The sequence below is a fragment of the Rhododendron vialii genome, chromosome 3a (assembly GCF_030253575.1).
Source record: "Rhododendron vialii isolate Sample 1 chromosome 3a, ASM3025357v1".
Lineage (NCBI taxonomy): Eukaryota > Viridiplantae > Streptophyta > Magnoliopsida > Ericales > Ericaceae > Rhododendron > Rhododendron vialii.
Window position 1 is genome coordinate 13,036,390 of NC_080559.1, and position 103,494 is coordinate 13,139,883.

At 37.4% G+C, this 103,494-nt stretch overlaps 6 protein-coding genes across 9 annotated transcripts; 5 read left to right on the forward strand and 1 right to left on the reverse strand.

The window, feature by feature from the left end:
• The first annotated feature begins 31,640 nt into the window (after positions 1-31,640).
• Positions 31,641-47,349, forward strand: LOC131319367 (nifU-like protein 4, mitochondrial). 4 transcript variants are annotated; one of them, XM_058349591.1, is made up of 6 exons: positions 31,651-31,940; positions 32,875-33,031; positions 34,526-34,701; positions 37,296-37,399; positions 37,507-37,618; positions 38,754-39,103. In XM_058349591.1, exons 2-6 carry the CDS (start codon positions 32,884-32,886, stop codon positions 38,811-38,813), a joined length of 600 nt encoding a protein of 199 aa, XP_058205574.1. In that variant the 5' UTR covers positions 31,651-31,940; positions 32,875-32,883; the 3' UTR covers positions 38,814-39,103. The 4 variants fall into 4 exon arrangements, with proteins under 4 accessions (XP_058205571.1, XP_058205573.1, XP_058205574.1 ...); XM_058349587.1 differs by having other exon boundaries at positions 31,653-31,940; positions 32,870-33,031; XM_058349588.1 differs by lacking the exons at positions 32,875-33,031; positions 34,526-34,701; positions 37,296-37,399; positions 37,507-37,618; positions 38,754-39,103 and adding exons at positions 43,917-44,177; positions 45,675-45,850; positions 46,957-47,349 and having other exon boundaries at positions 31,641-31,940.
• A 7,317-nt stretch (positions 47,350-54,666) lies between these two features.
• Positions 54,667-55,757, forward strand: LOC131319368 (zinc finger A20 and AN1 domain-containing stress-associated protein 4-like). Its single transcript, XM_058349592.1, has one exon. It carries the CDS (start codon positions 54,995-54,997, stop codon positions 55,481-55,483), a length of 489 nt encoding a protein of 162 aa, XP_058205575.1. The 5' UTR covers positions 54,667-54,994; the 3' UTR covers positions 55,484-55,757.
• A 1,979-nt stretch (positions 55,758-57,736) lies between these two features.
• On the reverse strand, positions 57,737-58,346 carry LOC131319369 (uncharacterized). Its single transcript, XM_058349593.1, has 3 exons — positions 58,232-58,346; positions 57,978-58,143; positions 57,737-57,866 (listed from the first exon to the last, which is right to left on the reverse strand). The coding sequence occupies exons 1-3, from the start codon at positions 58,337-58,339 to the stop codon at positions 57,826-57,828; spliced, it is 315 nt and encodes a 104-aa protein (XP_058205576.1). The 5' UTR covers positions 58,340-58,346; the 3' UTR covers positions 57,737-57,825.
• A 10,057-nt stretch (positions 58,347-68,403) lies between these two features.
• Positions 68,404-74,994, forward strand: LOC131319364 (organelle RRM domain-containing protein 1, chloroplastic). Its single transcript, XM_058349584.1, has 9 exons — positions 68,404-68,884; positions 69,031-69,128; positions 70,241-70,481; positions 70,569-70,666; positions 70,755-70,820; positions 73,613-73,702; positions 74,308-74,376; positions 74,461-74,567; positions 74,689-74,994. The coding sequence occupies exons 1-9, from the start codon at positions 68,520-68,522 to the stop codon at positions 74,773-74,775; spliced, it is 1,221 nt and encodes a 406-aa protein (XP_058205567.1). The 5' UTR covers positions 68,404-68,519; the 3' UTR covers positions 74,776-74,994.
• Positions 74,995-77,052: 2,058 nt separating this feature from the next.
• Positions 77,053-81,280, forward strand: LOC131319366 (GDSL esterase/lipase At5g03610-like). The gene is made up of 4 exons (XM_058349586.1): positions 77,053-77,448; positions 77,773-78,044; positions 79,303-79,612; positions 81,045-81,280. The coding sequence occupies exons 1-4, from the start codon at positions 77,196-77,198 to the stop codon at positions 81,248-81,250; spliced, it is 1,041 nt and encodes a 346-aa protein (XP_058205569.1). The 5' UTR covers positions 77,053-77,195; the 3' UTR covers positions 81,251-81,280.
• A 4,729-nt stretch (positions 81,281-86,009) lies between these two features.
• LOC131319365 (GDSL esterase/lipase At5g03610-like) lies at positions 86,010-90,454 on the forward strand. Its single transcript, XM_058349585.1, has 5 exons — positions 86,010-86,148; positions 87,201-87,401; positions 88,209-88,480; positions 88,912-89,218; positions 89,987-90,454. Exons 1-5 carry the CDS (start codon positions 86,082-86,084, stop codon positions 90,208-90,210), a joined length of 1,071 nt encoding a protein of 356 aa, XP_058205568.1. The 5' UTR covers positions 86,010-86,081; the 3' UTR covers positions 90,211-90,454.
• The last annotated feature ends 13,040 nt before the right edge of the window (positions 90,455-103,494 follow it).

Genomic DNA, 103,494 nt, shown 5'->3' on the forward strand with positions numbered 1-103,494 from the left:
TTTTGGTGTATTTTCCAACCAATCTCTTAATAAAATGTTACTTTTGCCGATTAAAAAAAATTCATCATTTTAGACAAATATTGAAAAAGTTACTAGTATTTATCAAATATGCTCAATATTACAATGAAATTACAATGAAATGTTACTTTTGCCGATAAAAAAAAATATTTTCATCATTTTAGACAAATATTGAAAATGTTACAAGTATCTACTATCAAATAAGCTCAAGGGAAAATTTCATATTAGCACATGGCCATTCACGCAAATCACACATAGACATCTAACCTTAACAAAACATCACATAAACACCTGACGTTTTAAAAAATTCATCAATTAAACCGCTACCGTTAACCTTCGTCCAAAAACTAACGGAAAACATGTTTCTTTCTCCAATTTTGCTACTCACGCTACCTTTTTTTCACATATTTTGCACAATTTTTTTGTGGGGTCCATTTTGGGTCCCACACAAATTATCCGATCTGTTCACTAATTTTAAAATATTTTTTCAAGCGATCTTTCAAAAACTCAGCTCCATAAAATAAATGTAAGTATATGATCCAATCGTACAGCTTTTCATTCATAATTATGGATTAAAATTTTGAATAAAAAAATGTAAGATTGGATCAAACACTTACATTTACCCTGTTGAGTTGATTTTTTCATAGGGTCACGCAAAAAATATTTTAAAACTAATGAAATGATCGGATCATTTTTAGGGACCCAAAAGTGGGCCCCACAAAAAATCTATGTAATATTAATTTGTATGGGTACACTGGGTAGTGTTAATTGCTCCAGCAAAAAAATAAATTAAAAAAAATAACTTAGCACTATGCGGGAAAGAAAAAAGGAAAATAATAACGCATAAGAAAAGATTTGTATTACAATTTTTTTTTTGTTTGTAGGAACCTGGCCAAAAGTGAACTGATCCGCTCATTAATCTTTTTTTTTTTTTTGCATGACTCTAAAAAAAATCAGTTCAATGGGGTAAATGTAAGTGTTAGATCAAATCTTACAACTTTTCATGCAGAATTTTAATCCGAAATTCTGAATAAAAAGTTGTACGATTGGATCATACCCTTATATTTATCTGATGGAGCTGATTTTTTTACAAGGGTTCTCAAAAAAATATTTTTGACATAATCAATGGCTCGGATAATATGTGTGGGACCCAAAAAATTGTCCCACAAAAAAAAGTGCAGAATCTGTGAAAAAAGTTAATGCGAGTAGCAAAATTAGAGAGAAAAACATGTTTTCCGTTTGTTTTTTGACGGAGATTGACGGTAGGGGTTTAATTGATGAGTTTTTTTTAATATGTGAGGTATTTATGTTATATTTCGTTAAGGTTAGGTGTCTATGTGTGATTTGTGTGAAAGGTCAGGTGAAATGTTTCCTAAGCTCAATATTACATTAAAGAAAGGGCGCTGCTATTCGCAACCCTTATTTTCTCCCATAACCCGTTAAAAATTTTCAATTATACTCGACAGTTAGTTATCGAAATTGAGATCTATTTTCAGTATCCAATTACCGAAATATAATATTTTTTTCAACAGCTATTTACCGAAAATGTATGTTCGGCAGTTGTTTACCGAAAGTTGAACATATTTTCGACATGTAGTTACTGAAATATAATCTTGTTTTCAACAGTTATTTACCGAAATATTATGTATGATTTTCAACAATCATTTACCGAAATGTAGTAGGTTATGAGAGAAAATAAAGGGCTGCGAATAGCGGCGCCCTAAAGAAAAGGGTATTGATTTTCTCACTTATAAGAAATAGAGAATACTTATAAAAATGAGGGTGTGAAAATAATTTCCTTAAAAATTATTATACATTTGAAAAATAAATGATTTACCCCTATATTTGGAAAGTTACCAATTTACCCCTACAGTTAATCAAATTTCGAATTTATCACTAAACATGTAAGCTCTCCGTTTTTTTTAAATGTCCCGCTTCGTAACTCCAACTTATTAAAAAAATATCATCATTACACATTTCACATCAATTTTTACCTCCACTTTCCTTATTTACCCTCTATAGAGACATCATCATTACATTTTTACTCACTAACTTTTTAAAATGGAATCTACTTTTAGGGGCAAAATGAAAAATGTACCAATTTTTAGCCACTAACTTTACAAAAAGGATACTTTTAAGGGACAACCCAAAATGGAATACTGAACTTTAGAAAGGGGACGGAGGGAGTACCAAATTGTTACAAAACTACTCCTAGACTGTACCTAATTAAACATTGAACCCTCAACACATTTTTTTATTATCATTAAACTATTATGTGTATGTATCAAAGGAGAAGGAGTGAATCTGTACCGCCAACCGGAAGGGCAATATCCACCTGAAGACGCTCCAACTCTAGACTCACATTTGCCAAACTCTATTTTGCTAATCAACATTAATGGCAAGACTTATTTAAGTTTTGATTTCAATATTTAAGACTTCCATTGTTAAACTCCTTTAAAGACCCATTTTAGTCTTACTCTGTTTTAATAAATAAATTACTTTAGAAATTTATTCAAATAAAATTTTCAAAAATCGGGACATTACATATTTTGTCCTTGTGTTTGTCACATACAATTCCAACTATAATTTTTGCATAACGTTATTGTTAGTATTATTTTACTATTTAAGTCCATTTATTCTCCTTTTTGTTTTTTTGAGAAAGAGTTTGGGCTACAATATGCACATCAACTAGGAGATGATTTCACGTTTTTTTTCTTCGGCTTAACTATCCAATTATGTTAAGTTACATGGTGCTATTTTGAATAACATTTTTTAAACATCTGAAGACAATCTCTCCAACTAGGAATTATAAGTGGGTGAATTTGCTTATCTCTTTTTCCTTTTATTTTTATTTTTTGTGAATTTGCTTATCTCTTGTTCCTTATTTTTTTTGGTTGAATTAAAACATAAAATGACATCATTGTATCTGAATTTCAGTTAGCTTCAAAAGCAAAGCGTTAATGCCACGAGGCCTTCCTTTGATGCCCCAACACTATATATTGTGTTTTTAATTTTACCCCCACCTTCTCCCTAAACTCTTTACAAACCTAGTTTTGCATACAATTCATTTTCACCTTCTTTCAAGTTCTCCATTGATTTTATATACATACATACATATATATATATATATATATATATATATATATATATATATATATATATATAGAGAGAGAGAGAGAGAGAGAGAGAGAGAGAGAGAGTAGTTTGAGTAGCCAGCTACAACAATCAGGTAGATATATCTCCATGTGCGTCTACGATAAAATTTTCAATGCAACGGTATTTGTAACACATGGGGTGGGACCCACGTCATGTGAGAGGGCGTTTCAGATAACTATTGCATTAGAACTTTTTTTTGTGCGTCTACATGGAATGGGCACCGTCAAAGGAGTGATTTCTTCAGTACGTGGAGCACCGCCACATGTGTTTTAGGGTCTCTACCTGAACATGTGGGGTTCATACTTTCATATCAATTACGAATTCACATGCATGTGTAGTGGTAAAGATTCACGTAATAATTTTCCCCAGATTTCCAAGTATAAAACGAAAGTGTATGCATCCCAAGAGAATGTCACAAACGTTGGAATAATTTGGAGCAAGCCGTATAAAACGGTAACAACTTTGATAGCACCCCTATTGTGTGTTGGAACCCACTTTTCATGTGAGTGAGTCTTTGGGACTGGGAATTCTGCAGTGCAACTCGTACTACTAGATTGGCCACCCTATAACCCCTTGCAGTGCGGTTGAATTGCAAGATTTCCCATTCCGTGTTTTGAGTGTGGTGCTAGAAAAGTTGTTATCTTATTCAAGTCACCATAAGTAAAGACACAGTTAAAAGAGAAAAATGCAGTGTAAACATTTAACCAAAATTTTAATAGGATTGAGAGAAAATAACAACAACAAAAAATATTGTGCCAAGAAAACACATGAAAAGTTAGGCCAAAATCACAACCTATTAATGTTTCATTTTTGAAAATTGTGTAATTTTTCATTGGAAATTAAAGCTCAATAATTTTTCAACTTTATGGACTCTAATTTCAAGATGTCAATTAATTCTTCAAACAAGTGCGGAAAAAATCATAGATTGTGTACGACTGTTATAGTGAGTCGATTTAGCTGGAGAACACTATGGTGTAACTAAGGTTCGAATCTCGGGCTCAGGAAGTGCTGCTCGCCCTGATTAGCACAAGAATACCCACCATTAGTGCCTAATCGGATAGAGGTGACCGAAAAGGCATTTTGATGGTTAAGTAAGTGACTAGAGGTGAATGAGATGCGAGGAAGGATTTAGAGTAGAATAAACGGCGTAGCTCGTTGGGGTTTATCACTTTAAACTGGAGTACTTTTTATAGAGCTCCAACACTTGCCCTCCAAGCATGCAAGTACTCGGCACATGCGGTAACCACTTCTACCGACGTTAGTCATGACGTATAGAGCCAGATGGTTAAGTGCACGGGGTGGGCTGCCTTCCGCATATCACGGGGGTCATATTGGTCGGTCTCAAGCTCTCAGCCCAATCGTTTAGGGAACATGTCTGCCTAAACAAGAGGATCTGGAGTCCGGACCACTAAACCGGTCCGACCCAACAGTTTGGACAAGCTCAATAGACTCACATCCCAGGCGTATAGGCACGCTGGACCTCTGTGGGTAATGTCGTTCAGTCCACAGGATTGTCCCCTTGTTCGGCCACTATATATGTGTAATTTTTTTAATAAAAAAAATTGACCATTTTTTAAAAAGGATCAACTGCATAGGATGGATGTGGTGGCCGAGTTCGGATAAGGACCAAAGGGTTCAGCCACGTCACCTAGGCAACGAGTCAACCCCAAAGGTCCACGAGTTGACCAATGACATGTGTGCTTCTGACGTGGAATATCGTTAGGAGCTTGCAGCCGTGCGCAGTGCAGGGCATGAGAAGGATCGGAGAGCTCGTTTGTCAGGGGTGGACTGGTCCTTCACCTAAAGTGTTCGACGGGTGCCCATCGGACCAATACTTGGGTTCTCTACCGAACTGTTGTTGCCGAGACGACTCACTGAACTGGGCTCGTCCCGTCCGATACTAAGAACCAAAGGTCCAAGAGTTTAACCATGTTCGGTAGGCTCAACGATCTCCTGTTGTGTGCTCTCACCAGACCAAGGTTACTTGACGTAATGGGGCATCCTAGCCATGCTGCCGGACATACGCGTCCGGATATATAACCTGATGTCAAGCTATCGCAGTCCCCTGACTTGGAGAGGAAGGCCGGAAGAGTTGGACAGGTGGGAGGGTCAGGTGTCGTGACAACTAAAGGCCAACAGGTAGATGGAAGATTGCATGACACTGCCCAACTTGGCAAATGAGCGGAGGGCAGAGCTCATGATAGGCTTTTGGATAAGAACAGGCCTATCTGAGCATATCACCTTAGCCCCAACCACCGAGCGCGTGGTGTTCACGCGTGGGTTGAGCTCTAAGTTACCTCTGCCTATAAAAGGAGTGCCCCCCTTCAGAAGAAAGTATGCCTCTCTTTCCCCGAAAACTCACATACCTATCCAGAGCTCTCCCTTTTCTCTCCTTTATACTAACTTGATCGTCAGAGTGCCCTTCTCGAACTCCCAACGATGCGGGTTTGGCGCTAACGTGTTTACTACGCGTACAGGTTATCTTGTAGAGTATTGGTTTGTGTAGTTTATGATTGATAAGCTATTTTCTCAATGGGTTTTTGATCATGTGACCCCTTGCCAACATGGAGAGAGGGAGATGTGTGTGTGAGCCGCCACGGAGAGAGGGAGATGGGCGTGTGAGAGATGAGAGGATGAGATGAAATCTAATTTTTCTGCCCTATTTTTTCCATCAACTTATATAAGGGTATATTTGTCTTTCGTCCCTTTTCCATCCCCAAACTTAACAGAAGTGGAGATAAGGGGTGATGTTGCTTAGTTTTGATAGTTTAGGGGGTCATGTTGGTCGATTTTTTAGTTGAGGGGGTCATGTTGCAGAAACGTGATAGTTGAGGGGGTGTTTCGGTTTATGATCACTTATAAATTATAAGATTATTAAAACATCTCCAAGAAAAGTAGTATCTTTTTGGGAGACTTAGCCAAAAAGCCCTAGGGTACCTTATGAAAGTGCCTAAACCATTAAAATCCTATAATAGGAAAGTATACCATAAAACCATATGAAAGTGCCTAAACATATTTTGGCCTTATGGCTAAAAAACTCAAAAAGTTGAAGGAACTCCACTAAAAATTAGGAGTACTTTGCTGACATCCTTCCTTTAAATGAAAACTATTTTACTGTCCTTATGGCTAATTTTTCCTTTCTTTTTATTATCAAACCTAGTTTTGTTGGCATGCTTGGTAAATTGCTACTTGCGACAAGTGCACTTCTAGCAACTATTCAAAAGCTATATTTTCACTTATAGAGAGATCAACTTTGATAGAAAATTATAGGAACCCATTTCATCAGTAAGTTTATGGGTAAAGCAGATTGGTACAAATTTTGTGCACAGATTTTCCATGGGGCCCACTACGGGTCCCACACAAATGATCCGAGTCGTTCACTAAATGTAAAACACTTTTTAAGGGCTCTCGCAAAAATTCAGCTGAATCCAATACTTATATATGTTCGATCCAATCATCTAACTTTTTCATATCCTGAAATCTAAATGAAAAATTAGATGATTGGATTGAACACCTATAAATATCGGATTGAGCTGAATTTTTGCGGGAGCCCTTGAAAAAATATTTTACATTTAATGATCAGCTCGAATCATTTGTATGAGACCCATAGTGGACCCCACGAAAAATATGTACCAACCTGCTATACCCATAGACTTACTGCCATTTCATAGTCTTAATTGTGTTTTTTTTTTAATCTTTATCTTTAGGCATGTAATGTGGCGGTTCATTTTTAATTTTTTAAAATTTTAAGTGATTTTAATGTGCTGCATTTTATGGGATTTTGACCTGTTGGAGTTAATTTATTTCGAATTCACATTGATGTCGATTAAGATAGGAACCCATTTTTGAAGTCCTGAGATACGGTTCGGAACCCATGTATACGTTTAGTTGATTGGGACCAAAGTTGGGAGCCGTAGATCGTGTGTTGGGAGCCACATGTACATGGGACTAGTATAAATCTTTATAGTTTATAATTCAATTAATTACTAATTCTGGAGATTATTCTGCGGTTACTTGTAGCATATTAATTAATTGGTGGAGCTAGAGGAGTAAAATGGATCGGGTCGGCACGGGCACGGCACGGGCACGGCACAAGCACGACACGTTTGAAGGCGGCACGGCACGGACACGGGCACGGATTAATCCTGACATGGCACGAGAACGGCACGGTCTTAATGGGCACGCGGCACGGCACAGGCACGGAAGTGAGTGGAAACGACACGGGCAAAGCACGGAAGTTGGCCTGGCACGGCACGGCACGACACGGTCTTAGATGGGCAAGGGCACGGGCATGACACGAAAGTGAGATGGGGCACGAGTCACGACACAACACGACACGACACGGGCACACGGCGCGGTACAGGCACGAAAGTGAGGGGGAATGACACGGGCATGACACGGAAGTTGGCTTGGCACGGGACGGCACGACACGATCTTAGACGGGCACGACACGAGTCACGACATGACACGACACGGTTCTAGCCAGGCACGGCACGACATGGGCACGACACGAGGCATGGAAAAACCAAAAAAAAATATGTTATTAAATAAACAAGGGATTTCAGATTATAGTTTACTTGTATTTTTTGATAATCCAATAATTTATTAATCTTTTCATTTTATTTAAGTAAAATAAGCTTTTAAAATATTTTATATGATTAAGAAATTTTAAATCAAAATTCAAACATGATAATATACCAATTACGACACATATATTGATATATATTGCGTATTATCTAATAAAGATTTAATATATATATATATATATATATATATATATATATATAGAGAGAGAGAGAGAGAGAGAGAGAGAGAGAGAGAGAGAAAATAAATAAGGAAAAAAACTAATTTTTAAAAAAATTTGGTTTTAAAAAAATAATCTCTATGGGGTTCAAACCCAAGTCCTTGGTGACTTGACACATATCTCAAACCAACAAGGCCAACAATCTATTTGTGTTTATAATTAGAACAAGTAATATATATTATATAATTTTATTTTATAAAAACGGGCCTCTTGTACGCTAGCTATACGATTGCAACACAAGTATGATGATCCATACCGTTCATTTTGTTGTTCTTGGTGTTTTAATCACTCTCGCACATTTTCGGGTCTATCGGGTTTTTGAAACCCTTTTATCGGGACGTAGATTTATTAATAGGAAATTTTTTGTTATGTGCAATTGAGTATATAACGATAACCAATTTACTTCATTTTTTGCACGAATGATATAAACAGTCCCACATAAAAGGTTGACGGTTCCGATTTTTAAAAAATAGCTTGGGCAGCCCTAAAGTGGTGCATTATAGAGCTTTAATGGCTTTGGAAGCACCGAATGTGTTCTGATCACGTGGTTTCTGACATCCGATTATCACATATTTTTGGGGAGAATGATAAATTTGATAAGATCTTAAATCGTAATGGCTTAGATCAAATATTCGAAAAAATGAGTCTGCAGCTACCTTTCAAATCTATACATCTAACTTATCTGGTTCTAAACCAATATATTCCGCTGTTGTCCAATGTACGCTAGCCACACGATTGCGACACAAGTATGATGATCTATACCGTTCATTTCATTGTTCTTGGTGTTTTAATCACTTTCGCAAATTTTCAGGTCTATCGGGTTTTGGAAGCCTTTTCATCAGGACGTAGATTTATTAATAGAATTTTTTTTGTTATGTGTGATCAAGTATATAACGATAACCAATTTACTTCATTTTTTGTACGAAAGATATAATCACCCCCACATAAAAAGGTAGATGGTTCCGATTTTAAAAAAATATCTCGGGCGGCCCTCAAGTGGTGCATTATAGGACTTTACGAGAATTTTACTTTATTGAATGCATATGGATTATGGTGCGACTGTTGCACATTATCACGTACTAGTATAAATAGAAAGAGATGAGAGGCGAAAGCCCTAGCAGGTGTAGTGACTCGTAATTTTGGGCCGTATCTTTTTAAAAGAAGTATTGTAATTATTAGTAAATGCGTGACACATGGAAATACGAATAGTGTCATGGTTATATGATTAGGGGGTTGATGTGAAGGAATCATTAGTGTAGGGGTAAAAGTACAATAAGTGAATATGGATATATATGTTGGAATTTGGAACGCGGGAAATCATTTTTCTTTCCCTTTTCTTTCTTTTTTTTTTCTTCTTCTTTCTCGTCTCTATCTGCTCCTGCTCCGAAAACCCCCCCTCCACTTCTCTCCTCGATTTCATCTACTTAGGGCGTGAGTCCGAACAAAGCCCAAGACTTAAAGTTGTTATACGGAGCGCGGGCTTCCTATCCATCCGAGAAAAATCATGATCGGACCTCGTGGGGCTACGGTTGACATGGTCAAAGGGTCGGGTTTTGCTCAAAACCCTTGAGGTAGGGATTCCTTACTCTTGTTTAGAGGTGTAAAATGGGTCGGATCGGCACGGGCACGGCACGTTTGAAGGCGGCACGGCACGACACGGGCACGAATTAATCCTGACATAGCACGAGAACGGCACGGTCTTAGTGGGCACGCGGCACGGCACGGACACGGAAGTGAGTGGAAACGACACGGGCACAGCACGGAAGTTGGCCTGGCACGGCACGGCACGGCACGGTCTTAGATGGGCACGGCACGGGTACGACACGGAAGTGAGATGGGGCACGAGTCACGACACGGTTCTAGCCAGACATGGCATGACACGACACGGGCACACGGCACGGTACATGCACGGAAGTGAGGGGGAACGACACGGGCACGACACGGAAGTTGGCTTGGCACGGGACGGCACGACACGGTCTTAAACAGTCACGGCACGAGTCACGACTCGACACGATTCTAGCCAGGCACGGCAAGACACGAGGCTTGGAAAAACCAAAAAAATATATGTTATTAAATAAACAAGGGATTTCAGATTATAGTTTACTTGTATTTTTTGATAATCCAATAATTTATTAATCTTTTCATTTTATTTAAGTAAAATAAGCTTTTAAAATATTTTATATGATTAAAAAATTTTAAATCAAAATTCAAACATGATAATATACCAAATACGACACATATATTGATATATATTGCGTATTATCTAATAAAGATTTAATACATATATATATATATATATATATATATAGAGAGAGAGAGAGAGAGAGAGAGAGAGAGAGAGAGAGAGAGAAAAAATAAATAAGGAAAAAAATAATTTTTAAAAAAATTTGGTTTTAAAAAAATAATCTCTATGGGGTTCAAACCCAAGTCCTTGGTGACTTGACACATATCTCAAACCAACAAGGCCAACGATCTATTTGTGTTTATAATTAGAACAAGTAATATATATTATATAATTTTATTTTATAAAAACGGGCCTCTTGTACGCTAGCTATACGATTGCAACACAAGTATGATGATCCATACCGTTCATTTTGTTGTTCTTGGTGTTTTAATCACTCTCGCACATTTTCGGGTCTATCGGGTTTTTGAAACCCTTTTATCGGGACGTAGATTTATTAATAGGAAATTTTTTGTTATGTGCGATTGAGTATATAACGATAACCAATTTACTTCATTTTTTGCACGAATGATATAAACAGTCCCACATAAAAGGTTGACGGTTCCGATTTTTAAAAAATAGCTTGGGTAGCCCTAAAGTTGTGCATTATAGAGCTTTAATGGCTTTGGAAGCACCGAATGTGTTCTGATCACGTGGTTTCTGACATCCGATTATCACATATTTTTGGGAAGAATGATAAATTTGATAAGATCTTAAATCGTAATGGCTTAGATCGAATATTCGAAAAAATGAGTCTGCAGCTACCTTTCAAATCTATACATCTAACTTATCTGCTTCTAAACCAATATATTCCGCTGTTGTCCAATGTACGCTAGCCACACGATTGCGACACAAGTATGATGATCTATACCGTTCATTTCATTGTTCTTGGTGTTTTAATCACTTTCGCAAATTTTCAGGTCTATCGAGTTTTGGAAGCCCTTTCATCAGGACGTAGATTTATTAATAGAATTTTTTTTGTTATGTGTGATCAAGTATATAACGATAACCAATTTACTTCATTTTTTGTACGAAAGATATAATCACTCCCACATAAAAAGGTAGATGGTTCCGATTTTAAAAAAATAACTCGGGCGGCCCTCAAGTGGGGCATTATAGGACTTTACGAGAATTTTTCTTTATTGAATGCATATGGATTATGGTGCGACTGTTGCACATTATCACGCACTAGTATAAATAGAAAGAGATGAGAGGCGAAAGCCCTAGCAGGTGTAGTGACCCGTAATTTTGGGCCGTATTATTTTTAAAAGAAGTATTGTAATTATTAGTAAAGGCGTGACACATGGAAATACGAATAGTGTCGTGGTTATATGATTAGGGGGTTGATGTGAAGGAATCATTAGTGTAGGGATAAAAGTACAATAAGTGAATATGGATATATATGTTGGAACTTGGAACGCGGGAAATCATTTTTCTTTCCCTTTTCTTTCTTTTTTTTTTTCTTCTTCTTTCTCGTCTCTCTCTGCTCCTCCTCCGAAAACCCCCCCTCCACTTCTCTCCTCGATTTCATCTACTTAGGGCGTGAGTCCGAACAAAGCCCAAGACTTAAAGTTGTTATACGGAGCGCGGGCTTCCTATCCATCCGAGAAAGATCATGATCGGACCTCGTAGGGCTACGGTTGACATGGTCAAAGGGTCGGGTTTTGCTCAAAACCCTTGAGGTAGGGATTCCTTACTCTTGTTTAGAGGTGTAAAATGGGTCAGATCGGCACGGGCAAGGCACGTTTGAAGGCGGCACGACACGGGCACGGATTAATCCTGACATAGCACGAGAACGGCACGGTCTTAGTGGGCACGCAGCACGGCACGAACACGGAAGTGAGTGGAAACGACACGGGCATAGCACGGAAGTTGGCCTGGCACGGCACAGCATGACACGGTCTTAGATGGGCACGGCACGGGTACGACACAGAAGTGAGATGGGGCACGAGTCACAACACGGCACGACACGGTTCTAGCCAGACACAGCACGACACGACACAGGCACAGGGCACGGTACATGCACGGAAGTGAGGGGGAACGACACGGGCACGACACGGAAGTTGGCTTGGCACGGGACGGCACGACACGGTCTTAGACAGTCACGACACGACACGGTTCTAGCCAGGCACGGCACGACACGAGGCTTGGAAAAACCAAAAAAAAAATATGTTATTAAATAAACAAGGGATTTCTGATTATAGTTTACTTGTATTTTTTGATAATCCAATAATTTATTAATCTTTTCATTTTATTTAAGTAAAATAAGCTTTTAAAATATTTTATATGATTAAGAAATTTTAAATCAAAATTCAAACATGATAATATACAAATTATGACACATATATTGATATATGTTGGGTATTATCTAATAAATATTTAATATATATATATATATATATATATATATTTATAGAGAGAGAGAGAGAGAGAGAGAGAGAGAGAAAATAAATAAGGAAACAAACTAATTTTTAAAAGAAATTGGTTTTAAAAAAATAATCTCTATAGGGTTCAAACCCAAGTCTTTGGGGACTCGACACATATCTCAAACCAACAAGGCCACCAATCTATTTGTGTTTATAATTAGAACAAGTAATATATATTATATAATTTTATTTTATAAAAACGGTCCTATTGTACGCTAGATATATGATTGCAATACAAGTATGATGATCCATACCGTTCATTTTGTTGTTCTTGGTGTTTTAATCACTATCGCACATTTTCGGGTCTATCGGGTTTTTGAAACCCTTTTATCGGGGCGTAGATTTATTAATAGGAAATTTTTTGTTATGTGCGATCGAGTATATAACGATAACCAATTTACTTCATTTTTTGCACGAATGATATAAACAGTCCCACATAAAAGGTTGACGGTTTCGAATTTACAAAAACAGCTTGGGCAGCCCTAAAGTGGTGCATTATAGGATTTTAATGGCTTTGGAAGAACCGAATGTGTTCCAATCACGTGGTTTCCGACATCCGATTATCACCTATTTTGGGGAGAATGATAAATTTGATAAGATCTTAAATCGTAACGGTTCAGATCGAATATTCGAAAAAACGAGTCTGCAGCTACCTTTCAAATCTATACATCTAACTTATCTGGTTCTAAACAAATATATTCCGCTGTTGTCCAATGTACGCTAGCAACACGATTGCGACACAAGTATGATGATCTATACCGTTCATTTCATTGTTCTTGGTGTTTTAATCACTTTCGCAAATTTTCGGGTCTATCGGGTTTTGGAAGCCCTTTCATCGGGACGTAGATTTATTAAAAGAACTTTTTTTGTTATGTGCGATCAAGAATATAACGATAACCAATTTACTTCATTTTTTGTACGAATGATATAATCACTCCCACATAAAAAGGTAAACGGTTCCGATTTTCAAAAAATAACTCGGGCCGCCATCAAGTGGTGCATTATAGGATTTTATGAGAATTTTTCTTTATTGAATGCATATGGATTATGGTGCGACTATTGCACATAATCATGCACTAGTATAAATAGAAAGAGATGTGAGGCGAAAGCCCTAGCAGCTGTAGTGGCCCGTAATTTTGGACCGTATATTTTTTATAAGAAGTATTGTAATTAATAGTAAAGGCGTGACACGTGGAAATACGAATGGTGTCGTGGTTATATGATTAGGGGGTTGATGTGAAGGAATCATTAGTGTAGGGGTGAAAGTACAATAAGTGAATATGGATATGCATGTTGGAACTTGGAACGCGGGAAATCATTTTTCTTTCCCTTTTCTTTCTTTTTTTTTCTTCTTCTTTCTCGTCTCTCTCTGCTCCTCCTCCGAAAACACCCCCCTCCACTTCTCTACTCGATTTCATCTTTTTAGGGCGTGATTCCGAATAAAACCCAAGACTTCAAGTTGTTATTCGGAGCGCCGGCTTCCAATCCATCCGAGAAAAATCATGATCGGACCTTGTGGGGCTACGATTGACTTGGTCACAAAGGGTCGGGTTTTGCTCAAAACCCTTGAGGTAGGGATTTCTTACTCTTGTTTAGAGGTGTAAAATGGGTCGGGTCGGCACGGGCACGACACGTTTAAAGGCGGCACGGCACGACACGGGCACGGATTAATCCTGACATGGCACGAGAACGGCACGGTCTTAGTGGGCATGCAGCACGGCACGGGCACGAAAGTGAGTGGAAACGACACGGGCACAGCACGAAAGTTGGCCTGGCACGGCACGACACGGTCTTAGATGGTCACAACACGGTTCTAGCCAGACATGGCACGACACGACACGGGCACACGGCACGGTACAGGCACGGAAGTGAGGGGGAACGACACAGGCACGACACAGAAGTTGGCTTGGCACGGGACGGCACGACACGGTCTTAGACGGGCACGGCACGAGTCACGACACGACACGACACGACACGGTTCTAGCCAGGCACGACACGACACGAGGCATGGAAAAGCCAAAAAAATATTTTATTAAATAAACAAAGGATTTCAGATTACAGTTTACTTGTATTTTTTGATAATCCAATAATTTATTAATCTTTTCCTTTTATTTAAGTAAAGTAAGCTTTTAAAATATTTTATATGATTAAGAAATTTTAAATCAAAATTCAATCATGATAATATACCAATTACGACACATATATTGCTATATATTGCGTATTATCTAATAAAAATTTATATATATATATATATATATATATATATATATATATAGAGAGAGAGAGAGAGAGAGAGAGAGAGAGAGAATAAATAAGGAAAAAAACTAATTTTTAAAAAAAATTTGTTTTAAAAAAATAATCTCTATAGGGTTCAAACCCAAGTCCTTGGTTACTTGACACATATCTCAAACCAACAAGGCCAACAATCTATTTGTGTTTATAATTAAAACAAGTAATATATGTTATATAATTTTTTTTTTATAAAAACGGGCCTCTTGAACACTAGCTATACGATTGCAACACAAGTATGATGATCCATACCGTTCATTTTGTTGTTCTTGGTGTTTTAATCACTCTCGCACATTTTCGGGTCAATCGGGTTTTTGAAACCCTTTTATCGGGACGTAGATTTATTAATAGGAAATTTTTTGTTATATGCGATCGAGTATATAACGATAACCAATTTACTTTATTTTTTGCACGAATGATATAAACAGTCCCATATAAAAGGTTGACGGTTTCGATTTTCAAAAAACAGCTTTGGTAGCCCTAAAGTAGTGCATTATAGGACTTTAATGGATTTGGAAGCACCGAATGTGTTCTGATCACGTTGTTTCCGACATCCAATTATCACCTATTTTGGGGAGAATGATAAATTTGATAAGATCTTAAATCGTAACGGTTCAGATCGAATATTCGAAAAAATGAGTCTGCAGCTACCTTTCAAATCTATCCATCTAACTTATTTGGTTCTAAACCAATATATTCCGCTGTTGTCCAATGTACGCTAGCCACACGATTGCGACACAAGTATGATGATCCATACCGTTCATTTCATTGTTCTTGGTGTTTTAATCACTTTCGCAAATTTTCGGGTCTATCGGGTTTTGGAAGCCCTTTCATCGGGATGTAGATTTATTATTTTTTTTGTTATGCGCGATCGAGTATATAACGATAACCAATTTACATCATTTTTTGTAAGAATGATATAATCACTCCCACATAAAAGGTAGACGGTTCCGATTTTCAAAAAATAACTCGGGCGGCCCTCAAGTGATGCATTATAGGACTTTACGAGAATTTTTCTTTATTGAATGCATATGGATTATGGTGCGACTATTGCACATGATCACGCACTAGTATAAATAGAAAGAGATGAGAGGCGAAAGTCCTAGCAGCTGTAGTGACCCGTAATTTTGGACCTTATTTTTTTAAAAAGAAGTATTGTAATTATTAGTAAGGTGTAACACGTGAAAATACGAATAATGTCGTGGTTATATGATTAGGGGGTTAATGTGAAGGAATCATTAGTGTAGGAGTGAAAGTACAATAAGTGAATATAGATATATATGTTGGAACTTGGAACGCGGAAAATCATTTTTCTTTCCCTTTTATTTCTTTTTTTTTCTTCTTCTTTCTCGTCTCTATCTGCTCCTCTTCCGAAAACACCCCCCTCCACTTCTCTCCTCGATTTCATCTACTTAGGGCGTGATTTCGAACAAAGCACAAGACTTAAAATTGTTATACGGAGCGCGGACTTCATATCCATCCGAGAAAAATCATGATCGGACCTCATGGGGCTACGGTTGACTTGGTCAAAGGGTCGGGTTTTGCTCAAAACCCTTTTGGTAGGGATTTCTTACACTTGTTTAGAGGTGTAAAATGGGTCGGGTCGGCACGGGCATGGCACGTTTTAAGGCGGCACGACACGACACGACACGGGCACGGATTAATCCTGACATGGCACGAAAACGACACGGTCTTAGTGGGCACGCGGCACTGACACGGGCACGGGCACGGAAATGAGTGGAAACGACACGGGCACAGCACGGAAGTTGGCCTGGCACGGCACGGCACGACACGGTCTTAGATAGGCACGGCACGGGCACGACACAGAAGAGAGATGGGGCACGAGTGACGACAAGGCACGACATGGTTCTAGCCAGACATGGCACGACATGACACGACACGGGCACACGGCACGGTACAGGCACGGAAGTGAGGAGGAACGACACAGGCACGACACGGAAGTTGGCTTGGCACAGGACGGCACGATACGGTCTTAGACGGGCACGGCACGAGTCACGACACGACTTAACATGACACGGTTCTAGCCAGGGACGGCACGACACGGGAACGACACGAGGCTTGGAAAAACCAAAAAAAATATGTTATTAAATAAACAAGGGATTTCAGATTATAGTTTACATGTATATTTTGATAATCCAATAATTTATTAATCTCTATGGCGTTCAAACCCAAGTCCTTGGTGACTCAACACATATCTCAAACCAACAAGGCCAACAATCTATTTATGTTTATAATTAAAACAAGTAATATATATTATATAATTTTATTTTATAAAACGGGCCTTTTGTACGCTGGCTATACGATTGCAACACAAGTATGATGATCCATACCGTTCATTTTGTTGTTCTTTGTGTTTTAATCACTCTCGCAAATTTTCGAGTCTATCGGATTTTTGAAACTCTTTTATCGGAACGTAGATTTATTAATAGGAAATTTTTTGTTATGTGCGATTGAGTATATAACGATAACCAATTTATTTTATTTTATGCACGAATGATATAAACAGTTCCACATAAAAGGTTGACGGTTCCGATTTTTAAAAAACAGCTTGGGCAGCCCTAAAGTGGTGCATTATAGAACTTTAATGGCTTTGGAATCACCGAATGTGTTCTGATCACGTGGTTTCTGACGTCCGATTATCACCTATTTTTGGGGAGAATGATAAATTTGATAAGATCTTAAATCGTAACGGCTTAGATCGAATATTCGAAGAAATGAGTCTGCAGCTACCTTTTAAATCTATACATTAAACTTATCTGGTTTTAAACCAATATATTCCGTTGTTGTCCAATGTACGCTAGCCACACGATTGCGACACAAGTATGATGATCCATACCGTTCATTTCATTGTTCTTGGTGTTTTAATCACTTTCACAAATTTTCGGGTATATCGGGTTTTAGAAGTCCTTTCATCGGGACGTAGATTTATTAATAGAATTTTTTTTGTTATGCGCGATCAAGTACATAACGACAACCAATTTACTTCATTTTTTGTACGAATGATATAATCACTCACACATAAAAGGTAGACGGTTCCGATTTTCAAAAAACAACTCGAGCGGCCCTCAAGTGGTGCATTATAGGACTTTACGAGAATTTTTCTTTATTGAATGTATAAGGATTATGGTGCGACTGTTGCACATGATGACGCACTAGTATAAATAGAAAGAGATGAGAGGCGAAAGTCCTAGCAGCTGTAGTGACCCGTAATTTTGGACCGTATTTTTTTTAAAAGAAGTATTGCAATTATTAGTAAAGGCGTGACACGTGGAAATACGAATAATGTCGTGGTTATACGATTAGGGGGTTGACGTGAAGGAATCATTAGTGTAGGAGTGAAAGTACAATAAGTGAATATGGATATATATGTTGAAACTTGGAACGCGGAAAATCATTTTTCTTTCCCTTTTCTTTCTTTTTTTTCTTCTTCTTTCTCGTCTCTCTCTGTTCCTCCTCCGAAAACACCCCCCTCCACTTCTCTCCTCGATTTCATCTACTTAGGGCGTGATTCCGAACAAAGCCCAAGACCTAAAGTTGTTATACGGTGCGCGGGCTTCTTATCCATCCGAGAAAACTCATGATCGGACCTCTTGGGCTACGGTTGACTTGGTCAAAGGGTCGGGTTTTGCTCAAAACCCTTGAGGTAGAGATTTCTTACTGTTGTTTAGAGATGTAAAATGGTTCGGGTTGGCACGGGCATGACACGTTTGAAGGCGGCACGGCACGACACGGGCACGGATTAATCCTGACATGGCACGAGAACGGCACGGCCTTAGTGGGCACGCGGCCCGGGCACGAAAGTGAGTGGAAACGACACGGGCACAGCACGGAAGTTGGCCTGGCACGGCACGGCACGACACGGTCTTAGATAGGCACGGCACGGGCACGACACAGAAGTGAGATGGGGCACGAGTGATGACACAGCACGACACGGTTCTAGCCAGAAATGGCACGACAGGACACGGGCACACGGCACGGTACAGGCACGGAAGTGAGGGGGAACAACACGGGCACGACACGGAAGTTGGCTTGGCACAGGACGGCACGACACGGTCTTAGACGGGCACGGCACGAGTCACGACACGACATGACACGACACGGTTCTAGCCAGGCACGGCACGACACGGGAACGACACGAGGCTTGGAAAAACCAAAAAAAATATGTTATTAAATAAACAAGGGATTTCAGATTATAGTTTACTTGTATATTTTGATAATCCAATAATTTATTAATCTTTTCTTTTTATTTAAGTAAAATAAGCTTTTAAAATATTTTATATGATTAAGAAATTTTAAATCAAAATTCAAACATGATAATATATCAATTACGACACATATATTGATATATATTGCGTATTATCTAATAAAAATTTAATACATATATATATATATATAGATATATATATATATATATATATATATAGAGAGAGAGAGAGAGAGAGAGAGAGAATAAATAAGGAAAAAAACTAATTTTTAAAAAAATTTGGTTTTAAAAAAATAATCTCTGTGGCGTTCAAACCCAAGTCCTTGGTGACTCAACACATATCTCAAACCAACAAGGCCAACAATCTATTTATGTTTATAATTAAAACAAGTAATATATATTATATAATTTTATTTTATAAAACGGGCCTTTTGTGCGCTGGCTATACGATTGCAACACAAGTATGATGATCCATACCGTTCATTTTGTTGTTCTTTGTGTTTTAATCAATCTCGCACATTTTCGGGTCTATCGGATTTTTGAAACCCTTTTATCGGGACGTAGATTTATTAATAGGAAATTTTTTGTTTTGTGCGAATGAGTATATAACGATAACCAATTTATTTAATTATTTGCACGAATGATATAAATAGTCCCACATAAAAAGGTTGACGGTTTCGATTTTCAAAAAACAGCTTGGGCAGCCCTAAAGTGGTGCATTATAGGACTTTAATGGCTTTGGAAGCACCGAATGTGTTTTGATCACGAGATTTTCGACATCCGATTATCACCTATTTTGGGGAGAATTATTAGTTTGATAAGATCTGAAATCGTAATGGTTTAGATCGAATATTCGAAAAAATGGGGCTGCAGCTACCTTTCAAATCTATATATCTAACTTATCTGGTTCTAAACCAATATATTCCGCTGTTGTCCAATGTACGCTAGCCACACGATTGCGACACAAGTATGATGATCCATACCGTTCATTTCATTGTTCTTGGTGTTTTAATCACTTTCACAAATTTTCGGGTATATCGGGTTTTGGAAGCCTTTTCATCGGGACGTAGATTTATTAATATAATTTTTTTTTATGCCCGATCAAGTATATAACGATAACTAATTTACTTCATTTTTTGTACGAATGATATAATCACTCTTACATAAAAGGTAGACGGTTCCGATTTTCAAAAAAGAACTCGGGTGGGGCTCAAGTGGTGCATTATAGGACTTTACGATAATTTTTCTTTATTGAATGCATATGGATTATGGTACGACTGTTGCACATGATCACGCACTAGTATAAATAGAAAGAGATGAGAGGCGAAAGTCCTAGCAGCTGTAGTGACCCGTAATTTTGGACCTTATTTTTTGAAAAAGAAGTATTGTAATTATTAGTAAAGGCGTGACACGTGGAAATACGAATAATGTCGTGGTTATATGATTAAGGGGTTGATGTAAAGGAATCATTAGTGTAGGGGTAAAAATACAATAAGTGAATATGGATATATATGTTGGAACTTGGAACGCGGAAAATCATTTTTCTTTCCCTTTTCTTTCTTTTTTTTTCTTTTTCTTTCTCGTCTCTCTCTGCACCTCCTCCGAAAACACCCCCCTCCACTTTTCTCCTCGATTTCATCTACTTAGGGCGTGATTCCGAACAAAGCCCAAGACTTAAAGTTGTTATACGGAGAGCGGGCATCCTATCCATCCAAGAAAAATCATGATCGGACCTCGTGGGGCTACGGTTGACTTGGTCAAAGGGTTGGGTTTTGCTCAAAACCCTTGAGGTAGAGATTTCTTACTCTTGTTTAGAGGTGTAAAATGGGTCGGGTCGGCACGGGCACGGCACGTTTCAAAGCGGCACGGCACGACACGGGCACGGATTAATCCTGACATGGCACGAAAACGGCACGGTCTTAGTGGGCACGCGGCACGGAAGTGAGTGGAAACGATACGGGCACAGCACGAAAGTTGGCCTGGCACGGCACGGCACGGCACGACACGGTCTTAGAAAGGCACGGCACGGGCACGACACAGAAGTGAGATGGGGCACGAGTGACGACACGGCATGACATGGTTCTAGCCAGACATGGCACGACATGACACGACACGGGCACACGGCACGGTACAGGCACGGAAGTGAGGGGGAACGACACAGGCACGACACCGAAGTTGGCTTGGCACAGGACGGCACGACACGGTTTTAGACGGGCACGACACGAGTCACGACACGACACGGTTCAAGCCAGGCACGGCACGACACGGGAACGACACGAGGCATGGTAAAACCAAAAAAAATATGCTATTAAATAAACAAGGGATTTCAGATTATAGTTTACTTGTATTTTTTGATAATCCAATAATTTATTAATCTTTTCCTTTTATTTAAGTAAAATAAGCTTTTAAAATATTTTAAATGATTAAGAAATTTTAAATCAAAATTCAAACATGATAATATACCAATTACGACACATATATTGATATATATTGCGTATTATCTAATAAAGATTTAAATATATAAATAAATATATATATATATATATATATAGAGAGAGAGAGAGAGAGAGAGAGAGAGAGAGAGAGAGAGAGAGAGAGAGAAAGAGAGAGAGAGAGAGAGAGAGAGAGAGAGAAAATAAATAAGGAAAAAAACTAATTTTTAAAAAAATTTGGTTTTAAAAAAATAATCTCTATGGGGTTCAAAACCAAAGTCTTTGGTGACTTCACACATATCTCAAACCAACAAGGCCAACAATCTATTTGTGTTTATAATTTGAACAAGTATATAACGATAACAAATTTATTTCATTTTTTGTACGAATGATATAATCACTCCCACATAAAAGAAAGACGGTTCCGATTTTAAAAAAACAACTCGAGCGGCCCTCAAGTGGTGCATTATAGGATTTTAAGAGAATTTTTCTTTATTGAATGCATATGGATTATGGTGCGACTGTTGCACATGATCACGCACTAGTATAAATAGAAAGAGATGAGAGGCGAAAGCCCTAGCAGCTCTAGTGACCCGTAATTTTCGACCGTATTTTTTTTAAAAGAAGTATTGTAATTATTAGTAAAGGCGTGACACGTGGAAATACGAATGTGTGGTGGTTATATAATTAGGGGGTTGATGTGAAGGAATCATTAGTGTAGGAGTTAAAGTACAATAAGTGAATATGGATATATATGTTGGAACTTGGAACGCGGGAAATCATTTTTCTTTCCCTTTTCTTTCTTCTTCTTCTTTCTCGTCTCTCTCTGCTCCTCCTCCGAAAACACCCCCCTCCAATTCTCTCCTCGATTTCATCTACTTAGGGCGTGATTCCGAACAAAGCCCAAGACTTATAGTTGTTATACGGAGCGCGGACTTCCTATCCATCCGAGAAAAATCATGATCGGACCTCGTGGGGCTACGGTTGACTTGGTCAAAGGGTCGGGTTTTGCTCAAAACCCTTGAGGTATGGATTTCTTACTCTTGTTTAGAGGTCTAAAATGGGTTGGGTCGGCACGGGCACGGCACGTTGGAAGGCGGCACGGCACGACACGGGCACGGATTAATCCTGACATGGCACGAGAATGGCACGGTCTTAGTGGGCACGCGGCACGGCACGGGCACGGAAGTGAGTGGAAACGACACGGGCACAGCACGAAAGTTGGCCTGGCACGGCACGGCACGACACAGTCTTAGATGGGCACGGCACGGGCACGACACAGAAGTGAGATGGGGCACGAGTCACGACACGGTTCTAGCCAGACATGGCATGACACGACCTGGGCACAGGGCACGGTACAGGCACGGAAGTGAGGGGGAACGACACGGACACGACACGGAAGTTGGCTTGGCACGGGACGGCACGACACAGTCTTAGACGGGCACGACACGAGTCACGACACGACATGACACGACATGGTTCTAACCAGGCACGGCACGACACGGACACGACACGAGGCATGGAAAAACCAAAAAAAATATGTTATTAAATAAACAAGGGATTTCAGATTATAGTTTACTTGTATTTTTTGATAATCCAATAATTTATTAATCTTTTCCTTTTATTTAAGTAAGATAAGCTTTTAAAATATTGTATATGATTAAGAAATTTTAAATCAAAATTCAAAAATAATAATATACCAATTACGACACATATATTGATATATATTGCGTATTATCTAATAAAGATTTAAAATATATATATATATATATATATATATATATAGAGAGAGAGAGAGAGAGAGAGAGAGAGAGAGAGAGAGAGAGAGAGAGAGAGAGAGAGAGAGAAAATAAATAAGGAAAAAAACTATTTTAAAAAAAATTTGGTTTTAAAAAAATAATCTCTATGAGGTTCAAACCCAAGTCTTTGGGGACTTGACACATAGCTCAAACTAATAAGGCCAATAATCTATTTATGTTTATAATTTGAACAAGTAATATATATTATATAATTTTATTTTATAAAAACGGGCCTCTTGTACGCTAGCTATACGATTGCAACACAAGTATGATGATCCATACCATTCATTTTTTTGTTCTTGGTGTTTTAATTACTCTCGCACATTTTCGGGTCTAGCGGGTTTTTGAAACCCTTTTATCGGGATGTAGATTTATTAATAGGAAATTTTTTGTTATGTGCGATCGAGTATATAACGATAACCAATTTACTTAATTTTTTGCACGAAGGATATAAACAGCCCCACATAAAAGGTTGACGGTTCCGATTTTCAAAAAACAGCTTGGGCAGCCCTAAAGTGGTGCATTATAGGACTTTAATGGCTTTGGAAGCACCAAATGTGTTCTGATCACGTGGTTTCCGACATCCGATTATCATCTATTTTGGGGAGAATGATAAATTTGATAAGATCTTAAATCGTAACGGTTTAGATCGAATATTCGAAAAAATGAGTCTGCAACTACCTTTCAAATCTATACATCTAACTTGTCTAGTTCTAAACCAATATATTTCGCTGTTGTCCAATGTACACTAGCCACACGATTGCGATACAAGTATGATGATCCATACCATTCATTTCATTGTTCTTGGTGTTTTAATCACTTTCGCAAATTTTCAGGTCTGTCGGGTTTTGGAAGCCCATTCATCGAGACGCAGATTTATTAATAGAATTTTTTTTGTTATGTGCGATCAAGTATATAACGATAACCAATTTACTTCATTTTTTGTACGAATGATATAATCACTCCCACATAAAAGGTAGACGGTTTCGATTTTCAAAAAACAAATCGGGCGGCCCTCAAGTGGTGCATTATAGGACTTTACGAGAATTTTTCTTTATTGAATGCATATGGATTATGGTGCGACTGTTGCACATGATCACGCACTAGTATAAATAGAAAGAGATGAGAGGCGAAAGCCCTAGCAGCTGTAGTGACTTGTAATTTTGGACCGTATTTTTTTTAAAAGAAGTATTGTAATTATTAGTAAAGGCGTGACACGTGAAAATACGAATAGTGTCGTGGTTATATGATTAGGGGGTTGATGTGAAGGAACCATTAGTGTAGGGGTGAAAGTACAATAAGTGAATATGGATATATATGTTGGAACTTGGAAGGCGGAAAATCATTTTTCTTTCCCTTTTCTTTTCTTTTTTTTTTTCTTCTTCTTTCTCGTCTCTCTCTGCTCCTCCTCCGAAAACACCCCCCTCCACTTCTCTCCTCGATTTCATCTACTTAGGGCGTGATTCCGAACAAAGCCCAAGGCTTAAAGTTGTTATACGGAGCGCGGACTTCCTATCCATCCGAGAAAAATCATGATCGGACCTCGTGGGGCTACGGTTGACTTGGTCAAAGGGTCGGGTTTTGCTCAAAACCCTTGAGGTAGGTATTTTCTTACTCTTGTTTAGAGATGTAAAATGGGTCGGGTCGGCACGGGCACGACACGTTTGAAGGCGGCACGGCACGACACGGGCACGGATTAATCCTGACATGGCACAAGAACGACACGTTCTTAGTGGGCACGCGGCACGGAAGTGAGTGGAAACGACACGGACACAGCACGAAAGTTGGCCTGGCACGGCACGGCACGACACGGTCTTAGATGGGCACGGCACGGGCACGACACGGAAGTTAGATGGGGCACGAGTCACGACACGGCACGACACGGTTCTAGCCAAACATGGCACGACATGACACGGGCACACGGCACGATACAGGCACGGAAGTGAGGGGGAACAACACGGGCACGACATGGAAGTTGGCTTGGCACGGTACGGCACGACACGATTTTAGACGGGCACGGCACGAGTTACGACACGACACGGTTCTAGCCAGGCACGGCACGACACGGGCACGACACGAGGCATGGAAAAACCAAAAAAAATATGTTATTAAATAAACAAGAGATTTCAGATTATAGTTTACTTGTATTTTTTGATAATCCAATAATTTATTAATCTCTTCCTGTTATTTAAGTAAAATAAGCTTTTAAAATATTTTTTACGATTAAGAAATTTTAAATCAAAATTCAAACATGATAATATATACCAATTACGACACATATATTGATATATATTGCGTATTATCTAATAAAGATTTAAAATTTATATATATATATATATATATATATATATATATAGAGAGAGAGAGAGAGAGAGAGAGAGAGAGAGAGAGAGAGAGAGAGAGAGAAAATAAATAAGGAAAAAAACTAATTTTAAAAAAAATAATCTCTATAGGGTTCAAACCACACATATCTCAAACTAACAAGGCCAACAATCTATTTGTGTTTATAATTAGAACAAGTAATATATATTATATAATTTTATTTTATAAAAACGGGCCTCTTGTAGGCTAGCTATACGATTGCAACACAAGTATGATGATCCATACCATTCATTTTGTTGTTCTTGGTGTTTTAATCACTCTCGCACATTTTCGGGTCTATCGGGTTTTTGAAACCCTTTTATCGGGACGTAGATTTATTAATAGGAAATTTTTTGTTATGTGCGATCGAGTATATAACGATAACCAATTTACTTCATTTTTTGCACGAATGATATAAACAGTTTCACATAAAAGGTTGACGATTCCGATTTTCAAAAAACAGTTCGGGCAGCAGCCCTAAAGTGGTGCATTATAGGACTTTAATGGCTTTGGAAGCACCGAATGTGTTCTGATCACGTGGTTTTCGACATCCGATTATCACCTTTTTTGGGGAGAATGATAAATTTGATAAGATCTTAAATTGTAACGGTTTAGATCGAATATTCGAAAAAATGAGTCTGCAGCTACCTTTCAAATCTATACATCTAACTTGTCTAGTTCTAAACCAATATATTCCGCTGTTGTCCAATGTACGCTAGCCACACGATTGCGACACAAGTATGATGATCCATACCGTTCATTTCATTGTTCTTGGTGTTTTAATCACTTTCGCAAATTTTCAGGTCTGTCGGATTTTGGAAGCCCTTTCATCGGGACGTAGATTTATTAATAGAATTTTTTTTGTTATGTGCGATCAAGTATATAACGATAACCAATTTACTTCATTTTTTGTAAGAATGATATAATCACTCCCACATAAAAGGTAGACAGTTCCGATTTTCAAAAAACAACTCAGGCGGCCCTCAAGTGGTGCATTATAGGACTTTACGAGAATTTTTCTTTATTGAATGCATATGGATTATGGTGCGACTGTTGCACATGATCACGCACTAGTATAAATAGAAAGAGATGAGAGGCGAAAGCCCTAGCAGCTGTAGTGACCCGTAATTTTGGACCGTATTTTTATTAAAAGAAGTATTGTAATTATTAGTAAAGGCGTGACACGTGAAAATACGAATAGTGTCGTGGTTATATGATTAGGGGGTTTATGTGAAGGAATCATTAGTGTAGAGGTGAAAGTACAATAAGTGAATATGGATATATATGTTGAAACTTGGAACGCGGGAAATCATTTTTCTTTCCCTTTTCTTTTTTTTTTTTCTTCTTCTTTCTCGTCTCTCTCTGCTCCTCCTCCGAAAACACCCCCTCCACTTCTCTCCTCGATTTCATCTACTTAGGGCGTGATTCCGAACAAAGCCCAAGACTTAAAGTTGTTATACGGAGCGCGGGCTTTCTATCCTTCCGAGAAAAATCATGATCGGACCTCGTGGGGCTACGGTTGACTTGGTCAAAGGGTCGGGTTTTGCTCAAAACCCTTGAGGTAGGGATTTCTTACTCTTGTTTAGAGGTGTAAAATGGGTCGGGTCGGCACGGGCATGACACGTTTGAAGGCGGTACGGCACGGCACGACACGGGCACGAATTAATCCTGACATCGCACGAGAACGGCACGGTCTTTGTGGGCACGCGGCACGGCACGGGTACGGAAGTGAGTGGAAACGACACGGGTACAGCACGGAAGTTGGCCTGGCACGGCACGGCACGACACGGTCTTAGATGGGCACGGCACGGGCACGACACGGAAGTGAGATGGGGCACGTGTCACGACACGGCCATCATTGTTTGCCCATATTCCAACACACACTCTACTCGAACAATCTGGACACGTACGGACAATCAAATTCCTCTTGAGGACACTTCAGAACAGGCTACTACACTCCATGGATACTCTCTTTGGGCACTTGTGAGAGCGTGTTTTATATGGTAGCTGATGATTGAGTGTGTGTGTATACACACACATAAAGAGGCGTGTGACCGATGAAATAGCTTTTCGTTTGTGTAAATTAACTTTATGAATTATGTGCCGAAAACGCCAGTATTTCATTGTAATAAGAGGGTTTATGTATTGAACCAAGAACAAATATTGTTGACTCTTATTTTTGATATACTCGTTTCAAGTCGTTACTCTACTGAATCAGGCCTTATGACAAGAAGCGGAATTCTTCGCCTACCCATGGCACCCCTTTCCTGTACAAGGGCCCATAATGTTTGGGCATTAGACCTGCTGGATCAAGGTTTTCATTTGAAAATACGTCAATGGAATCCTTGCAGTGAAAAATGCCCGAGAAAGAAGATTTCACTCTATCTGTTTAATCCCACAGGCAATCTGGAAGCGCACAAAAATCAAAAAGTTTTCTCAGAATCTCAATTCATGGTCAGTACAGCTCTAGCTGTGGCATCCGATAGTGCGCTCTAGTTTAAGAGAGCCTCCCTTCGGGCTTCACGGGAAGCTCTAAGAATCCAAGATAAAGTCCAAGGATAGGGAAATTGCCCTAAATATTCTTCCTTCATTATCAAGCACATCCCGTAACCGTTGTTAACCAAAAGCGGATGGTTTATTTGCGTGTGGATGGGGCAGGGACGGAGGGCAAACCCTTGAGTGGGTTGAGTTTTTGTGCAAATTCGCCTGATGGTTCCACTATGCACCTTCACTCAGCCTCTTGCCACAGCTCGAGTTTCCTTCAAACTGAGCTTTTAGCGATTCTCCTAGCGGTTAAATGGTCTTTTTACATCACAATTATAATGTTGCATATGTCTTTTCCTGATTGCTTAATAAGTGTTGTAACGCAGATAGAAGGGCAGAATCATAATGAGTGCCACTTTGCTAACACAAAATTTAAAGAGACCTGCTATTAACCCCCCCCCCCCCCCCCCTTTCTTTTCTTTCTTTCCTTCCTTCCAGTTTGCTTCTCTTTTTTTTTTCTTCTCTTTATTTCTTTTTTTTTTTCCAGTTTGAATTATTTTTTTCTTTTTAATTTTCAATTATTTTCTTTATTTGTTTCTTTTCCCATTTACCTCCCTTCTTTTCTTTTTTTTGGTTAACTGAAATTCTATTTTCAATAAAAATTGACTTTATACTTAATAAATTTATATTATTTTAATTAGTTAATTAATTTGTCTTAACAATGAATTCTGGTTGGTGGTAAATTCCGGTGTATAATCGCGACTATTTATGGGAAATGCTCTCCCCACTACGAACATCATTCTCAAATGACCAACTATCAGAAATTGAAAAGTTGTAGTCATCCATTGTTCCGCTCCAAATTTTTCACTGCGGCGTTTCAATTGATCATGTTTATCCGACTGTTTTATTTTTATTTTTTTGTCTTTTATAGATTAAAAAATATAGTTACGAAAATAAGTGTTTCAATTTTCAATCCGTTTGAACCAGTGCAGAGATGTTATTTTTTTGATCATTTAATCCTAAATGGTCATAATAAATTTTTGGCTCCAAGGCCTTTCAATGGACACCCTAAGAGAATCTTGAAACTAAATAATGAGTCTTAGGGTGTTTGTTGAAAGGCCTTAAACCAAAAAATTTATTATGACCATTTAAAATAAAAACGATCTTTGCTCTGATTTAACTGAATTGAAAATTAAAGCACTTAATTCTTGAATTATATTTTTAAATATACAAAGGGTGTATTTATATAAATTAAATAAATAAGATATAAGTAATTAAATAAAATAATAAATTAAAAAGTAGGGGGACCCGGGGGCTCTGCTGCCCCTATTGGCATAGTAGCCTCTACAGAAAAAAAAATATAAACCAGCCATTTGCAATCCTATGGAGTAGAAACGTAATTTGAAGTAACATACTACTGAATCAGTTAAGAGGATCTATGCTAAATAATGGTTAACAAATTTATTAAATTGTGCTATGTTAAAAAAAAGTAATCCTAAATATAACATTTGTATTCTGGATTAGTATGTCGTTTGCAAAATACATTTCGTAATTAGTTCCCAACACTAATTGTAATCTTAATGAATTTTTTTGCTTTACGGCCTTTCAACGAGCACCCTAAGACTCATTATTTAGTTTCAGGACTCTCTTAGGGTGTTCATTGAAAGGCCTTGGAGCCAAAATTTTATTACGACCATTTAGGATGAAATGATCAGAAAAATAACATCTTTGCACTGGTTCAAACGGATTGAAAATTGAAACACTTATTTTCGTAACTATATTTTTTAATCTATAAAGGACAACAAAAGAAAAATAAAACAGTCGGATAAACATGATCAATTGAAACATTTTTTTTCTCTTAATTACTTTACAAAGCCTAGAATTAGATTTGAACCTATTATTAAAGAGAAAAAACAATTCAAACCGGAAAGAAAGAAAAGGAAATAAAATGAAAAAAAAATCAAACTGGAAAGAAAAGGAAAAAAAAGAAAAGAAGAAGCAAACGGTAAAGAAAGAGAGAGAGAGAGAGAGAGAGAGAGAGAGGGAGAGGGAGAGGGGGTAGTCCGGGAAAAGGGAGGTGGGGCCCGGGGGGGATTAACAATTTACAATTTTAATGCCATCTTCTTGTAGGATTTTCAAAGTTCAGCGCAGGTACATTATTAGAGCAAGTTTACCGGCAATTTTTACATTTTACCTACTCACATCTCTTCCACCACCACACCAATACTATTTATTTTACCTATTATTTATTAAAATATCATTCTTTTTATTTTTCTCTTTTCCTTTCTTGTTCTTCTTCCTCCCGCTTTTGGGTTTCAAGCCCTAGAATATGCAAAGGAAGCCCTACAATAATACCACACCAGATCTGCAGTTTTGGAATCAATTGGCCAACAAAAGTTCCCCCTACTTGAGGAACCACAAATTTATACACAGGCTTATATACGATACTTTATACAATTCTATATATATATATACACACACACACACGAATATACATGGACGAACCTAGTTTTCATCTTCTCAGACATTTTTTCGCCATTCATGTTGACTGATCTTGCCGGAATTGGGCGATATCTTGGTTGGTGAGATTGAAGTCGATCGTTCCAAATCCAAGCCTTTCTTCGTTCCTTCCAGATCCATTTCTTCCTTCGTTGAAGAGAGAGAGAGAGTGAGAGAAAAAAAAGAATAAACTATGAGAACCGGGTGAACAGTTCTTAGGTAGAAGAAGCGAAGAACTATTCACAAAGGTACTCTACCGGGTTGTTTACCTATGCTGTTGCACCTGAAGATTTCTCCCTTTAGTTTCGCCTCTTTTGCTCTGCTGGTATACTTGCTCTTAGGCCGATTGTCGTACCATAAAGGTGCTGGCATCATTTTTTTTGTCAGCAATTTTTATTTATTAATCTTCGAATTTGAAAATTACAAAAATTAAAAAGACAAGGGCACACGAAAATTAAAATTACTTAATCTCGAGGTGCCGACAACATTGGTTCCAGTGAATCAACCATTTTGGAATAAAGCTAGGGTTGCACTCTCATTTCCCTTGTATCTCTTACTCCTAATTTTTTGTTGTAAAGCCTGGAGCGCCCTATGGATTTAGTTACAAATTGATTAATCTTTATAATCGCTCTATAAACAGATTTTACTGGTGCAATATCAAATATCATGAAAAACTTAATTAGAACCCTCCCTAAAAAGAATTGATTTAGGAGAGATTGTAGAAAAAGCGGTCCTATAGTTGTATTTCCTTGAATTAATTTTACACTAGTATTGAACCCGTGCCATGCACAAAAGGAACCAAAGAAAATTATTAAAATGTTTAAAAAAAAATAAACATGATTTTTACTGCTTTGTATTCTGTTTATAAATTTCTTTAAACAAATAGAAAAAATGAAAAACAAACAAATGACACATGCTACTGTAGATTTATATGTATTTTCCTGCTCTTTCAAAAACAAAAAATCCTTTTCAGGAGAGAGAGAGAGAGAGAGAGAGAGAGAGAGAGACGATGAAGAGTTTGAGAAGATTGTTGCGTCGGGGACTTGTATGCAGAAGAACGGAACTTTGCACCGGAAGCGGTGCTCCCTACGCTTCTCGCCGCCTCTTGCTACTCGATTCTTCTGCCGCTTCAACCTCGCAAAATCGCTCAGCTTCATCCGCTTTCCCACCCTTCAAATCTACCTCTATTCCTCCATTCCACTCCTCAAAATGGGACCTTTTAAGAGGTTCGTTTATCCTCTAAATATCTACGATTATGTATTGGGATTAATGTTTCTTAATGCCCTCTGTTTGGTTATTGGGAAAAATAATGACGAAAAAGAAAGGAAAGGAAAGGAAATCGAACTAGTTGTTTTTTTGTTTTTAGGACATGAAGAAAACTCCAACCTCTTTGCGTTGTCTAGATAATTCCGTTTGTGAAAGTCGTGCTGCGCGAAGCTTGTGCAAATCGTGTTATGCAAAAGATGGATAGAGGAAAATCTTCACTTTAGATTGATATCTAATGAAATCTGAGATGTGAAAGTTAAAAAGAGGGGGAACAATATTGGGGTGGTAGTTTTTTATCGTCCTCTTGGCCGTTTCTTTAAGCAGTTAACAAGGTAATTTAGGAAATTAAAACATGAGTTAGCCTCGAAACTGAGAAGAAACAGATTATAAGAATTGAGCTCTACCCCCATAATACAGGGATTTATTTGATCAAAAATGCACTCTATTCAGAATTTTCTCCTAAAACAGATTACAATCTACAGGCTTGAGTCTAGTAGGGATTAAGGGGACCCCTAGATGCTTGACAGGAAGGAAGCTTTCAGGAATGGGAAGGATAGAGTTCAGCCACACCTTCGGATCATTATCCACACAAGCAAGAAATTTAGAACTTTTCTGCAGATTTGGTTGAAGTCCAGAGAACAAATAAAAGTCAGCTAACACTTCCTTAATAAGATGAAAAGATCCAGGATCTGCTCCACACAACAGGAAGAGGTCATCAACAAAAACTAATTGAGTAAGGTCTAGCTTGCTGCATTTAGGATGATGAACAAACCCTAAAAGATGTATGAAAGTTGTGCTGCATGTGGTTTGTTTCCTTGAATTCAAAAAGAATATATGTTGTCATTGTAATTCAAATCTTATGGTGGTGTTGTTAACTTATTTTGGTTAGGGCAGAGGAGGACCATGTTTATCCAAACACAATCTACTCCCAATCCTTCATCCCTCATGTTTTATCCGGGAAAGCAAGTTATGGAAGTTGGGAGCGCTGACTTTCCGAATGCTCGCTCAGCAATGAATTCACCCCTTGCAAAGGCCCTCTACGGGATTGATGGTTAGCTTGCTTAACTTTTCTTCATGCACTGTTGTGATCTTTCAGAATACTCACTCATTGAACCATGTGGCAGGTAGCTTCTGTTACTCTTTTGTTCTCAACAAGCAATTTATTCTACCCTTTCCTTCAATTACAATTAGAAAGGGTTATTGGTTAATCATTTCAAGTGCTAAGATTGACCTTAGGAGAATAACCTTCATTTTTTGTTTTAAGAAACTAAGAGTTGGTTACGCCTCTCATTGTTTATAGTTATTCTTTCAGAGGATGGTGTCCTTAATTTCTTTGAATGCCATTTACAGTGATTATGCTGGGGTTTTAGATAGGGAAAACAACACTAAAGGTGTAGGTTAGCCGAGCAGATACTTTTTTGGGAAGTCTCAACATATGTGGATAACCGGCTAGACTCAAAGTTCCAATAGAAAGGATAATTTACCAGTAATTCTTATGATGTTGAAGTAATAAATAAGATTTGTATGACATTTAAAATAGCAGGGACCAGACTATATAGCCTAAAGATTTTGGTTGAAACATGTTTTTGTGGTTTGTTAGCTGGTTAAAAAAGCCCTCTTGAACCTCACATAATTTTTAATTGCATGCTAACCTAGTTTTCAGCTTTTGTTGTTGGTTCATAGTGGCTGCATGCATGAACAATTACTTTTGTAGGGACAAAGATATGTGACTCGAGCTGAGAAAAATTAAGCTGATATGACCACCAGTGACGCAACAAAGTTAACTGGTTTTGAATGCAGTTCATTATCAGTCCAATGGCTAAGCTACTGTCTTATGCTTTGGAAGCCCGAATGGGTTATGGGCCTCGTTTTAGTTGAGAGACTTTTTGGCCCAATTAAAAGTGTCCGGTGTGGCATCTAACTTTCTTTATGATTTTAGTCGATATTTCAATGTATTTCCATTCTTATGCATTAGAGAGGTTTGATGCTTTTGAGTCCATGGATTAACTCCAATCAGCTCTAGTGTTTGTTCAACTCCCAATTTGTCCGTTAGCTGCAAGGAGTGCAGAAATCATGGTTTTGTGTATAATCTATTCTACTTTTCCATTTCCCTTTTCTTTGTGTTCAAGGTAATAAGGCTGTAATGACTCAGAGGCAGATGATTTTTTAAGCACCATAATCTACCTCCAAAAACTGGAGGAAGTTAGTACTTTAGTTACCCTTGATCATCAGATTTACCAAGAGACCTCAGATGATATTATGCCTTAAATTTTTTCTTTTTCCTGCCTGCTTTTGGATTTGGGTTCTAGGATGAGCCTAAATAGTGAATTACTTATACCATAAACATGTCTTTGGCACTTGGTGGTTTCTTGAACTCTTCGCAAGCATGCACTCTAGTCTTGTTTCTATTGTATGAATGGTTTGGGTTAATAGTTGGCCATTTTCAACTTGCTAGTGTCTAGGTGGTGCTACTTACGTGTTGTTAAAAATACATTTATTTGGTGATTGACGACAATGACGAGCTAGACTAATTCTTTTGCTACAGGAATTACTCGGGTTTTCTTTGGGTCAGATTTTATAACAGTTACGAAATCAGATGATTTTTCATGGGATATTCTGAAGCCTGAAATTTTCGCTGCAATTATGGACTTCTACACTTCTGGGAAGCCACTCTTTCTTGACTCAAATGCTGCAGCTTCCATGGACACAGCTATCCACGAAGTAAGTTGATTCTTGTTCTTCTGAATTTCATGATGTTTATGGATTCCCAGTCTTGCTGCAAGAGTGCTCTCATGAGTACTTCTTGAGAGAACACCTTGAGGCATGTCTCTGTGGCTGAATTGCTCCAGGTTCATGTCTCAAGTGTTGGGGGTTAAAAATGGCATGCCTTAGTTGCACCTTTAAGGCTGAAATGTGCCGTTTATACTCTGCTGAACACATGGGTTCTTGCTACAAAACTGTTTGTGACTCGAACTTGTAACAATTGGGCTACGACTACATTTTTCATGTTATGTTAAGCAAAGTTCATGTCACACCAAAGAAGAAGGAAAAGTATCCCATATGATAACAGCATTCTAAGAAGTTTTTTAACTTCTAAACAAGCCATTGGTGGCCAATTTATTTATACTAACAGAGACCATTCTAATGTTGAATCAATCTTGGTGACAGTACACATGATTACCCCCAAAAATGGCAGCACTCCCAGTATTTGTTACAATTATCTATCTATTTAGGAGTCATTTTTAGCAGAAATACCTATTTTTTGGCAGGTAAAAAGTAGTATAAGTTTGTGTTATCATTTATGAACTTGAATTCTTCATATATGACTGGATGAACTGGCTATCACTTTAAGACTGATCTTCAGAAAGACCAAGGAACAACTCGCTTTGAGACAAGTTGAAGTTTTATTTGAATGACTAGTTAGGGAAGCGTTGTTTTTTGAAGTCAAAGATAAAATGCATCCATTGGGAACACTTGGAGTTTGTTTGGTTTGGGTTTCGAGGGAGGTTTTTTTGGGTAATAAGTGGAGAGAGATAGAGATATGAGAGTAATAATTAGAGAGAATTTATTGGGGATGTGCACAGAGAGAGGGGCTTAGCTCCCAAAGTTAACAGTCTTGGAAGTTGGAACTAATGTCATTAAATCCCCACAGAAAAAGTAACGCAGTACTCCTTGCAGTGAGCCATCGAATAGGTACGGCACCCAGTCAAACAAATACATCCAGATTAGGTCTTGAAACATTATGCTTTGCATGTTGCAAATGGATCTCTTTCTCTCACTCTTTATCCTATGTCCACAGAAAACTTTATCACAACTATTGATGTGACAAAGTAGTTGTTTGCCTTTCATGTCTGTGTTTAACATGTCAAATATTTCAAGATACTCTGGCATTGGTAGCCCGTGCCATGTTGGTGGACGCTACTTAAGACAAATATCAGAAACTTTCCGCCTGAAGACAAATACAGGAAACATTGTAGAATCCACCTTCTCTTTCCCACTCTAATTCTACACATTGTTGACTTTCTTCATTCCTAAAGGAAAAGTTTCACTTCTATTTGGAACTATAACTTCTTTTGATAAAGTTGGTATTCTGGAGTCTCTTTACATGCAGGTGGTGGAACATTACGACTTAAAAATAGCACGCATGTGAAAAATTCAATTTGGACACTTGATAGAAAAGGACTTCATCAGAACGGTCTAGAATTAGTTGGGAAAATGTCCAATTATGAGCTTACTACTGCACTGTACAGCCGTTTGATAACTGGACTATGCCGTAGGATTGGACTACCAATCCCAAGGGCTTCCCAACCCCTTGTTTGATAACCGGATTATTACTCCGTTGGGATGAGCAGTGAGCTCCATAGGGGGTATTAGCAATACCCCGTGGGACTTGGTATTCGTAGTCCAATCCCAACCCCTTCTCATTACCAATCCCTTCTTATTACCAATTTCTTCTATCAATCCAATCCCATCCTCTAATCTCATCTCAAACAAACATGATATTAATAATCTCATCATCTAATTCCATCCCAAACAAACATACTCATTATCAATCCCTTCTCATTACCAATCCCAATCCTAATCTCATCTCCTTACGAATCCTATCCATCTATCACTATTATCAAACGGGTTATAATGAAGATGAATTTCTATCATGTTGTACATGCTAAAATATGCAACAATCAAAGTTGGTGGCTTCTTTTCCCGAAATGAAGTTACGGGAGGTTTTTGAAAGTCTGTTGTATTGCACTAATGAGTGAAGGTGTGCTTCTCTTGGTTTTAGTATACCAAGTTACAATTGACTACATTTTCTTGAAAACAACCTTTGGTGACTCGTTTCAGAAGAACATAGCCAATTGGACTTTGGTATCAAAACCAAAGGTAATTAATTATTTGAGAAAGGGTTTTTATTCGCTTTTGTGTTAATGGTACTATTTCTAGGAGTGTAATCAAAACAGACTTTTCACTAGGTTGTTGTGTTACAAATTGGAAGTGTTTCTACGCGTCATGACATTGTGAGTTATAGTTGTGAAGCCGTATTGCGTCTCTATAAGCATAATAAAAGAGCTACAACCGGTGTGTTGAGCACTGTTCATGCATATTGCATCTTATAGATTTATTAACATGTGTACAGACTACAGAGCTCATCGATTTGGCTTGCTTTTACATTTAGACATTGAAAAATTGGTTGAAAGAAAAGCTACAGCTCTGGTTACAACCAAGGGGTGCTATCACTAATATATGATATGATTATGTGCAGCTGTTAATGGTAGTTAGTCCAAAAGTTACAATCGTTCTCATGCTCATTATTGCAGGATGATTCAGAAACTGTTGCAATGATTAAAGAACTGTTAGAGACTCGTATCCGACCTGCTGTACAAGATGATGGGGGAGACATTGAGTATCGAGGATTTGATCCGTCTGTTTCTTGTTTCGTTTGAAGTAGCTTTTGCATGAATTTAACAGAAGCTTTTTATTTGTAAGACACCATAATTTGTTTCTTATTCATATGTTTGCCTTGCTTAGAGATACTGGAATAGTCAAACTCAGGATGCAAGGAGCGTGTAGTGGGTGCCCCAGCTCATCTGTTACCCTAAAATCTGGCATCGAGAATATGTTGATGCATTATGTACCTGAGGTAAATAATGTTTACTCCATTCTATTTCTCATTGTACCCAACACTTAGAACCATGTATTTAACTCTTCTTCTTTTTTTTTCCTTCCCCAGTAAATAATACCATGGATTGAGCTTTGTAAACGTAGATATGATAATGAGGGTAAACAGTGATCAACCAGTCTCTATTGAAGTTTAGAATGCTTACAAAACTCTAGTATAGGAGGATACGTAACTCTTAACGTTTGAGTAATGCAGTCAGCAGAAAATTATTTATTGATTACCTGTGTCCATAGCCAGAATTCAGTATTTTATTCTTTTTAGGAAGTCCTATTTGATCTTGAAGTAGTTTAATTAGGACTGTTAGAGACTTAGGTGAAACAGTGTGAGGTTATTAGGTCAGGTTGGGATATTTTTAGTGGATATCTATGGAGTTTTTTGAAGTCTTTATAGGGCTTGGTGAAATTGGACTCTAAAGGTGAATAACGTGAATGTTCAGAAGACTCTCTCTCTCTCTCCCCACTTTGCTGACCCCTTTCTTTACTTTGGTATCTGTTGTTTTTTCTTTCCATCTTCAATGCATTTCTTTCTCGTTTGGGATAAGTTCTCTCTTTCCTTCTATTGTCATTGTTCTCTTTTGAGTCTCACTTTCATTCATCTCTACAAATCAATATTTTTGTAGCCCATCACATGTTTGAAGAAATCCGCTAAAAAAAAATGTTTGTCACTGAGGTGAATCCTATGCGGAGAGCTGAAAAAACTTCTTATCGCTCTTAGCCACTGCGTGGATTGTTAGTTGAGTATAGGCTTCCTGATGCTTGTGTGCATGCAATCATATTTAAAGGTTGTGCTTTGATGCACTGAAGATTGGCATGTCTTGATTTTTTGTTCAGACTCTCCTTAGTTTTCAGATTTTCCAGAATCTCATCTTGGAAACTGGGAGATACTTTTGATGGAAAGCTTAGGGACTTATTAGTCGGCAATGATTTGGAGATGTAATGAGAAGGAAAAGTGTAAAACTTTTTAGCTTGTCGTAATTCATATTGTTCACCACCAAGCTTACATCAACATTGGTTGGACAAATGGAGTAGCAATTTTAGCTTACATTTGTCTCTCACATCGTCGAGTTTAATTATCATTACCTGAAATTTCTATGCAGGTTAAAAGCGTTGAGCAGGAACTTGATGATGAAGATGAAGCGGCAACGTTACCTGGTTAGATTGAGAAATTTAGTTGTTGGTTTTCGTGTTCATGTATGTTGAGCCACTCCTGAATATAGTGACCCAGGTGACTGTGAAGCCTGAATAACCCTTGTTTACAGGGAGTGAGTGTATCAACGTACTGTTCCCCTCCCCCCCAAAAAAAAAAAAAGCCTTGTGTATTTATTGAGCAAATTTATTTTAGGAACACCAAAAAAGGAGAGAGCAAAGTTTAGGGAAACGTGAAGCATCAACTGGTTGTAAGTATGTTTCATGGAATATTAAATTGATAGTAGCGATTTTGGGGATTTTTTTCTTGTAATTTTTGTATGAGGTGGTATACTCTCTCTATTTGGTCGTTACTACTTGTTCTTGAGTAATTTGTGACTGCAGAGAAAAGTTTGTTAGCCGACTGGAATTCATAAAAATGTACGATTTTGTTCATTTGGATGTATTTTTCAACGATTTTGTTTATTTGGATGTATTTTTCGACGATTTTGTTCATTTGGATGTATTTTTCAACTCTTTGTTGGAGCCCTCTTTTCCTTTCCCTTAATAATATATATTACTTTTGCCGATTAAATAAAATGTTACATGGCCCATAGTAAAATAGCGGATCTGGATTCTCTGTGAGAATCTCCATGTGAGAATCTTGTGAGGGTTTTTAATGTGGAGTTGCTAACACATCAATGAACAGATGTAACGGTTCACAACAGTTTTTCTTTCTTTCGTTTTTCTTATCCTCAACAACTTTTCTTTTGTCGCCAATAATGATGCCGTTTTTGAAACGTTTTTGAAACATTTTCTAACGGAAAGTAAGCGGGGTAAATCCCATTCATTACAAAAAGCTCTCTCTCTCTCTCTCGGGTAAGCTTTCAACCCTGTGTCTGTCCTATTGCCATCAATTACCTCTGATTTCTTCCTATATTTCAAGTGAATTTGTGAGAGTTGCTGTATAGCCCCACTTCAATTTCTATGGGAAAAGTATTTTGTTGCTTGCTGGGAGTTTTTAATTCAAATGAGAAATTGAGAAAATCATTGGAACAATGATTTGTTTCAACTTTCAAGGTATATAAGGTTGGGATTTTCTTGAGATAATTGACCTTCATAGTTGAAATTTCATGGATACTTTGCTCAAGACTCATAACAAGTAGTAGGAAAAAACCAGTAGTTTAGAAACCCTAACATTTAGATCCAAAATAAGGAGATCTCAACGCGGGATATCCAAAAAAAATACGGTAAATTGGGCTAGAGTCCGTTTTGAAGGTGTTTTTGGGTGTTTAGTCCAGCCCAATGTGTAATAGTGGTGAAGGTCTATTACTGTAATATTTATTAGGTCTACAATCCGTTTCTAGACCAAAATGCCCTGACTGGTGTGTATATATAATGTGTTATTTTTTAATTTTGTTCCCTGCTGCTTTCAACCCAACGCGTCATTACTGGATAGGGCACCATTTCTGGATCTCGAGCAGCACAATTACGAGCTCGAGCTCGTTTCTGGTGCGCCTCTCTCTCTCTCTCTCTCTCTCTCTGTTTATCTCTCTTCCCGCAATCACAGCTCAGTTCTCTCTCTCTCTTCCTGCGATCACAGCTCAGTTCTAGATCACGATCACTTTCACAATTTCGATTCTGTATTGCGATCACGATCTCGTTTCCCTTTGTGACGATCTCTCCAGATCAGGATCACGATCTTTTGTCTTCAGAGTGTTTTCTGTTCGCGATCTCTGTGCTGATGTTTCTCTGTCGCTGTGTTCTTTTCTATCTCAGTATTTGTTTTAATTTTTGCTGTGTTCTTCTATTTTGTGTTTATAGAGTTTATTTGCTGAGATAGCGTTATCTATTGCTCTATTCTGGTAGATACTGAGATTGTTTTTTGTTAAGATAACATTATCTATTGATTTATTCTGGTAGATACAGAAATTATCGTTGCTGAGATATATGTATCACAGTGAACTGTATTTTCTGAGATACTGTTATCTCTTTCTATTTTTGTTTATTTGCTGAGATAGTATTATATCTATTTCTTTGTTCTGGTAGATACTGAGACTGTTTTTGTTGAGATAACATTATCTATTGCTTTGTTCTCATAGATAGACTACTTTTTTGAGATACGTGTATCTGATTTGTTTATTCTGATACAATGTTATCTGTTTGCAGACTGAATTGGTTTTTGAAGTTGAAATGGATTCTTCTATTGTGCAAATATGGATCCTATAGTCTTGTTGTTAAGGAGACAGAAGGTTATCAATTTGAGGATCTTATTGGAAGTATTTCTAACAAGTGGAATGGTTTGGTATCAATGAGGTTATTGTATTCTGTTTGTGATCATCGGTGAAAGCAGTCGTAGCAATGGAAATGGTGGAGTAACTAGTAGTTCACATTCTGAAATTGTTGAGGATCCTCTTGAAAAGTTTTGTCCTCATCATGAGACAAAAGACTTTTTGCTGATTGGGCATATTTGATTAGTCATGTTGGTCAAGAATTTAGAGGTGGTGTTAAGGATTTTAGGTTATCTTTGTGTAAGTATGCAATTGAAGTTGGATTTAGGTTCAAGTATTTGAAGAATGACCAATCAAGAATGACAGTGAGTGTGCTTTTAAGGCAGATGAATGTAAATGGTTTGTTCATGCAATTCTAGATAAATCAAATCATTTTTTTCGCATTAACGAGCTTGAAAAAGAATACAAATGTGGTGCTACAATTTGTATAATGGCACACCAAGTAGTTACCTGTACTGCAAATGTTTTGGTTTAACATCCTTTTCTTTCACCTCTTTTACGTCTTCTTCCTCCTCATCTTCTTCTTCTTCTTCTTCTTCTTCTTCTTCTTCTTCCTCTTCCAGTTGTTATTCCTCTTGAGATAGCGTTATCTTTTTTAATTTTTGTGAAATTTACTGGCTGAAATGTATTGGTTGAGATACTGTTAAAACAGATGAGATAATAGTATCTCAACCAATTCAATTCACAAATAAACTTAGGAATAAAGCAAGAGATAGTAATATCACAATGTAAACACATGCGAAAACTCCATTTCACAATATTTAACATGTTTTTTGTCATTTTTCTTGTTAAAACAGATGAGATAATAGTATCTCAGCCAATTCAATTCACGAATAAACTAAGAGATAACTCTATCTGCCAGAAATATAGTGTATCAGCAAAAATGAAGTAAGAGATAACAGTATCTCAGATAAATAGTGTTGGTATCTCATAAACTTAATAGAGAAATAATGTTATCTCATCAAAAACATTTTCTGATTGTATTTTACAACAAGGGATAAAGAAAGAGATAGTAATATCACAATATAAACACATGCAAATACTTCATTACACAATATTTAACATGTTATCTGTTATTTTTTCTTGTTAAAACAGATGAGATAATAATATCTCAGCCAATTCAATTCACAAATAAAGTAAGAGATAACTCTTTTTGCCAAAAATATAGTGTATCGACAAAAATAAAGCAAGAGATAACAGTATCTTAGCTAAATAGTGTTGGTATCTCACAAACTGAATAAAAAGATAATGTTATCTCATCGAAAATATTTTATGGTTGTATTTTACAACAAAGGATAAGGACTGGAACCACTATGAAAAGTTAAATAGTGTTGGTATCTCACAAACTAGATATTTTTGGAACGCGTGTCTATATAAGGATTGGAACCACTATGAAAAGTTTAGGTGGAGTAATTGCACGTTGAAATCTGTAGTGTATCCTTATCAACAAGGCTTCCAAAAAAATAAAGTAAAAGAAATCTAATTTTGGCAATTTCAAATTGGATTCCATGGCAAACACATGAATTTGGGAAATAAAAAAATGAATCTAGGTTTCGGTCGAATTGAAAGGGAGCAAACCATTTTCGCCTTGGATGTGGGAAGAAGTGGCCGTGCATGGAGAAGATAACGGTTTGGAGTTTTTTCCCGTTACCTCTGTTAGGTTTTTATCCCCAAAACAGTGTCCTTCGGATAAAAAAATTGGAAGAACCATTGTAGACCGCTGCTTCTGTCATTGATGTGTTGGCAGCTCCGCATTAAAACGCTCGCAAGATCCGGATCTGCATCCGATTAGATAGTAGACGTTGGTGTAGTCCTCCTCATCTCTTAAGATTAAAAGACTTCAAGTATCGAGGACGCTCTCTTTGTATAATTCTTAGATACATGCAAGAATACAAAAAGATTAAAAAAAGTTCTAGGAAAATCTTTTTAGTTCTCTCTATCATGGGCAATCCAAACTTTTGCACCGTAGATTTGAGGGTGATACTCGATCCTTGTGGATTTGAGGGTGATTGTGGATTTACCTTTTTCTTTTTTATTACTTTTTAAATTTAGATTTTTTTTTTATCCTCTTTTTAAATTTAGATCAATTATGATTTTGGCCATACGGAGAGAGAGAGAGAGAGGGAGTCTGAGAAGAAGCTGTTGGGTTTTTCCCACATTCAATGAAATTGAAAAAGGGAGAGGTCTTTTGGAAAATGGGAGTGTGCCTACTGTCAAGCATTGGGGAGTGCCAATTTACCGGCTGTGCATTCCCCAAGTTCAAAGGGCATTTGTGATGCTTGGAATTGGAATTTCAAGAGCCACAGTGTGTAGATGCATGGTTCTCTTGTCTTTTATTTAAAAATGAAGTAGTGCATGTGCAGCATGTGTGTGGGTAGAGTGAAAACGGCAGAGAGCATAGTGTGTGAGAGAGAGAAAATTGTGTGAGTTTGAGGGAGATTTTTAATGCGCTTCTGTCGCGGGTGGGATCGGACATTCCCTAACAGAAGCAACGATGAAGAGTTTGAGAAGATTGTTGGGGGTCGGGGACTTGTATGCAGAAGAACGGAACTATACACTGGAAGCGGTGCTCCCTACGCTTCTCGCTGCCTCTTACTGCTCGATTCTTCTGCCATTTCAACCTTGCAAAACCGCTCAGCTTCATCCACTCTCCCATCATTCAAAATCAAATCTACCTCTATTCCTCCATTCCACTCAAAATGGGACCTTCTACTCGAAATATATACGTACGATTATGGATTGGGATTATGTTTCTTAATGCCCTCTGTTTGGTTATTGGCAAAAACAATGACGAAAACTGCACTCTATTCAGAATTTTCTCCTAAAACAGATTACAATCTACAGGCTTGAGTCTAGTAGGGATTAATGGGACCCCTAGATATGTGACAGGAAGGGAGCTTTCAGGAATGGGAATGATAGAGTTCAGCCACACCTTCGGATCATTATCCAAACGAGCAAGAAATATAAAACGTTTTGGCAGATTCAATCCTTCATCCCTCATGTTTTATCCGGGAAAGCAAGTTATGGAAGTTGGGTGCACTGACTTTCCGAATGCTCACTCAGCAATGAATTCACCACTAGCAAAGGCCCTCTTCGGGATTGATGGTTAGCTTACTTAACTTTTCTTCGTGCACTGTTGTGACCTTAATTTCAGAACGCTTACTCATTGAACCATGTGGCAGGTAGTTTGTTACTCTTTTGTTCTCGACAAGCAAATTATTCCACCCTTTTCTTCAATTACAATTAGAAAGGGTTATTGGTTAATCATTTCAAGTGCTAAGATTGACCTTAGGAGAATAACCCTCGTGTTTTGTTTTATAAGAAACTAAGAGTTGGTTACGCCTCTCATTGTTTATAGTTATTCTTTCAGAGGACGGTGTCCTAATGCCATTTATAGTGGTTATGCTGGGGTTTTAGAGAGGGAAAACAACACTAGAGGAGCAGGTTAACTGAGCATATACTTTTTTAGGAAGTCTCAATATATGTAGATAACCAGCTAGACTCGAAGTTCCAATCGAGAGGATAATTTTCCGGTAATTCTCATGATGTTGAAGTGCTAAATAAGCTTTGTATGACATTTAAAATAACAGGGACCAGACTATAGAGCCTAAAGATTTTGGTTGAAACATGTTTTTGTGGTTTGTTAACGGGTTAAAGAAGCCATCTTGAGCCTCACATAATTTTTAACGCTAACCTAGTTTTCAGCTTTTGTTGTTGGTTCACAGTGGCTGGCTGGCTGCATGCAGGGACAATCACTTTTGTAGAGCTGAGAAAAATTAAGCCGATATGACCGCCAGTGACACAACAAAGTTAACTGGTCTTGAATGAAGTTCATGCTATCAGTCCAATGGCTAAGCTGCTGTCTTATGCAATATGCTTTGGAAAGCCCAAATGGGTTATGGGCCTCGTTTTAGTTAAGAGACTTTTTGGCCCAAGTAAAAGTGTCCGGTGTGGCATCTAGAGACTTTCTTTGTAATTATTCTTAGTCGATATTTCAATGCCTTTCCATTCTTCTGCATTGGAGAGGTTTGATGCTTTTGAGTCCATGGAGTAACTCCAATCAGCTCGAGTGTTTGTTCAACTCCCAATTTGTCCACTAGCTGCATGCAAGGAGTGCATAAATTTTAAACCATGGCTTGTGTATAATCTATTCTACTTTTCCATTTCCCTTTTCTTTGTGTTCATTATGTGTTCAAGGTAATAAGGCTGTAATGACTCAGAGGCAGATTTTTTAAGCACCATAATCTACCTCCAAAAACTTGAGGAAGTTTAGTTACCCTTGATCGTCAGATTTACCAAGAGAACTCAGATGATATTATGCCTTCAATTTTTATTTTTCTCTCCTGCTTTTGGAATTGGGTTCTGGGATGAGCCTAAATAGTGAATTACCTATACAATAAACATGCATTTGGCACTTGGTGGTTTCTTGAACTCTTTGCAAGCATGCACTCTAGTCTTGTTTCTATTATATGATTGGGTTGGGTTAATAGTTGGCCATTTTCAACTTGCTAGTGTCTAGGTTGTGCTACCTATGTTCTGTTAAAAATACATTTATTTGGTGATGGACGACAATGATGAGCTAGACTAATTCTTTTGCTGCAGGAGTTACTCGGGTTTTCTTTGGGTCGAATTTTATAACCATTACAAAATCACATGATGTTGCATGGGATATTCTGAAGCCTGAAATTTCTGCTGCAATTGAGGACTTCTACTCCTCTGGGAAGCCCCCCTTTCTTGACTCAAATGCTGCAGCTTCCATGGACACGGCTATCCGCAAAGTAAGTTGATTCTTCTTGTTCTTAATTTCATGATATTTATGGATTCCCAGTCTTGCTGCGAGAGTACCCTCATGAGTACTTCATGAGAGAACACCTTGAGGCATGTCTCTGTGGCTGAATTGCTCCAGGTTCATGTCTCAAGATTTGGGGGTTAAAAATGTCATGCCTTAGTTGCACCTTTATGGCTGAAATGTGCCGTTTATACTCTGCTGAACACATGGGTTCTTGCTACAAAACTGTTTGTGACTCGAACTTCTAACAATTGGTCTACGACTACAGTTTTAACGTTACGTAAAGCAAAGTTTTTGTCACACCAAAGAAGAAGGAAAAGTATCCCAAATGATAACAGCATTCTATACTAAGAAGTTTTTTAACTTCTAAACAAGCCCAATAGTGGCCAATTTATTTATACTAACAGAGACCATTCTAATGTTGAATCAATCTTGGTGACAGAACTCATGATTACCCCCCAAAAATGGCAGCACTCCCATTATTTGCTACAATTATCTATCTATTTATGAGTCATTTTTAACAGAAGTACCTATTTTTTGGCAGGTACAAAGTGTGTATAAGTTTATGTTATCATTTATCAACTTGAATTCTTCATATATGGCTGGATGAGTTGGCTCTCACTAAGACTGATCTTCAAGAAGACCAAAGGAACAACTTCTTTTGTGACAATTTGAAGTTTTGTCTAATGACTAATTATGGAAGTGTTGTTTTTTGGAGTCAAATATAAAACGCATCCATTGGGAGCACTTGGAGTTTGTATGGTTTGGATTTCGAGGGAGGTTTTTGGGGTAATGAGAGAGAGAGAGTAATAATTGGAGAGAAAATTTATTGGAGACCGCGCACTAAGAGAGGGGTTAGTTCTAGAGACCCAAAGCGAACACAGTCTTGGAACTAATGTCATTAAATCCCCATGGAAAAAGTAATTGTGGTGGCTAGGGTTGAGAGAGAGAGAGAGAGAGAGAGAGAGAGAGTTTTTCTTTCTCTCTCCAATGTATTTCTTTTTCCTTTTGGATAAGTTCTCTCTTTCCTTCTATGTTCTTTGTTCTGTTTGGAGTCTCACTTCCATTCATCTCTACAAATCAATATTTTTGTAGCCCATCACATGTTTGAAGAAATCTGCTAAAAAAATTATTGTCGCTGAGGTGAATCCTATGCGGAGAGCCAGAAAACTTCTTATCGCTCTTAGCCAGTGCGTGGATTATTAGTTGAATATAGGCTTCGTGATGCTTGTGTGCATGCAATTATATTTGGAGGTTGTGCTTTGATGCACTGAAGATTGACATGTCCTGATTTTTTGTTCAGACTGTCCTTAGTTTTCAGATTTTCCAGAATCTCATCTTGGAAACTGGGAGATACTTTTGATGGAAAGTTTAGGGACTTAATCGGCAACGATTTGGAGATGTAATGAGAAGGAAATGTGTGAAACTGTCTAGCTTCTCGTAATACATATTGTTCACCACCAAGCTTACATCAACGTTGGTTGAACAATTTTTGTTTACATTTGTTTCTCGCATCATCTAATTTAGTTATTGTTACCTGAGATTGCTGTGCAGGACTAGCAATTTTTGTTACATTTGTCTCTCGCATCATCGAATTTAGTTATTGTTACATGAAATTGCTGTGCAGGTCAAAAGCGTTGGGCAGGAACTTGATGACAAAAAAAGCGTTGAACAAGAACTTGATGACGAAGATAAGTGGCTTCGATCCGAAGGCGTAACTCTTCGTTTGTTCCCTCGGAACGGAATTTTTATTTAGACGTTGTCTCCGGCATCGTTAACTGGTTAGATGGAATATTAAATTGACAGTAGCGATTTTGGGGAATTTTTTTCTTGTAATTTTTGTATGAGGTGGTATTCTCTTCTCTATTTGGTTGTTACTCTTTGTTTTTTAGTACTACTAATTTGAGAAAAGTTTGTTAGCCAACTGGAATTCATAAAAATGTACAAGTCTGTGTACATTTTTTACTTTTTTCAAAAAAAAAATAAGTCAATTTTTTCGTCTTTATTAAAAAAAATTGGATTTCGATTATAATTTTTAACTTTTTAGATTCCTTTCGTTATGACGATGCAATAATTCCCAAAAAATTAACGAAAAACTAACAAATATGAAAAAAAATTGAATAAGGATAAAAAAAAAATAAGTCAGTTAACTTATTTAGCCGAACAGGATTAAATGATTAATAACGTACAAGTTAGCGATTTTGGAGAATTTTTTCTTCTACAGGGTCCGATTTATAGCGAGGAATGGGCTGACGTGTCAATTAATTGGTGGTTGGCCGAACAACTCATTCCACACGGCCCCTTCATGTAAAATTTAATCTCTATTGTTAGAACGGCCCATAAAAATGAAGTGTAATAAAATAAATAGATAAAAAGGCTAGGAAAATAGCCGGGCCAAAATGCAGAGAAAAACATTGCAATGTCTACGGGTGTTACAAAAATCGACGAACAGAAAAAACCTGAAAATACCGACCAATCGGTTCGGTTTTCAGTCGGTGTAAGGCTGGGTTTTTTTCTAATCGAACCGAATGGATTTCAGTTCGGTCTTGGTTTTATGGAATTTTCGCCGGACCGAACTGAACCAAACGATTATATATTTTATATTTTTAAATATATTTTTACATTAAAAAATATTATATATATATATATATAATATTATATATATATTTTACATATATACACTTAAATTAAATGGATATTTTGGGCGGACTGAAATTTTCGACCAGACTGATCCCACCCCGAACCAAACTCAACTCGGTCGGGATCGGTCCTAGAAATATCAGAAAACAGAAATGCTACACGCACAGCAAACACACACAGATTTTGTGCACAGATTTTTTGTGGGACCCACTACGGGTTCCACACAAATAATCCGAGCCGTTCATTAAATGTAAAACATTTTTTCAAGGGCCTCCGCAAAAAATCAGCTCAATCCGATATCTAAAGTGTTTGATTCAATCATTTAACTTTTCATTATCCGGGGATTCGAATGAAAAGTTAAATGATTGAATCAAGCATCTATGAGTATCGGATTGAGCTGATTTTTTGCGGGGGGGCTTGAAAAAATGTTTTACATTTAATGAACGGCTCGGATTATTTGTGTGGGACCCGTAGTGGGCCCCACAAAAAATCTGTGCACAAAATCTGTGTGTGTTTGCTGTGCGTGTAGCATTTCTGTAGAAATATTTGGACCGAACCAAATTGGTCTTCGAAAATTTCATCCCGAACTGAACTGAAATCACTCTTAGTTTTTTTTTTATTATAAGAAATCACCTCTAGTAATGTCCATGAAATTATTGAGTAGTATTTTGTACGTTCTCGTCTCTCTTTCTCCTGCTTGGAGAATTTGAGGAGAGACAATCATTGCAATGTCACTATGTCAGTAGTACTCTCTCTCTCTCTTTACTCCAACTTGCAATCAGAGGTCTCAGAGAATCCACATTAGAATAAACAAAATAAAAAATTATTAAAGTTAATAATATTGGATAAAAAAATGTTCACATTTGAATAATCAAACCTAACAACCTCTTAACAACTCATCAAATTTTGGTTTTTCAATAATCAAAACTAGCAATATTTTGTCAATAACCAAATTTTATCTCTCAATCAAGTACTTAACATTACACAAAAACTTTCTCTCTCTTCTATTTTCTCTCTCTCAAACAATGTTTACAAAAAATAATTTTAAAAAACTGTAACTTTCAGATTTTTTTTCTGTTTTTTCCAGAAACTTTTTTTTTACAAAAAAACAATTTTTCAAAAATCAAAATTTTGAAAAGTGTAAGTAAATAAAGTGTGTTTTTCAAAAAAACTGTTTTTAAAATTTCAAAACTCTTTTATAGAAAACTATTTTCTTACACAAAATCTATTTTTAAAAAACTATATTTATTGTTTTTAAAATTTCAAAACTATTTGTGTAAATACAATTATTTCAAAATTTTATTTACAGTTTTTAAGTAAACAAAATGTATGTGTTTTGAAAAATTGTTTCTAGCATAAACTGTTTTTTTCCTTCAAAAATCACTTTTTCAAAAAATATGCGTGAAATGAAGAGAAAAAGTTTGGAGAGCCCGTTGATTTTGATTATGGGCAAAAAATAACCAATGTGGGATTTGACATTGCTAACTTTAGCAATCTCTAAATGAATAATCAAAATCTGATGTGGCATATTTTAATTATTTACATTTGCTTCTGATGCTCTTAGAGCATGTACGCTAATATTAGGTAAAATACCTACTCAAAAGGTATAATAGCCTCTTTACACTTTCCTCTCTATCTAGTATTAAATATTAAAAAATACGGAGTAATACAAATTGTTGTAGAAAGAAAGAGAGAAAGGAGGGAGAAGAGAGAGAAAGAAACATAAAAAAAGATTTGCATGTGAACAGTACATCGCTAAAAGTGGAGAGGTTTTTCCACAAATGTATTTTACCTCTTCTAGTGCATGCCTGTTTTTGTTCTTTTCCTCCCCAAACTAAAGATAAAAAGCTTTTTTACCTCATCTCATGTACATGCTCTTAGGCCTTTTTACACCAATTTTTTTTTTTTGGCTTTTTTTTTGTTTTGTCCTTATTTAATTTTTTTTCGTGTTTGTTTGTTTTGTGCCTAACTTTTATGGAATATTGATTCGTCTTGTCAAGATGAATTGGGAGAGTAAAAATTAGGAATTTTACTCAAATATTTACGGAAATATCCAAAGATAAAACCCTAAAAGACTATGAAATTTTTTTAAAATTTTGAATAATGACAAAATAAGAAAAAGTCTTTAAAAACTTAGTGGAACAAGGTCGTTATCAACGTTGCAATTGTGTGATTCTCATAGATTTTGTTTTTACCAGGATATACGGTTCTGAAGGGCCACTTCGTGAGTATTTTTTGGTTTTAAGTGATGAAATCAATAATAATACAGTTTCTATAGCTTCTAAAAAAAAATAATGATGTCCCAATTGTATTACTAATAATTAATTTTCAGAACTCATTTATCTTATAAGATTCAAATATTTTTTTTGAAACCTGTTTATTTCAAAGTTAATTGTTTAGAAGTTAAATTTTCACAACACAATTTACCTTAAAATAGAATAAATTAACAAACTGATTGGAACTTGTTCAATTTGAGAATATGTGCTCAGAAGTTGATAGATATAGGAGAAAAACTTATTCACGGCTTTGCGCAATCTCACTCATTTATTTCGGCAATCAACGTTGAGATACGTTTTTAAACTATTACCGGTAATAAATATGTTCTTACCGTTAATAGTTTGTCTCTAATCTGGATCGTTCAAAACATTTTTGGAAGACTGAGATTGGCCTCCGTAAAGTTTATTTAAAGCAATTCCAACCCAATGTCCTCTATAACTAGATCAAAATAAAGTTTTATATTCAAAAAGTGATTTCAAAGGGATTCACTATTCATGTTAACTCCAACCATAAATCTCAATATCTCTATTTTTCATCTTCATTTAAGATTTTATCTCTCTTTTTTTTTTTTGCCAAACGATAACAAATATTATAACCACGAAGAAAATCATTACATCAAGAATGAGACTCGTCCCTAATTAAGGGTTCAAGTAACCATGACGATGGGGAATCAGTCCAAAGACAAGACCTTATACCAAATATACCTCTGCTCGCCAATAATTGTGTACTTCAATGTCAACTTCAATTATTTTTCTAGTTTTATATATTCAAAAAGTGGTTTTGAAGGATCCTCTATTTTCTTTCCTCATACTGCAAATATGGAGTATGAAAATCAATCTTCCAAAATGGAGGCAAATATGGAGGATGAGTTGGAGTGCATAATTTCACCAAAATGGAGGAATGGAAGAAGATTTGGAGTTATGCAGTATGCATTGGAGATGCTCTTACGGGAGGCCCCATTAAAAAAAAAATTCGATAAATATATTCAATTAACATGATTTTTTTGTTATTGAGTAAATTTTTTTAGACGATAATACAAGTCAGAACAACTCCAATTAATACTCCAACACGGTATCCGATCTCGTTGATACAGTCCCAGGTGGAAGGCTTCAACCCAAAGGTTAATTTAATGAATCTTGGAAAAAGTCTATCTTTTGGAAGCAATGGCTTTTGTCCCGTGGTTCATTTATGGTTTATTTCGACGACTTTTTCGGACTTGTTTCTCTTATAGGTTTTTTTTTGGTTTTTGAATTTTTTCTTATTCAATTTTTTGTCGTGTTTGTTAGTCTTGTTGTGTTAAACTTTTGTAAATTATTGATTCGTCTCGACGAGAAGAATTAGAAAAGTAATCCTAAATAAAATCCCCAAAAATCCGAGTTTGACACAAAACTAATTAATAAACACAATTATTTTTTGAATAAGGACATTAAGAATGGATAGCACTAAGAGAAACAACCCCTTCATCCCCTTACCTGACTCTATTCAAATGAAAAAAAATTTCACATGACCCAAATTCTAAGTTAGAATTTGACATTAAGAATGATAAAAACCTCTTCAATCTCATCCGAACTTCAATACAAAGTTTTGGCAATTAAATTCTAATTTAACATCAACTTTCATAATTGTCAAACTTGTCATATTGTCCAAGTCATTTTTCTTGCATAGAATTCATTCCCTTTATATATACACACACACACACTAGTGCTTACCTGTGCCTACGGCACTACCCACCCCGATTGGAATTGATTTGTACCCTTTCGCTAGATTCAAACCATGAGCAAAAGCTAGAGAGGGGCGAGGGGGTCTCGATTGTGGAGAAAGGCGGGTCAGTGTCATCGTGAGTGGTGGAGGACGGTGAAGGAGAAAAGGACGCACGAGAAGAAAGAGAGATGGTCTGGCTGAGGTAATATTTGTGTGGGATCAGAGAGGGAGAGAAGGAGAACTCTTCTGCAGTAGGGTTTCAAATTTGAAAGTGGGTGTAATTTTGATTGGTGGCAATTCTCTAATTAAGTGAAAGAGGCTGGATAATTTAATAAAAGGAAAATTTCGCCTCAACCATTGGATCAATTCAATCTCAATCATTGCAACAACTTGTTTTCACACCATTGTGTTTTATAATAGATATATATATATATATATATATATATATATATATATTTATTTATTTATTGCTGTTAGGAGATTGATAAAGGAGAATTACATGTTAAGTAATCTTCAAAGTTGATGACAAACCGCGTAAGGATGAGGTCCGATAGCAATGTGATGGAAATAAGCATACACCCCAACACCATCACCGTCTCCATCGCCAAAACTTATTTGGTATACTCTTCGAGTATCGCCATATGGTACCTAAATACTTTTATCTACCACACATTTTTCGGTAGGTGCATTACCATTTCCATCACAAAAACATATTTGGTGGTCTTGGGAGATCACCACGAGGTGCCTCGGCCCTCTTATCCACCACACATTTTTGTGAGGTACAGTTGGGAGCTTACTTTTTGGCTTTTCATTTTTAACTTTTTGATTTTTTGGCTTTTTGGTTTATAGTCAGAATGTATTTTGAATCTGGTAAAGTGTTTGGATGATATGTGCATAATACATTTTGCAACAGGAATAATGTTTAATAGATATGTAGTGAAAATGAATTAGAAGTTAATTTTTTCCCGTGTTGCCCCTTTATTATGGTATATAATGTGTATAAATAATGTGCTAATCAATTTTTTAAAATTATTATGTTACTACCAATTTCAAAAGATTACCAATTACACTCTTTCTGGTGATCTTCAAACTTCTAAGGCAAGTGTGCAATGTAGGGACATAGAGGGGTTAAAAGTTATTGAGGGTGTGGTTATTTTCAAAATAAGTCAAGGGCAATTTGGTCTTTTGGTTTCAACACATATGAGAAGTAGAAAGGAGAATGGAAAAAGCTACTCCAAGCCTTTTTTTGGCTTTTGCTCTCTAAACCGAAAAACAAAACATGTGTTATGTCAAAACTCATTATTTGTACAACCCTCAAACAACTAGAATGCAAAAAGGCAAAAATAAAAATGTGAAAAAGAGCCATCCAAACACCCTCTAAATAGGTAGATCGCTGTAAAATGAGTAGTAAATAATGGTGCGAAAACACTACGTGAAGTTGTCCAATACACTAAATAGTCCTCCATCACCCCTTTCTCCCAATAGTACTACAAATGTCTTGCCGTCTTTTAGCTTCCTTTCCATCTAAATAGCCCAATACACTAAATAATCCTCCATTCACCCCTTTGTCCCTCTAGAATCTTCCCCACCCCCACGTAATACCAAAACCAAATAGGTTCTAGTATTAATTTCTTTCTTAGGAATCTTCCCCACCCCCACGTAATACCAAAACCAAATAGGTTCTACGGAGTAGTATTAATTTCTTTCTTAGGAATGATACTACAAATGTCTTGCTGTCTTTTAGCTTTCTTTCCATATATTCTTTACTTCTAAATCCAATCATCTACGATTAAAATATAATTTAGCCAAACTCCACCTTACCCAGTTTTCAATCATTATTTACCACTTTATTACATATTTATAGTAGTAAAACAAAAAACTAACATATTTCTCAAAAGGAACACCTCTTTATAGGAAAAAATATATTCTAGTATAACTTTATTAATGGTAATCAAATATGAAAAAATTATTGTATATAACTTTATTAATGTTATTCAAATATGGCCAACGAACCACAATTATGAGTACACCGGGTCCCACATGAACCCCAACGGCGCGTGTAACTTTCCACGTAGCTAGACGACCCCAATCAAAAGAAAGAACATGGTAACCACCATGAACTTGACCGCACTCAACATTTCCCTCCATTATTTTATTGATTCCCTCTCTTATTTCAACACCCATCTAATTTCGTGCCCCATTCATTCCTCCTTTCCTCCAACCTGTCCCCCATTTCTCTCTCTCTAAAAATTCACCCCGATCTCTCCGCCACCGCCCCTTCCCGCACGCAACCTCCAACCCCTCCCACCTTCCTTTTCGCGATCTACTCTCTCTCTAAAACAAATCTTATATCTATTCCTTCTCTCCCCTGGTTTGATCTTGGCGACGCCTTGTACCTTTTGAGCGATTGACCGAAACTGATCGATCGCTCATACTCATCCGCACATCTGCATCTGTTCTTCTTTCAATTCGTGGTATTCCGCTGTATTTCGTGATATCGAGAGAGGAGAAGGAGATGGCCGAGGAACAAAAGTGGCAGGAACCGGAAGGGTACAGGCTGTGCGCCAACAACTGCGGGTTCTTCGGGAGCCCGACGACTCTCCACCTCTGTTCCAAGTGCTACAAGGACCACTGTCTGAAGGAACAACAGGCCTCCACGGCCAAACTCGCCGTCGAGAAATCCCTCGCTCCCGTCTCCTCTTCCACGGCCTCCTCCTCTTCCGATCTCGCGGTTTCTCCGCAGATCGAAGTTAATTTCCCGACGGTGCCGGCGGCGGCGGCGGAGAAGGCGGTGGAGGTCGAGGCGAAGCGGGCGAACCGGTGCGCGACGTGCAGGCGGCGCGTGGGGCTGACGGGGTTCAACTGCAGGTGCGGGACGACGTTCTGCGGGACCCACAGGTACCCGGAGCAGCACGGGTGCACGTTCGATTTCAAGGCGATGGGGAAGGAGGAGATCGCCCGGGCGAATCCGGTGGTGAAGGCGGAGAAGCTGGACAAGATATGATGGGATGTGATCTCGGCCGTTGATGATTTGCCGGTGGTAGTGATTGGGATTTGGTGTGGATGATGATTGTGTGCGTGTGTGGGTGGGATTGATCGGATCGGACGGTGGAAGATGGGTTTTATCGGTTGGGGGCAGTTTGGTAAAGTTGGGGGATTGGTTGGTGGGAGTTTGCTTTCTTTTAGAACATGTAAAATTAAGGAATATATTTTACGTCTACTTTCTTTGTGTTATGCAATAACATTAGAAATTAATATGATGCATCGAATTTGAATTTGTGTTTCTGGTGTGGTTGGATTTTACTTTGTGGGTTTTTTTAGTTTATTTACTGCAAATGCTTCATTGAAAAAACGAAATATCGATTGGACAAAAAACGTTGGTTCATTTTGATGGTTGTGTAATTCATGCATGTGAATGGGCTCTAGCCCAATTGGTATTCGTGTCCGTCTTTTCTGGTCATCCTTATGTGGGAGGTTGGGCTTCGCGTTCGTCATGGGCGTTTGAGATTCAGAATTATAAATAGCTTCTAAATTTTTTTGTGAACTGATCATATTCACATCTCGCTAAGTCTCGCTAATGTATACAACATTGAAAAAAAAAATTCATGCATGTGAGATACCAAATTAATTAGATAATATGGTTGAAATGCACTCATGGTTGAAAAGTTGTTTTACTTGAGCAAAGCTAGGGTAGAAAAAGAATTTGATTTATCCAAAAAGTCAAATGGACAAATAAATTATTTTTTTCACGGAAAAACGCAATCTATATGGATATGAAAAATCAAGTACAAACTGCGTGGCATAGAGGCCGAAAAACAAAATACAAAGTATACGCTCCATGCCTTGATCTACAAATAAGCAGCTTCAATGTTGGACCCGAATCTTCGTACACGAAATGGGTGGACAGATAATTTGGTACATGCAAAAGTTTAAAAAAAGACAAACAAATTGAGACGAATGGAGTAGTAGATAGTAATGCGTGATTTGATTGTCTTCACTACATAATTTTCTAAGGAAGTGATTTTGGCATTTCACATTTAGCTTTTAGCACTCTGTTTTTTATTTTTTTCTATGCAAAATTATCAAATTATTCTTTATTTTGTTAGTGTTTATTCACTTTAAAGGGTATTGTTGTAATAATTTAAAATAGAAAAAAGACAAAATGAAATGTTAATGGCTAAAAGTGAAGTGCTAAAATCAATTTCTTACTGTAATAAAAACTTTCAGTAAAAATTTTAGATTATCAAAGTGAAGCTATCAGCAATTCCATTCATGTGTTATTTTTCGTTTGACCCAAAAAAAGAAAATTTATTTTCCTTTCTTGTGAGGTCATATGACAAAACTGACATTTCAATGGGGCAGAGCTAGAATTTGTACTGTTTTTTTCTGTTACAAAAATAGAAAGTGAAAGTATGGTATGTGTCACTTCTATCAGGGAGTACCTGTCACACTACACTACACCACTATTTATAAGGGATCCACTGTCTCATGTCACGATCGGAGCTATTCTGCTAAGGTCGTTCCATGTATGGCTGATGTTAGGAATATATTTAGCCCCAATGAAAGACTATGGAGACTTGAACCCGAACCTTATCTAATCAAATCCAAATTTTGAATCACTAAAGCAACCTGGTTAGAATTAGTACTTGAAGGGGTTCAATTAAGAACTTGGAGTAGAAATTTTTAGAAGGCAATGTTTGGAAATTAACTTCACTTCGAGTTTTTATAGAATGTTTTTTACCAATTGAAGAATTAAATTCAAAAACTCATTGATTCCATGTGCCAAAGACATTGATATTATCATGATATAACAACAAATAAATATGTCCGCAAAACCTTCAAATTTTAGTACAATACCAAAATTGTTTCATACTGGAGTATTTGTTTACAAGGGGTAAAATTCATGTATTAGTAGTAAGCAAATTTTTTTTTTAAATATGTGAACATTATTAAAAAATAATAAGAAACTTTTTGTTTTGTGCCCAAGACTCTTGTGGCCCCTTTATACGTCGGCTTACTTCTCAATCTATAAGAGCATTAGTGAATGCCTGTGCCTGAAGGCACGGCACAACATATTTTGAATACAACTAAATATACATGTCGAACAATGAGCAAAAGGAGGACATGTTAAAAAAATGGGGAGGAACAAATTAAACTTTGGTATATCTGTAGGACAATTCGAGGTACAAATAATATTCAAGTTTTACACAAATTTTCAAAATCTATAAAATCACCCAACACACGTAATAAAAATTAACTACGTCAAACCAAATATATTCTTGTAAAACTTAACCTAACAAATAAAAATGTCATTATGAAATTTTCAATGTCTTAACAAAGTTCTTATCACGACGAATCTAATGTCTCTTTGCCAGTTCTCGATTTTCCTACATAAATAAGATTAAGAATTATTAAATTCATCGCAAATAAATATGAACTAGCAATTAAATCAAAATGACAACTTATCACCCCTACAATAATTTAAATCGTTTTATTACCTTTGAAAATGTGCCAACACTCTTTTGACCAATCAACTTTTAACACAAAAGTCACCAAAGGAGCACAATGGTCAACGCATCCAAATTTTGGAGCAGGAATAATAAACACGTATGGACATTCATAAAATTGAGAAATATAGTCTTTGAGCATTTGCGCCCCATTATCCTGGCAGAACATCACAGATAAAGGTATTAATATATTATTTTAATTCTATATACAGTGTAATTTATATAGATAGTTTTTTAGTATTTACCTTTAACATTAATTTCTTCAGATATGAAGGGACACATTGTAAGATGAATTCTGTCTTCGTGTCCTTTACCAGGAGTACCATTGAGCCAGTGGAGTCTTTCACGACCATCTTTGCATTATACCTACAATAAATGCAAATTTCAACCGTTTTATATGTGTTACATATAAGTTGTATTACTCATTATAGACGTGTGGATTGATTACCTGGTTACAATCTACACATACTTCTTTGAAAGAGAAAAAGGAATGTGCATAATATTACCAAAGTCTCTTTTGCATTAGCATAGGTGAGAAGCCCTTTCCCCTTATCCGCATAACTTGACTTTTGCTTGGTATGAGCAACTGTGTTCGCCATTCGTATATCCTGAATAGTGTACTTGGAAAATTACTAAAACTGATTAAAATAATTATAACTTAAACGACGTGCATAAGTAATGCATCACGATTACGTACATTGTTGACAATGGTGGCACGATACTCATCAAGGGGAACCCCGACATTAATTTCTTGTAGAGGTTGTGTCTATAAATAGACAGCAAACTATTCAGTTGTGTAAATCTAAATTGAAGGTAGTATCATAAATAGACAGCAAACTATAATAATTATTGAATCTTACCCTTGTATCCCATTGCTTCAGGATCCGCTCTCGTTCCCGTCGCGCACTTTGTGCCATTGATGATTTTGATATTTTTTTACGGACTTTTGGCTAAAGAAAGTGTGTAAGAAAGTGTATAATATCTATTTTGCAAATGGAAGATATAAGATAGGAGTCAACGTGTATACCTGTATGTTTTCCTTTCCACTGACCGTAGTGCTTTGCTTTAGACATTGTTCTCGTTCTCGTCGTGCACGTTGCGCTAGGGTTGATTTTGATATTTCCTTATGCGATTGTGCCTAAAAGTATGCGTAGAAACTCTGATTAATTATTGCAATCAGTTGAAAAATGGTTTTTTTTTTTCGAAATAGCCATTGCCCACATGTGCAGGCTCATAACTGTGAATATTCTTCTCCATTGGCCACATGTGTTGGATTCCGTTTGCTAGCCATTGTATCTAGTTAGTCGTACCTTGATAAGAGTATCAGAGGTTTAACAATATTCCACACTAAAAGCACATACCAGTTGAATTGTGATCATGTGCAAAGATGAACAATGTATGCTGAAGCAATGTATGTGAACCTTTTCCATACTATATCAACAAACTGCAACGCTGAAATTTTAACTATTGTGAGGGAAAAAGATTTTTAAAATTGAATGGATATGAGCAGTAAAAGGCTCACGGGGAAGTGGTAATGATTCAAAGCCTGAAGCTTTCTGTTTCTCTCTTCAAATGACGAAAAGATAGGAAAAAAGGGAGGTTAAATGGACACACATGCATACACCAGAGCACTCATTCTCATGACACAGCAAATAAAACTCTAGGGAAAAAGGGAGGTTACTTCAACTATGACAGAGCAATTTCAATCTCCCGTCTCAATTCCATGCAAATTTGCATGAGGCATTTTTACAAACACCTTGGATACATTAAACTAAGGAACATGCTCTTACTAAGACAACCGCTCAAAGTATGAAAATAAGGAACGACCCACACTACAAAGTGTCCCAATTACCAGCTATACAATTTTTACGATTATGATCTCAAACTTTGGTATTGCAAATTTTAGTAATTTAGGACGCTTTCCAACATTCATGCACTTACAGAAGTATAATGGGCTTCACCAATATTCCTTCGCCATGATAGACGCTGTCTCGGAAAAAAATTAAGTTGAGAATCCAATTCGTTTCCAATTAAGTTGGAAAAAATTAAGATTCCTCTTGGTCGTTTAATGTTTAATTTTTGAATACAACTTTGATCAGATTATGACACCCCCAAAATCATATTAAAGTTGAGAATCCAATTTCCAATTAGAAATCGGTTTAAAGCATGAGAATACAACTTATGGAATTGTTAGGTTACCTGGAATCAGATTAGAACACGGAGATAGCAGCGGAGGTGCAGCGGTGGGGGAGGGGGAAGGCGGCAGAGAGAGAGAGAGAAGGCGGCAGAGAGAGACAGGGAGAGAGGGAGGCGTATACAGATATAGGGTATTTGTGTGATTAGAAATTGCTCAGAAAAGGATAAATATTTACGGGCCAACCATTGAACAACCAACGGTCTAGATTTATAGAAGGGACAAATCTGAGCATTGGTTGTCTTTTGGATTCAAATCCAGTCCTATCTTATTATATAGATGTACACAAGACTAAGTAAATGGATACATTTAGGTATTTTAGAGAGGCAAACCCAAAAAAAAATGCTCTGCACCAGCCTCGGTAAAGCTTAGGTACTTTACCTTTGGCCACAAAACCTCGCTTAATTTCTTGAGGAACTGTTCATCACCAATTGAATACTTTATTATTTATCCCATAATTGTCTTTCTCTATCTTCTATTGTATCCAATATTGCAGCTAAAACTCCAGCCATCTCCTCCGACTTCGAGCCATCTCCTTCTTTGTCGCCAACGCTGATGCATCGCCGGTGGGTACATACTCCAGGTTTGATAGATCCCGTCCTTCCCAAATCCAACCTTCCTCCCTCAATGGATCTAAACAAGTTGCTACAGAGCCGCGGTGTTCCACCGGCGACGGCGGCGGATTTCGAATTCAACGGCATCTCTAGCGTTGCGGATCAAGATTTTGGGCTAGACCCATCTGAAACCCCATTTTTTTTTCTACCCAAGTCTCTTAGGTGGCGTTCCAGATTGCCTTCTATTTCCGAAAGTTCTTTTTTGGGTGATGAACAGTAATAAAAAGGAAGGCCCATTCCACCTTTCCTTACAAAGTTCTTCTTTTTAAAAAAGATTATTCTTGTAATGACCATAATGCCCCTTCTATCAATTCAATTTCCCCAAATACCCTTCCTCTCCTTGTACGCACAGACCAGACCCAGGGAGAGTCTCTCTCTCTACACGATTTTTACACAAACCCATTCCAACAAGCACTCCAATTAACGAACCCAAGCGAGTAATTTTCACTCGATCACCACTCTACTCAACCTTAACCAGAGCCCAAGTCAGCAACTCCCTGCTCGGAGAATCCAACTTCACCCCCACCACCACCGTCTTCCCGCCGCCAGAAACCTCCACTTTAATTCTCCGGCTACCCCAGCCCGAGTCATTATTTCCGCTGGTTCCAACTCGTGGGTCGGATCTCTATCACACTGTCTTTCTCTTTTACAAGCGTGATCAATTAAGCCTCATCTTTTGGGACCATATGAAAAGGAGGGAGTTATGGGCGTAATAAAGTGTAAACCGCCGCCGTGTTCGTTCTGGTTTTATGGGTAGTACTCGTAGTAGTTTTTGGTTTGCTGCTTTTTCTTCATGCTATAAAGCCCACCACCAGAGCAGAAAGAGAAAGAAAAGTAAAAAAGAAAAAAAAGAGTGAAAAGAGGAGAGAGAACAGCACCGTGTGTGAAGCCTTGGGAGATGAAAATGGGGCAGGGGCAGTATTGTCATTTCATCCGGGGACTGTTGGGAACAGAGACCAGAACATTTTTGAAAAAAAGGAAGGTTCAAAATCTGGAACAAGCCTACTTTTTGAACCAAAAAAAAAGAACTTTAAGAGAAATTGGAACGGCCCCTTAATCAACCACATCAATTTCACCCCACACAAAACCCAACAACTTTTTTGCCATTTCTGTACACTCAGACTGAACACCACCAATCTAGTTTCCCACCTCAGGCAAAAAGGCACAACCCATGTGGCCTTGAACAGTCGCCGACAAAATGGGAACAAAACCAACGGAACAGGTGGCCTTGAACGGTCGCCAACGAAATGGGAACAAAACCAACGGGGATAATTGACCACCTATGTGTATAATTTATGATATTTTAATGAGATAGAGAAATTTATGGAGAGAATTGGTGTAGCATGAAAGCTAAAAAAGGCTAGCAAAAATATAATTTTGCATTGTTTATAGTTAGTTTACCTAGCCCTTGGTGTACATGCTCTAACATATTAGGCAAAGAGTTTCCAAATAAATTTTTTACTGAAGATTGTGGGTTCCATGTTAGTGGACACCTAAACAAGCTTATAATTTCTCATATATAAATTTTGAATGGTTTTGAATAACGGAACGGTTCAATGGACACCCTAAAAAAACACCCAAAAAAGCACCCATAATCTCATTCTCATAGTTCCCGATCAAATTTTTATGATCCGAACCGTTCAATGTGTGCAGAATGTGATTTTAAGGGTGCCCGCAAGAAATTAGCAAAAAAAATGACCGGGAAAGGTTTGATTTAAGCAGTTTTTATTTGAACCGTTCAATAAAAAACCGTTCGAAACTGTTCGGATCAAGCCCTTCCCGGTCATTTTTTTTGCTGATTTCTCACGGGTACCCTTAAAATCACGTTCTGATCACATTGAGCGGCTCGGATCATCAAAATTTGATCGGGAGCTATGGGGTGTTTTTTTAGGTGTTTTTTTAGGTGTCCCCGGAACCGCCCCGTTTGAATAATTACTGGACAAACATTCCTATCTTCAAAAATGTGATAAAGATAACTACTCCCTAGTCTCTCCCTCTTTGGTGTTATGTTGGCGTTTTATGGAAAACTAGAGTTGTTTCTTTTTGAAAGACTGAGATATGGGGAAAAGATACCATTTTGCATAATATTTAAGATAAAAGTACTCTTATAAACAAGGCGTCTCTCCTTGTTCGTTTTGAGGTCTCAAAATTCTTGAGCACGGTTTTTAATAAATTTTCTTTATTTATCTCTCTCTACTCATTACTCTCAAAAATCTCTTTCAAAACCCAAACTCAACAGGTTATCATTATTTTATTTTACTCAATTTCAAAAAAACAAAAAAATGTAATGGTTAACGGCCCCATTGGCTAGCATTTTGTAATCTAAATTGTAACGCCCCTAATTTTGAGAACATTAAATAGACAATTTTATTGAAAAACTAAATAGAGTCTGGCTCAATATTACAACTTAACTCTCAAAATAGTACTTTTATTCAATAAAAGGAGGGGAAACTAGGGTTCCTATCTACAGCTCCGTCTGCTCTTCCATCCTAGCCAGCTTCTCGGCTCTGAAAGCCTCCAAGGTGTAGAGATCTCCTTGTTCATCTACGAGGTCTGACACATTATATTGGCGTTGCCACCAATATAATATGTCAGGGTCACCAAAGGTAACACCATGAGCTACAGGAGCTCAATAGAATAATCTATACCTACTAACCCTTAACTTACAAACAATAGATCATAAATTAACAATTTCACAAAGTACAATGCATATTTGACAAAATGGTTAACAATGATACATCCATATTTACTATTCAATTAACGTTGGTGTCTGTGATTTCTGAGTTTCTCCGCGACTTGTCGTAGACTGTGTCACAAATTTCCACTTTTCATATACCACATCATCATTTCCAAAATCGTTTTTACACACCCAACCTCCGTTCTGCCGTTTCGGTCTCCCGAGTATCCTCACAATGGTTCCGTTGCACCGGGTTCCCATTGGCACACAAACTTTGCATTGGCTCCCCTCCGCGGATAACCAAGCCACACACCCAACCTCGGTTCCGCCGTTCCGGTCTCCCGAGTATCCTCACAATGGTTCCGCCGCACTGGGTTCCCATTGGCACACAAAACACACACTACACAATGGGCTACCACGTCCGGCCACATTGCGGTTTTCAAAATATTTCACCTTTTCAAAACACGTCTTTTCATTAACCACACCTTAGGTGTCATGTTTCTAACTTCCTCGATTTTCATGTCATGTTTTCATGCATAGACTCTGCGGTAGGACTTTTCACAAAAGTAAACATAAATCATTCATTGTAATCTTGAAACTAAACTAACAAGATCATCCAACTCCATATTACTTATCGTGCTCAAATCAAAACTTAAAGCATAACGCCGCATGTACGGACACATTTGGAGTGAAAATCACTTATGCTTTAGCACACCACAAGACAAGTAATTCTAACAATTATGTATACATGCTCATAACCATCATAAGATCAAAATACGAATACTTCTAAATAAGCGATAAATTTCTATTTTTCAAAATCCGTTCTTTCCTCTTTTGTGGGAAGTTCAAAACAACATATGTTTATTGAAGTAAAAGTCGGTTATTCAACATGCTCATACTTCCATTAACAAAATAAGTTTACTAACTATCATGCATTTCAAACGTAAAAGTAATATACAACTTTATATATACTTGGAGAAAGTAAGTAGAGATATTCTACCGTTCTTCTTGGCGGTAGGTATGGCTACAGAAAAAGTAAGTACGTCAGACGGAGTAACTTCCTACGGCGAGCTTCCGGTAGCTTCGAAAGAGAAAGGTTTCTTTCGAAACTAGCTCTTAACTAAAACTACTAACTTTATAGATCAAAAGGGTGGTTTATGATAAGTTTCTTGAAGAACTTAGGAAGAACTCAAGAACTAAGCAAGAACAAAGTAAGAATGCATGAATTTTTAGAGAGATAAGTTGAAAGGATGAATGTGTGAGTTGAATGGCAAGTGAGGGGTCCTAGTTATAGCAAAATTCTTGGCTCTCTCTCCCTCTCCTTGGCCGGCCATATCTCTCTCTCTCTCTCTCTCTCTCTCTCTCTCTCTCTCTCTCTCTCTCTCTCCCTTATGGATTTGCTCCATTGACTTGTCAAGTCAAGCCTTTTAAGCTCACCATGACTTGTCAAATCCAATCTTTAGGCATAAGGCTATAAAATCAAGTAGGATCTTAGGCATTTTAGGTAAATCTAGGTGATCATAGTCTATGTTGGCAAGTCTTACAAGTCTAGGGTAGGGATTGATTAGGCTAAAGAGTAGCCTTCCATGTATGGTCAATCCTAGTCTAGGTTTGTAGTCAAAATCTAGGGTAATAAGAGCTAGGTCTAGGATGATTAAATGCTAGGATTCTATGCTATAATTTGACTAGAAATGGGTTGGCAAATAGGAAATAGGCTTATGGCTACATAGGACTAAAGAGGTAGCTTGTGTAAGTGTACAAGTCAAGGACACACATGCACACACATCTTTCTCTCTCTCCTCCTCTCTCTATCGGCCTCTCTCCTCTCCTCTCCCTCTCCCCCCTCTCTCTCTCTCTCTCTCTCCTTTGTGCTTATATATCTATATATCTAGAGAAAATTTAGGAAAGTAAGCCTTGGAGGGTAACTATTAGGTTCAAGGCTATTAGTTTTAGGTTTGCATGCATGGTAAGGCTAAGTTTGTTTCTTTTGGAACCAAAATGATTGAAGGGTTCTATTGATTTGTCTTTCAAATCTATGTACTCATTGGCAAGTCTAATTTCTATTATCCAAGGGATAAAAATTTCCCTAGCAACTATTATCCAATGTGTAGAAGGAATAATGATGATAAGTAAGGTTGAAATAACTAGACATGAAGTATAATGATTACCTCCTTAGGTCTAAAAGGTTCAAGTAGGGTTGGAAAGGTTCATAAGGTTCACCTAAGTTTAGGGAAAAGTAATTAAGTGAAATGGTAGTTAGGTTTCTCTAACTGATCGGTTGGAAACTAATTCTACTTGCCATGTAAGATTTCTAGCTAAGTAATATAATTTAAAGACTTTATTAAACTCACTAGAAAAATATACAAGTGCTTCCATAAGCATACTTGTCTTTAGAAATTGACTAGATTGTCCGGTGCGAAAAGATATAATTTTTATAAGTCAAAAATCTAATTATGACAGATTATTAGAAATTAAAAAGAAATTTTAAAACAATCCAAGCAATTAAAATAAAATTTTAAATATTTAACGATTTTATTTTTTTTATCAAAAATCAGGGCCATTACATAAATTATTTACTTTATTTGTTTAGCATTTTGATATCAATTATGAATAATTATTCATTTAGCTTTTCTACCTTATTTAACCAAATAATTTGAGCTTTAGTTTAGCTTATGAAAAGCTAGATCAAAAACATCTTCAACTTATTTTAAGTTTTTTGAGTGAATATTCAAACTAATTATAATATAATATTGGAGTAACTTATAATCCTTCTGTCCCAAATTGGATGACAATTTTTGATAACTGTGCCAATTTCAATTTCTTATATCTTTTAATACGAATCTCAAAAAATATGCAATGTAAATCTTGTTTGATAGTTCTCGATTAGTTCTATTATACAAAGTTTTCAAACTCATGAAAAACATTATAGATTGAGAAATATAAGTAATGAAAAATAGCACAAATTTCAAACGAAAATCCTATTGGTACCGACGGTACCCGTAGGGAAAATGCACCGACGGCCGATCCGAACCGTCCAAAAATTTTAAAAAATAAAACCGAGTGGGCCTTACGCGAGAATCAATGGCATCCGAGTTGTGTAGGGTACTTGATCCGAGCACCCCTTTTTCGTGTATGTATATACGTGTATATACACGAAAAAAGGGTGCTCGGATCAAGTACCCTACACACCTCGGATGCCATTGATTCTCGCGTAGGCCCACTTGGTTTTGTTTTTTAAAATTTTTGAACGGCTCAGATCGGCCGTCCGGTGGCCGGAGACGGCCGTCCGGTAACCGTCGGTGTATTTTCCCTACGGTACCGTCGGTACCAATAGCATTACTCAATTTCAAATATTGTCATCTATTTTGGGACGGAGGGAGTAAGTAATAATAGCAACGGGCCAACAAACTTTTGGTCTTTGTAGTTTCCAAAATTACTTATTTTCATCCTCTTAGGCCATTATGGCGAAATCAACCTCTGATAATTTCAATTCACCAAATATATTCCACACTTGGAGAACAAAAATGACTACTCAAGAAAATACACACTTGGAGTATAAGCCCCGAAGGAGGACATTATTAAAACAAATAACAAAATAAAATAAGCACCGTCGAGACATCCGTCGTCACTCTTTCGCAACCACTACCTCTGCTTCACAAAATAGGAACACATCGTTGGGAGGTGGTCGCCCAGCAAACGCAGTAGATGGCGTCAGGTCACAGATCTGAGAAGATGGAGACTGAGAACGGTGGTGGACAATATCTTACGCACAACTACTGAAATCGAAGCCCTGGAACGTTGCTGAAAAACAATCTGGTTGAAGCCCCGGGGGGTTTTGTCCTCCTTTGGGGGCTTTCTTCTCATTTTTTAGGGCGACACATCTATGCACTTATACGCTCTTTTTGTTGGAGTGTCCGATTTGTGGATTCACAACCTTCTCCCATGGTGATTTTTTGATAAATACTACTTCTCAACTTTTGACCAAAAAAAAAAAAGAGTATAATCCCCAAATACAATAAACTCAAGAAAAATACAAATTTAGGTCCCGTTCCGTAAAGATTCGTAGTTTTAAGTATTCTCTCGTAATAAATCACATTTAATTTAAAAAGTAATTACTTATTTAAAAAATAAATAATTATTTCTTTTTTTTTTTGGTCAACCGAAAATTATAAATAGTTATTTCAGTTAGCGGGAACTGGGTCTTTTATCCCTCGTAGAAAGACAAATCTGACCTCATTATTACGGACAAGATTCTGCTTCTTTTCTCCCTTCGTGGGTTTTTTTTTTTGGTACGAGCCATGTCAGTAGCAGCTCTGTTCCCCTCATCCCCCATCGCCACATTCAAAAAAAAGTTACAGTATTTTAAAAAAAAATCTGTTTTCTTTTTTTGAAAGCATTTTATTTTCCAAAAAATGATTTCAAGAATTTGTTTTATTAGTTTGAAAATTATTAAAAAATGGTTTTTGTATTAATAATTTTTTGTAGTTTGAAAAGGTGATGAGGCAGATTTTGGTTATCTAATTTTATTATACGATTATGGACCTTTACATTAATTATCTTAACAACCGCTTAGATAGATAATAAAAGAGATGATGTGAGGACTTTTGGTTATTTAATTTTGATTGAGAGAAACTTATTCATGGTTTCGTGCAATTTCAGGCGTCCGTTTCAGCAATCAATGGTTGAGATACGTTTTGATTAGTAATAAATATTTTTGATTGATAATAATTTATTTTGATTTGGACCGTCCAAAATACTTTTAAATGTTCAAGATTAAGCGACATAAATTTTATTTACGGAGACTCTGTAAATAAATTTTTCTCATTTTGATTAGTTCCCTACGGATGCTTTAAGTGACCCAAAATTAATCCACCAAAACTTACAGAACAAAAATTACTACTATAAAGTACAAACACAAAATACAATAAACTCAAGAAAATACACAATTGACAATCCCTGCCGTCGTAGACAGACAAAACTAAAAAACCTGAGGGGGGATAAGACACTGTTTCTTCTCTCGCTTTGTGGGGGGTTTTTCGGGACGAGCCATGGAAGTAGCAGCTCTCTCCCCCTCATCCACCATCACCACCTTCAACACCACCCCTAAATTCTCAATCAAGCTTCCAAAAACCCCTCTCCAAACTTGCAATTTCTGCCCAATAACAACCCAACTCAAGCCCAAGAAGAAGAACAACCCCTTCAATTTGTCTTCAATTTCAACTGCATCTTCACCAACCAGAACCAACGCAGCATCAGCAACATCTACACCTTCAACTTTCACTACTTCACCTTCCACTACCAGCGGTCACAACCGCCATTGGATGGTGTCAATGGAAACTCCTCCACAGGGGGTTAATTCCAGACCCCAAGTCATTGATTACTACGTTAGAACCTTAAAGGCTGTTTTGGGCAAGTGGGTATTCTCCTTTCCGTTCACTACATACATATCTCTGTCTGTTAAAAAAATTCCAAGGAGGAAAAGTTTCAATTTTTTGTACCCAGTAGATAAGGTATTTGGTTGAGTCTGATTAGTGTCTTATTGTTTGTTATGTGAAACAGTGAAAAAGATGCTCAGATGTGTATATATAATGCTTCTTGGGGTACCCTTTTTGGTTTCTGCTGCGACATTGATGAAGAAACTTCCCGTGAGCTCGCCCGTGAGTTTCTAGTTCTTGTTATTGTTCTACCTCGGTATCCTTGTGCTGCAGGGGGCGAAAACTATATGAAATAGTTGTTTTAAGAGGTAGATAAAAAAATTTGATGTAGATTAGTAAATGTAACTTTACCTTAAAATTGACCCTGGCGATTTTTCAAAGGTTGAAAACAATCACTGGTGCCCTCCTTTGTAATGCTATTAACTTGTGAGCACTAGCGGACTCAGAATTTGTGACTAAAAGGGGACCAAATTACCACATGTATTTTTATAGTGATAACAAAAAGTATCTCACAAGTATTTATTGCTACTTGTGAGATCCAAGGGAGAGACGACAACATGTGTGTAGAAGCCATTTAAATTTCTACATGCGACCTAAAAATGGTTGATAACTTGAAGTTATAGGGGTTTTTTTCCACAGACCACACACAGGACTTTTAAGAAAAAAATTTCACCCCAATGGTGCAGGGGTGAATTCCATAGAAATTTTCAAGATTGTAATCTTGGAAAACTAGTACAATATACGTGAATATTTGGAGTTGTGCAGGGGCCCAAACACCCGGGGGTGTCTGCCACTGCTTGCGAGGAGAAGGAACGCTTGAGCATTTGCATCGTGTATGATAATAGAAGCAAGTTGAAGCAATTTAAAATTATTTTGTGGGGCTGAAATAAAAAAATCTATGTGCAAAATTTAAAATATCTTAGTGAGAAATCAAACTAAGCAGGGTCAACTGACCTCACTTGTATCAAGGTTGCTCCGCCTTTGCTTGTGCATTTGTGAGCTGTTTGTGTGAGAACAAATACAGAAATACCCTGATTAAATTGGGAATCTTATGCTTGGTCTTATATTATCTAATCTGATTGATAATTATATGTTTTGTTTCTAAGCATGCTACTTACATAGACTTATGTGCACATATCTAGGCACATTTGTTTTTGTGAGATCCACATGCAGTGGACGCTTTTGGACACATCTTTGTCCAGATCTGTGCACTCCAGTATGTGCACATAGACTTTCTCTTTGTTTCTCTTTGAAAGTTATTACCATGTCAAGCAAACTCTACAGAATCAATTTACTGTTATGTGTGTCATTTCCCCTACGTTCATGCTTTGTAGGTTTACCAGGGGTACTATCTGTTAGGCCCGACCCAGATTTTAGCACTACAGAGAAAGACTATAGCATTCCGGATGTTCAGTTAGGTCTTTCATCAAACATAATACCTGAAAGTACTTTATTATTTCCAATGGGAAATTCCAAGCGCTGGGTAGTTCGATTAGATAAGCCGGCACTAGGAGTTGTCACAAAGGTCCAGATGGTTGATTACTATGCTCAATTACTGACCAAGGTGATGGGGAAGTAGGTATTACTACCTAAGTGTTTTATTTTGCTTCTTTCACCACTTCTGTTTCTGTTTCCTAAAGTTGGAATGAAAATTTTCTAAAGCAAGAAGGATGCTCAAATGTGCATATACCACATTTCGAGGCATTCCAACTATGGATTCTGTTGTGAACTAGATGAGGAATGTGCTCAAGAGCTTGCTGGTTGGTATATGGCGCTATTTCATATTTCAACACAAATATTGGATGTCCATGTTGGTAGGGTAAGGATACCTGTATTGATTTGGTGCAGGTGTGCCTGGTGTGTTATCTGTTCGGCCTGATGACAGTTTTGATTCAGATAACAAGGATTATGGAGGTTTGTCAGCATGTTTAGATTTGATAGATGCGCACTATTTCTTTGGTGTTGTAATTGTGATCCTACACAGTACTTCTTTTGGTTTTTTAATAGGTTAAATTCTATTGAATAATTTTCTGGTAAATATATTTGCAAGGTTTCTATCTCAGATTAAGAGGTTCTCGATAATATGCTATATCGCAGTGATGGTTAAAACTTAAACTATATTTAAGATTTACGCCATTTTTTCAAGTTTAGGTTCGGTAATTGCTTATGAAAAAATTTCGTTGCTAAACTTATGGAAGGCTACACGAGGCCTGAATTGATAACCTTCTGCTGAATTTATGCATCACCATTCTTCCTCTGGGGTTTGGAGTTTTGCTTTTGAGATCAAATGGATGGCTCAAGTGTAAGATCGATTTTGCAGTCACATTAATGTCTCATGATATTGCTAAATGATTAGATTCATGAGGGATATCTGTTTCTGTATCAAAGGGTGAGGTAATCGAAACTGAGAAACCTCTAGGATATATGAAGTTATGCAGAGGTCATATAAACATCATCTTTTGAAAGAAGTGCCTTCTCTTCGAGTGGTTTTGAGCTTATTAGAGCACAATTTCAAACTGAAACTGCTGAATGGAATTGAAGTATTGCAATTGTGCTGGTTGTAGCACAATTAGGTTGACAGACACTAAGCGACTCATTTGGAAGTCATAACATATGGTAGTGATCGTCAAACTAAGCACCTTTTGAAATAGTCGATTGCTGATTTTATAGAAAAGTAAGGTAAGACGACTCGAACTGGAGTCTCTTTACTGAGTAAGAAGTGTCGCTGGGAACAGGACATGCAGTTTTGTCCATTCTTTGGCCTTAGATATTTGCCCATGCTCCTCGCCAGTGCCTTCTCACTCTTTTATCTTTTGGGGTTGTGGTACCTTCGTGCCCTAATGGCTCATTTTGATCGGGGGCTCTCTTGCTCTGGTCACTTCTTTCTATGGCCCTGTCAACGATGGTGTGAGTCTGCCATATCTTTATTGGATGTAATTACTGAAGTTTAGTGACATAGTGGTTAAGTGAAAGTCTCCTTTTTTCTCCATGTTCTCTCTGGATTTTTGATGAAGTGTGCCTTGCAAAGCATTATTGCAATGGCCAATGTGGCGGTACTGATGTTTGGGGTGGTGGTTGGAGTTGGTGTGTCAGTGTTGTTGGCAGCATGTGGGATTTGTCTTCATTGGTTATTGGGTAGCTTGTTCTGGTCTTTTTGTGAGTTCCTAAATAATTCAACCGTGGCTTAAGTGCAAGGAGTTAGTAACTAGTAGATTTGACCAGAGGTCTCCTTGTATGGCCACTGTGTGTCTCTATATCTACTGGAGCTTTGAGGTCTTCTCTCTCTCTCTCTCTCTCTCTCTCTCTCTGCCCTACGGCTAGTATCCTTTCTGTGGAGATTAGTGTGTGCTGAACCGTTTGGCTTCGGAGTTTGATCTGAAGCCCTCTTGCTGGGCTGTCAGCCATCTGCTTTTGCAAGTTTTGCAGGTGCCACTGATTCTGGATGGCATGCCCCGAGTCTTGTGGGTAGTGGCAATGCTTTAAGTTATAAACTTTTATGCTGTTTATTTCGTAATTTATTCCGGCCGAGGGAGTCGGGCTTTATTCGTTTATGTCTGTTTTGGCTAGGTTTTCGTTTTCCCTTTTATATGGTTTATGCCTGCTTGTACGTTTCTTCAGCTACATTGCAGTATCTTTTTTTTTTAAAGAATAGGCTTGCTTACCAAAACAAAAAAAGGTTTAATCTCTTTTGACAGTTTTGTGTGATAAAGTGAGAGACATTGGTACTTTTCTTTACTTGCATAATTTGGCATGTAATAACAGAAGAATGATGAGACCAGAGAGAGTAGAGAACATTCTTTTCTTTATCGATTCTATACTATTTATTCTAAAGCAGTTTAGGCTTCTACGAAGTCTGGATGTATCCTTTCTAAAGGTGTTTCGATGTTGGGTGTTTTTTATTTTTCTTGCTCAATGAGTGAAGATGTCTGAATCATATTAGCAGGTATACAAGTGACCCATGCTTGTACCGTTACTTTCAGATTGTGTGATTCTACTGTATGTTTTTGCACTTGATTGAAATCCCCTAGTGGTTCACTTGATCTAAGCGATCTTTTTATGGGTACATTTACTCTGGGTCTATGTTACAAGAATGAGGGTAAAGTAAATTGGAAGATAGATCACATCGAGTTTGAGCTGAAGATAAGTTGTTAGTATGTGTTCTTTTTACTTTTGTGTTTCCTATTGCTACACAAGTCTTTACTAAAAGTTGCAGTATGCTTTTTCATGGTACTGTTCGGGTGACCTTGTGTCTTTTGGAGGCTCACGGGGATTATGTGTTGGACATGTGTTTCACAGTTTTGTAAAACCATTGAACTTTTAAGCCGTGTCCTCAATAAAAAAAAGTGCAAAAGTGCTTGTGTAACCAACTCCAATTTACTGGAAGTTTTAGTACTTAGCAATCATTTTATTACCCGTCTCGAAAGGGCTGGATTCCACTGTTAAGCGGGTTTCTTTTTGACATTTTTAAAACTTCTTGGTGGGATTGTTTATGATGTTTTGGTTTACTTGAGGACTGGTGGTTGTTTATGATGTTTTGGGTTCCTTGAGGACTGGTGGTCTTACTTGGATGACACTATATTTGTAGCTAGTCATTCAGCAATCCAAGGAGTAACTTTATTTGTCCAAATATGTTTTGTTGGGATTATTTAAGTGGTATAATTTGTTCAGATTGTTTTCTTCTAAAGTTATTATCTGTGGATTTCCAGGTGAAAATTTGCAGCAGTTAGGTGATTCAACAGATTCTTCAGTAGAAAATGAAACAGCTGACATCAAAACGAAGAAGCTTTTTGTGGCTGGTACGTGGTAGTTTTGTATTTGATTTAAGCTCTTTCGGTTATGTACTCTAAATCTCTTTTCTTTTTGGTGTAATTTGAATCACGGTATATTACACACAGCCAACGCGTTGTACTTCAACAGTTTGGCATCCATTTGTGTCGTTACCGAAACAACTCAAGTTTTCTTACACTTGTATATGGACCTGTTTAGCTAATTATATGTATTTATTCAAAGCAACCATATTGACCATGCCATCCATAGCTGTCTCCTTTTAAGTAGATGCGTTACTAGTGCAGTCTTGTGAGCATCAGAAAAATACATATGCACGACAATCCATGGGTTCGGTAAAATAAAGCAGAAATTCTTCTAAAGCTTCTGATTGATGATGGGAGTCTGGTACGCGGGAAACTCTGACTGCAATTGTGAACTGAACTCTTACTTTGCTTTGACCAAAATGACAGTTCATGATTCTGTGTGTTGGACTGTGACGAAATACAACTACCTGTCTTGTTGGGAATTTGCAATGCTAGAAAATCATTGTTGCATACATTCTTTCCTTGGATCTATATTTCAGATTTTATCTTTTTTTTTTTGGTTGTTTATTTCTTCTTCTTTCTCCACTCAGGTTTGTCATTTTATACATCCGAGAAAACCTTGCGTGCAGCATTTGAGGGATTTGGCGATCTTGTTCAAGGTACCTTGTTCAATATAGCGAAACAGGTCTCCAGTACCTAACCAGAAGGCGATTGCATGAACTGTTTCTTATTGCGTATGACAGTTAAAGTTATAATGGACAAGATTTCGAAAAGGTCCAAAGGGTACGCCTTTGTCGAGTATACCACTGAGGAGGCCGCGGCTGCAGCTCTCAAAGAGATGAATGGCAAGGTAAATTAAAACTGCAGACACGAAACTCTATTTTACTTGAGCAATTGGTTTGAAGTTTCTCTTGGCAATCTAACACTATGAAAGAGAGAGACTGAGCCTGTTTTGTGCTTGGTGGTTTCAGATCATCAATGGCTGGATGATAACCGTTGATGTTGCCAGGATAAACCCACCAAAGTCCAGCAGGGGCCAGCCCAGACCGGCTATCTAATGTGTTTGAGAGAGAGAGAGAGAGAGAGAGAGAGAGAGAGAGAGAGAGAGAGAGAGAGTCCTTCTGGTATTATATCTCATATTTTGTGGGATTATATCCAAGACATGTTTAATTTGAGTCGTAAACATATAATCAAACACTAGATAGTTGGTCACATTTTTTTGGTGAAAAAACATTGGATATATAATTCGATGATGTTCATATATGCGGTCAAACAAACGGGCTTGGGTCCATTTTTTTTATCTAGGGTTGGGAGTAATTTCTACCTCTAAAGTTTTGAGAATTAGCCTGTAGCCCCCACAATCTTTAACAAAACCGAGTTACGTATTTTTCGGCTTAATAAGCCATTTGGCTTTTTTTTTTGTCCTTATTCAAAAAATTTCACATTTGTTAGTTTTTCGTCAATTTTTTGATGATTATTGTTTTGGCGTGACGAGAGGAATCTAAAAAGTAAAAAATTACGATTGAAACAAATTTTTTTTAAATAAAGACAAAAATAAGCCAATAAGCTATTTTTTTTGTATTTATTCAAAAAAATTACGCATTTTGATTTGGCTTTTTTTTTTTTGTACTTATTTAATTTTTTTCTGCATTTGTTAGTTTTTCGTCTATTTTTTTTGAAGATTATTGCTTTGTCATGACGAGAGAAATTTAAAAAGTAAAAAATTGTGATCAAAATCAATTTTTTTTGAATAAAGATGAAAAATGGCTTATTCTTGTTTTTATTCAAAAAAATTAGGTTTCGATTGTAATTTTTTACTTTTTAGATTTCTTTCGTCATGATGAAGTAATAATTCAAAAAAATAACGAAAAACTAACAAATGCAAAAAAAAATTGAATAAGAACAAAAAAATAAGCCACTTGGCTTATTTTGCCGAACAACTAGCCCATTATTCCTCACACAATGAGAAGATCTTTCCAAATTTCATCCAAGAAACACCATTAATTTAATTTTCGTTGTAAATTTACTTTTATCCAGGCAAACCAAACTTCCGTGCCTAACTTTCATGTGGCGACATAATAAAAGCCTTGCAAGTAGTGCTGCCAAGCGGTTAATTTGGCTGTTCATCTCGACAATCGATTTAATACAACCAATGGACGGTTCAGATTTTCAAGCGTCGCTGTGTTGAGATGAACGGCCGAATTGGCCGTTCGACACCACTGCCAAGTACCCCCGCTTGGCAGCATCTCCCAATTCTCGCAAGTGAGGACCATTTTTTCTAAACCTCCCTTTGCTTTTATTTCTAGTATGTTTCCTTGTGTGTCCATATCTATAACAGTAATTTCTGCAATCAATCATACCAATAACAGAAAAGCCTGGTCTATTTGTGATAGCAATAGATTCTGTTTTTATATACTATATATAAAAAAACAACCCAAATGTGGCTCATCTAGAGCTAAATTCTAGACCTTTTTTTTCTTCTTTTAGGGATTCAAAAAAATTTCAAAATCAGATGATCAGACTATTTTAATTCTTGCAAACACTCACACTAGATTTTTAAAAACTGCAAAATTCCAAAATCCGTTTTTAAATTTTTTCAAACACGCATTCAGATTTTTGGAGATGAAATGGGCCTGGTATTATCCCAGACCCAGTTGATTTTTTCTCAAGCATGCATTCATATGCTATGTTTGATTGGATTTGTTTTGAAGTTAAAATATCTAAATCTCGAACTCTTGATAGGTTTCATTAACTTCTACTTCTCTTGGTCAACAAGGAGACATCTTTCTCGGGTAGAAGTGATCATTCATGACATTCAAGTTTTGAGTGGGAAATTCCAGTGTTGCGGCTGTTCTTTTGTTCGTAGGAATGGTAATAATGTTGCCTGTGTGTTGACGGGCAAGGGTTTGAGTGATTTGGGGTACCGTTGTGATTACTTGGTCCCTTTCCTAGGGATGACGGATTTCTCGATTGACGTATCCTTTTGAATTATTAATAACATCTGTTATCATGGTGGCGAAAAAAACAAAAAACAAGGAGACATCTTTTTTGAAGAAAGTTGAAATAAATAGCATGCCATGGGAGACTTTCTTCTACTATTTAATAAAACCTCACATCAATGCCCTAAGAATCTGTTTGGATCATCTAATTTAGAGTTGTTTTGTTTTTATAACAATTAGTAAGAGGGAAATGAAAAAATGGAGCGTCTTATCCACCAAAACAACTATTAATTGATATATTGTCTAAGGACATTTGGGCAATGGAAGTGATTTTGCAAATTAAATAAGTACTTATTTTTTGAATTAAATGTAATGTATTGGGAGAGAATGATCACCTGTCTCGTAAAATAAAAAATAAGTACTTAAAAAATAAGAATCTCAGTGGAACGGGGCCTAAATAATCTTGAGTTTCTTCACTTAGCATTCTCTTATATTTCTAGTTCTCTTCATGTTTTTTTCACTTCATTCATACCAAACTCATGGATAAGTTGTCACCACTTTTTCTCTGCTTATTGCCCTTTATGGTATTACTTGTAGAAATTGAAGCAATGAGAGGAACCTATAAGCCTCAAGGTAGCCATGTCAAGCTCTTTGTGTTTGGAGACTCATATGTAGATACCGGGAATACCCCAAAGCCCTTCTCTAAGGCATGGAAACCCCCATATGGGATAACTTATCCCGGTAAACCAGCCGGCCGCTTCTCTGATGGCCGTGTCCTCACTGATTATATAGGTTCTCTCTTTCTCTCTCTCTCTCTCTCTAAAAACACATAATTGCTTACATGATAATTAAAATTGTTGCTCACAAGGCCAGTCTTTAGATTTCGTTTCTTATACTTTTGTCTCCTCCTGCAATAAAATGGGTTCGTCCATGTTTATTACATCTTGTGATTCTAGTTGCCGACGCTTATCAATATAAACTTGAGAATTTGTTTGGGAAATTATTTTTCGCAATGGTTTATACACGGTTATTAATTGTACCATATGTATCGCTATTCATTTAATAACTTTACTTACCTATACAACGTTTCCATGGTTTGTAATTCGTGTGACACAGCTCAATTTCTCAGTATACCATCTCCGGTGCCTTATCGGCAAAGGAAATTCGGGAAGAAGCTAATCCGTTACGGTATGAATTTCGCTTATGGAGGGGCTGGTGTTTTCGACACATCAGTCCGGCAACATAACTTGACGACGCAAATCAGTAATCTGGAGCAATTGATTGCGCAAAAAGTGTACTTGAAAAATGATATGGAATTCTCCATTGCTTTGGTATCATTGGCAGGAAGTGACTATGCCACTTATCTGAACAACAAGGGAAGCATATGGGTGAGTGCAGACTGTGCAGTTAAAACTAGACTTCATATATATATATATCGTCATTACATTGAAAATAAACAGTACAATAGCACAACAATAATCGGCGAGCGCAACCCAAACTAGTAGATATGGTCATCATAGCATTCATCCCCATTCCCAGACCTAGCAGTAGACGGGCGGATCGAAAGAAAAAGCAGGAAAGAGGGTCCATTTTGTCCCGAATAAAATGATCCAATTGGTTTAGTAGGGCGGCCTAAGCACTAGGCCATTAAAGCCTCCAATTTTGCCGAGCGAAAAAAAAGGGGCCTTACTTTTATACATGTATGTGTCTATACTATAAGTTTTGACTTTTTTTTGATCGAGAGCTAGGGACGTTTCACCTTTATTTCGCTTTCTATTAAGTTGCCCTATACTCCTTTAAGAGCATCTCCAACTAAGGAGGTTAAAAGTGGCGATGTCAAATTTGATTTTTGAAGACTTATGTGTCAAATTGTTTTATTTACGTATGTCAAATTTGACACGACACCTAAACAATTGATTACATATGGGTTGGAGTTGGTTCAAATGTCAATTCATCCACATGGCATGCTATGTTAGTCATGTTTGACCTCCTAAATTGAAAATGTGGTACAACTCCAGAATTTACGCTTAGGAAAAGAGAATTTAATCAAGTTGGATAATATTACCTTTTTTTTGGTTATTGGAAATAGTATTACCAATAACAAGCAGTTACGCCAAGCAGCCGATTCGGCTATTCATTTTGGCAATCGATAGCTTGGATTTTAATCCGAGCAACGGATGGTTCAGATTGAAGATGCGGTACAACTCCAGAATTTACGCTCAGGAAAAGAGAATTGAATAAGTTGGATAATATTACGCTTTTTTTGTTGTTGGAAATAGTATTACCTTTTTGTTTTCTATTGGGAGGAAAAAAATATGCAATAAGTGGGACTGGAATCAAGACATGACACCTAGAACCTACTAACCTTAAAAAATCTTAGTTCGACACAAAAAATTTCATTAATCAATAAAAATTACACAGTGTTTGTATAACGGTCAATCATCAGACTATTTCGTAACTCCTGAGTATTCGATTCAATAAGGTTATACACATCTCGGCATCAAAAACAAAATTTCATGGATTTTGGCTACGAATACAAAAACTAAAAATCTCTTTTTCTAAAAAAAATGAATGAAAGCTTTTTAGATGAATCGATGATGATCGACAATCGGATTAACTATTACGCAGCTGTATTTTGTATTTTAGGGTTTCCCGGGCTTCACGGTAAAGCTCATAAACCAGTTGGTCTGGGACGTGAAGCGGATTCACGAGTTAGGAGTGAGGAGAATAGGCGTGGTATCAATCGAGCCCATGGGCTGCTTGCCTGCGTTCACCGGGCCGGCGTCGTTTCAGTACTGCGACGAGAACGTGAACATCGCGGCCCAATCTCACAACCTGTTATTGTTGCAAGCTCTGAACCAGTTGAGGATCGGGAATGGGGCCCGCCAGGGTTCTGATATTGACATTGTGGTCCTCGATCTTTACACTGCTTTCATGTTTGCCCTGGAGACAACAGGTTATTACTTATTACTACTACTACTAGACTACTACTAGTAGTAATCTTCCGAATAGTCCCATCCCCATGCATGAATTTGCACGTAGAGTACCTCTTTTTCATGCGAAAGGGTAATCGATCAGGTTTGGTTATAAGTGAAAGAGCATTCCTGATCAGTGTCGGTCTTGACCCCAAACTTGACTGTCCACTTACAATTAAGTCATAATAAATAAAAAGATATACAAGTCCAAAAAAATAATTAAAATGAAGGGGCTTCCTTTTAAGCTGAAACTAATTTTTTTTGGTGAGTTTACAATTTTTTTTCCGCACATTGTGGGGGGTTGCCCAAGCCCAGAGGCTTGTGGGGCCTACCTCGAGGCTAGCTCTGCTACTAATCGATTAACATTTCATGAAAAAAGTAGTCCTTCCGTCGCATAATGGATGTGATCAGCACTTTATTCAAAACTTTGATAAAGTTTATACATCTGTTCTTTTATAAATTTTTATGCAATATAATTCTTTTGTAATAAACCTGATTAATTAATTAGTTCTAACAGAGAAGGTTTCTTAAATACTAAAAAGCAATGCAAATGTATATAGTATGGACAACTTTAAGATGCATAAATGCTAAATTGTCATCTGTTTTGGGACGATAAAAATACAAATGTAGAAGGTTTGATCGGTTCTTAGTTTTTTCATTTATAAACCACGCTTTTTTTATTGCATGTTCATCATGATTGATCACTTCAGCTGAATGGGGTACTTCCTTTACGTGTACTACCATACAATTTAAGAATTGATTTGGAGAAAATTCTGTTTGTATACATTTTTCCTCATGGATATTAATACTTGTAAGTTCACCTATTATTATTCTGAAATAAAATTTACTATCATTTTGGTATGGAATAAATGAATCGCAAAATATTACAACAAGAATTTGACCCCCCCAAAAATAAAATAGAAATTATTTCAAATAACCTACCATGCTCCCAGTTTTTCATTCCCCATTTCTCTTATAGCACACTCAGATATGCTATGTGTGAGACTCTAGTTAAGAGCATCTCTAACTAGAACATGCATGTCCTTTATTTGATTCTCTAAAATATATATGTTTTTATTTTTATTTTTAGTCTCCATACTTGAAGACATCAAATTAAATAATAGGCCTCCTCTTTATATAGAAGATACATATTACTCATAGTATGTACAGAGGCGGAAAAAAATCTCCCGCAGTGTGGTCAATATTTAGAAAAATATTTGATCTTCTTCTTATTTGCTAATCTAAAATTGAGTATGTTATTCCAACTAGAAAAATTATTGGTGATTGATTGACAATATTATGAAAAAATATCTTGATAATATTCTTGACAATATTATGAAAAAATTGAGTATGTTACTCCTATTTTTTTGTAAATACTTTAACATCTGTTCCACTATATATGGTGCGGCGCAGGACAGTCATTGAGACCCTGTTGTGTGGGGATGGGAAACCAAGACTCATGTGGGAGCCAAGGTTATAAAGGAGAGAAGAGGTACACAGTATGCAAGGATCCTGCTAATTCATCCTTCTTCTGGGACATGGTGCATCTCTCGCAACATGGTTGGGCTGCTATTTACTCGTTCCTCCAATCTTCTTCTCTTCACCAACTCCGCTATTAAGGACAGTTAATTGGTTCATTCCATAAAAGAATGGAATGGAAACTGCACGTACTAACTAATTAGGATAGTGATTAGTGTAAAATAAAAAAAGTACATCAATATCTGTGAAATATTTTGAAATTTGTGAATGTATGCTAACGGCCGGGAATATATATATATATATATATGTGTGTGTGTGTGTGTGTGTGTGTGTGTGTGTGTGTGTTGTAATTCTATCATTTTGTATGTTATTTGTCTATTTAGTGATCTATTAAGCGGAGATAGGCAACAGTACTGAAGCTGTGACGGAATAATCAGATATTTAGAGGGTTTACTCAGAAATTTGAGAATAGTGCTATACAATGTCACATAGATGGTACGTAATAGTTACTATAATCTTTAAAATTCGATCAATCTATTATGTAAATCCTTGGCAGAACGGAGTGGCCGAATTTTAAAGGACTATTGGTAATTTTTGAGGGAAAGTAAGGGAGTTGTGAGTTCCAAATTTAGATATGAAAATGGAGATTATGCTTCTTTTTTTCTTAGCAAAAGAATTTTATTAATCTCTGAAAAAATACATACAAAGATTAAAAGGACAAGCGCATCCGAAGAAAAAATTACTAATCTGAGGCTACTTGAGACCCAAAACGTTGGCACGAGACCAACAAAAAATGACCAAACCCAAATCCTAAAATACACCCTAAACAGCCACCAATACCAAAAAAAAAATAGCCACCAAACAAAGAGGACGCTTTATAGACTGATAAGCACCTAAGATTGTATAATATTGGTGCTTAAGTCCTCCAGTTGGTTGCATTTCTACGTATAAGTTATCATTTTTATTCAATATTGCACGTAAGTATTTTTTTAAGCGTTTTAGGTAAACCGCGAGAATAAGACGTGTTTTGACGCCAAGGACGATCCCCGAGGATAACCAAGTGCCCGAGGCCTTGTGGCATTGTTCCACCAAGTCCAAAGAACTGAGAAAAGAAGCATCGGAGGGTGCCTGGGATGTTTTGAAGGCCAAGGGAAGAATCTGGGGATGAAACTGCAGAAATCAGAAATGGTATCGATACCATCAAGAGCCCTAGAATTCTAGCCGCGGGGGTATCGATACCCTTTTGGACTGGTATTGATACTAGCTCTGCTCGTCTAGAATTTTTTTGTTGCCTTTTCAACCTTTTATTTATGAAAAGTTTCTTTTAGTAGCAAGTTTTTGGGATATTTTTGTGGTATGTGTAGAGAGAGAAAGCCCATGTATATAAGGCTCTCTTTCTCACAAATTAAAAGTTAGTTACATTTTGAGTTTAAGTATTTTAATTCCTAGGAGCTCCATTGTTGTCTCTTAAGCTTTTTAAGTGTAATCCTTCAAGAACTCAAGTAAGTGTTGCTAGTTTGTTATATATTTTCTTAAGTACTAAAGTTGTTTGTATCGTTGAGATCCTTCATAATATCAAATTAGTTTTCGTTTCTATCGGTTAAATCTTATGCCTCAATTTCTTACCATGCTTAGTTTTTTGAGTATGTGTGAGTAGTCGATTAGGCTTGGCAACAGGGTGAATAACGCCTCGTGACTTAAGTTAATCTTGCTTTTCTCAACTCGAGACTTGAGGTTCAGTTTCGAAAATGAGAAAGGTTTGCCTTTTATGTAACAAAACTTGGTGTTGTTAATCTTCGGTGATCATGTGCTCGCACACATGGTTCCGGAGTAATGTCACGCCTTGTGTTTGCAAAAAGAACTAAAGAACTTGTTCGCTTTCCAAACTACGCTTCTAGTCTTTTATTGGTTTCGTAGCTAAATCTTCCGATTGATAGCCTATGTTGTGTGATTCAACCATGTTTTCATTGAGAAGAGTTGGATGACTTAAGTTACGGGTGTCAGTAACTCCAACGTGCGCGCCTTGCCGCCTTTAATTCATAGCTCAAACTCATTTTCTAGTCTTTTTCATAAGAGCATTTCTCTCCTTTCAAAGCAAAATCAAAAGTTAGCTGTCTAAACGCCACAAACCCATAAACTTACTTCTGATCAAGCTATTCAAAGCTCTATTTGGGTACAATCCCGATCTTATCGGATATTATGTTGACAACGACCTAGCCCTATGCTTAGGGTATTCAACCTTTTTCAACTGTTAGGCTGAGCCGAAGCACAGACACAACCACACCAAAGAAAAAACAACAGCCACCACATACATTGGTGAAACCGAAAAAAGACTACAACCTCAAAATAGCCACCTAGCCTCTACAGCAAAAAGGAAGACGAAGCATCGGAAAAACAGCAACAAAACAACCTCAACAATAGCAAACTATCTCTCACCAACAAAACAAGTGAAAAACCCAGCAAAGCAAAATTGGCTAAAGAAGCAACCGAAACCAAAACCACAACAACCGCAGTAGGACACAAATAGCAAGCTAACAACAAAAAGCAGACGAATACCCAAAAAGAATAGAAGAACAAAATCAAAACTCCACTGAGATGGAGACACCTTCATCCATATCATCAAAGCCATCAACAATGCCATCAAGCTTCTTATCTTACATCTCTTCTAATTCCTCCAACTCAATATATTTTTTAATGTTCACTCTCTCTCCGCCGTAATACTTTATGCCAAGAGTAGTGTCTATATCCATAACTTACGAGCTTGCTTAATTAAGAGAGAGTTTCTATTGCATATGTCATGAGAAGAAAGAAAAGAAGTAGGAACCTTTTTATATTTCTTTAACATCTTGGCCTCCTTTAACCCAAATTCGGAGAGAGATTTCTTCTTTCTAATCTTTCTTCTCTATCTATCCAACCTCTCCTCTCCAAATTTTCAATAGCTTGGTGAATAGATCTCTCTCCCGGGATACTAAGTTCATCGCTCCTATCCTTCACATCGCTCTTAACCTTCATAACGGGCCTGAAAAGAGGAGTAGGACTAGTAATAGCTAGATTGACACTCTGAGAAGGAAGAGTATCTCAAAGAGACCAATCCATCAACCTTTCCTCTATGAACATCACGGTTCTCGACAACAATAGTATTACCTTTTAAATTAAAAATAGTATTTTGAGTACCTAAAATTAAGATTTAGAGACCCATGGGTTAGAGATATATGCTCTAACAGAAACTGGAAAGTTATTGGATGCTCCAAGAATTAGATAGCATGTGGTTCTCCAAATTCAAAATGATTGGTCCTTGAAGTGGGACCAAGCAACTTTTACCTAGCTGGAGCTTGTTTGTTTGGAATATCTTTGTTGGTTTTGGTTTTTGAAAAGAAAATTTCAACTTAAAAAACACTTATTACTCATATTTTCAATCATTATTCTCATTAATTTCTTTCTACACTTTGCAATAATTATTCTTATTTCTCTCTCTATCTCTCCACTAATAACCCTAGCTATACCCTATTTCTCTCTTCACTCAATACCCCAAAAACCAATTTCAGAAATTCTAAAAAACACATCCAAACGCAGCCTTGCACATGGTTCCCAATAAATTGGTTGTTGGCGTTGAGAAGAATTTTTCAACAAAAAGCTGTGCGAACAAGTTACGACAAGAAAATAGGATCCGGTAATTAGGAAACAAACATTACAGCGGCAAGAAATGTGAAACTTTGGAACAAGCATAGACTGCTAGGTAAGGAAATCTCTCTCTCTCACACGAGGTTCATGTCCACAATTGCAAAAATAAAAATATTTTTTATTTTCTTTTTGAAATTAGATAAGAGACGAATTAGAAACCTTTTTTTACGTTTGGTCATCTATTGTAAATAATCTTCCTCTCCGACTGGACCATCTAGCTAGTCGGTGCATGAAAAATGACATGAATGCGAAAGGTGACCCCTCAAGTTTTAAATGGATGTACTTTTATGGCTTGGAAAAACTCTGAACACATGAAAAATGATTTTAGAATTTTATTTGTTGATTGGCTAGCTGATTTTGAAGTAAGTGGAGGACTTGATACAGGGAGGCGTATAAACTACAGAAACGAACATGCAACAAGAAAATCACAAACAATATAGATTTAGAGAAATGCTCTCTAGATTCTTTTCATTCAATAATAATCAATAACTGTCCAAGTTTTCAAATAGGGTTTTTTTGGTGGGTGATTTTTCTATGATGTAAGTTGCATTTCAATTTATCGAGCCAAACTAGGTTTGGACCGGGCTTGCTAGGCATGATAACGGAATTTATGCTTGCATGCCCAACCCACCCAATTACTAAATTTCAACTGAAGTTACCCTTAATTTCAGTAATCTATCCAACTAGTTAATATATGAACAAAGAACAATTAAATTCCTAATTCATAATACTCAGAAATATAGATCAATCATTTACAAACTATCACAAATTAGAGTTTTCAGTAATCCATAAGTAGAAGTATAGCTAAAGTTCTAAGTTCCGACACAACCATGCATAAACAACAGACCATGTCACGTTGAAGTCTTAAAAGTTCAATACGCTTATAAAAGAAAAAAACAATTTCATACAGATTCGGCCGGCCGGCCGGCCGCAGGCTAGATTCAAGGGTATTCTAAGTTTACAGAACGGATACAAAAAACTGTATTCAACATGCGAAACACCCAGAAAAAATATGCGGGTCGGATTGGGCGGGACCGGTGGAAAACTTACCAGCACGCATGCCATATCTCACCTAAGCTGGGAAAGTTTTTACTATGGTATCGTGTGGAAAACATAATTATACGTACAGTTTCTCTCTCTCTCTCTCTCTCTCTCTCTCTCTCTCTCTATATATATATATATATATATATGTATAAAAAAACACCTCAATATGTTTCTCTCTTGCAATTCCTTAATCCTTATGAGAACTTCTCTTTCTTCCAAAACCTAGTCTCTCTCAGCACTTAATTTATGGCAAAGCCATTGACATACCTCATGATATCTTTCCCCCTTTTCCTTTCCTTAGCCATTCCATCAGGTTAGTCAAGCTGGTTTTCAATATATGTCTCCTTACTTATTGTAGGTTGGGGTTCCGCAGATATTCGCTTACGTGTAATATGCGTGAGCTAGAGAGGTGTGATTGGTCGATGATTAGTAAGGGAAAAGAGGGAAGTAATCTTGTAGGGTGAGGAAAAGGGCAAGAGGTATAGAAGAGACAAAGGCAGCGTGCCTCTTGCTTCTTTTTGCGGGGCTAACGTCTGGCTTTTTCCGGACTGAATGAGTGAGGTCATCTTTTCTCTGGGGAAGAATGTTCTCATTCCTCAAATTCAATGCTCACACACTCTCTCTCCAGAAAAAGTCAGCTCTGTCAAATCAGGAAGAATGTCAGGGGTATTTATAGGGCGTCTGGGCCTAGATCAGGCCCAATACGATGCTCCTGTGAAACCTCAACATGTGTCCTTCCTGTACCTCTAGGTCTTGGGGAAAACTCGTTCTTTCGAGGATTCTTTTCCGCGGAAGAGCTTGAATCCCCGTGACGCAACCTCCTTCCCAAGCCACCAAGTTACAAGAAACTCCCCTATTCCCGCTGGAGCAAGGTCGTGACCTGCGGCGATCGCGCTCTTGTCGCGGAGCTCTTCCCGGACCTTGCCTCGCAGCACAAGTGAAGCTCTGGCAACCCTTTAATTATATATTTCTTCATAATTGGTAAACTTCGTTGACTCGCGAGACTTCACCCGTGGTCCTCTGCTGCTAACGTTGTCTTGGGGCTCACTTTCCCCTTTCCACGGAGCAGGCTGACTTCCGCTGACGCTTTCCGCAGGTGCTTCCTTCCATTTTTATACACGTGTTCTTTCTTAATTGGATGGTCAAACCTCCTTCTTCAAGTTAAGGTTTGACCAAGGTCTTCTTTCCACGCGGCATCCGTTGCCACGTGTCCATTGCTGGTTGGTGGGTCAAACAGTCTCTCTTGATCGAGGAGTAATAATTTTGACCGCATCTACACTTATTATATCTTAGACATATCTAGAAAATTCTTGACTGCATGAGGTTTCTTTCTTTCTTTGTTGCGAATGATGATGATAATGGCAGGGGCTCAGGGTGAGATACGGGGATTGAAACGACAACGCCGGCTTCACGATGTGAAGCTTTTTGTGTTTGGAGACTCTTATGCTGATACTGGGAATTGTCCCAAGTCTTCGGCAAGCGCTTGGAAGGAACCGTATGGGATCACTTTCCCCGGCGAGCCGGCTGGCCGGTTCTCCAATGGCCGCGTTCTAACTGATTATATAGGTTCTCTCTACCTTCTCCTTTCTTTTTCTTGTTCTTATATATATTTTCAATTTCATTTTGGTTGGAAACTACTTTAATAGAATGAAATTAACTAAAATAATTACTTTCGAGTTCTTATTAATTCCCGTATCTTGATTTTGGTTGGAGTACGTATTTGTTTCCAATTTATCCAAGATTTATATTTTTCCAATTAATTGGAGATATATTGTACAAGAATACCATGAGAATTGCATAAAGTGGTCATGTCACTGTGAACATCACGTACCGTCAATCTTGCCGGTGAAAACGCGGGCCCAACGTCCCAACAAGCACGAGTATAAATCAAGAAATTAAGAATTTTCCAATGGGAGAAGAACAATTTAACCTTTCATTCTAGATACTTGATCCGTGTGTTTTTTTTTAAGTGACAAATCGACGAGCCAAACAAAATGAACGACTTGAAATATATTGTTAGTCCGGAATGAGACTGATCATATGATGAGTGCACTAGGACTTGCTGTACGTGCTCGCCACGCAATAGAGCCAGATTCCTTTTTTATATAAGACCTAGTGACATAAGCATAGGTTTCCATGCATTATGGAAATCGTAACCGAATCGGAGCGATTCACGATCGATTCAAAAAATGATCATTTCGATTTCCGATTGAACAACCTTGGGCCTCTCTTAACTCTGAACAAAAAATTGCTCATCCCAGTTGGTGACATCTTGTTTTACCTAAAGTTATTTGAGTTTTTTTTTTTTTTTCACCCTTCAATTATTATTCACAATTAGCTATCTGTTCTCTTGGAGTACTTGATGATATGCAGCTTCATTTCTTGGAATACCATCTCCATTGCCTTACCAATTGAGAAATTTTGGCAAGAAATCATTTGCCTTGGGTATGAATTTCGCATACGGAGGGACAGGTGTCCTCAACACATTGGTCAAAGAGCCAAACATGACAATCCAAATCAATTTATTTCAACAACAACTAGAGGAAAATGTGTACACCAAACAAGACCTGAACTCCTCCATTGCTGTGGTGTCTGTTGGGGGCAATGACTATGCTACATATATGGCAACTAATGGCAGCCTACAGGTGAGTTGTTGATCTAATTTATGCCTATGTACTCATAGTTGGTGGTCTAATTCACATCTGCATGTATTGGGTAGTTTATTTGTACTGTCTCATGATAATAATTCGAATTCGTCATTTTAAAATGGACAAATCTTATCGGTCAATCTTAAGATAGAGAAATGCAAATATGATGATCGAGACTTGAAATTAATGGACTTTTTCGGAATTGGTCTATTTTTTTCAAGACAAATATGATTTAGTATTGGTATGACTAGCAGCGTCTGATTTTCAATGATTTTTTATTTGAATAATTTATACATTAATTAAGGTATATAAAATGAACAATTCGGTTCATTGAAATCAAACTAGGTGGATCATATCTTTTCTCATCACATGAAAATCACACAAGTGGATCCTAATTAAGTACTCCTTTTACATGCGTGGGGGTGTAGGGTTTCAAAGCCTTCACTGAATCTGTGATCAACCAGCTTGCCATGAACATAAAAAGGATTCATGGCTTGGGAGTGCGAAAGGTAGCCGTTACAACAATGGAGCCCCTTGGGTGCTTGCCGGCAATCGCTGCCTCAACTTCGTATCAAAATTGCAGCGAAACTGAGAATTTGATCACTAAATTCCACAACAAAATGTTGTTAAAGACCGTGCGAAAGGTGAACAAGGAAAGTGGCAATGCGGCATTTGGAATCATCGATCTCCACCGTGCCTTCTTGTCTGCATTGAAGATACAAGGAAACCATACAGGTAGAATAATAAAAGGAAAAACAAAAATCCCATTTCGATGTGAAAAAGGAGTGATATTTTTTTGAACAATGGTATGATTTGTACAGTAAAATCTATTTTTCGTTCTAAAAATACTCAAAGTAGGTTGCACGTAGGGGCGGACACTAGGGAGTGTTTAGGTCCCTATACGACTCTAAATATTTTAAAATATTATACGTATTTTCATCACTTTTTCAGGTTAATTTTAATTTTTTTAATATGGAATTAACACCTGCAAGTTGCTCGGATGAAAAAATAATCTTAAAACTCCTATGTATTAATGTATGTGTGCAAAAAAATCTATAAAATCATAAATTATAACTTACATTTTAGTCGCGTGTACAAAGTTAATTAACCGCTTTACGTACAATTCATTCTCTTCCCCGGACACAACAAGCACCAATGTATATGAATGGAAAATACTCTTTGGTACATATCAATCAATGTAAAAATACATGTTGTTCGGATCTCTGCTAGGTATAGATTCTATGTCTGCCATTGGCTGTGCCCTCTCCAAGTTTGTGGTCTCACACATGCACTCAATTTACAGGGCACTATTATTCAGTACTCCCGGTGTATACTCCCTCCCATCACACATAACATGTGGGGCCTATATGTGGGTCCCGCGTGAACCCTACGTGTTATATAAGTGAGGAGAGAGAGTATACACCAGAAGTATTGAATAATTTTTCCAATTTACACTAGATGAAGAAAACATGAATCTATCAATTAATTTCTTTTTGGGAGCAGGGAATTCATCGAAGTTTGAGGGACATCCATTGAAGCCGTGCTGCGTGGGCGTGGAGAGAGAATATTCATGCGGGAGCATAGACAAGATGAGCGGGGCCAAGAAGTACTTAGTGTGTGAGAAACCCCAGCAATCATTTTTCTGGGACATGATACACCCTTCTCACCAAGGCTGGCATGCAGTTTATTCCGCCCTCAAACCTTCTCTCCGCCACCAACTCTACTAATGCACACTGTGCCGGCCTTAGTAGTACTCCTACTGTCGTTGTTGCGGTGGACTAGTGCATGTTTACGAAAATTCTACAAGCACGTTTTGAGATTTTAGCTTTTCAAAAAGCTATTTTGAATGTCATCGAAAATTAGTAATCAACTTTTGAAATTGATCTTGGGATTCCTAGAAATTGAAAAAAGGTATAAATATGGTTCTAGAGGAGCTAGATTTAGAACGCTTTTCGAAGCAGAGTTTAGATTTTAAGTATTACAAACGCTGATGATCTTCAATTTCTTGCAATGTACTCTACTAGCTTTTATAGCTGCTCAATCATAATTTTAAAACTATATATTAAACATGGTGATCATAGGCTTCTACCAAAAGTCAAAATCTATAATTTGAAGCTATAAACTAAATTTGTTTTCGTAGCTATAGCAAACATGCATATATTGAGTGAGTAAAAAGCAATTAAAACGTTCAATGTGAATACTGTTAGAAACTATTGTATTAAACTCACTGAGATGCGACATAAACGAACATCGATCCTTCAGACATATTCAAATTAAAAAGCTTCTTCATTAAGTGTACCTTGTTCGCCGTGAACAGCTATTCGTACATCTTTGCGAGCGCATTCATGAGATCAACCATTGTTTTTTTCTTTCAATATGTTGTGCGTGCGCAACCAATTTTGCGAGTGATAACTGGATCAATCCCATCGCCTTCCGGTCAAGGATATACCACTGTGCATCGGTCTATCATTCTTTTTTCGATCTTTCCTTTCTCTTTACTCAGCAATGACCGGTAAAGATCCTTTTGATACAGATAGTCCTCTATCTGTAACTTTCAAAAGGAAAAGGCCAACCCCTCGAACTTATTGATCTTCGATTTCCCTTTTTCTGAACCCATAGCTCCCACTGAAACCCTAGATTGATTGAACCCTCTTCCACAACTTGCGACTCTGATACCAGTTGTTGGGATTAATGACGGTTGAATTACGGGCTCAAACTCACCAACAAACACAAACTCTCAGGATCTTGGAAGCTATGAATCAGATAGAAACAAACCAGAGAAATAGAAGAAGAGAAAGAGAACACACAGATATACGAGGTTCAGTAACTTACCTACTCCTCGAGAGCCACACAAGTTCACTAGAATCAATGGAGGAGACTCTCCTAGTCTTTCTCTACAAGTTGTCAAGTACAACAACTTTTTCACTCAAAAAAACTATGTTTTGAAAGTTCTAACTCTAAAACTATATTTTAGGGCCTTAAATACGTTTTCTGTCCGTGTACGACCGCCCAAGCGAAAACTTCAAAGACCTCAGGTTTTTTGCCAGACAAAACCGCCCGGTGGCTTTCAATCTCGCTTGGGCAAATTCCCATTTCTGCTCGAGCAACTCCAATTTTCACTCGGGCCAAGTTTTCAGCAAACCTTGAAAAAACTCAGGTTTTCACACCCAACAATTACTACCCAAATATTCCCAAAAACCATAACATGGTCTTTTCCCCCGTTAACCCTGTTTTTTCCCTCAATGTAGAGACCCGTATTTTCGAAAATCATTGAAAGGATTTATTAATGTTAGAATATGGAATAAAGGAGGAAAATGTGAAATTTGTTGGATTTATTTGATTTGGGGCTTAAATGATAAGGATTGAAAGTGGAGGGAGTGCAAGTGTAATTAGTGTGTGTCTTGGTGTATATATATATATATATATATATATATATATATATAAGTGTGTGTGTGTGTGTGTAGGGGATTAAAATCCCCAATCCCACTCTCTCTCTTCTTTCGATCTCTCTCCCTTTTCTCGGCTCTTCCTTCTCTCTCACTCCATCACCCAAAAACTCCACCCCAAACTCAAAACCCATGTCAATCAATCTCCAATCCATTATCTACGCACGTATTGGAGCTCGTACATCGTTGGCTAGCGCTCGGTGGAGGTGTATTGCTCTCGGTGTTGATTTTGGAAGCTAGGGCTTGATCTCTCATTGGGTTTCATTCTTCAATGTGAGGTAGGGGTTTCTTACACACTTTATATGTTTATGAGTTGATTTTGTACCTTGAATTGTGCCTATGGTTGCCATTGTTGTTGTTGTAGTTAAATCCTCTAAAATCTGTTGAGAATCTGCTCGAAACCTCTCTGTATTGATACTGGCTTTTGCCGTATCGATACCATAAGAAAATAGAAGCTTCAAAATTTCTGATTTGCTTTCTATATCGATATGCCATTTTGCTGTATCGATACTAGGAGTTAAATGCTCAAATTATTTGCTTTCAGAGCTCATGAATGAGTAAATGACTGGCATGAGCTAAATGCTCATATTATTTGTTTTCAAGGCTCATCAACGAGTAAGTGCCTGGCAGGAGCTTTGGCTCAAACTCTTAAGTAATTGGTTTATGAAGTTAATGAGGAGATTTGGTTTTGGCTAAAGGATTTTGATGAAAATTCTCCAGTACTCTTGAGTGAATCAACGATTTTTGGTATTTGGGCACAAATCAATAGATTTCGGTATTCAAGCTCGATTCAATGGAGCTTGACCCGTATTGGTTTGGTTTTGTTTTCACAAGTCATTTTGTAATTAAAAGGAAAAAGATTTGATAATTTAGTAATATGAAATTGAGATAGATTGTGGTATTCATACATGAAGTAAATGAAGTGGTTGAGAGCCTGTTGTAGGTTTGTTCAATTTGATGTGAGTTTTGTACATCTTCTAATTGACATGTGCGTCGATAGGAATCCCGATAAGAAGTTTAGAACATTGAGGTCGATGTCCGTTTGTCTATTGTGGTAAACCTTCGTTACTCGTGCTCGCTCATTGAAACTCATTCATTTCTGGTGCATATCTCATCGCATTTTCATATAGCTTGTGTAAAGATTTCTCTACTGGATTAGTGTAGCTCAACTTATCATTTCCAGGTACACTACATGAACACAGTCTTGGAGGGTGTGAAGTGCATGTAGACATCACAGGCTAAAATTATTTTCTGAAGTACTTGTCCTTCTTTGAAAATCAAAACGCATTGTACTATTTTCTCTATTTTGAAAAACTATATCAGTTTGACAGATTTGTGAGATTCGGAAACTGTATTGTAATTTGGGGTTATCGTATGTACTATTGTGAGAATTTGTATTTAAAAAGTATTGTTATTTATGTCGAAAATTGAGAGTATGACAACTTGGTATCAGAGCAAAGGTTTAGAATACCTAGAGACCGTGTGGAGACTTTTTAATCTCATGGGTTCAAAATTCGTTGCATATTTTTTTTCTTCAAAACACGTGTGCTTGCATGAATGAGTCAGTACATCATTGAGGTGTTGCATTTTGTGTTATGGCAGAGTGACATTAAATTGTGGACCCGTGTTGAGAAGTTGGAGGCTTTGACCTCATTGTAGTGATTGTGGTTGCGATTGTTGTTATTGATATTGTTACAGTTGGTGGTCTTGGTTTGTTACCATTTGTGGTAAGATATCTTTTATATGAGATGTTTGATGGGTATGAATAGTGACAATATTGATGTGTGAAAGAGGATATTTGTTAGCATGTGATAAAAGGGATAGAATGTTGATTTGACTTATGAGATGAGTGTTAGATATGTTTTAATTGAATTGCACGGATTATGTGTTAAGTTTCAAATGTGTTGAGTTAAACTTGAATGAGATGAGCTGTATAGGGTATAAATATTAGGTGAGTAAAATATGCGTTGGGAATTGAGTTATTGAGTGTCTTGAATGTGTTTGGAAAGGTAAAGACGTGTTGTTGTGATAATTGTGGATGGTTATTGTAGTGGTAGTTATTGAGATAGTTAATGTGAGCATAGGTAGGGCAAGTCGAGCCTACATATGGAGATATAAGTATCCAAAGTTGAGATAGGAAAAATGAGGGTTATAGGTAAGGTGTCGGGATACTGTATGTGTCTTCTAAACACCCAGGCGACTACCGATGAGATCTAGTTGGAAGAAGCGCTTGATCACCGCACCTTCTAGATGGAAGTCTCAGAAAGTCAATTGGACATTAGGGTTATGTATAGGGGTTAGATCCCTGGGCTTGAGATAGATGACTATATATAGGAATTTCGTAGAAGAAGAGAAGTGTCGTGGTGTTGTTGTCATCATTGCTGAGGGGATTGTTGTGGTGGAGTCATTATGATAGGTTGGTAGAAAATAGTGATAATATTGTTTGGAAAAAGGGAAAATAGTACTTGAGGTGGACCATATTGACGTGACGTAAGTCGAGTGATTGATGTAAGTGTGTGGTTAGAAATTGTTTGGAGTGAGGATGATGTAGATGTAAATTGTTGTGATTGATAACGAGATGGAGTGTGATAGGTGCCCGGAGTTAAAATGGTAGGAACCTTGAAAGCGATAGGCATGTGAAGAGACAGTACGTTGTGAGTTGAAAGGCTTGAGTGCAGACATTATGCTTGGTGTTTGGGAATGCAGACTAGATTGGTGATAATAGGGGATAGATTGGAGTAAGTCATTGGGATGATAGGACTGTTTGAGAGGGATTAAGGGACAAAGGTGATAGTGATAGTAGTGATGGTGATAGGGATAGTGTGGTTGTCATTATTGAGGTCGAGTGTAGATGTGGCGAATGTCTTTGAGGAATGTTGATGTCGTTATGATTATTTAGTGAAACAAAAAAAAATTGTGAGCTGTGAAATTTGTGGTGAGCGAGACCGTTAGAAGTTATCGGTGCGAGTAAAATTGATTCTTAAATGATGAAGTAGTAGGGGTTGACTAGAATTACTGAATGAGAGTATTCGTAACTGATGGGTGAACAGAGAATGTGAGAAGTATTATGAGATTAAAATGAGAGTGATTATCGTTGGGCCTTCTAGAGCCATGAATTATGAAATGAAGGATGCTCCGTGAATCCATGGGATACTGAGTGAGTCTGTTAATGCATATATGTGTTCGATGTTGTGTAAGTCATTAATTTGTACGATTGATTTATTGGGATATTTTGCGTATGAAATGTGCTCCCATTTAGTTTAAATTTTACTTGTTTGACATGTTGTGTAGCCATAGAGTGTGAAACTTGTTCTTTGAATATGGTAATGAGTAGATGCTAATGTGATATGTGGGTACTTGTCCCGAGTTAAATAGGTAATCAAAAAAGAAGAAAGGAGAAACGTGCTTGAGTAGATCGGCCCAAATCCTTTACTTAGACGTAATACTATTCGATGATTGAAATCTCTAGTCTCAGCTCATTGCTTTGTTGTATCTTATGATATGATGATGATTTTGCATGTCTTTCAATTCTTAGACCATGGCATTATTGAAAATTACTGCTAGCTTGGTCGATTCTTTCAAGGATGCTACGTAGGCGAGACTAGTTGGGATGTTGTGAACACATGCCGAACATGAATTGAGTTGTTTACTTGGGAGTCGGGTGGGTATGTTGCCACAGGAGGAGTGGTAAACTTTTGTTTCGAGAGTTGATATGGTGATACCTTTTTGAAACTCAAATCCTTCAAAAAAATGAGTGACACTTTCTGAAAGTTGATTCTTGGTATAGTTCATTTTGAAAATGGAAATGGTACGGACATGGAGTCAACTACTTTATAGTGGAGTCAACCCCATCGTTAGTTCTTTACCATGTTATCTAAATTGTCGTATTCTAAAATTACCATGTGAGGCATTTTATGATGTTATGGAATTCTGCCACGTGATGGGACACAATATTTGGAGCCAGGAATGGTCAGTGGAAAGTAATACGAATGGATACAATTTATGGAACCGGAATTGGTTGATAACATAATTACGGTTCATGGGGATATAGTATGTCACGCCCTCGATTTCTTTTACATAAATAACAATACCATTTTAAATACAAATTCTCACAATAGTACATACGATACTCCAATTTACAATACAGTTCTCGAATCTCACAAATCTGTGAAAATGAAACAATATTCCAAAATAGAGAAAATAGTACAATGCGGTTTGTTATACAAATGTTATCAAGTATTCTCCGAAATTAGCTTCAATCGATAACAACAGCATGCACTCCATGCACTTCATAATCATGACCTGCAATATACCTGAAAATGATAGGTTGAGCTACACAAGCCCAGTAGAGAACTCTAAACTCAAACTATATGAAAATGCGAAGAAACATGCGCCAAGAGAGAGTGAAATTCAATAAACGAACATGAGAAACAAATGCTTACCACAATGAACAAGCGGGTTATGACTACAGAGTTCTAGACGCCTTATAAGTATTCCTAGCTATTCACACATCAAACTAGCAATATTAATAAACTCGCACAAGTCTACGCCAACCCATAACCAATCCTCAACAATCACATTATTTCTCGTACGATACCATAATTCTCCACATGTTCACGTCGTTCATCATCAACCCCCTTCTTTTTTTTTTTATAAAAAGTTTCCCTTTTGATTTTAAAAAAAGAAGTAAGGAAACACAAAATCGTATCAAGCTTCGTTGATTCTAGCTTGAATACCAGAGTCCGTTGATTTGTGCCCAAATATCGAAAACCGTTGATTCGCTCAAGAATAGCCGGAGGATTTTTCTTAAAAATCCTCTTTCCAAAACCAAGTTCCTTCCTTTTCAAAAACTTTGATAAATTCAATCGTTTATTCCCTTTTTCAACAGTTACAATCTCAAGCAACAAACAGCCCAAACGACAACATGAATTTCTATAATCAATCATAACTTCTTTCATCATGCGAGACATTCAACTGTGTTACCACCCCTTGTGTGACAGTGAATTCTCTCCACCTGGGATTCCGCTTTACCACATCTTGCGTGGCGGGCTCTCTAGAGTCCTCACATTACCACACCTTGTGTTGCGGAACCCTTTATTCGAATTCTCAATTCATACATACACACACACAAAAACTATCGTTCAAGGCACAAGCAAACAACCTTTTTTTTGAATTCACATTGTATTACAACTCGTAAACATATCACATCGTACATTGTTAGATACCTTAAGATCACGTCATTGCTCTAGGTCTATCACGACGCCCTTTGTTACGTACTGAACCCATAAATGACTCCATGACACATCACCCGCTAGGTTCTAAATGAGTTTTATAGAACGAGTGCCAAATGAACTTAGGAGGATCAACAAGACGAAGCACGAGAATACGAGTCACAATATTACCCTTTGGATCATTAGATGGGCTCATGTCTACCTATAACACTCACAACATTACCCCTTATAACCCACGGTATTCAATAACAATTTCACGGTACGTCTTCCATTTCACCAATCACCAAGTCACGTCATAGCACATAACTAATCTATATCGTACATTGAGACATGACATAACAACTACTACAATTAACCAAATCTATAAAATAATGCACGAGTACCATATTAATTTAATTATACTCTTTCTTTTATTAGAACGAGAGCCAAAGGATTTGGTATGATCAACGAGTTATCGGAATACGAGCAATCAAGCTTAGAGGTGATTTGAAGACATTTATAATGTATTAGAAGTAATCGAGGGTCCAAACCATGAAAGGAGAAACTTTTCAGAAATTTCCAATTGGTACATGTAGCAGTTAAGGGTGCTACATGTACCCAGCGAACAGAATACAAAATCTGGGTTTTGGTACATGTAGCAGTTAAGGGTGCTACATGTACCCAGCGAATAGAATACAAAATCTGGGTTTTGGTACATGTAGCAGTTAAGGGTGCTACATGTACCCAATAAACAAAATCAGAGAAATCTGGGTTTGCTACATGTACCGGGGTAAACACCGGTACATGTAGCACCTGAGTTTTTCAGCACGATTTTGACAGCTTTCAAGGGCAAACACAAGGCCTCCAAATAACGATCCAAGGCAAGTTTTGGACATTGAATCTACTCATAAACATATAAAGAGAGTAAGAATTCCCTACCTTGAGTCAAGGATCGAAACCCACGAGATTAATCAAGCCCTAGACTCCAAAATCTTCAATCTCAACCGAATAATCTTTCCTCGAGCTTGACCCATGAAATTTGAAGCTTGAAACGCGTTTAGAAAACTAATTGGAGGTTGATTTGTGTGGAGCTCAAGTGATTTTGGTGGGTTTTTGAGTGAGAGAGGAAGAGAGAGAGATAGCCGAGAGAGAGAGGGAGACGTCGGGAGGGAGAGAGAGAAAAAGGGAGGTAGGTTTTTAATCCCCTACTCTCACACACACACCTATATGTACTCACACACCCACCAAATTACACTAGCACTCCCTCCAATTACGATTCTAACAATACTAACCCCAAATTAAATCACCTCCACAACTTTCAACATTTTTCCTTAATCTCTAACATTTATAAAAAAAATTAAATAATATCCGAAAAAAATACGGGTCCTTACACCCTTCCCTCCTTAAAGAAATTTCGTCCTCGACATTTGCTAAACCAAATCCAACCATGCCAAGCAACATATTAATATACCTCAACCGTAATATTATCCATCAGACAACAATTCAATAACCATCAAAATCAGTGTCAAATTTTCATATCAACCAAACCACAACAGACGTGAATATATCTTTCTAACTTCGTCCTCCAATTTCCACATAACCTCGCACTAACGACATCGACTTACCTCTCAACATTTGAATAGCAAGTCTAGGATACGTCTCGGTTTCTTACCATACGACACATCGGCCTCTAACTCAAGTTCGGACCTATCTAACACATGCAATGGGTTCATTTTGTACTTCCTCAGTATCTACACATACGGCGCTTCACGAATACCTAAAAGTTCCGGCGGCAACGCCAAACGGTATGCAATTTCCAAACTCTCCTTTATCACGATGTTTTCACATATGATTTTCTATCCAAGCACGAAGATCCTACCTCTAAACGTAACTCGATAGCCCAATTGACTTTCCAAGACTTCCATCTAGAAGGTGCGGTGATCAAGCGCCTCTTCCAACTGGATTTCATCGGTTGTTGCTTGGGTATCCAAAACACGTACACAGTATCCGACACACAAGCTATCTTTCTAGCGGTGAGCACTTCCTTTCTGCCCAAGACAAGACAAACTCCAACGCGGTGATGCTTCATGAAATGTCTGATTCCCCCACTTCTAATGAGTTTGGGTGATGACGACGGTCAACGTAATTCTTTAGTCAGCCTTATGCAGTTAGTAATCTTTAATGAATTCCTTGGTCTGTTCAGTCATTCTCCCTCGAGCTTCCAAAGTTTGTTAGTGAATAAATTCTATCGCATCCCTTAATATTAAATCTAGCAAGCCTAGAGCTCGTGCCAATTCTTCTAAAGTCTCACCAAATTCTCGCTTCCGGTTGGGTAGTTCTAAATTACAAGAAGAATTCAATTTGTTATTTCGAACGAAACGAGCAAGCTCCAAAACTCAAGCAACGCTAATCGAGAAATCAAGGAACGGTAACGGGCATCTGAAATTCAAAGAACTCATGTAATCTTTAAGGCGGTTAGGCAACAAACTCAAAGTACCTTTTTATGATAACCCAAGAAATTTGAAATGGTCGATCATAACCTTCTTATTGCTCTACAAGTCAACGAAGTCAAAGGACAACCTTTTGGGGACTGAAAGATGTCGATACTAAGGATACATACGAGGTAGCGAAACAAATCTCTGATGAACTAACTAATACAAGATCATAAATTGTCCAATACTGAAAATGATAAAAACTTCCAACAAGTTAAGGCTAAGCATTACAGAACGAATCATCGTGTGCCTCGGAGTTGAGGAACCACAATAGAGTTGAGCACCATTGAAAGCAACTACAATAAGTGAATTTGAATTGAATGGCACCAACGAATGGGTTTCAATAAATATGTCACCACAAGATTGACTCCACTTACGACATGAGAATTTGAATAGGGTAACAATTTCTAATAAATGGACTAGTAGTGGCAACAATGAAATCCAAACCAACCGAATAGGTCTAGGCAAGCAAACGGATACAAGGCAAAAACAAGTTCAAATTACGTGACTCCATAGTCGAGAAATCAGAATAAATTATGGTAGTAAAGCAGGCAACAATAGCATCAAAGTCCGAATTTTAACGATGCCAACGAATTTGTATATCATACGGTACGTGACCATAAATTGGGTTCAATAGGTTGAAGTTGCAAACTAAGTACTCACATAGAATAATGGTTACAAGCAAACGATAAAAATGATAGTCGCAACAAAGGAATCTAAACTAACCAATGAAAACTTATCTCAAGCAGGATGATGTTAAAATAAGACTCAAAATGGGATTCGAGGAATATTCGTCAACATTAATAGCAAAGGTTTCATAGGATACTTCGCCACAAAATTTCGAATATACCCAAGAAAAGCTAGGAATGGATTGCATAACAGTTAACTTAAATATCAAGAATTCAACGGCTTTCACGGAAAGTAGATTACGATACAATTCTAACAAGACTCAACTAGGCTAATGAACAAGGGTACTTAAAGAAACAACGCTTACGAAATTGCATTTGGAATACCACCGACTATCATGGATACAACTAGTCTCTTCCCAAATCACATCAATCCTTGCCATACTTAAATTAAAGAAGTCAGAGACAACATTTCCATATGGAACGATTTACTCCTAATTTCGGCAAATATGATCTATCGATATTTCTCAACACGCGTGGAATAAGATTTCTTATTTTTGATTCCAAACATGGACAAGAATGGGATTCTCAATGAGTGAAATGCTTTCGAATCAAAACTATTGTAGCAAATGAGTAGAACAACTAGGAAAAGATGATACCTCAAACAAGTGATGTTTCTAAGAGTTAGAGAGTTGTAGAAGGTGGTAGTTTAACTACGAAACTGCATCTGTTACTATTTCGGTGCATGTTTATGCTGTTGCATTGAGCTCGACTCACCTTGTACTCCCAATCCCAAAGAACAGTTTCTCGCGAAGTGGCCAGGTTTGCGACAGACATAGCAAAGCCTATCAAGCTGGGAGACTCCCCGGTTCCCGGATAAAGTAGGCTGTCCAAGATTGGTCTGGTTCTGCGAAGGCTGCTTTGGTTCCCTTTGCCTTTTCCTCTTTTGGCTTTGAAAATTCCCTGGCAACGTACTCACTCTAACGATCGGTTGCCTTTGTATATTCGGGGGTTGCGGCTGGCTAACAATCTGTGGACAGTTTCTCGTGAAATGATCAAGTTTTCCACAAGTAAAACAAGATCTTTAAGACCATGGACATTGAGCTCGAATATGACCAGACTGACCACAACGATGACACACAATCTGACGCTTGAGGAGAGCTCCCGGAGTCCTGGTATGAGAAGGTGGCTTAAGGCCCTGCTGGCCTTGATTAGAGTGACTTAGTCCCCTCGGTTTCTTACTTCCTGAACTCTGAGTACTCCCAGAAGATGAGCTCGCGCTAAAGACTCGACATCTAGTTTCCCCCTTATTCATACCTCTCTGCGCACCCTCCAGAATTTTAACTCCTTCCGGACGCTCAACAATCTCAGGAAACATTGCCTCATCCCTAATACGCCGATTCACCTCATTCTCCCTATATGTACTGCGACCCTGACGATCATGATTCCCGAGCTCACCCCACCTAACTCCACGTCTCGAAAACATCTTACTACGAAAGCATAAGAAAGAAAGTCATCAACGTTAATCATATCGCTATGTAATGCAAGTCTTTGATCTTTACAGCATGGATAACAACACTAAGCTACTCTACTGTAATATAAATGCAATGCCATATCGATGTACCAACTCTTTCATGCAAGCACACATGTGGTTTTGTAAAAAGATGAAGCGATTTTTGAACCCATGAGACTAAAAGTCTCCCCACGGTTTCAAGGTGTTCTAAACCTACGCTCTGATACCAATTTGACACACCCTCGATTTCTTTTACATAAATAACAATACCATTTTAAATACAAATTCTCACAATAGTACATACGATACCCCAATTTACAATACAGTTCTTGAATCTCACAAATCTGTGAAAATGATACAATATTCCAAAATAGAGAAAATAGTACAATGCGGTTTGTTATACAAATGTTATCAAGTATTCTCCGAAATTAGCTTCAATCGATAACAACAGCATGCACTCCATGCACTTCATAATCGTGATCTGCAATATACCTGAAAATGATAGGTTGAGCTACACTAGCCCAGTAGAGAACTCTAAACTCAAACTATATGAAAATGCGAAGAAACATGCGCCAAGAGAGAGTGAAATTCAATAAACGAACATGAGAAACAAATGCTTACCACAATGAACAAGCGGGTTACGACTACAGAGTTCTAGACGCCTTATAAGTATTCCTAGCTATTCACACATCAAACTAGCAATATTAATAAACTCGCACAAGTCTACGCCAACCCATAACCAATCCTCAACAATCACATTATTTCTCGTACGATACCATAATTCTCCACATGTTCACGTCGTTCATCATCAACCCCCTTCTTTTTTTTTTATAAAAAGTTTCCCTTTTGATTTTAAAAAAAGAAGTAAGGAAACACAAAATCGTATCAAGCTTCGTTGATTCTAGCTTGAATACCAGAGTCCGTTGATTTGTGCCCAAATACCGGAAACCGTTGATTCGCTCAAGAATAGCCGGAGGATTTTTCTTAAAAATCCTCTTTCCAAAACCAAGTTCCTTCCTTTTCAAAAACTTTGATAAATTCAATCGTTTATTCCCTTTTTCAACAGTTACAATCTCAAGCAACAAACAGCCCAAACGACAACATGAATTTCTATAATCAATCATAACTTCTTTCATCATGCGAGACATTCAACTGTGTTACCACCCCTTGCGTGACAGTGAATTCTCTCCACCTGGGATTCCGCTTTACCACATCTTGCGTGGCGGGCTCTCTAGGGTCCTCGCATTACCACACCTTGCGTTGCGGAACCCTTTATTCGAATTCTCAATTCATACATACACACACACAAACTATCGTTCAAGGTACAAGCAAACAACCTTTTTTTTGAATTCACATTGTATTACAACTCGTAAACATATCACATCGTACATTGTTAGATACCTTAAGATCACGTCATTGCTCTAGGTCTATCATGACGCCCTTTGTTACGTACTGAACCCATAAATGACTCCATGACACATCACCCGCTAGGTTCTAAATGAGTCTTATAGAACGAGTGCCAAATGAACTTAGGAGGATCAACAAGACGAAGCACGAGAATACGAGTCACAATATTACCCTTTGGATCATTAGATGGGCTCATGTCTACCGATAACACTCACAACATTACCCCTTATAACCCACGGTATTCAATAACAATTTCACGGTACGTCTTCCATTTCACCAATCACCAAGTCACGTCATAGCACATAACTAATCTATAT

What these genes read in the sequence shown, in the direction of transcription:
- LOC131319367 (XM_058349588.1), top strand. Translation starts at nt 31,646, where the DNA reads ATGTATTTTCCTGCTCTTTCAAAAACAAAAAATCCTTTTCAGGAGAGA. An exon ending in AAAATGGGACCTTTTAAGAG is followed by an intron (nt 31,941 to 43,916) that starts GTTCGTTTATCC and finishes TACAATCTACAG; the next exon opens with GCTTGAGTCTAGTAGGGATT. An exon ending in GGCCCTCTTCGGGATTGATG is followed by an intron (nt 44,178 to 45,674) that starts GTTAGCTTACTT and finishes CTTTTGCTGCAG; the next exon opens with GAGTTACTCGGGTTTTCTTT.
- LOC131319368 (XM_058349592.1), top strand. Translation starts at nt 54,995, where the DNA reads ATGGCCGAGGAACAAAAGTGGCAGGAACCGGAAGGGTACAGGCTGTGC.
- LOC131319369 (XM_058349593.1), bottom strand. Translation starts at nt 58,339, where the DNA reads ATGGTCGTGAAAGACTCCACTGGCTCAATGGTACTCCTGGTAAAGGAC. An exon ending in TGAAGAAATTAATGTTAAAG is followed by an intron (nt 58,144 to 58,231) that starts GTAAATACTAAA and finishes ATGTTCTGCCAG; the next exon opens with GATAATGGGGCGCAAATGCT. An exon ending in GTGTTGGCACATTTTCAAAG is followed by an intron (nt 57,867 to 57,977) that starts GTAATAAAACGA and finishes TTATTTATGTAG; the next exon opens with GAAAATCGAGAACTGGCAAA.
- LOC131319364 (XM_058349584.1), top strand. Translation starts at nt 68,520, where the DNA reads ATGGAAGTAGCAGCTCTCTCCCCCTCATCCACCATCACCACCTTCAAC. An exon ending in TTAAAGGCTGTTTTGGGCAA is followed by an intron (nt 68,885 to 69,030) that starts GTGGGTATTCTC and finishes TATGTGAAACAG; the next exon opens with TGAAAAAGATGCTCAGATGT. An exon ending in ATTTGGCGATCTTGTTCAAG is followed by an intron (nt 74,377 to 74,460) that starts GTACCTTGTTCA and finishes TGCGTATGACAG; the next exon opens with TTAAAGTTATAATGGACAAG.
- LOC131319366 (XM_058349586.1), top strand. Translation starts at nt 77,196, where the DNA reads ATGGATAAGTTGTCACCACTTTTTCTCTGCTTATTGCCCTTTATGGTA. An exon ending in TGTCCTCACTGATTATATAG is followed by an intron (nt 77,449 to 77,772) that starts GTTCTCTCTTTC and finishes CGTGTGACACAG; the next exon opens with CTCAATTTCTCAGTATACCA. An exon ending in GTTTGCCCTGGAGACAACAG is followed by an intron (nt 79,613 to 81,044) that starts GTTATTACTTAT and finishes GGTGCGGCGCAG; the next exon opens with GACAGTCATTGAGACCCTGT.
- LOC131319365 (XM_058349585.1), top strand. Translation starts at nt 86,082, where the DNA reads ATGGCAAAGCCATTGACATACCTCATGATATCTTTCCCCCTTTTCCTT. An exon ending in TTCCTTAGCCATTCCATCAG is followed by an intron (nt 86,149 to 87,200) that starts GTTAGTCAAGCT and finishes TGATAATGGCAG; the next exon opens with GGGCTCAGGGTGAGATACGG. An exon ending in CGTTCTAACTGATTATATAG is followed by an intron (nt 87,402 to 88,208) that starts GTTCTCTCTACC and finishes GATGATATGCAG; the next exon opens with CTTCATTTCTTGGAATACCA.